This window comes from Melopsittacus undulatus, chromosome 12, assembly GCF_012275295.1.
Source record: "Melopsittacus undulatus isolate bMelUnd1 chromosome 12, bMelUnd1.mat.Z, whole genome shotgun sequence".
Lineage (NCBI taxonomy): Eukaryota > Metazoa > Chordata > Aves > Psittaciformes > Psittaculidae > Melopsittacus > Melopsittacus undulatus.
The window spans coordinates 4,249,789-4,357,383 of NC_047538.1; the positions used below are offsets into that span (position 1 = coordinate 4,249,789).

General features: G+C 46.2%; 8 protein-coding genes across 10 annotated transcripts; 4 read left to right on the forward strand and 4 right to left on the reverse strand.

Moving 5' to 3' along the window:
• The first annotated feature begins 22,705 nt into the window (after positions 1 to 22,705).
• On the forward strand, positions 22,706 to 24,183 carry LOC101873561 (C-type natriuretic peptide 1). Its single transcript, XM_005143677.2, has 2 exons — positions 22,706 to 22,798; positions 23,878 to 24,183. The coding sequence occupies exons 1-2, from the start codon at positions 22,706 to 22,708 to the stop codon at positions 24,181 to 24,183; spliced, it is 399 nt and encodes a 132-aa protein (XP_005143734.2).
• Positions 24,184 to 29,925: 5,742 nt separating this feature from the next.
• On the forward strand, positions 29,926 to 30,619 carry LOC117436844 (natriuretic peptides A-like). The gene is made up of 3 exons (XM_034068215.1): positions 29,926 to 30,036; positions 30,164 to 30,440; positions 30,594 to 30,619. Exons 1-3 carry the CDS (start codon positions 29,926 to 29,928, stop codon positions 30,617 to 30,619), a joined length of 414 nt encoding a protein of 137 aa, XP_033924106.1.
• Positions 30,620 to 34,868: 4,249 nt separating this feature from the next.
• On the forward strand, positions 34,869 to 37,398 carry LOC101873392 (natriuretic peptides A). Its single transcript, XM_005143676.3, has 3 exons — positions 34,869 to 35,079; positions 36,558 to 36,843; positions 37,106 to 37,398. The coding sequence occupies exons 1-3, from the start codon at positions 34,960 to 34,962 to the stop codon at positions 37,120 to 37,122; spliced, it is 423 nt and encodes a 140-aa protein (XP_005143733.2). The 5' UTR covers positions 34,869 to 34,959; the 3' UTR covers positions 37,123 to 37,398.
• A 5,543-nt stretch (positions 37,399 to 42,941) lies between these two features.
• Positions 42,942 to 62,720, reverse strand: CLCN6 (chloride voltage-gated channel 6). Its single transcript, XM_005143674.4, has 23 exons — positions 62,626 to 62,720; positions 61,796 to 61,855; positions 60,479 to 60,544; positions 59,882 to 59,947; positions 59,117 to 59,183; positions 58,610 to 58,716; positions 58,244 to 58,370; positions 57,587 to 57,654; positions 57,436 to 57,494; positions 56,664 to 56,796; positions 55,655 to 55,768; positions 55,233 to 55,399; positions 54,251 to 54,377; positions 53,749 to 53,875; positions 53,255 to 53,408; positions 52,997 to 53,156; positions 52,745 to 52,851; positions 51,976 to 52,162; positions 51,198 to 51,355; positions 49,926 to 50,082; positions 49,094 to 49,201; positions 48,380 to 48,505; positions 42,942 to 47,068 (listed from the first exon to the last, which is right to left on the reverse strand). Exons 1-23 carry the CDS (start codon positions 62,707 to 62,709, stop codon positions 46,988 to 46,990), a joined length of 2,610 nt encoding a protein of 869 aa, XP_005143731.1. The 5' UTR covers positions 62,710 to 62,720; the 3' UTR covers positions 42,942 to 46,987.
• A 78-nt stretch (positions 62,721 to 62,798) lies between these two features.
• On the forward strand, positions 62,799 to 73,452 carry MTHFR (methylenetetrahydrofolate reductase). 2 transcript variants are annotated; one of them, XM_005143673.4, is made up of 12 exons: positions 62,799 to 62,938; positions 65,491 to 65,742; positions 66,879 to 67,117; positions 67,422 to 67,532; positions 67,708 to 67,901; positions 68,373 to 68,623; positions 69,355 to 69,489; positions 69,766 to 69,946; positions 70,308 to 70,490; positions 71,654 to 71,755; positions 71,998 to 72,117; positions 72,589 to 73,452. In XM_005143673.4, exons 2-12 carry the CDS (start codon positions 65,501 to 65,503, stop codon positions 72,784 to 72,786), a joined length of 1,956 nt encoding a protein of 651 aa, XP_005143730.1. In that variant the 5' UTR covers positions 62,799 to 62,938; positions 65,491 to 65,500; the 3' UTR covers positions 72,787 to 73,452. The 2 variants fall into 2 exon arrangements, with proteins under 2 accessions (XP_005143730.1, XP_030900166.1); XM_031044306.2 differs by lacking the exon at positions 62,799 to 62,938 and adding an exon at positions 65,847 to 65,903 and having other exon boundaries at positions 65,684 to 65,742.
• A 1,027-nt stretch (positions 73,453 to 74,479) lies between these two features.
• On the reverse strand, positions 74,480 to 82,099 carry C12H1orf167 (chromosome 12 C1orf167 homolog). The gene is made up of 10 exons (XM_034068365.1): positions 81,881 to 82,099; positions 81,361 to 81,503; positions 80,349 to 80,560; positions 79,495 to 79,639; positions 77,722 to 77,989; positions 77,070 to 77,178; positions 76,600 to 76,831; positions 76,361 to 76,496; positions 75,548 to 75,658; positions 74,480 to 74,843 (listed from the first exon to the last, which is right to left on the reverse strand). The coding sequence occupies exons 2-10, from the start codon at positions 81,480 to 81,482 to the stop codon at positions 74,784 to 74,786; spliced, it is 1,395 nt and encodes a 464-aa protein (XP_033924256.1). The 5' UTR covers positions 81,483 to 81,503; positions 81,881 to 82,099; the 3' UTR covers positions 74,480 to 74,783.
• A 60-nt stretch (positions 82,100 to 82,159) lies between these two features.
• On the reverse strand, positions 82,160 to 88,031 carry LOC115945586 (uncharacterized). The gene is made up of 10 exons (XM_034068412.1): positions 87,240 to 88,031; positions 86,675 to 86,718; positions 85,860 to 86,079; positions 85,510 to 85,682; positions 84,952 to 85,049; positions 84,395 to 84,581; positions 83,775 to 83,956; positions 83,247 to 83,433; positions 82,870 to 83,092; positions 82,160 to 82,345 (listed from the first exon to the last, which is right to left on the reverse strand). The coding sequence occupies exons 1-10, from the start codon at positions 87,678 to 87,680 to the stop codon at positions 82,160 to 82,162; spliced, it is 1,941 nt and encodes a 646-aa protein (XP_033924303.1). The 5' UTR covers positions 87,681 to 88,031.
• Positions 88,032 to 93,121: 5,090 nt separating this feature from the next.
• AGTRAP (angiotensin II receptor associated protein) lies at positions 93,122 to 102,175 on the reverse strand. Of its 2 annotated transcripts, XM_034068457.1 has the most exons (6): positions 102,051 to 102,175; positions 97,214 to 97,248; positions 96,888 to 96,999; positions 96,101 to 96,299; positions 95,834 to 95,872; positions 93,122 to 94,007 (listed from the first exon to the last, which is right to left on the reverse strand). In XM_034068457.1, the coding sequence occupies exons 1-6, from the start codon at positions 102,075 to 102,077 to the stop codon at positions 93,901 to 93,903; spliced, it is 519 nt and encodes a 172-aa protein (XP_033924348.1). In that variant the 5' UTR covers positions 102,078 to 102,175; the 3' UTR covers positions 93,122 to 93,900. The 2 variants fall into 2 exon arrangements, with proteins under 2 accessions (XP_033924348.1, XP_033924349.1); XM_034068458.1 differs by lacking the exon at positions 95,834 to 95,872.
• Between the last annotated feature and the right edge of the window lie 5,420 nt (positions 102,176 to 107,595).

Genomic DNA, 107,595 nt, shown 5'->3' on the forward strand with positions numbered 1-107,595 from the left:
AACAGATTATACCAATTCATACTGCAATGTGGAAGAAAAATGTGTCCCTGCCACTTCTTCCTGTGCATTGTTAAGACTGGAGACTGTATTTAGTGATAACACCACAGACCTTTTACAGCCTTTCCCCTGCCTCGGGCTGGAGCTTGCTACCTTCACCTGGGGGGAGATGTGAGCCTGCTGAGAAGAGGATGGGCAGCAGGAAGAGTCAGAGAGCCACAGGAGCCATCACGGGGGTAGGGGTGACAAAACAAGGCACAGGCAGCTGCTGAGCAGGACTCACCACAGCAAGCAGTGGTGATGCCCCGTGGGAAGACAGTACGGGTGCAAGCTGGTCCATGCAGGTGAGTGGGGAGTGCTGCAAAATGCTTTTACAGATTGATTTTAACACCCTGTGGTCTTGGGACGTAGCAAGGGGAAAGGTAAAACCCAGCAGTGAGCGCCGGCAGCATCTCTGCAGACCCATCTCCTTCATATCCCCATTGCTCCCTTTTAAGTCATGCAGATGGTGGGTGAAGACCTCTGAACCATCACTGTCGGCTGACACACAGACACAAATGGGGATTCTTTGCACAGCACAAGCAGAATCACTACCTTTAGCCTAGTATTAAGTTAACCCCCCTCTTTATATTTCTTTCATTGTCATAGAAGGTGGGAAGTATAAAAACCAAGGTGGGTTTCTGTTGTGGTTTTCTTCTCCCTCCTGGCACATATATAGGTGGATTCAGGATAAAACAACTGATTAAAAAGGGAGCACAAGTGACTCAAAGGTAAGCAATAGGTAGAGCAAGGAAAAGACTGGAAACTCATTGTGAGAACAGAAATGTTTCTGGGTTCAGAGATTAATTTTTCTTGGCTTGCGGTTCCTTTCAGTGAGACATTTTGCATTTGTTACCTTTAGATTGAAAAGAAATATAGATAAACATACATTGTATTAAATATAGATAAATACCTATTGTATTAAATAAATAAAACGTGGCTCTTTATCACCTTGGGGCACTGCACTTTCAGTATTTTCATCTATTTTACACCCATTGACCACCATTCTGCTGCAAACAACCCAGCAGAAACTTGTTTTGCCTAACACCAGCCTCTGCTGAGAAATAGCAGGGTTTAATGGGGTTTTATTTATGCTATTAAAAATAGAACTTCGTGTTTCTAAAAGACAGGAGATCTGAGGAGGGCTTTTTTCAATCACCTCTACAATGTAGAGGAAAAGAGAAAAGGAAAACGAAGGATGGAGCTGAAGGGATTTATCATCAACCCAGTCCCAGGTTTGTGCTTTATCAGTGGAAATGAGGGCTGTCCGGTTATTCAGGATAGCCCAGCTTCAGCATAACACCCCGAGTTGTTTCCATGAGTATTATAAATGTGAGATTGTCACTGATTAATAGTTCTGAAAATGAAGATCCTTACTTTGCTGTATGGAGCCTGGGTGTTATTTATGTGCGGCATGAAAGGAGGACAGAAAACTGCGATCATGACGCTCAAACAGTAAAAACTGGATATGCGTCTGCTGTAAAAACTGAAGCCAAACTGGAATTTCATTCATTTTCCTTTTTTTAGACGATCTTGTGGAAGTGTCTGAGCTCATATGAACATATGGACACAAATTATTCATCTTCTGGATATTCCAGTTAAGAACAACTTCCACAGGTTTGATTAAAAAACCCCAACACAGCTCCAGTTTGTGCTCACTGGGATAAGTAACCCACCTTTTCTGGGGTATTTCTATCTAAATCTGGATAGAAATACCATGGAGAATAAAACCTACAGCAAATGATTTAAATACCACAGAAAATCAGATTGACTTTGTTAACGTGTTTCTGCGGCTCGGAGTCTGTCATGGACACAGCCTCTTTAGCACAGCTTTTCTTTAAGAAAACATCATAAAATGTAAGAAATATGAATATAAAAGCAATAAGATACAAGAAATATATAAGAAACACGAATATAAAGGAATAATGTAAGAAAACATCATAAAATATGTCTTGCAATAACGTTCACCTACTGCACATTCCCTGTATGTAGTTTCCGAATGTAACAAATTGGTAGGCACTGCTATTAGTGCCACTCGTGTTTTCAGGAAGAAACAGGGATCAGACCTCCCAATTCTTTCCTTTTCCTGAATTCTCTCTCTTTTTGTAGATGTTCTCCCCTCTCCAATGCTGGTGGCAGAAAAACAATTCGAAGGATTTTGACAGCATGCACGGTCTCCTTCTGCAGCCTCCTGGGAGCCATTTCTTTCGATTGGAGCAACAGCTTGGAAATATGGAGAAACACAGGGAAAGCCCTTCAGGAACTTGCCTCCTGTGAAAACCTTTGGGCTGTTCGCCTCATCTATCTCCTGCAGGAAGAAAGGCACAAGTGGCTGTTCCCGGCAGCAGACGAGAGGAATGGATCATTCCATGCTCAGCTCTTGGGGAATTTAAATTCCCTCTGCAAGGCGAGTGAAGCTGAACTGCATTGTGAGAATTGCCAATGCAAGAAGGAGAAAATCTCCATTTGTGGGTTTTACATCACTGACGTGAGACAAAGATTAAATAGCACAGGGGATACCAATGCTACACAGGTGCTGTCCAGAGTGATCTCTGAACTGCTGGAGCACGTCAGTAGTCCCCATCAAGACCTCAAAGCTATGAGCTACAATCCTGACTGGGCACACATAGTAGCTTTTAAACTCATCCTTCAAATAAGAGAAGCCATGCTTAAAGCTCGTTTGATGCCAGCATTGACAAGCTTTCAAACAGAACTGCATCAATTGTTTGCCCTTCTGAACTATGCTATCTTCTCATCAGAGAGCGTACGTCAGTGCTGGATGGATAACGTCAATCTGTCCCTTCATTTCACCCACTATGAAGGAATCCCTCTTTTCATCCCATTCCCGGGCTCAGATGAATTTGTGTCCACTGCCACCTTGATAAAGGGACTGCATTATGCCCAGAGCTGCCTATTGCAGAAGGGACAGGAAATTCTCATTACGAAATCTAAAGAAATAGTCTCAACAATGAGCCTGAAGATCAGTCTGTTAGTGATAGCTTGCCTCATATACCCCATATTCCTGATGTCCTTCAAGCAAATGACAGATTGGATACACAATTATGCCAAGAACCTCAAGGAAAAGACAGAGGATTTGAAAAGGGAGAGTCAGCTAGCTGAGGACCTCTTACACCAGATGTTGCCCAAATCTGTGGCCAAGCAGCTAAGGAAACACCAGAAAGTTGAGGCAGAAAACTATGACCAGGTTAGCAAATGGATAGGATGCTGTCACCAAGGAGAGAAAAGTATTCACTTAAGAAAGAACCTACCTTGCTGCCACTTGGAGGAACCTGGTTTTGCACCAGTAGTTGAGTGTGGATGAAAATCCAGGGATTGACGATGGGTTTTGGGAATAGCTGTGCAAGGAGCCATGAAGCATTTAAGTTGATAGGGAAGGAAGAAGAGATGAAGTTTCCAGATGTGTAGCTTCAGATGTCCAAGATCCTATATTAGCAAGTTGTCACCTTTGGGTTTAAGAGCCTACTCATGTGAGGCAGCCAACATCATTAGATCACGAGTACATAGAAGCAAGAATTGAGTTTCCACCTCTTAAAATGGGACAAATCCCAAAACACTAACACAGGACAAACCCTATCTGCACTTTTCCATAGTATTTCATAAACATAAACAGAAAGGAGAGCATTGGACTTAAAGAATGAGAGGGATGGATGATCTTAGAGCCTTAAATGTGTAACTGTAACAAAGCCTGTTGACATAAAACCAAGGGTAGAGTTCAGTCAGGCACCCATTTATGTGCAGCTCTGCCCCACAGCCTGTGCTGCCTCCTGAATTCAGCAGCTGTGCTGCATAGCCCACAGCCAAAATCATCCTGCTACATCAATCACCATTCTATTAGCTCTTCTCTCCTGGACGCTCCATTACTTTCAGCTGTGAAACACAGTAATAAATGTCTGTGTTTCATTTGGAGGTGTCATTATCAAAACAACAACCTGTAATTGCACAATTAATTATAAACCACAATAGTCATGACATCAAAAGTAGCTGAACCAAGGCAGGGAGTGAAAAGGTGCCTCTTCTGGATTAATTGGAATTACCAAGGATGAATAAAAGAACAATTTTAACTTAAACACTGACATAGTCCAGGCAGCACAGTGAAGAAACACTGCATTCTTTGCCAACAGCTATAAGGCTCATTTCCCTTCCTCAGTTCAGTTATTACAGTTTCTGTGGGTCTTTCTTCTATAAATTTGAGTTTAAAGTGCGTTTCCCTGTAAAGGATTTGCTCATAACAGAGATAAACATCATTTGAAGAGAAACCAAACCCAGTCTGTATTCCCTAATGCAGCAAGAGCAGAGACAGCAGTTGGGTTTGTATTTTGCAGTTTGTTCAGATACCTGGCTGAGATCTCTAGCGCAGTTTAAACCACTTGAAAAGAAAAATCAGGCCCTACTTTAGTAAGTCTGTTGATCACTGCTCAAAGCATTTGACTTTCAGCCTCCCATCATGTACAAGGTATTCAGAGCAGCGCAGATGATAAAAGGTTATGCTTCTCTCCAAAGTCTATCGGTCAAAGGAATAGAGAACAATTCGGAGGCAGAGCTTGTTAGTTCAGGCTTGTATCTAGTAAGTTCTGCAACACTGGTTCTATGTGCAGCCTGTGCTTTTGGCTATTGTGCTTGGAATTTCCCAAGTTCCCAAAATCTTCACAGGCTCAGCCAGTGTTGCCTGGAGACCTGAGCTTCCCACTTCCCTTCTCCCTCTAACAGGTGACCATCTTTTTCTCGGACATCGTGGGGTTCACAAGCATTGCTGCCTCCTGTACTCCCCTGCAAGTTGTTGAGATGCTCAATAATCTCTACGTCTGCTTTGACAGCAGGATTGAGTCTTACGATGTTTACAAGGTGAGTACAAACCTGCAGGCAAGGAAGCTGGAAGCTGCTGCACTCTTTCTTACTTTGATCCTTAGGGAATACTTAATACACCAGGCCAGCTGGCCAAAAGCCATGAAATCCCAAACCTGCTGATCCACAGGGACTACACAGCAAGTGGTGCACAGCCAAGACAGGTTTTATTCTGATCTCCCTTTGAAAGTAAAGCTGGGTGCCTGCCACTTAGTGACACATACCCTTTCCCATCAGGTGGAAACCATTGGTGATGCCTATATGGTGGTGAGTGGCTTGCCAGAGAGAAATGGCACCAAACACGCTGATGAGATTGCCAAAATGTCTCTGGACCTGGTGGCAGCAGTTCGCCAAGTCGTGATCCCTCATATGCCAATGGGCAGACTACAGCTGCGGGCTGGGATACACACAGGTATGTGGGATGAGGGGGAGGCAGGAGAAAAGGAGGATAAGACACGGTCTAATTGTGTGAAAATAATAGAATTCTGCATTTCTATGCAAGCCATTGACTCTCTGCAGGACCTCTGGGATCCAGAGTACAAAGCACAAAGGTAACTGCCTTTGGCATCTCCCTGCACTTCTCCCACTTGTTTCTTATTGGGGCCTCTCTGCCCTCTATTTTCCCAGGACCCTGTGTAGCTGGAGTTGTGGGGTCCAAAATGCCTCGATACTGCCTTTTTGGGGACACTGTAAACACAGCATCCCGCATGGAGTCCACCAGCTTGCGTAAGTGACTTGGGCACTGTGTGTTCCCTACAGGCCACACTTACACTTCACATCCCTTAGGCACTGCAAAGGAAAACCCCTAACACCTAAGTTGTTTGTGCATGGCCAAGCGTGAAATAAGGTTTGTACAGAAGGAATATTCTCTGTGGCATATCCCAGGCTAGAGAACTACTCACCATAGATGTAAAGAACGACTATGTGCATGACCTGCAATCACCACTGTCCCTGTACATACACTGGTTATCAAAAAAGCAAGAGAAACTCTTGTGTACCCACATGGGAATGTAGATTCACATCCCTTACGCCATTTCTGGAAAGTGATTGGAAATAAGGGGAGAAAGAAGGTGACAAAAGCCAAATAGGTGAGCAGAGTTTGATTTTAAGGACTTTTAACACAAAGGCATTATTTAGAAACATAATGGCTATACAGAAGAGGGCCGTGCATGCTTTCTTGGTCCAGCCTTTGCTGCCAGTACTACCTATTTTAACTGCTGTACAATGCTGCTGTGCACATACCCAGCTCAGCACTGTGCTGCTCTGCTTTAGCCAACATGTATGTACAGTTGTTGCAGAGTCCTCAGCCAACATTTAAGCCATCTTCCCCTTCTCTGTGCTTCTTCAACTGACATTTTCCAAAGAGGAGGTGGAAACAGTGGGCTGCTAAATGAGGAGGGCTGGCATGTGGTCTCTGGGAACAGGGGAATCACTCATTTCTAATGCTCTGCTCTGAATCCTAGCACAGAAGATCCATATCAGTTCTGCTACATACGATGCTCTTCTCGCAGATGATGCCTATGAAATTGAACTGAGAGGAGAAATTGAAGTGAAGGTAACAGCTTTTCTCTAACCTTGCAATAGTAAAGATGTTTAATGAGATAGGAAGGAGATGTGATAGATTTGGCCATTGCTCTTCTGTGAACTGTAAGTCAATATTTAACCATAGCCCCAAGGTTCTTTTGCTAATTCAGTTGGAAGTGACTAGACATTACTCCTCCTCACTGACAAAACAGGGTTACTGTGTGCTTTGAAATCCAGCTGCTATGTCTGCACTTGCACAGAACCACATGAATATGGTTGAAAGCACTAGGATTCAAATACAAAGACATTGATAAGGCTGATTTTAAATCCTTAGCAACATTGCCAATGACCAGCAAGGCCTTTCTCTGAACTGAAAGAATTATTAACACCCAAAGTGCACATAAATTGCCATTCTTTCCCCAAAGAGCAGCCACTTCCAAGAAGAAGAGATAACAAATGTGATACAGGCAGTAGCTCTGGCCATAGTGATTCTCTGCTCTGCTTCGTACCCCATGAAAACAGCTGGTTTCTGCTCTCTCCTTTTCTTGTCCCAGGGCAAAGGGAAAATGAAAACCTACTGGCTTCTTGGTAACAAGAACTACAGTGTCCAAAATGACAGCCTGGTGTGTCACTGGAATCCAGCAATCTCCAAGAAAAAGAAGATGGAAAGTAGCCAGGGATCTGTGCAACAAGTAAGGAGGTGACCATTCAGCAGGGTGAGACTTCCTGAGCCATTCACTAAGGGCTAAGACACGTAGAACCTGCATCTTTGTCCTGCAAGCAGGGCTCTGCTGTGTACAAACACAAGCTCTAACATGTTCTTCTGTCCATAGCATAGTGCAGGAGCTGTGGGAGCAGCACTGGCTGAGCAGAGCCCTGCAATGCCCTGGGATGAGCTGAGCCCCGACAGTCACAATCAAGGGGGTTCCAGACCAGCCTGGACCCCGGGGAAGGTGACCCACAGCACAAGCCAGCAGCAGAGGAATGGCTCTCATCAAAGCTCCCACCAGAGCCTCCAGGAGAACCTTGCTTCATTGGGCTCTCCTGCTCTGGGAAAAGGTGACAAAGGTGCCAGTGTAGAACACAGGGCACAACTTGGAGACTCTGCTCTTAAAGCAATGCCCAAAACTGCGTTTCTCCCAGGTTTTGTAGGTGAGATGTGACAGGGTAAGAAATGATTGGATTGCCCCAGGCACACGTATTTCTTTGAATAACATGCTCTTTTTGTTCTTAGCCATAATTCACATTTTCAACTAGCATGCTTACTTGGCAACCTAGAACACCAACAGACACTTAGAAAGGTGTCTCTGAACAAGGAGAAGCTACATTAGTGCAGGTAAAGTTACATCAGGATCACAAGTGGTAGATAAAACATGTACAGCAACATCATTCCTGTAAAACTATCCTGGATTGGTATCAGTAGGTGACACAGAATCCAGCCACTGAAGTCCAGACATAGTGAGAACACTTTCAGAACCTGAGTCAGCCTATTTCAAGTTTGTTGTACAAACTATCCCTTGCAAAACATGCATAACTGTAGATGTTAGGGGAGGGAGTAGTGAGACCCTGATGGAAGAGAGGCTAATAATTCTTTGATCATTGTTTCAGAGATACAAATGATGTGGAAACAATATTAAGTTACTTCTATTGAGTCTCTGTAGCACTTTGTCTTTCCAGCTCTTCACTATGGAGGAATCTCCTCTCCATACACATGTTTTTTCCCTTATCCAATCACCAAAGAGTTGATGGAGAAACAAAGATGCAGTCTAGCTGTAAGGAAGACATTAGAAGGACAAGCTATTTGTCTCATCAAATTGCAATTTGCTTTTCTTTCTTTGATGAAGGAAAAGGCACCTCTGCAGTGATGAGCATGGAATAGGAAATTCCTCTTTGTGTATGACTCAGAGAAATCACAGCCAACTATATTACTTCCTGACATTAACAATTAGTAACTCTACACAGAGATCAATTCATTTGTAGGTGGGCTGCAGATATTAAACCCTTCCTGCTAGCCACCTTTGAGCAATTCCAGAGTGAGGGAGCCATTCTGATGGGAACAGAAGCACAAGGTGAGGTGAGGGTCTCCTCTCCTAGTAGACAGGTTCATGTAGAGCATTACCACTGTATAAGAAAAAGATATTAGCAGATTAAAGTTCTTTTTAAGGGGGACAAGGCAGTACCTAATGGTTGCAAAGGGCAACCAAAATAAAGGTGTTTATTTAAGAGGAATTTGAGTTTGGAAAGCTGCAGTTGGTGTTTGTTTTTAACTTTCTTTTTACCAAATAAAAGTAGTTTGATGAGCTTCAAAGGAAGCTGGTTGGGGTGTCTTTTTGTCATTCACTTGGCTAGCAAGGACAACTGAAATACCACACATAAGCTGTCTCCTTACAAATGAATGCCAAGAGCTGCCCCTTTCAGTCAGAGCAGGGAAAGACACTGTTGGAGTGTCTGTGTGGCTCTGTGTACAGCAAGCTTAGCCCGAGGTGATGAGGACAGCTTAAAATCAAGTGCTGAGGATGTCCGAAGGGCAACTAAAGAACTATTTGGCTTGTAGATAAGGAGGCTGAAATAATCACAATAAATGTAACAAGCATATTCCTACAGGAAAAAGAATGAGGCACAGAACTAATTCCAGCCCTAGTGTCTTATGAAGCAAGACAAGGTGTTGCTCTGAAAATACACTCACCACTTCAAGCAAGAACTATTTCAAGCACATTCAGAGGTTCAACTCCCACAGGATTTTCCTTCAATAATCACAACAATCACTCCAGCCTCACACCTTATAAAAACCTAACACAAGAAGACATTTTGCCTGTCTCCAGCACAACTTCCCTTCCCACCTCCGCAGTTTTCAGAACTGGTCTACATGGAATATCTACATAGGTGAGAATACAATTGCATTTGTGTTAAAAGAGATCACAGAAAGCCATGAGGAAAACAAATCAAACACTTCAATAAGTTTTTTAAGTCACTCTCTTCAATCCAATGGGATGATGGTGCATTGGTTTTAAATGCTTGACGATAGCACTACTGGAGATGTGTGGAAGCTGCGCAGGGATGCTCACATAGCATTAAACACACAATCACACATACTCAAAACCACATATACAAATCCAGGCTGATGCCCAGCACTGATGCTGAAAGGCTGGAATCCTTTCATCTGGTTCCTGTCAGCATTCAGCTAGCAGGATCAAATGTGGATTAAAAAAACCAGGAAAGGAAGGATAGAGACAAGTGCTGAAGAGCCGTGACTTTCAAGTCAGAGAAGGAAAATGCCTCAGGTGCACATATCCCTTCACAAGCAGGCATGAAAGGAACAGCACTGGGGAGAAGGAAAGGGCCAGCTGGGTACCGCAGGGCATCTCGAGGCCCTGAGAGCCCTGTGCTGTCTCTAATTGTTATGAAAATCCTGGGTCAAGATCAGAGGCGAATTATTTGCATGGAAAATTGAGCCTGTTCTGATCTTCAGAGGCTGCAGTGTGGATTCTGAATTTAGAGAACAGGAGAAAATGGCCCTGTGTGCTTGATGATAGGTGGCAATTAGTGTTTATTAATGAAATATGCTTGGTTCAACTCTGAATAGTCCCTCTCCAGAGAGGGAGCAGGAGATGAGCTGCTTTCTATGCATACAGCTGATACTTTGATATGGTGGCTTGGTGTCTAAAGCTTTTTGGGTTGTTTATGCCTAACATACAACAAGCCTTGGAGTGGATGAAGGCTGGGGCTCTACCAGGTTATCAGTTTAGCCACCCTGCACCAGTCAGACTGCTGAGGCACATGGAATGCAGAGCCTGGAAAATGAGCTGTCCTTTGAGCAGATCCAGAAACAAGAATCTGTTTCCCTCTTCAGCCAGGCTGCTCACACTTGAATTCTCACAAGGCCGGAGCAGGGCAGCACAACCATCATCATGTTCCCAAACTGAACGCCAGGTGTCATTACAGGCCTGCCTGAAGAGTGGTGCACCCACAAGCCTTGAAGCATCCTTTTGGACTACCAAGAGAAGACTGGGTTAGAGTCACACACACACACTTTGTCACAAGCACTGAAAGGAGAAGGATGGAGTGTCACTGAGTCATTTTCCTCTTCAGATGAGGAAAGGCAGATTAGCTAGAAGGGCAAAACAAGTCTTTTAAGATAAGGCATTGAATGGGAACATGCCCTTGAAACCAGAGAACAGGTAAAAAGGGAGACAGTTGAAATAGAAAAGAGCATATATCCTGGAGTATTTGGCAGCTGATTCCCAAACTCACTCTGGCAACGGCTGTTCCCTACTCTCATACATTGCAGGACAGTTGGGATGATCTCTATGGTCCAGATGCAGAAATGAAAGCCAAAAAATATCAAGGCTGAGCACTTGAATCTGATAACAAATTGACCTCTAGTATCTAGGCAGTAAACTACCGACCTGTGGGCTCTACACTGCTTTTCAGGGCATTGAGAAGCTTGTTACTGAAGATGCCAAAATGAGAGGGGGGGAAGCTGGAAGCAAAAATAGTTCATTGAAATAGATCAGTCTGACAGGGTTCTTGCCAGTGACATGTCAAAGATCCTGGATAGTACTGCTAAAGAAAGAGAGCAAAAGCTCCTCCAGACTGTGCAGCAGGTGGGTTAATTCAGATGCTCACCCAGAATGGAGAAGTCCTGCCCCTCAAGTCCCTTCTGTCCTTCCAGTAATGTGCTGGCATACTCCCAGCTCCTGCTGGGATGCTCAGCACATGAAGCCCTATTGCCACTTTTGTTCTTATCCATTAAAGCCCAGCTGGAGCCAGGTGCCATGGGTTTGGCCTTTCAAACATTTAATAACACAAGCCTCTTTGCATGTACCTTATGTGAACCAAGAGTACTTTTAGTCCTCAACTGAATGATGGCAAGCTGGGAAGCTCTCTTGGCTAATAGCCTTGCATTCTGCAGAGGCCAGGCCATATTCCCAACTACCTTGGCAAGCCCCAGGTAACAGCCTCAGGGTTATTGTGCTTTGTCTCACGTGCCTATTATCAGAACTGCTCAGAAAAGGCTCCATGGATAAGTCAGGCTGGGACCTAGTTAGATACCCAAGGGCTTTTTGCCTTCTCCTATTCATCCTTCAAGACATGGTGCATGGGAGACTGCAGGGAATCCATTAGCTGATCAACTGACCTGCAGATACAAGGAGCTGCTTAATTAGCAGGTCTATAGGAACATAGAGGGGAGTGTATCACTCCCAAGAGAGTGACACAAAGACAACAGCTGCCTGGAAACATCTTTTCCTTTCCTATTTAGAGTTCTTTAAAGATGTGGCTTTTTGCTCTCCACTAATTAAAAGTAGCCGTTGAGGTTTGCATTGATCCCTCAGAACAAGAGCTTACATATTCAAGTTCATGGCAACAGCAAAAGGCAGGAGCATAAAACCCCAGTGCTTCTGTGCAGTTTGGACTCCTTGTTCTCAATCCACAGTAATTCCTACCTCTTGTATAAGAGCTTCTTACTTGTTCTCAAAGCAGGTCACTGCTGCATATGCCCTTCAAGAGCAGCCCAGACAGATACAAACTGACTCTGCTATGGGATCAGAACCACAGTTTATTGACTCCTGGGCCAGTGTTCATCTAGTTAGCCCCCAAACAAAAAGGATGGTGATGAGAGCAATTGTCCTAAGCAAATCACAGTAGACACTGAGCAAGCCCATTCTCTATGCTTCTAAATGCCATATCTGGCTGCAGACAGTGCAGAGAACAAATTCCTTCTATTACAAAGTCCTTGAAATATGGAACAACTCATCTATGTTGGATCAGCTCCATACAACTTTGTGATGTGCATCACCTGAGTGTCTGCCTCGGGAACATTCCTGTCCTGCTGAGCTCAGTATGGGTCTGATAGTGACAGCAGTTTCCTCACTGCAATACCCAGTACTTCTTACTGCCCAAATTTAGGCTGAGAGAGGCCTTAACTGTGGATTCTAAGGACCAGAGATTTTGTGTTTAAACCCTCAAGAACACACACAAGGCAGGAGAGAGTCAGAGTCTATTTCAGGAAGGTGTTTGTGGCAGTCAGGCTAAAATTAGACTATTTGTTCCTAAAAAGACTGTGCAGAACGACAAGGATTTGGCAAGAGGCTCTCCAGTTGGGAATGTGACACAGGAAGCAGCTCTTGGCAGTGATGTCACCTGGCTGCCCAACGGCACTGCGCTGCAGGGTCCTGGGAAGAGCCAGGAGCGAGCCCTGGAACTTGTTCAAGCCACTCTGTATCTGCAGGCGGCTGAGAGAGGAGCAGGGCGTGAGGCAGAGGTGTCGACAGGCTCCCCAGCTCCCTGCTCCCAGATAAGGGAATCTGCAGCCACCACACGGAGCTGTTATTCTCGCACTATTTGTGATGGGCTCTTCAGCCAAGTATCAGTCTCCTCTTCCTGTCATGCCACTCCAGGAATTCCTGCCTTCTGCACTCCCAGTCTTCCACACGTGGCTCACCAACACTTGTGCTTGGACACCTCGAGCTGGCAGGATCATTAGGGAACAAATCGGTGGGCACTGGGCCTAGAAGCTCAGACTGGAGGGATGGGATGTTTTGTTGTCTCAGGGAAGGTTCTTGCTTTGAAGCTAGTTAAGGGGTACCCAAAACAAGCTCTCTGACCTGTACAAGTAGGATCTGTTCTGAGGTTTAAAGTACAGTAGTATAATGATTAGGGATGTGTAAAATATAGCTCTGGAAAGCCACAGAGTGTTACAGGTTGGAGGTACAGAAGTTTTAAATGTAGCCTCTCTCCTCCAGTAGGAGCTTTCTGGTCATCAGGCAGTTACTGAGCATCTGCAGAAGCTCTGATTCATTCTTGTCTCTATGATTACAGAGCAACAACCTAGTTTCATAACACCCATGTGAGATGGGAGCATTATACACGCTTTGTGCAGTGGAGAAACACAAACAGTTGTTTAGATTGCAGACAAGATTTTGAAAGCAATGCCCATTTCCACTTCTCAAAGCAATACTTAAACCATTGGTCAATCCTGTCTGCCATACAATTATGGAATAAAAGACCTAAAGGCAGATAAATCTTAGCTTAGATCACCCTGCTCTCAATGCTTGACACCAGGAAACAAGGAGAGAGAAATGTGCTCCAGCAATTTAGAGAGCAGATGATTTACTAAACCAGCAGCAGGACAGCATGGGATCTGTCTGTGAGTCAGCTCCCTTTGGGCTGTAATGAAGGCCTCCCACACTGTGGGCAAAATGAGACTGACAGGACCCAGCCTGAGGTTTGTCTTGGCTCGAACTGCAGTGATAAACCTGTTGGAACCTTGGAACCAAAACAAGCCCTCAGCTTTGAACCCCACTGAGCAAGACCTCAGAGATAATTTACTTTACAAACCTCCCCTTTCCCCCTTTCTTTGTTGTTGTTGTTTCAAACTGACTAACCCCTTTCTGGTTTACATCAGTTCAGAGACAGTGGCAATGATTCGGTTTATGAACCAACACTTATAATGATTTCTTTCTGCATAAAACATTACATTTTCTAGAAAATGTAGGTTGGTGGTTTTCTCCCATTACCACCTTCCTTCCTGTCCACACCCCAAAAAGCCATAGCCATTAATATGTGTGTAAGACTCACTGGTACTTTTGATGTGCCTAGAGGGAACTATTTTTCTAGCTGTTGTTAGAGACTGAGTCCTAGACTTTATTCCTAGAGTTAAAGAAAGGTCAGATTCAGAGCAGTCTATCTGTTCAGGTCCATATACCTTTACTCCTTATTGTTTGAGGGCAGCTCTGATTTATTAGCATGTTATCTAGTGGATTTGCACCCTAGTTCACCTCTGCCTCTCACGAGCCATCTCTCTGCACTAAAATATCATCATGTGCTAAAGTGTGAAAGATGTCCTGGTCCTATTATACTTGTCAGGTGCATCAGACCTATCTAGGCTAAAGAATGTTGCTGTATCATATCCCTTCTCTCCTCCATTCACTCTTCCCATGGCCAATATTTTAGGCCTTCTTGGTCATTTCCTGATCTGCTCTAGCCTGAGATATGATGTCATGGCTCACAATGGTCTTCACACTTCAACACCAGGGCAAAAAATGTGCTGTTATCCTCAGGGAGGTGACATGGTAAAACAAATCCTCTTGGTCCAACAATGCAGAAGTTATGTGAAGCATCCCCAGCGGGCAAGGGACGGTAAAAGCCTCTTCTGCCTCCTAAGTTTTGTTGCACCTCTCAGCTGTGCAAAGAGGAGCCATACTAGTGTGTTGGTTTTAACTTAACACAGTTCAGGATTTACAGCAGAGACAACTGTTCATAAGATGGGTTTTTTCAAAGACAGCTTTTGAGTGCTCAAATGAAGACCCTTTCGAGAGTTCTCTCACCTTTCAGAAAGCACTGAAGCATTGTTTCCTGTAAATAGGAACAGTAATGTCCAGGTCTGGACTGAAACACCTAGAGGGAGAGAGAACTGAAGCCGTGTCTGTCCATCTGATCAACAGTGACACAGATTCCTCAATCTGGTTGACAGTCACATTAACTAAAAGAGCAACCTTAACTCTCCAATCACTTAATGAAGAGAGAAGCTCTTCACCTTGGTGAAAAATCCCGTTCATTTCCCCATCCCACTGGGGAAGTGTGGGCCTGCTTCACCTTACTTTTATGAAGAGCACTCTTTTGAACTGAAGCTGACACCATCCATGTAGGAGGAAACGTTTGAACTCTGTACTGTCCTCATCCTGAAGCTAGGTTTAAACTCTGCCTTTGCAGCGATTAAACTCTTTTGGTTAAAGGAATGATTCTTTTACCCCCTGGCACAGCCCCAGGGGTTTCAGCTTTCAGACACCATTCAGTTGCTTAACACAATTGTCTTTTGTCCACTTAATTAAATGAAATCCAGTAATTCCAGAATAATTTTGGCCAGTCCATAGTCACTAAATACTCCACTCAAAACCAGCTTTTTCAGAGAAAGAGAGAGGGACTGTAAGTACCCTGGAGTGAAGGCATTGCTTTCCTCAGCATCCATAGCCAGATTTAACTGCCTTTCCCCTATCTGTCATTTCAGACAGCACATTCGGTGTCTGTGTTCACACAAGGAAGTAACCCCACTACTGTGCATCCCCTAACTCACACCACAAGCCCTGCATACAGCTAGTCCACCCATTTCTGGTGGTGGACAGCAATGGAGGAAGTGGTTGAGTCCAAAGTTAAGGATGACAATCCTCAATGGCAAGTCTACTCTGACCCACACTATTTCCTCTAGCCACCTCAATGTCACCACAAGGGCACATGGAGCAATGCAGCCCCTGAGGACTCTGTAGACGAAGGCACAGGGCTTGATCCTCCTGTGCTGAGGCCTTGCAGCAAGTGACTAGTGGGAAAGGCAGGACCATGGGGTGCCTAATGTGACAGGGGAGGTGTGAATGTGGCGCTGACAGTGGCGTTTATCTCAAGCATGAACACAGGCTCCAGCCCTGTAGCCTGAGCACCTTATCTTAGCTTCAGAAGTGTTAGTTTTTGAAACTACTCGCCCATCTTGCTGTGCTGACAAGCAACAGCTAAAATATCCTGCCCCTCTGGCCCGCGGCCATGCCACCCTCCACCACAAAAGGATGCTGCTATTTCCAGAAGCTTGGCAAACACAGTGAGTATTTTCTGGGAAAACAAAGAAGGGTTCTCAAATCAAGAACAGTGGCTGATAAGAGTCCCCACAGCTACACTGAGTTACTAAGAAAGAGGAGCTTAGCTAAGCTCTGGATGAGGCTGCATTCCTCTCACTACAGCTCATCCACCTGAGGCAGGAAGGAGCCCTGTTGCTGCTCACACACAGCCTAATGTGCACCCACTGCAGACCTCCAGTCTCCCTGGCACAACAGCTTGCAGCGCTGTGACATGAAGAACTTGCTTTTCAATCCTAGTGTGCAAATGTGGGCACATGCGAGTGTCCAGTTGTGCTTGAACTGATGAGGAACATGGATGAAGAGGGATGTAAATGTCTGCCAAACAAAACCAGTGATGGTTTACCTCCTTGTTCTCAAAGAGCAGGGACCGACCTGTCTAGACAAGAAAAGCCCACGGGTCTAAGATGTGTCAGGACTAATGAACAACTGGGATCTTGTTCTGGGAATACAAAACTGAGGTTATGCATAGCACCAGTCACTCATGGGCTGAAGTTAAGCAGAGTGTTCAGTGGAGGACAGGCTTTATGTAATGGTTACATTTTTAGTCAGTCAAGTTATTCTTAGGTTCATCACCAGTCCGTTAGGGAAGGGAGGGGGACGTAAACAACCACAGCAACTTCTAGGACAGATGCCATCTCATTCCTGTAGCTGTTTGGCCATTTCTAGAAATGGCTTCTCCTTCTGCACACTCCACCCTAACACATGGCATGCAGCAATAAATAGCACAATGGGATATGTGACCTCTTGCCCTTTATTTGGCTTGCTGGCTAGCAAACCTTCCGGATCAATGGGCACTGTTGACACTGTTCTGAGCTATTCCAGGATAAGGCAGGTTGCAAAGAAAATCCTGGCTAATGTCACCCCAGCCAAAATGCTTCAGAAATGTCCTACCCAATTCCACCTCTTCTCACAGAAACTCACATCCTGCAAAATCCTTTGTGAGAGTCCAGATCAACCACTATGTAGAGAGGTGGATTTGAACTTAGCCACCCACCAGAACATAGAATCATAGAATAGTTAGGGTTGGAAAGGACCTTAAGATCATCTAGTTCCAATCCCCCTGCCACGGGCAGGGACACTTCACACTAAACCATATCACCCAAGGCCTCGTCCAACCTGGCCTTGAACACTGCCAGGGATGGAGCATCCACAACCTCTCTGGGCAACCCATTCCAGTGCCTCATCACCCTTAAAGAATTTCTTCCTTATATCCAATATCAGCCTCCACTGTCTAAGTCTGAACCCGTTACACGTCCATGCACTCATACATCACACACCTATCATGTGCCTCTCTGTGCCTCATCTGTTCTCTTTTTCGAGCAGAACTGGTTCTAACGGGACTTGGCTGCAGATTCTCTGCTCACCAGAAGAGGGCACCACACACCTCATTAAGGACAAAGGCAGCCTGGAGGCCAGCTGGGATCCCACAGGAATGACCTTCTGGATTGCCGGGAGCAGCTTGGGATTTGTCATCTCCACGCTGCCCAGGAAGGGTTCTCTGGCTTCCTCCTGTCAGAGGGTACGAACTGCAGACGAATGTAGCAGCCTCTCTGCTTCCAGCTGTATAACCTGCTGTTTGCTCTGCAGCTTCGTGAACTGAAGCCTGACCAAGCTCCTACCTAAAAGTCCAGTCTTTCTACAGCAAGGCAATAATATATAGGCCAGTTAGATCTCAGTTCAAACAGTGAAGGTATCCAATACAACCCAGAGAATGAAAGACTCAGATTCGGAACAGTTTAGTACAAGATGGGCCCAAGAATTTCTGTGGACCAACTTAAAGATCAGGGGGAAGCCCCAGGACTAAACAGACCCATGTGGTCTAAAGCCATGCACAGCTAATCCATGTTTTAAGCTACAGTGAGCATACCTTGCAACTTGGCTGTGTAGGTATTCCCACCCTTCCAAAAACAACTGGGCAGCAAGATGTTCATCTTGCTAGAGATGAAGCTTAGTCCAAAACATAGATTCAGGTGACGGGTTGATGGAACATGAGCACTTCTTTAAGCCTCTGCCTCTCACCAGGCACTGAGCAGCAGTCTCGTGCCATTGCTCTGACACCTCTGCTGTTTGTTTCAGGATCCATTTTACCAGGGTCCCCAGAAATCCTCAGTTCTGTTTCAGCTGATCCTACAATGTTTGCCTGGCCTTCGTTCCCTGCTTGCTTCTCACATGTCTCTAATAGAACCCCCTTCTTTTCTTCCCATCATCCTGCCATGTTTAATCTCCAGTACTACACCTATGGTTTTCATAGCAGCTCTCCAGCTGTTGTCACATTTAATCTGCTTTACACTACTCTATGACTATTACTTACAACTATAACTTGACTAACTACCTCCCACTTTTTCCTCTGAGAGCTCAGGACACCATTTACAGTGGGACTCTGCTTAAAGTGCCTTGGGAAAAGCAGCTTGCCTCTAGGTGTCAAAAGAACTTACAGCAAGACTAGCACAGAGTAAAGTCATAGATCTTGAGCATTGAACCACACAGCAGGACCATTGAACCTAAATGTGCCCTCAAGCATGAAGAAAAACCTCCTTTGGGTGACATCACTGAAAAGGGCCAGGAGCCCCCATCAGTGAATCAGTAAATGTTGCACTTGTCTCCCTAATGCCATCTAAGTGCCAGCACTGGGGGATAATGAGAGAAGTCAGACTGATGGTGGATGCTACAGGCCAGATACGGAAGTTCCATGTGGCTTCTTTGTTTCCACCCCTGCTGCAGCATAGATCAGAATTGGGCTCAATTCCTCTCCTAGCATTCAGCTGTGAGCCACAGAGCATACAGAGACAGCCATTTGACCAGCACTGAGCACAGTATCAGGTTATTTCAACCCCTCCCTCACTGCTGCTTCCCTGCTGGCCTTCATTAGCATCAGTAGGATGTGATAAATGTGCCTGACAAACCTAATGCTACAATTTTGCCATCAAACCCAAAATCCAAAATCACCCAGCCTGCTGCCCTCCTTGTCCCAAGGTGGCAGGACACCCCTTCTTGTCCCAAAGGGCTACAGAGGAAAATAACCCCTCTTCACCCCTATTGAAGAGATCAGTGAGCATTAGTGAGAGCAGAACAGATCAGTCAAAGGCAAAACGTGGGTTTGGGCCCCAGAAAGAGTGGTGGCAGCACTGAATCCATCCTCCAGCTGGCCTTTACAGTCCCCCAGAAGGTGCTGTTGGACAGGGAGGAAGGGAGCAGTGGGCTGCTGTGGATGAGCAGCCTACAAAGGGAAGCTCCTTCTGAGCCCCTGCTATCCAGGCTTCGGTTTGTTCCCCACAGATGCTCCATCACAGGCACTAGGAGATCAGAGTTCCTCTCAGCACACAGTCCCAGCCACACCTGAGATAAGGACCAAATTCTCCTCTGGATTGTGCTGGTGCAGATTCAGGGTATAGGTGCCAGCTTTACACCAGGTAAATGAGCTCAGCAGCATCTGTGCCAGGTCCCTTATCTGCAGGGAAAACTGCTGCACCAGGGCCCTGCTGTCAGCACAGCACCTAAGGAGAAGGCAATGAAGAAGAGCAAACAGAGCAGTGGGAGTTGGGTAATTACAGCCAAGCCTGGGCTTAGGATGATGCTGTGCACTGAACCCTGCCTCAGCACAGCCACTAGACCACTTGGGAGAGGGCAAAAGAGGGGGACAACCAGGCAATTGCTTGGATAACACAGCTAAATGTTAATGACTCATAAAGAGAGGCCCATGGTGACAGCTTCCATCAAGGATTTGGGGATCCCACTTTGACAAAAGCGCTGCAAACACATCACTGCCCTTCCAGCCAGCTGCAGTGAGCCAGGAAATGCTGGCCTGAGCAATAGGGAGGGAGACTGGCTGAAAGGGGTCACTGAGCTGGGAAGGAGGAGGATAATGAGTTACTGCAGCAGTGCTCTAATGGTACCTACCTAAGCATGCCACATGCTATCAACTTCAGAACATGGCTTCTTCACAGCAGCCTGTAGAGATGAGGCAGATACTTCTCCTGCATCAGAAGTGATCTTATTAAAAGAGACGGGGCAGGGCATACTGTGACTCTGGGGATGTGTCATGGCAAGCTAGGAAACAGTTTTGGAGCTGAGCACCACAAGCCAACCTGCCTTCTTCCTGACACTTACTTCCATCACATATGGGGGATATGCCATACCAAGGAACACCCAAATCACTTCAGAAATGGGCACGAAGCTTTTTCCTGTCTCCCAAGTATTCTCTGCTGTCCTCAGGGCTTCCTCCATTCTCACAGACTGGTTTGCTGTTGAAGTCTATATCTTAACTGTAACACCTAAAGGCAATGTTTTCAATTGCTGTGAATACTGAGTTTTGATGCTACTCTGAGCCCTGAGAAGATCCAGAACGTAAAGCAGAGACTTTTGCTGGATGACTTTCTGCTTCTAACTAGTTTCCACTGCACTAAGTCTGATCTGAAGCCAGTTGTGGACTAGATGCACTGAAGCTCTCCTCATTGTCTCGGTTAGGCAGAAACACACCGAGTGCCACTATTTGGGAGATGGAACATCCTTTTGCTCTGCCCATGGACAGCATCAAGCAATGCATTAGAATGAGAGGCAATGATACAAGTTGCAACAGGGAAAATTCCAACTAAATATTAGCATTGTTTCTTGAAGAGTTTCAAAACTCCATTTGATGAGGCACTGAGCAATCTGATCTAAGCTGGCTCTGCCTTCAGCACGAGATCCTGACACAGACCTCCAAAAGTCCTTTCCCATCTTATTTATTCTGACTTTACCAACACAGTCATAGATGGGGACTGTGTTAGTGCATGTACTTCCAGCAGTAAACAGAGACAATTCTGAAGTCCCCCAAACCAAGTTCAGAGATTTTGAGGCCAAGATTTATTACCCACATACAGCAGACTTGTGACAAGCCAATCAGACCAACCCACCCCAGGCTTGAAGAGAAGCCTGAAGCTGCCCTGACCTTCTCTTACTGTCTTGTTACACCACAAACTGCACACCTCAAACTCCTGAAATTATGATTTCATTTCCTAATAAGATTCAGACCAAATCTGGTTTTAATCAACAGGAACAACTACAACAAAACAACAACAGTGTAATAACACCAGACCTCCCTTTCTGTCATAGACAGATGCCTATAAGCTGTCACCTTAGATTACCCATTTCTAAAGACATAACAATTAAGTCTTGAACCAATCTGCAGATGAAAAACCACTGAAAACATTAAAACCCTTGGCACAGCATAAAATTATTTTTTCCAGTCTTTTGGTAGCAACAAGATTCTTAACCTCCATGATGAGATGAAAAGTGCCAGATGGCCCTTCATTTCCATTCCTCCATACAGATCCAGCTAACGGCCTTTATCTTTCTGCACCACATGTATTCAAAAATGGGGTGAAAGATCAGGATTATTGCATAGCCATTTTTCACTGGGGCCCAATTTCAAGCCCCTACAAAACATGCAACTGAACAGATTCTATCGCTGCTCTTCCTCTCTGCCTCCAAAACAGGGGGGGTAAAAAAGGTAATTTCTTGGTATGGAAAGTAGTAAAACACTCACTGGAACAGATGGGGAGGCTGCAGAATCAGTTATCTATGTACATCTTTATCAGGGTATTCACACATCTCCCAGGTACTTTGACACTAGAGAGAAGTCTGACCAATAGCACCTCTTTAAATACCCTTAAGACCCTTGCTAAGAACCAGTTCAGTTCCTTCTGCTCCCCCTAACATTGCACTGAATTCATTTTGTTGGAAGATGGTGCTTGAATTCACTTAAGCTCCTCAGCCCTATCCCCAAAAACACCACCACCCCCACACCTACAACCAGAGAACCCCATCAGAACCACATTCAGATCCTGCACTTGTTAATGTCCCTGTAACTTGGTAAGAAAGTTGTTGGAGCTATTCTTCCTTTCAGATTTAATACCAATTGTGTATGATAAGCTGAAAAAGAACACACAGAGGGAATGTTTTAAGCTGGATCCAGAGGAAAAGAAAGAGGAGTTTCTTCCTCAGCTTTAGCCACATGGAAGTTTTCTGTGCATGCCATCCTGGTTTCAGGCACACTCTCTGCCACTCAGGCCAGTAACTAATACAAGTTACTTGTCATGTTTTTAAGACTCTGATTTCTCTCCTTCTCCAAATCACACTCTTTCATCTCATACGTTACATGTATATACACTTAGTTCTGACATCGTGTGTTTTATGACCCTTGTCCATCTGATTTGGTACTTCACAGTGACAAAGGACTCAGGTGAATATGCAGTGGACACAATTTGCATCCTTCCTCCCCTTATACTTCTTTCACAATTATTTATCTCTGCATGGAAAGGAGAAGTTTAGCAGTCAACCCAAGGAACACTAAGCTAAGTAAACTGACATACGCAAGTGGCACCAAGACAGCAGGCTGCAAGCAACCCTCAGTTTCACAGCAGCAGAATGATGCTGCATTGCATAAGTGTAAAATGCCCCTTTTATTTGCTATCAGAAAAGAGAACTATTTCCTCCCTCCTCCTCCTGGGAGGATGGAAACAGATCAGAACCTCAAACCAATCCTTGCACTGGCAGGAACTCAAAAGGTAGACTTGGGAGGGGTTGGAGGAAGATATAAAGGCTGGTAGCTGGAGGCAAAGAGCAGCACTGAACTTGAGAGACTCAAGGAGAGGAGGAATCAGAGACACCAAAACATGAAGATGAACCTGAAACTTCTGTTTTGCCCTGGACTCCTGCTGCTGCTTATTGTCTGTCAAAACCAGGCGATGGCCAGGCCCATTTCCAGCTTACAGGTAAGTGACTGGCTGCTCACTAGAACTGAAAGAAGCTGCTGCTTCTTTAGGACTCAGATGCTTCAGATTAACTCAATTTCTTCCAATCCCAGCTAAAGTAGGAGGAGACACTCAAAGGGATCATGACAGCAGGAACCCTGAGGTGGGCAGACAGAGTTATTAAATGGAGGGATTAAATCCATTACTGGATTTAAATTTCTGATCACATGAAGCAAGTGAAAGCAAAATGTTTTCCCGTAGAATCAATATGGGGATTGCAAACTTCGGGTCATCCTGTGACTGAATGAAGCAATAAACTTTTGGAGTAAAAGGAATTTTTCTGGAAGGACTCTGATCTAGAGCAGTCACCTGCATGATCTTCCCTGAAGCCCCTGGTTTAAGCTTAAAGGGAATGAATGGGTTGTACCTGCATGCTCTCCTCCTCCCTTCAGCAGTGCAGTAATGCAGTCCCAGCTTTTGGGTTCCAGCAACAGAACATGAGAAAGTGTGTTTACATGTGTGTGCCTGCATGTATTTGTATGCGCAGGAATTACAAGTCTTTAGGAAAACACATTTCAGCTACCTGACTTGGGATCTGGCATTCCCAAATACAATGCAACCTTCCACTCTCTAAAGAAATATATAACCCTTGCAGCACCAGTTTCAGTACGTTTCCTGTCATTGCAGTGTTTCTCATTCCAAGATACCAACCATGTTTTCTTGTTCTTCATTCACTCTTGACTCTCTCATCATCTTCCACAACTTATCCCATACCCCAAATCCCCAGCTCCAGGAAAAACTTACCTGCTAGCTTGTCAGCTCAGAACTATAGAATATGGTAACAACACAGAGCCTTAGAGCACTCTCAGAAGGTATACAGTCCTAGCTCAGAGCAGCTTGGTAAGCCAGAAGAAACTAAAGATAACCATCATCAGCTTCAGAAATTACTTCTGTACTTTCATCTTTTGCTAAATGCTCAAATTAAGTTTCTCCAAACTTAGCACAGAGCCTGGCTTATGCAAACATAATGACAGTGGCCCCACAACCCTTCCTTTTTCTCCTCTCCTCCCTCTCCATCATCTACCTTTCCCTTTTTTCAGAGTCTAGCCAAGCTGTTAGATGAGGACCTGGCGCATCCCCTGCTCTCAGAAGAGACAGAGCATGAGCAAGATGACATGATCCTAAGAGGTCCCTTTGATCAGCAAGACACTGAATTCCAGTGGACCCGAAACACTAGGGACCAGCCTGAGAGCATGTCCATGGATGATAGTGCTGTCCAGAGGTATTTCAGCAGCCTCCTAAGTTTACCCCACAGATACCGAGGCAGAAGCAAAAAGGGTCTCTCCAGGGGCTGTTTTGGTGTCAAGCTGGACAGAATTGGGTCACTGAGTGGACTGGGATGCTAACTGCTTCCTATGGTAAGAGAAAGTGAGCAGCACGTGGTCTGTGTGTTAGCATATAACTTGCATAAATATGCAGAGGAGCAGATTTAATTCAGCTTTAAGGTTACTAATTTTACCCACCTCAGAATTCCCTGTCATCAGATATATACTTAAACCCCATGAATGCCACATCTCTGTGTTACCTGCTTTCATTCCTGTCTCCAAGTCAGCTGTCCACATGTCACCTTGTCACAAGAGGCAGATCACAGAGGTTTGCACCAGCTCCCCAGGGATGCTTGTGTCAATCAAAGAAACTCTGAGCAGAGCAGTGGAGCTGACCCTGGCCCTAGAACAGTAAGAAAACAGTTAATATCCATGCATGAAATCCTGTCCACTTAATCTTACTTATTCCTCTGCTTTCTTGACAGGACTGACTTGGAGGTTTCAAAGGACCTGTTGCCTTTCAGTGAGATATTTAGCCCTTATTCATATTGGCTCCACCAACCCATCTACTACATGCTGTACTGAGCAAACTGCACCCCCTCTCTCCCCAGAATTACTTGGCCAATTGAATACATCATTGCTGTACTGCCTGTTTGTATCAGAGTAATATTTTGTGAACGTCTATCTAAAATTTGATTATGGAAAACATTTGTGCTGTGTACTAAATGTATAAATAAACAGGTTTCATTATGGCACAGATAATACACTGTTTTCTCTAATTTGGTGAACTAGCTTCCAACCTTTGCTGTGACTCTTTCATGTATCATTCCTGAGCCTGAAACAGTGCCCCAATTTGCAGTTAGCCACAACCCACTCGAATTCAGAAGCATTTCACAAACCCTTCTTTTTATCAAATCCTTATATTTATAAAAAAACCAAAATCCTTCTTTTTAGCAAAAGAACCTTTTTGATGTTAAGGTACTAGCTAAACATCAATATAACAGGGAAAGGACCAATTCAGACATTTTCACAACAGAGTCATCAGAAACCAGGACACAAAGCCCCAAGTCCTTGACCATTACAATTTGACCTAAAGGGGCAGCTATATAGTAAAGCTGTTACTCTGCATTTGGATCTGCCACTGACACAGGAAATGACTGCTTCTTACTAGTACAGAATCACAGAGTGGTTTGGCTTGGAAAGGACCTTAAGATCATCTGGTTCCAATCCCCTGCCATTGGCAGGCACCTTCCACAAGACCACTGTGAAGAAAGCTTGAGGGCACCCTACTTTTCCATAGGCACATCCAGACACTGCAAAGCATTTTCCAGACAAAAAAGTAGAGTTGAGATTATACCAAAAAGCATGTATCTGACCATTCTATTTATTAAGCAAACCAAGTGTTCACTGAATCTAACTACAAACAAATCTGAGCACGGCTACGTGGCAAACAACCTGAGCCAAAGGAATTCGGTATGAAGGCTGGTTTGCCAGTCTCATGACTGTGCTATCCCAATTTGATGAGAGCTGAACTCTGCAAGCAGCTCCCTGGGAATCAGCAAGCATTCTGCTCACACAGTGTCTATGCTATCGGTCACAAATGAAGGCCCAGCTGTTCACTTCCAGCCTTTTGCTTGGAATGGACAGATGGGATACACAGTTGTACTCCTCCCATTCTCTTGCCCACAATACAGATGCTCCTGGAAGAAAATATGCTGGTAATAAGCCTATTCCTAACTGGAGCCCTGGATGCAAACTGCAACAGAGTACAAACATAGATGCAAAGCAAGTTCATCAGCAACCATCTGGCTGCATGTGCTCTGGCAGTTCAGCTCGCATTAGGAAAGCCTGTTAGCACAAAGCAACCAGAGGTCTAGTTTCTGAGCCTGCCTCAGTCACTTTAATTCCATGATTTGGTTCTGCTCCTCCTAACCACAGTTCCCATATAATGCAAGCAATCCAGGACCTGCTGGAGGACTATTCAGAGCCAAACTAATGACAGCTTTATTCATCTATCATGCTATTTTCAATATATAACTTCCATCCAGATGCCACAGACTTGATCTGCAGAGGACATCAGTACAACAAGCTCATAAGCATATGTTTCAACACTTAGGAGCTGACTCTCAGAGACCAGTAAGAACAGACTGATTTCTTAATGGAGATACTCTCCCCTTGCACAAGCTGCCAAGAGCTGCTCTCTCTTTCTCCTTGCCATCTTTTACTCTTTACATCTTGCACATTAAGACATCACCATTAATTCTACATGTCTATGGCTTTTCCACCCTCTAGAATATTTCCCTCCTCAGACTAGTAGTTAGGAGGTTATCAAAACAAATCCTGAACAGAAATTCAACAACATATCCTGAAGGCTTCTCCAGTTAACAGGTCTTCTTAGGTCTTCTGCTGTTTGCTGCTTATTCTGTTTAAGTTAACTGTGATAACAAAGCTGCAGCAAGAGTGAAAAGGCCCTACACAGATACTTGCTGTCAAGGAAAGGGCTCATCACTTACATAGGCACCCTTGAGTATAAGCTCCTGAACAATGGAATAGCACAAATAACAAATCTCTTGTATTATATTCCTCTTCCGTAGCAAAGCAACAAGAAACCGAAACATTTCACCTGTCAGATGAAGAATTAAAGTGGGGAGTAGAGGAGGAAAGAATAAATCAGTCTTCAGCATAATTCACATATCAATAGGCAGGATTTGCATGTCTTAAAACTAATGCTGAAAATTAATCAGTGTGAGCAGCTTTTCCAGATGGAACCCCATAAAGTGCACAGTAATCCATGTGCAAATTCTGCTGGGACTCTGAAGTCTTGCTAGGGCATAGAGATGACACCCTCCCTTACTTTAGCTTCCATTACACAAAGACCTCTGCCCCACACAAACGTGACCAAAGAGATTTCTGATTCATTATTCTAACTTATCACACCTTTACACAGTCAGGAAGAGATTTTCACTTCTTTTCCCCCCAAACACGAGTGACTTACACTAAGAAGCAGCAGACATGCTTACTTGTGGGAACCTGGCAGGAAGCATCCAGCTCCCTTATATAGAGTCCTCCTTCAGGCACATGAGCTCCAGGGCTGGCACAGGTGCAACCTGTATGGTGGAAAAGGTAATCCCCACAGCCCATGGTCATTATGGTGTCAAACAATGAAAAGCAAGTATCTTGTGCCTGTTGGTGTTAATGGGAAGGTTACAGCCTCCTTCCTAATAATCCAGTCTGATAGCCTGCTGCCTAACTGTAGGAGTAGGCACATTCTAACAGGCATAAAGCTTCCTGATGTTGAAATCTCACTGAAAATCAATGAAGGGCAAGTGCTGCTGAGTGTTTCCTGAACATCCTCAGCCTGTTTCCAAACTCAGCTACACCAAACTAAACATAAACTGTGGGTTGTGGAAATTATCTGCAGATAAAATAACAGAGGGCAGAGGAGGTTGAAGACTGAACTGTGAGCACTCATGAACAGAACTACCAAAGATGAGTAAGAAACAGAGAAGAGCTCCAGTTCCACAGAGACTGAGCTGGTAATGTGCCTCCCATCACCTGGCATTTTATGTGAGCATTTAAAAAAAACACATTTCAGAAAGCAAGAGCAATTGCTGTCACATAAAAGGCTCTATAATTAGGTCCCACTGAAGCCAGGTGTGTTTGTACTTTAGGTAATTTGAGTTCTATTAGCATTTAAATAATCAAAGCTAACCTTTGAAGTCAGCATGCCACTCAGGTGGGGGAAGCTCATCTTTAGCTGTGTCATTTCCATCTCCACTAAGCAGCAGTGTGTGAATTTACAGACCAGGATTACAGAGGGTGCTGAGGAGAAAAGCCTGCAATAAAGCTACTACACAGAAAGATACGTTTCTCAAATGTGTCTGCTTTGGGGATACCTGTTTCTAGGTGTTTTTTAGGCAGCAACCAAGATTTGGTCTCATCCAACACTGAGGTCTACCTAGTTTATTACTAAGGGAGTAAACTGTATTTATTTCCCTTGTACATGGGATCTGTACATTCACACTGTTTTATCCCTTTCCACTCCTGTCTTTACTACACACAAAATCAAGGATGATGCACATAAGGCATCTGCCCTTATTCTGTAGCAACACAATACCTGACGTGAGCTTCCTTCTGTCATGTCCTATACTTTCAAAACATGCACCTCATTTCTCTGCCAGATTCTTCTTTGTTGGGATGCTTTACACAAAACCACTTTTCAACTGTTAAGGCTGCTGGATGCCGAGATCATTGCCCCACACCAGCTGATCTTGCTAGTTTGCTTCTAATCTAAGGTAAATTATATCAGATGTAGGTAGATATGTGAGACAGGAGGACAAGAAAACGGGGGGAGATGGAAAAATATACTGTATGTTATTGCTTGTTCATGCAGCACATTGGTCCAAAACCCTCTGAACTCAGAGAAAAGACTTTCTCTGGCTTTGCTGAGCTTTAGGACACGCTCTAAAATAAGGGCCCAAGCAGAAATCACTGCATATCAAGTGAAACAAGAAAAGATCTATGAGTGTGCTGGCTAAGCAACAAAGAAAGGCAGAAAGCAGAAATTTAGTGTCATTGCTTTAATATTACCCAGGTAATATTACCCATGCTGCTCTACCCACCGGGTATCATGGGTTCTGCCTTTCATCCTGTTAGGATCTAACAGGATCATCTTGATTTGCACCCCAGGACCAGTGGAAATTGTACTCATTTATAGCTGATATTCACCACTGACACAGGAAAGATGCTGTGAGTTTTACTGCAAGTTAATAAGAAGCTGCTGTAGAGCTCTGAGGTGAAATAAGAGAGTTGTATACAAACAGGCTGCCTGTTACATTAGTAACTCAAAGACTTTTACCTGGGGAGCATCAACCCAAAGATCTACAAATTCTGTTTCTTTGGGGGAAGGCCCCTGGGCTTTCTGGAAAGAGTACTTGTTCCATAGGAATTTCTCATCCAACCCATGGCTGGGGGGGGCACAGAATACACCATCATATATGGGAAAGGTGGTGGGATGAGGAGAGGGTGCTGACTGATTCAATGCTGCAGCCAAGGCATGGCTGGAGGGCAAATAATGTTTGTAGCAAAGTGTTCAGCTACGCCATTGCTCAAGGTGCTAAAAGGTTCGTGCCTCTTAGCTATAAGAGAGAAGGGTTTGCAGACAATGCCAGAGGAAATGAAGAACCATCATCACATGAATTTGTGAGGAAGGAAAATCTAACCCCAAATCTCAGGACGTGGTCTATCCACACAGCACAGAAATAAGTACACAGAGTACAAAAAGGTGTTGGAAGCTGCTGCAGACAGAGGAAAATTTCCAATCCCCCTCCTCCCTTCTCTCCCCATGGAGGAGAAATGATCTATCCCTCATCCCCTGGGAGGGGGAAGCAACACCCTGCTTGAGCCAGCTCACAGCTCCTGGGTGCCTGCAGATGTGAGGCAGAGCAATCAGGCAGAAAGGGTCTTTCACTGCATCAACTCCTTCCTAACAGGGATGGAGAGGGGAGGGGGAAGAAATCACTGGGAAAAGGAGTGCTGCCAGGAGGGGAGGAGATGACTCGGGGCAGCTCTCTGCTCTGAAGGAGTCACTGCACTCAGGGGACCCTCCTCTCCTGGAGGGTCACCTGTGGGGCCAGTTGTAACCAGTTCCCTTATCGAAGCCGAGGGGCAGAGTGCGTGGCTCCTGCGGGGATCTGGCAGGAGGCAGCTGAGCTCCCTCCGGGCAGAGTGGGGATATAAGGAGAGGTATCCATGGGCAAAGCAGTGACACGGTGCCGAGCTGGCATAGGATAGGATACGATAGGATATAGGATATAGGATAGGATGCATCTCCCCGCTCTCTGCTGCGGGGCCTCGCTGCTGCTGCTCGTCCTGCCGTGGGCCGGATCGCAGCCGGCCGGTGGCGACCACGGCGCGGAGCTGCGGGCCCTGCAGGTACCTGTGCCGGCGGGGGCCGGGGTTCCCGGGGCGGTCACCGCACCCGTTCTGATGGGGCGGAGCGGGGCTCTCCGTGCCCCGCCACCGCCTTCCCTTCTCCTCTCCCTTCTCCTTCCCTCTCCAGGACCTCCTGGAGGCGCTGGGGCAGCTCCGGGAGGAGGAAGGGGAATCGGGCCCGGAGGACGAGTCGGCGACCGGGGCTGAGGACGGCGGCTCCGAGTGGGAGCTCTCGGGGCCGGAGGGCGGCCCGCCGGGGACCCCGCTGCCGGCAGAGGGGTGGCAGAGCCAGTGGAGGAATCTCCTCTCCTCCTACAGACGGAGGCACTTCTCCGGCTGCTTCGGGACGAGGATGGAGAGGATCGGCGCGCAGACGGGGCTGGGATGCAACCACTACAAAGCCCGTAGGTCCCCGCGGCGCAGGGAACGGGGGGAGGCCGGAACTCGGCCCTGAGACCGCCGGAGCGGTGGCAGCCGGGGCAGCCGCTGAGAGGCCGCTGTCCCCGGCTGAAAGCCCCGGAGCGGCTCCCCCGCAGCTCTCCGCCCTTCTCTTCCAGGTTTCTGGAGGAGAGGGAGAAGCTGAAACCAGGGCCGGCTCCCGAGCGCTTCCATGCCAGTGTCCTGCAGCCAGTCAGGCTACCCCCGGAGCCTCTGCCACGGTGGGGTGTGGGGCATTAAACTTTTGTACAAAGCCTGATTTGTCTTTTCTGAGTGAGTTTTTGGGGTTACACAATCAGAAGATACAGAAATCCCTTCCAGAGCGCTCCTCTCCCTCTGCCCTGAGGCTCAGTCACGACCCTGGGCAGAGCATCCCGCCCAGTCTGCACAAGCCATTTGCCGGGGGTTGCAGCAGCAGGAAGGATGGTGGTTGCATCCTGCCAGGGCAATGATCAGTCCAGTGCCCCTCACACAGCACTGAAAAGGTCCTACCAGGCCCCTGTGCCAGCTCTGGAGCCAGGCCGGGATGCCTTTCCCAACAGCTTCACCACCCAGTAGCTGTGAATCCTCCCAGGAGGTGGGCATCGGGCTCGGGTCTAATTCCAGGTGATCTCCTACACTCGGCCCTGTCGTGCGTGCTAAGCCGCCGGTACCGGTGCCAAGTGTGGCCGTGGGGTGCCCCTGAGGACAGAAGGGCTACAGCACCTTAGAAATGCACTTGCAGCGGGCGCGGAGCGGCTGCGGCCGCGGGCGGGCGCGTTCAGCACCCGGGACAGACGCCAGTCGCTCCGCACGACGAGCGCCGGCTCCGCCGCTCTCCCGACGGGTCCCATCCCGCTGCCCCGACTCACGGCCTTGGCCTTCAGCGCAGCCCCCTCGCTCTCCAGCCCGGGTTTCACGCACACCCCTCCCAGGACAAGGCTGTGAACGAAGCGCAGGGCGCCCCAAGCAGACAGAAAGGCTCGAGGCATTGCCAGACACCCTGCAGCAGAGGAGCTGCGGGAGGAAGGGCCTGTGCTGCCTGCAAAGGAAGGGGCAGCACATCGCAGAAATAATGCATCCCGAAACAAGCCATGTCTGCGATTAAAGTTGCTTCCCCCATGGAAAAAGTGAGGCATCACTTAACTATCTTAACTGCAGTATGGCCTGTCCTGTGATCGCAGTGCTGCATGCCCTGCACCAGGCGTTATTACATTTCTCTTTTGTTTCCTACGCTCATCTCTTCATTTCCTTCGTAATCAAACTGAATTGCAAAGCAAGGCAAGAGAGCTTGGGTGGGGTATGGCAGAGTCTTGGCAAAGGTTTAGTCACTGGGAGATGAAAGGAATCCAAGCCCAGCCTCTTCCTCAGAACAAAGGCTCTTCACAATCAGCTCTAGCACTTGTCAGCTGTAAAATGGCAGTAGGAGAATGGACACCCCCGGAAGGATGTGCAGTGGAAGGGGGCATCAGATCTACCGACCGAAGGAATCCACCAGCCCCGAGGCTTACAGTCTGCAGCCATACAGGGCTGAAAACCAAGGGCATGTCCCCATCCTGCTGGGAAGGGGCTGAGCTCCCTCCATGTACCATCCTCCTTCCCACAGGGAACACATGGGGCTGCTAGCAGCACCCTTGAAGGTCTTCCTCTCTGGTCTGAGCAACCAAGGCTGCTTTCTAATGAAGCCCTACATCACTGCATCTCTTATCCCGTACCCTGGGGTGCTACTGGGGAAATGTGCTGATTTTCCAGCCCTAAAACAAGTCACAGAGTGCTTTTTCTAGGAATCTGCTGCCCTGGCAAGACTCCCAACAGGGGCTTTACCAGACTGACGGCCAGCTGAGCACAGGCAATGCTGTATTGCGACTATCCACTGCCAGGCTATAGTGCCTAAAGTCTACATTAATCTTGCCAGAATGATGATACTAAGATACTGCAGGCAAAGAAACAAGAGAGCTTAATAGCTCCAACAATGAGTAGTTGAGTTCTCACATTATACACTCCATTTGCTTTGGTAGGACTGTGCAGTGGGTAATAGAGGGCAGAATTTGGCTTTGAAAATGCAAAGACTGTGATGGTCAGCCCTTTTATCCCATCCACATATTTCCACACAAAGAACATGAAACAGTACACAGAAATCTTCCTGCCTTAGAAAAGTATTGTCACCATTTAAGTCAGAGCCCTATATGTCATTTACCTGCTGTGTAATACAGAAGATGGAAAAGGAACAAAGGGGGATTAAAAAAGGAGTATCTCTTGCTGCAGGTTATTGAATACAATCCTGGAATATTAGACTGTTTCAGAGGGACACGGCACTCGCAGCTAAATACTTCACACCTATGACTGATACTGCATTCCTTGGTTCTTTGCTGCTGGGTTTGTGCCCCACGGGCTGCTTTACAGATGTGCCGAGCTCTGGGTAAAACAAGCGGCAGAGTGTTTTCACACAGAGAATACTCAGCGGGTGGGGTGTGAAAGGAAAGAAAACAAGAAATAAATAAGTCAAATCAAATGAAATGATCTTAAATTGGGTACTCAGTATTAATGACTAATTCTGGTTTGTGTCCTAATGCTTTCTCGGTTTACCAAACAAAGTTACTCCCTGGCGCATACAAACACACACCCCCAAGAGCAGCTGTAAGAGAGTATTTGTAACTGATTAGTGAATTATACACACACTGCACTAGGGAGTGTTAATTACAAACTAAAAATAAGCTATCAGGATCTTCTTTCTTAATAGCATAGAATAAGAATGCTTTAGGATACATAATAAAACCCTTGTACTGCCTCCATGTACTGCAAAAGAAAGCACTGGGAAAAATAGGGATTGCTCTTATAATAAAGGAGTTCATCAGAACTCATCAGAGTTGGGCTGACTTGAAGCTATATTAGGGAAAAGTAGCATTTGAGCTTGACTTCACAACCTTGAGAATGTCCTTTCTAGTATAATTTTGGTAGCTGATCATGTGAACGGTGTGCACATGTTCATGCACAAACAGCATGTTAGCACATTTAAGACATGAGAAATATTTTATCGTTCTCTTGTTACTTGGAAACTGTACTCAGGAGATTCTTTCAAGATCAATGGTATTAGAAGTCAGGTTTTTTGACTTTTATATGATTTTATTGCAAGCAAAATTTTATTGCGAGACTGACATATTCAACTTGCTCATATAGTCATTGTTTCAGTTTAGAATAAGAAGTAACATTAGGAAAATGAAGGATAAGCAATATGCTTCATGATTTAGAGTTCTCCTGCAGCTCTGGCAAGAAGATGAGATTTTAGTTGCACTATATGCACAAAGAAACGCTGGAAGATGAACTTGAAGCAAAGTGGCATTTCTGCAATTTCTCATTTAAGCATAGGCAGCTTTAGGTAAACTTGAAAACTCCAGTTCTCAACCAAACAACTAAATATGCTTTGGTTTTAATATATTAAACTAAACATTTCAGTTTAACCCTTCCCAGAACACACACACACACAAATCCATTCACTCTTCCTTAGGGCCAGACTCCAATACCTTTGCTGAGCAACACCAAAAGCCATCTAGCTAAAGTTCTCGGCGAGCAAGTTGTATGATGTATCTTGTAGGATGGCACAAGAAGATTGTTCCTGAATCTGAGCATCTCTTCCTTAATATTTATTGTTGTCAGGTCAAGCCTTACCATCGAAGTTTAAAGAAATCCCATGGATTTAAATGTTTAATAAAGACTAGTGGTTTTCAGTGGTGTCGGAGCCAGTTCCCGCAGGGAGCTGGAAGTATTCGGTGTCCTGCAGTCAGTCTAGAAGTTATCATCTGGATTGAGGTGCAGATTGAGGTTCCTCCGTTGTTGTAACGTGCAAAGTCCCAACGATGATATCACCCCAATAGCAATGAGAAAAGAGAAGTGGCCCAAACCTGGGATTTTCAGCATACTCCATGGTATGCAGTGGCTGCGCAGATTCCATATATAGAAGGAAAATGTGCATGGTACTTTAGGTGTCCTAAAAGTAGATTTATCTTCAGCCTTAACTCTCCACCAAATACTCATCTGAAAAGCCTTTCATTTTCCCTATAAAAGGTAATTTCCCTATGGAAAGCTTCTGAGTGGAGTTTAGAGCAGTTTCAGGGTTGTTTCCCATCTCTGTAAATCTGACCATAGGGGTCTCTTGAAAGAAAATTGCTAAGAATTTCCAACTGGACTATGTAATCACAGCGCCTGGTATCAAGAGGAGGGGGAGTGACATGAAATCACTGACTTGTGACATACATTCCTCAGCAACAGCAGCTGCTGCCTAATGACAGCTAATAAAGGGAATCTTCCCTTGACAGAGCTGCATGCCTGCAATGGGACTGGAATGTGCCCCAGATAAATCCACTGATAACCTAGGAAGCAGAGATCACACCCAAAGAGTATAAAAGACAAGCTTCGGAAGAGAGTGGATAGGACAAGGAAGAGAGAGACCTGAAGAGATATCTCAGAAGAAACAGCTTGAACTTCCCTATTCCAAACGAAGCCAGCACCATGGACACTAAAGGCACATTTTCCTGTGGCTTCCTCTTGCTGCTGCTCATCCAACTCCAGCCCGGCAGAGCCAACCCTATCTACAGCCTCAGCCCTGCTAAAGAACTGGCCAGCATGGAGGTGAGGACTCTCTCCTTTTTGCAAGGTTAAATATTCAGGGTGCTTAACAGAGTGTGAGGTGGTGGTTTTGCCTTTCTTTTGCACAATCAGATAGCTGCATCAGTGATCACACGCTAGGAGACAAAGTCTCAGTTCTTCAGAGGGGTTGAAAGAAGCTCTACAGAGCAATAGCTTCACTTGAGCTCCTGGATAGCAGTGGGAAACAAAATTGTGGTGTTGTGGGATGTCTGCTTTGGCTCTCTGGTTTTCTCTTAAAGATCCACCTTCCTGGGAGTAAATTCCCAGAGAAGGAAAAAAGTATCACAGTATCTGCATAAGAACAAACAGAAAATGCTCAGGAAGGCTCCTGTTTGTCCCACTAAATAGCAGGGACAGTGAAGCAGGACAGCCATACGGCTCTAGCTTTGCAGGTTTAAGAGAACTGGCTGCATAAGGATGGGAGATGAGGAGGTAAAGTGAAGCACCCAAAGGCAAACATTTAGAGAAGCTGCTAGAGGAACAGTATGATCATTTAGTGTGGCTCAGCCAGAAAGCTTCTAGAGCTATGAAATTACCAGCTGTGTATTTTAATGAATGATAGAGAACATCCATTGCAGCAGCACAATACAAGCTCTAGGTTCAGTCTTGCAAGATGCAACCTTTCCTTGGGCTGTAACAGTGATCAGCTTCTTACAGCATCAGACCCTGAGAAAAAACTACACAAGATGATCAGGACAGTGTCAGCCAAAGCTAAAACATCCCCAGCCTCTAGGCTGATTCCAGCAGCTATCTGAGAAGAGTGGCTTCCAAATTCACTGTCTTGCAAGCTGTAAGGCTCACTCCTTTCCATTCTGCTTCTAGAGATGGACAATTCTATTCCTCTCATTGGTTGAGCTGATCTTTGTTATACAAAGCTTTAAAAATTATATAGAATGGTACCCAGGAAGCAGTCACATAGCAGACCTGAATTTAGCACACAGGTATTTTCATGTTACTTTAAGAAGCAGCAATCCTCTAGCTGCTGGGCAGAGATCAGTGAAAACACCAAGAGCTACTCCAAGTGATGTCCATTGAAATAGCCAGGGGTGAGAAACAAGGAGATGGTCTTAACCAGAAAAGCAGAAAGCCAATTGCTGGCAAGCAGCATTGCAGGCAACTTGAGAACACAGGAGTAGACTGTGGATTCAGAGGTATTCTGAGATAGAGTACTGTGAGCTGAGTAGTATCTCCCTGTGCAACAGCTTGCTCTTTTTCTCTGCCAAGCGCTCTTCTAACCTTGCCAATAAGATACGCTCTGATAGCAAGCTACAGATAGGTGGAATTAATGTGATCAGGGATTTACTGCAGAGGACAGAGCTCAAGTACCACCCTGGGATCCAACCTGATAGTCTCCTAAAGCTGGCTATGGGACCATTGATGAATGCAGCACTGGATGATAGGAAGAGTTAGGAAATTAGCACAAAACAAAGAATTTCATGAAATCAATCCTTCTATTGTAGGCTCTGCTGGAAAAACTGGAGGATAAGTTTGCAATGATTGAAGCCCTGGAGTCCAATCCTGACCTGCAAGAACCCAAAACCCAGGAGGAGATCCCACCAGAACTCATGGATGACAGCGATGACCAGAAGGCTGAACCCAGGCTAGCACCCAGCACCCCTCTGTCCTACAGGGACCCCTTCCTCAAGAGACTGAGGGGGCTGCAGATGCCCAGGATGATGAGAGATTCTGGCTGCTTCGGGAGGAGGATTGATAGGATCGGCTCCCTGAGTGGAATGGGTTGTAATGGTGAGTCCATCTAAGCCATTTCTCTGAACAGAACAGATTGCATCTGTTATTTGTGACAAGGGAAGAGCAGGTTTTCTTTTAAGCCTTGAATAAGTCACAGCTTCAGAAAGGAATTAATTTTAGCTTAATACTGAAGCTAGCATTGATTTCCGAAAGAAAACCTGTGTCTATTGATTCAGTAGGTAAAGGCACTGCTGAAAATGGTGCATATACTGAGGAGGAAATCAGTCCTGGTAACACTTGTTTCACGTTTGGCTTGCAGGTTCCAGAAGGCACTAAGACAACCTCCCTATACCCTACTCTGAAGAATGCTTTACAGTACCTGTTCCTCCCCAGACGAAAGTCGGCTGCTTTCTAAATTCTTCAACAGAAAGTGATTCCTATTTCTATTTATTTATTTATTTATTTATTTGATGGTTGGTTGTTGGTTTGTTTTTTTTTAAGAACATTTCTTACTCTAGCACCAAGAGATCATCTTTAAATAAAACTAACACATCAGACATCTCTGCTGGACCTCTCTCCTGTCTGTTGCATTAAAATGTCTTGTATTTTCCTAAAGTCAGAAGCCTATGTTTTATTGAAAAGGCTGATCCACAAGGCTGGGTCTTACTTACACTAGACAGAGAACGTAGGAACAAAAATGAGTTTGTCACTGGAGCTGTTTCCCCTCTGCACTAAGAAATTGTAACGGATTAGCAGATAAAAAACTTGCTCGACACTGAAACACCAACATGAGTTCTCCTATAGACAGGGGTTTAGTAACAAGAGAGTCCTGTTGCTGGTGTAGATTAATCAGGCAAGGGAACTGCCACAAATCCCACATGGAAGCAAAATTGACATGAAAAGAAACCAGAAAAATCACAACACTCCACAAGTTTCAAGATCACCAGAGGGAGGAAAGGGAATTCATTGTATATGCTTTCTAGCACTCACCAAATAAAGGTTCTGAGCATCACACAAAGATACATCATTAACTGTGTCTTGTCTCACTCTGCATGTGGCTGAGGTGCTGCTCCTCAGGGTCTCTCGATGGAGCCTCAAGGGGCTCGAGTCCTATTCAAGGTACTTCTCATGTGAGGGCAGGTGGGACCGCTCCAGCTACAAAGCAGCTTCTGCAAAACATTTATCCCTTTCTGGGAATGGCTGCTCATGAAGTTTTTCTACACATGGTTAATGGGAACACTGCAAGTCTGATTGAGGTTTCATCGAAGCCTTTGTAGCTAAATTTTACACCTAGGATCTGAATTTGGCCCAGACCACACTCTCCATGTTCTTCCCCCTCCAAACAGGGTTATATTGCCAGGACCACATTCGGTCAGCACAAGGACCAAATAGCCTGGATGCCCAAGTCAGCCACAGCAACAGCATTGAGCCCAGGCTCAGCACAACTGTCCCGTGATTGCACATTCCACTAGAAACTGCGTTACTTTGAGCATTTGGGTTTGGGTCTCATTCCCAGCATCCATTACTCAAGCATCCCAGAAAGGTCTTTCAGGGCCTAACACACAGCTCCAGGATAGACCCAACTGCAGAAGTCTAATTCTAACTTTGCTTATGCATATGCACATAGAGAGAGGAATGAGAGTTGCTTAAGACAGGCTACAGTGAGGCAAATGTGCCAGAGCCATGGCAGTTGCTGACAACAGCTCTCAGGAACCACAGCTACAGCGAAACCACGAGTTTGAGTGCTGAATGGCACATCACTCCTGCACAGGCTGTACTGCTTTCACAGGGCTTATGTCACGCATCACATTTTTGACAAGCCACCCTCCGAGTCACTCCCTGTCCTGCTGACATGGGCCCGAGTGCTCCCTGCCATGCTGGGCCCTGTGACTCTTCCCTTGGGAAACAGAACAGAAAGCTTCTCTGAGGGAATTGTTTTTCTCCACTCCAATGGGAATCAACACCTACTGTGATACAAATCAGATGTCGCAGCCTTCCAGCAGTGCCAGCCAAAGATAAAATACTATATGCGATAGTGCTCACATAGGTTTCCCTGGCAGGAAAACTGATTCCCAGGTCAAGACTTCCAGCAGCTACCATGAGACATCTCTGCAGTGAAAAGCTACAGCAACTTTGCATTCACTCAAAGGTGGTTTCACAAATCTATGTGGTTTGAGGTCACCCTTTGAGGAGCCTTTGGGGGGACAATGGGGCTTCATCTCCTCAAACAGGCTTTCCAAACACAGCCCTGCAGCCATCTGTTTCCCACTGCAGCAAGATGGGAACATGCAGATGGATCCCTCCACACTAGCAATGGGCAGCAGCTTGACTTCCCATGCGCTGCTGTAAAGGAAAGTAAAAACAATCCTCATACTCTAACAATAACAGCTCTGGCTGGAGCTGAATTTTACCCAGCCAAGCAAAACTTGTACAGACACTGTAAATTGTCCCTCCCTGTCAGCCCCTCAAGGCACAAACCACTAATAGCTCACTGGAATGTGCTAAAAACGGCAAGAAGAGTTGGTGCTGCCTGACCCAAAGCCAGGTGGGTCCAGTATTAAGAGCAAGCCAGTTCCTGGTGGAACAAGTCTGTATTGGCTCGCAGGCAGTATGTTAATAGACCCTGGGGTCTGGGAGAACCTAATTGTGAGCAGGCAATCGAGGAAAAAAAGCATCTCTGTGGCTGGATTTTTACTGCTACTCCCATAAACACACTGAGCTGTAAAGCTCCCCCAGGGAAATCTCACAGTCAGGTCAGAATAGGACTGCACATAGAAACAAGTGCTTGGAAAAGCTGAATAAGAGAAACTGAGCACTGCTGGGCTCTACAGGAAAAGAACATCACCCCCAAGGACAAGCAAAGCTGCCACTCTTGCTGTGATCACAGGGATCAGGCTTGGGAACAGCCAGTCCCAAACAAACATACAGACAAAAGTAGCCCACAGCTTATGGAGAAAGCTTATCTGAAAGCTGAATGTCTCTCTAGAGCTGTGCTGCTTTCTAAAGAGGGTACTGTAGCCAAGAGGGTACACATAGAAAACATAAAAGGTTCCATTACAGACTTGCTTTCAGTGAGACCAGGAATTTCAGATTGTAGGTGCAGAAATAATGGATTCTGGAGGGAGCAAGTGAATTAATTTATCATCTGTTTCATGGAACAGCCACATACACTGTGACCCAGCAGCATCAATGGCAAGTGCCACAGCTCTGCTCTTCATCAAAGATCAACAGACTGACCTTTACAGCAGGAGAGCAAAAGAGGCACAAAGCAGTTACCACAGGTCATGCTCTACCTTACTTTGCAGGAACCTGGACTTGTGTTCATGGCTGAAGCTTCCTGTCATCCCATGTTAACCTGACAGCCTTTTATTTCTTCTGCTGCTGCTGTCACTGTAGTGGATTTGCACAGTTGCACATGCTAGCCATGCAAGGATGCAGGGATTCCTCTAACCTAGGCCCTTCTCTCTTCCAGCAGTAGCCAGTTCTGTGCAGACCCATGTCTACATACGAGGTAGTTTCTTTCATGTTTGTAGTGGATCTGCCTTTGGTGCCTGTATATTTTGGAAACTAATGCTGATAGAAGTTTATGGAGGAAAATAAGGGGTTGCATTGGAGGAGAAATAATCCAAGAGCAATACCAGGCTCTGGTGAGGGCATGAGCTGCAGATCACGTTAATCTTCAGTTCTACATTAATTCCTACTAAGTCTTCACACCTATCCAAGATACATCTCTTCTTCTAGAGAAACTTCCACATGGGGAAGGGAAGGTTGGTGACACGTCAGTAACAGTGCAGGAAAAAGGTTAACAGCCACACAACCAAACAAGCACTTCAGAGGAAGCTTTAGGAACTAGGTGTGAGGTAGTCCCAAACCAGGGAATTGGTGTAGCTTGTAATTGCAAACAATCCAGGAACAGTTTAAGAACAGGATGCATCCGTATCACTGCAAAGCAAGGGCTGACATCCAAAGCAGCTAATGCAGGTTAGGTTCCAAGTAACTATTCAGCCCTGAGCATGCACATGGTCCTGAAATCCTGCCCTCTTCCACCCCATCAGGCAGAGTCCTTTATACATTAATCATCCCTCATAGCACAGCACCTGGGATGCATTCAAGTGCTATCATGGGCCTTGTGCAAAGGAAGAAATATCCCAGTGGGATCAGAAAAGGACCAGGGTAACACCCTCCACCACCCAGCTCTAATGACATTTGCCACCTCCTGCAATGCCAGACTTCATAGCTGCTTCTTCATAGCTCCAGGCACTAACCCTGCCTGGCAGTGCATAATTCAGCAGCTTTTCTTCCTTTGCTCTCTGGGACACAGTAATGACAGCAACATGCCTCCTACGCCTCTTGCACACTGTAAGGCAGGAGCCTCACTCACAGAAGTGGTCTGGTTGGCATGGGGTTTTACTGCAAATTAGATTTGAGGGTTTCCTTCCCCCCCTCAGACACTGCACTATCCCTTTCCAGCTTCCCACTAGATGGAGTTTCACTAAATCCCAGTCTGCAGGCAAGAAGAGCTGTCAGCACTGCTTTGTTCCTCTAAGAAATCACATGGGAAGGATCCTCTGCTTCTGCAGGGAAGCGTGGACCTGTGCCATTGTGCGTAACAATCCAGTCATATCCAGCCATATCCAGCTTGCTTGATTTAATATCACTAAAGCTTGGCCCCCAAAGGCCTTTGCTGATTGACATCTACCTGATAAGTGTGCCCCAGTGATCCTAGCAGCAACCCTTTACAGACAACAGCAGACTGGCCCCATGCCCAAAGACAAATTACCTGCACTATAGTCACAGCTCAGAATGTAGCACAAAGCCTGTGACAACTCTGCTGTGTTGAGAATAGCCTCCTCCCGAGTCTCTCACCTGCTTACCCAGAGGTACAGCTCCCATTAGGCAGTTGGAACCCAGGTGTCCAACAGCTGTCTCAATTTTCACACGAAGAAAGAACCCAGAGGCATTGCTGAGAAATAAAGTAGGATCTTTTCTGGTGCTTATTTCACACCTTTGAGGTGTGAAATATCTTGAAACAAATCAAGAGCATTTCTTGCAGCAGATGTCCCTGGGCTGTCAGGCCTGATATGGTGGGAATTGGGAAGAAGCAAAGGAAAAGTAAAAATCCATGTCTAAAGTCGGCCACCACACGGAGATATTCTCTATTATAAGCATCAAGGAGCTGCTAGGGGAGTCAACAAGGGTCTGAGGATGGTCCTTTGTGTCATGAGTTCTTCAACACAGTATTGTCTTCTGTGTTCATCTATTCCTAACTGGTATATATGGATTCCAGTCTCCTACTCCTAAATGCTTGAGTCACTCATACATGGCCCACACAACAACTCAGGCTTTATTTCTATAGTTGGGAATCAGCCTGGACAAAGGGACATTCTGCTTACTTTGAAACAGTGATCTCAGTGTCTAAACCTTACAAACTGTGTGGAATTCGCTGCCATCTCATTCCAGCTCTGAACAAGCTTTCTCCATTCAGTGCATTTGAAAAGCTCCAGTGGATGCTGAAGGGGCTGAGTGTGTCCCAGTGCTGCTGCAAAGCACTTCAGCACCCTGGACAAGAAGAGCAGCAGCTTCCTTCTTTCAACTCACACATCAGTGCAGCCATCCTCTGTTCTTCCTGCATGATACACACCTGTATGGGTATGCACCTATGGTAAAGGAGGCAGCTTGTATCCTCCCACCAAAGCAAAGCAAAACTGGAAAGAAATCTCACCAAATAACACTAAATTCTTCTTCTAGCTACACAGTTTACAGGTATGGGGATCATGACACATGGTTGGATTTAATGAGTCTATAAATCTTGGTAGAAAGGGGTTTCAATCCAAACATTAATGCATTACACAGCTTTTCTAGTAACCAGCCATTAAAAGTGCAAGGCAAAAAGCCACTTATTTTGGATTTCTCAGGTAAGAAAATCAGCAGCTGCTGCACAAGTCAGCACAGTTCAACTCCTCATCAAACATTTGTTATTCCCTCCTTTGAAACAAGCTGTTGTGAGAGAACATGGGACTGGAGTGGTCAAAACCTAAAGGATTACACTAATTCCTACCTCTGCCCCACCTCAGATCACCTTCTGCACAAGCTGTTCGATCCAGAAAGCTCATAAATTGCAATAACTCATCATCCTCAAATGATGCTCTTGGATATTGCCGTGTTCTACTAGTTTTATTAGAATAAAGGGCAAAAATAAAACACCGCTAGAAACATCAAAAGGCCTTGAAAGTGCTGAAGGAAACACACAAATGTTTTACTCTCAGACATGTTATGGTTACATGAATACTTCCCAAGTGCCATAGTTCAAATAAAAATATATTCATACAAATTTAAAAAAAATACCATTTATATACACCAAGGAATTAGCTTACATCATTTCTTAACAAAAAAAACAGTGCAAAAAACAACCCCAAAACCAAATGGAAAGGTAAGTTGCTACAATTGGAATGGCTCACAGTAAGTCAACAAGTCAAAACCGCATCTGTTAACACTGCACAGGAAACCAGGAGGCAGCAGAGAATGCTCCATGCTATCCCCTAACTTCTGCCATCAGTACTAATCCAGTTATTCATACTATTCCTTTAGTGTTGCTCTGAGTAAAAGGTTACAGGCACGTAACATTCAAAGTAAGTTTCCTGTACATCACTAAGCAACCAGAGCCAGGGTAGAAGCAGTGAATGTGTTGTAAGAAAGGAACTAAGAGAGCAAAGTGTGAGAACAAGACTGATTCAATTGGAGCCACTTTGCATCAGTCCTTAGGCAGAAGGGAAATGCTGCACCTCCAAACGTCAGATGAACTTGTAATTCCCTTTCTGCAAGCTACAGAACAGTGACTGCACACTCAGTTTTCCCTTTAAAGCAACTGACAAGGTCACCCACCACCCTCACTTAAAACTTCCTTAGGGAAGGAAAGAACAGGGTGTGCTTTCCAGCTGGAACATTTAGGTAAGAGAGATGCACAGAGAAGACAGTGCTGACAGGAGGCTGAAAGCAAGTGGCCTTGTCCTGGGGAAGTGCAGCTGGTGCTCAGACAAACCTTGACAAGGTTTTTCAGCCTATCTTGTCTGGATTGCCTGATTCCAGGCCTTGGTAGTGATGACAAGACAGCCCAGCAAAATATACTGCTGCAGTTTGTGTACAGAAATAAAACAGGACATGACCAGCCCAAGGCAAACCACCTAAGGAGCCCTATTGATGTGCATGAAGAGAAGGAACCTTCCACACACAATCACTCATCATAAGCAAGAGGAAAGAGATCTGTCACTGAGAGACACAGGGCATTCTTGACATGTGCTTGGGCACTGTGGGATTGCTAAATCCACATTAGTGTGAGCTGAAATCCCATCAAAACAGGAGTTCTGTGATTTGTAACTGCCCATGAGCACAAATCCTTCAAATGAAAAGTAGGTTAACAGGAGCATATTTCAAACCTACAGCCCAGCTTCAGGGAGTACTAAAGGATGCTGGAAGTCTCTTGGGATAGCTCAGTGCAAGACCAGAACTCAGGGAGCATTGGTAAATCAGGAAATCATCAGCAGAGACTATCTGCAGAGAACAAACATCCTTACTCTACTTACATCAGGGAAAGAACTTGCAAGCTGAGAAAGAGCAGTAGCTGATGCCAACTGATCTGCTGTAAGGAACATGCCCCATCTGTCCCAGCAAAGGAGCCCAGGTTGAAGGCACAAGGTGGATACTGGCTGTAGGAAAACACCTTCACTTTACTTGTGGAAGCTGAAGAGCTTGCATGCCTTCTTTGAAAGAGAGCTAGGATTCACAAGCCTGCAAAGCTATTTCAGTAGGGGAGACAAGAGCTGTTGCTACAAGTTCTACAGCAGGAAAGGGAAAAGAACAGACATTCCTTGCTCTTTAGATTGGTCACTTCCCAAGCAGCCCTCTTCAGTGGCTACAGGTAACAAAGGGTCCTCAAACACACACAGCTTCCTCTGCCACAACTGCCACTGCATGTGGCACAGCTCACTTCCCTTGGTAGAAGCAGTATAAATCCATTCTTGAAAACAAAGATGTGCCCTTCATCTCCTAATACAGCAGCAGGTTTGAGACAACACCAAGTGGAAAAAAGGCCTCCAGATGTCAATGGAGAGGAATGAAAAATAGAATCTAAGTGCTTACAAACAGCTTTGCTAAAACCAAACTTTCCAGCTAAGTCATGCACTGAGTAAGGACAAGTTCTACACTAAAACTTGGCCCCAGGAACCACTTTAAACCCAAGTTTTCTGCTGGCCAAAGAACTCAAGAGTTTCCCATGACTCAGCTGTCTTCACTGCAAGCACTGCCACACAATACATCTACCAACCATCCAGACTACAAAGACTCCATGAATATCTAAGAGTGCCAGAGACTTCGAGAGCTCTACCTCAAGACTTGGTGACCTAAGAACAAAATCTCCTCACAAGCCTATCAGTAGCAGGGCTCAGCAGGCAACAGCTTGCAGAGCAGTGCCTTGGAACAATCAACTTCCACAAAGTCAGCCAATGAGGCTGTTGTATTTAGTATTTAGTGTATACTGTATTTAGTGTATACTGTATTTAGTGTTTTGATACCTGTAGGAAAAGAGCACAGCTTCAGGCTTAGTCAGGAAAAACTTCACTACAGATGAGTTTCTGAATTCAGAGAATACAATAATGTCTGATTTCCTTCTGCCACAGCTCTCATCTATGGCAGACAACAGGTTAACTGGAGTGCTCAGAGGCTGTGTAGAAGCTTTTCTGGGATACATTCCCCATGATACTTGGCCCAGTCTCTTGGCTGACAGAATGCTCTGTGCTTTATCAAGCCAATCAGCTCTGCGGCCCCTGGAGGCACAGTGCTGGCTTCCCACTGAGGGTTATCTCTATGCAAAACTCAGGAAGGCAGGTGCCTGCTGGAACAATACAGGTGCTGGCCAGGATGGTACCTGCTAAAGCACTGAACTGGCTGCAGCTGGCTTCTAAGTGCTGATTTTACCCTTCTAGATACATGGCTGGTGCTATTACAAGCATTATCCCAAGCATTTTTAGAGCACAAGCAGCCCCACTTAACACCCTGCAGCAAATCCTGTCCATTAGTCACCAGCACCAAGTATCCCTCCTGTATGGCAGCTTTCAGTTATACTGGCTCTCGTCTCAACAGAGATAATTCAGCCAAGCCCAGAGACAGGGCAACAGTTCTATTAGCCTCCAGAAAGCAATACCTCATCATGCTCTGAAGGTGTAGGCTCCCTGGTCTCTAGCCCTAGCTGGAAAGGCATCCCAGGCTCTCATCGTTGGATCAGTGCAAGGACAAAGTGCCTACAAATGCCAAGAAACGCAGGAGTGTCAGGTTAGTGACAAAGTGAAGTGCCACAAAGTGCCTTAGAAGAGTCTCTTACAGGGAGATAATAACAATAGCTAAGAGGAAAAGAGATCTTCCTTCTCTGAGATGGTCTGCAAATGTATTAAGTATTTATAATCTTAAACAACAACTGGAATTGAACTGAACTCCTGATTTGCTGAGCTACTCACAAAAGCCAGCTGCTGTCAAAACCAACACAGCAGGGACACTACCCTTTGAAAGAAGGAGAGAAATTAGGAACAAATGAAGTCAGAGTGGAAAAGATGGACAACTGGGAACACCTGCAGAGTTCTTCCAGAGCTGGATTTTATAATACTGCTTCTGAGAAAAGGCATCCTCCAGAGCAGCTATTTGACAACTTCAAACTTCAGTATCTCCTCTCTCAGTCCTGACAGTGACTCCCTTCTCACACAAATAAGGCAACAGTTGCAGGAACAAGGGAGGAAGAGGAAAAACGGCTCATACAGGAAGACAGGGAAAAAGATGCTGAAGTTTCCTGCATAGGACATAGTGGAGATAGATGATTCTTTTTCCAACCCTTCAAAAACAAACCAAAAAAACCCCAGCAGAACATACAGTGTCAGGACAGTTGACAAGAGGAGATAACTGGGGCACAGGAAAAGAAAAAAACCTGGATCAAAAGTGGTCAAACCAAGTGCCTGAGACCAAGCAACAGCTCTGGGCCCAGGCAGCTCCTCTGATTCTCTGGCTAGCAAGATGTTTTCCAGCTCCCCAGGCTTGATATGCATGTGAGAAGCCAAACGGCAAGTCTTGGGCCTTGAGGGGTCCAAGCGGAATGTGAGCGCGTGTGCAGGCTTGGAAGTGGGAGGTAGCCACCGACAGTGGGGCAGGGTGGGCAGGGGCATCAAATGCTCTGATAGTGTTGTCTCAGTCTTGCCTGCAGAAATTCGTGGGTCAGGTTGTGCCGAGTGATTATCCCAACAATCTTAAAAGAGGAAGAAAGAGAGGAAAAAAGTCAGTATCACAGGTGTGTCACTAATAGATGCACATGGTAGAACTGTTGTTTTAACTCCCAAAAAGAGGGAACGTGCAAGCAGATCCTGACTGATGCTGAGTTAGAGTGGGTTCAAGTTCAAATCGTGCCAAAACAACACCCCTCCCTCTGCCAGCACTTGTCTACAGGCAAGATATGGCTTTAACTGCACCTAAACAGACAGCTTAACTGCTGCTGTGGTGTCTGGACACAGCACTAGTTACCCCTGCATAGGAAGGGAAATCCTGTCCATGCTCAACAGCATAGAGATGTAACCAAATCCTTTGGAAAGTGAAAACTGTAACTGGAAATAACACAGCCCTCTTATGGCTTCCATAGAGACATTTCAGATATCCCACATGACATGACTGCAAACAGCTCTTACCAGATACATTTTAGGAAGCTCTAAAGACCACAACAGAGAAATGGTAAAGGCTAGCTAAGTGGTGACTGCACACTGGCCATCACCAGCTGGCAGGTCACAAAAGGGACTCTCTCCCCAGACTGGGGAAACAGTCAAGCCATATGTTTCAGCTGATGAAACACCTCAGTGACTTTACACATTGAAAGAGTTTAGAACTAGGCTGCTCTCAAGCACTGCAACAGCATCTTATGCTAAACATGGAACGAGTAAACATCTCTTGTATTCAAGCAGCAGGCTCTGCGGAGTAGCTATTGGCAACCCCCAAGAGGCAGAAAAGCCATGGCTGTCTCATACAGACAGACCAGTTTAGGCTTAAAGGAGTTTCTCACCGTTTACAGGAAGTTGCTGACACCTACTGACCATTCCTGAGCATTGTAGATGGCAAAGACAAGTGAATCAAGAACAACCCATTCAACGCCTCATTTGTTCTGCTACTCCCACGAGTAGGAACACAATGCAAGTTCTCTTCTAGCAGAAAAACCTCCTGCCCCAATGTGCAGGAAATTCTGCTTTTGGCCTTTAATAAAGCTGACAAAGAGGAAGCCAAATGAGTGACCTCTGATGAGCTCAAGGCCTCTCAATAGGTACAAGACAGTAAAAGCTTCCACATGCTGCTAGCCTGAGACTGTGTGCAGAAAGCAGGAAGCATGGACACAGATATGGTAACAGAGACACAGTAATCAAGAATGCTTCAGGGCCTTAAGATCGTCACATTCTGATCTCTTTAAAGCATTTCTATTTGATGTTAAGAGATCTTAGTTCTCCTAAAGGTGGAAGACATTGCATAAGCCACAGTGGCTTCCTTGCTTTGCCAAGAGAAAATGGATATCAGGACTTACCTCTCCAACTGCGTTCACAACCGGTAGATGTCTGAGTCCCATCGTCCTAAACAGGTTGAAGACTTGTGACACATGGGTATTTGGAGAGACAGCAAAGGGTGATGGGTTCATGTATGGGGTGACATCCTGAGAGAGAAAGACAATCATGTTGTTTACAAGAGACATTTTCACTATCTCTAGGAAATACAAATACAAATACCAAATTATGTCAGGAACATGAATTTTTCATAGTTTGCTTGAACACTGTAACCCATGATCTTAAAGAGCCCAATGCTGCAGAAAGCCTCTGAGCAGGATAAATACAGGCCCATGAAAATAAGAATGTATATTAAAAAAGCATTTTGGCTTACACAGCAACCTTCCCATCACAAAGTCAATGACAAGCCTGCCACTGCCTGAGCTGCCAGCACATGGAGTTACAAACAGCAGCAGTTTGCCTGTCCAACCTCACTTAGGCAGAAGTATAAACTAGAAGGAAGTTAACCTAGACAGGCAACATCTCATTCTGAAAGTTAAGCACCTTTGTGTGACGTTACCTCACAGCAGGTATGAGGACTGACTTGCAGACAAAGCTGACTGAATGCATGAGAAGTACAGGATGTTGGTCGCTGCACCCAAGGGTGGACTTAAATGTGCTCTCAGCCTTTTTTAAAGACTTGGCACAGTCCTAAACACCCATTAGGAACCACTGTCATGCTGCAGTGCATCTCTTACCACTATCATGCGAGGGTTCAGCAATGTGAGGTCCAAATCATGGATATCTGGATAACGGGGATAATCCTCTGACATCTCTGCATGGGACAGACGAGGCTGACTTGCACTCTGCATTTAAAACAAATCCCACTGAGCTGATGTGTCACCAGCTGATGTGTCACCATCTCACACAGTACATGGGCTGCAAGCAGCACAGCAAATGATGCCTCCCAGTTGCTCACCCAGATCCCCCCATGCCCACACATACATCTGCAGAGGTACTCAGAGCAGCTCATCTCAGAATGCAGCAGTACAAGCCCAAATCTATGCAGGCATTTAACTGGTAAGAGTAACAAATCTGCTCTCCAACCTCTGACAGATCTACACTCCATACTGGAGGGCAGCAATAAATCAGCCTCGCAGATGGGCCTCAATTACAAATGCTCCTGCTGATTTCAGTGATACAGCTGACATTTCTGGCAAGACCTTGGCACACAGGAGTTAAGAACATGCAGCGTACACTGCTAGTTGCTCTATTTGTGTTTGATATCTGCCCTCCATTCTCCAGCTCTGACAGGACTGCACCTTTATGCCACAAATGGACCTGTTGTTGATTTCTTAAACAGTAGCTGTCCTCTTTTCCTGGGATACTTACACAGAAATTCAAGTCTCTCTATTCTAAAGCTGCCAGGTGAATTTACATTATGTGTCTGCAGCTTTTAACACACAGATGCATTCCTTAAAGTGTAAAAATAGGTAAATTCTTTTTCGCAGCCCATAAATATTGTTCCCAACCTTCTCAACTGGGAGGGTAGGGATGGCTCTGCTACAATTCCTGATTAGGATGACTCACCGACTGGCTCTCGGAGTAACAAACCCCCCTGACAAGGAGCGTGACCAGCTGTGAGCGCAGGATCAAGCCATGGAAGGTCAGAGGTCTGAAGCGCTCCTCCATGGTCCACTCTTCACTGGGAGACTGGTCAGGGTACAGGTTGGGGTAGGGAGTGTATCTGTGGCAGATTTAACACTGCATGTTACGAGATGCATGAACTTAAGGAGAGACACATACCCCCACCTCCAAAACAACAGCTACTTCAGCTCTTTCCAGCCTTCTCCTGAACATTTCTGGGACTTTTACTAGTGACAAGCAAGCCTTTTCTCCATGAAACAAAACAGCAGAGAGGGATCAAGAGCCATTATCACCAGCAGAGCATGACAAGAGCAGTAGGATGGAGTCTCACAACTCTCAAATTCAAATCACTTGCTACTAAGCAATTTCCAGTGCCAAAATATTCAGATTCTAATAAAAGCTGAAGGATCTGTGAAAACATCAGGGTCAGGACACTACCCATAACAGTTACAATCACTAGGTGATTAACTGATTCACTGGACTGGGCTTCTGCTTGGAAGTAACTGCAACACAAGCCTGGTGACAGAGCCCAGTTACAGGAAAGCGGTATCACATTACAGCACCAGGTCACTAACTCCTCTCTTGGGAAAAGTGAGCTTTGTAGAGCCCTCAGTTCTCTGCCAACAAGAGGCCATGGATTTCTACAGACAAGACATTTCCCCAGGAAATATTTCCAGATAGGTGTTTGAAGGGAATTTAAGTTAACAGGTTGGACACCACCATTGAGTCATTAAGACTCAGACTCAAGTGTGAGCCCCAGCACTGGCTGATGAGACCTGACAAGTCCCTTCTCCCAAAACACAAAACCAGAGAATGGTTTGGGTTGGAAGCAACCTCCAAAGCTCATCTAGTCCAACTCCCCTGCAGTGAGCAGGGACATCTTCATCTAGAACAGGTTGCTCAGAGCCACATCCAGCCTGGCCTGGAATATCTCCAGGGATGATGCATCCACCACCTCTCTGGGCAACTTGTGCCAAGCTTTTACCACCCTCACTGTAAGATTTTTTTTTTCTCAAATCCAGCCTGAATGTCCCTGTTTTAGTTTAAAACCATCACCCCTTGTCCTATCACGACAGGCCCTGCTAAAAAGTCTTTCCCCATGGATACTCGCACTGTTTCCTTTGATATATGGAATGACAGGGACTGTAAGAAGCATCACACCTCAACACATGGAAACACCCTGTTCCCATACGCCTGTGCCTTCCAGGCTCTCACCTTCTCTCTAGCATCTGCTGCAGCAGATCCTCCTTTTCTGGTGGCTCCTCTGTCGCTATGTGCTCATCACACATATTACGCAACTCACTCGAGGGGTAGGACTTCATGGACTGGCTGCGCTTGCGCTGCTCCCCAGCTCGGGTGAGGATGCTGGATTTCTGCATGCAGCAAGCAATTTGCAGATACAAAGCAGGTCAACAATTATCCAAGAGCAACTATGAACTATCTGATCATAGCTTTATGACACCAGGTAAGGTGTTCCTTAGTGCTGCTGCAGTACTTGTGAGAAGAGCCAACAGGATCATACTCTCCTTGGACACAGAACCTGAAGTTTAGGAACTCAGGCACCCTTTTTTGCTAGGGCATGAGTATGCCATAAGCATGCTCATTATTCATTCTGACCTTAAACTTTTAAGTTTCCCAAGGGACTAAAGCATCTTTCCCACTATCCCCTTCTATAAAGGGGAGAAGCATTTAGGCACCTACTACTGATCTCAGTGGTGGATTCAGTACTTCAGTAGCAAATCCAAACTTTTTCCATGTCTATCCTAAACAGCTAAGTCTTAACTTTTGCCTCTAGGAAAGCAGCTCACTTCTGCCTTTACCGTGACATGGACAATGGAATGAAACTGAGTCCTTGAAAATTTTGTATTACAGAAGGTGCTTATCTGTGACCTGAATTCTGCACTGACAAAGGCTTAGATAACAAAAGAAAAGGTCTTCCACCTGCAAAACAAAGTGCTTTACCCTTCAAACTCATCAAACAACTTCTTTTTACCTTGAATTTGATGTTATTACTTATCAGTTGATTTCCCTTCATGAACTCCCTCTCATTGCCCCGGTTCTCAGTCACTACAGGGAAGGCATGATGGACAGTTGTGCGCAGGATGCTGACAAGGGACTGGATCCTGGTGTGCGGGTAGACATAGGTCAAGTTGGGTTCCATGATGTCACTGGCTCGTAGTCTGCAGGAAACGAAATTCAAGATTGTTGCATGCATCATGTCAGTGACAAAAGGCTGGTAATGGACAAACAAGGAAACAAACCAGTGCCAAAATGAGATCCTAAAAGATTCTACTGCAGTACAGTTCTACCAGCCCCTTGTAGCTGTGTGCTCATCTTTACTGTGCTACTAGCAGTGCTGGCACAATTGATGCACTACAGGCAAGGAAAAAGTTTCCAACTTATGACATAGAAAGTGTTTAAGCACTACTGGAAAACAACAACAGTCGGGAAGAAGACAGAATTCTGCAAGAAGGAAAGTCCAGTGGAACACTTTCAGAGATCATGCCGAACCTCATGGACCTACTCCTTAGATCTCCACCCATCCACCCCTCCTCAGAAACAGCTCCAGCACCTCTTTCCTGCCCCAGGCCCAATGCACAACTCCCAACTCCTCTCACAGCAGTCCTCCTCATAGCTGCTCCTCTCAGAGCAGCCAGGTTTTTTGGAGATGAAGCACCACTCCCCTGCATTACAGCATTCCTTTGAGTAAGAAACCTCCCACAAACTCTAACCCACAGCCCTGCCAAGAGGAGCAGCCTTACTTATCCATTTCCACCTCGGTTTCCCACTCCAGCAGAGGCACTCCTCGCAAGTTCACATGGATGTCATATATGCCTTTGTTGAAAAAGTCTCCTGTCCATTTGGCTACCTGCAGAGCAAACACAAGGTCTACAGAGTTGTTGCTCCAAGGACAAGACTCCTTTACTTATCATAGCCCTTGAAGGAACAGAGACTCGAGGCTAGTGCATGTTCAAGCAACCTGAGAGAAGCCACAGCTAAGATCCTGCACTCACCATGAGGGTGATCATTATGGGGAGCCCATAGGTGATCTCGTTGGTGGATTCAATTAGGATGACAGTCAGGCTGATTGTCATGCGGACCACTCCTCCCAGGAACGCTGCTGCCCCAATCAGTGCAAAAGTTCCCGAGTAGATGTGATCCAGGCCAATGTAGCTAGAGCAAAACACAGAGCCTGGAGATTAGAACACCCTGACTGAGATCTCAATGCGTTCCTGCAGCACATCTCTCTCACACACACACACTCAATGCACCTTTTGAGGAGGTTGGCGACCAGGCGTCCGAAGGCAGCCCCACAAAGCAGTGATGGCACAAAAAGACCACTGGGCACAGAGATCCCATATGTCCAACAGGAGAGTGAGAAATAGAGAAGGAAGAACAAGGACAGTGTGACTGGGCTGAAAGTACCTGCAACACAAGAAGAATCATGACTAAAGGGGCACAGATCTGTCAGACAGAGACAGTAGTATTGCATCATCCACCCCTCAGCTCACATCAGGCTCATCTCACAACAGCTACTTCATCTCCCAATCCAAACACACACGAAGAAAACGAGTAAGTGAAAAAGAGAGGAAAAGCAAGCCTTTCTTCCCATGGAGGAGGCTTTCACCTGTTGTGCTAGCAGTCCCCTAAAGCCATGAAGGCCTGAAGGTGCTCTGAGCCTTGTGGCTCTTATGAACCTTGTTTCAAGCAAGATGAAGCTCTGAAGCCTAAGCACGGGAGGGGACACTGTTTCTTAGCTACTCACCGTCCTGGTGGAAGAGCTGCAAGATAGCTGACTCCTGAGGGTTAAAGAAGAGTGTGGCCATATCATTGTAGGTTTCATTTGGGCAGAAAAAAGTTTTAATGCTTGAATTCACATCCTCTGACATACCCTAATGCAGGACACAAAAGACCAAGAACAGTTAGAATTTATTCTCTCCTATATTAGCCTTTGGGCAGAATGGAAGTAACTCTGCTGTACAGGGCTGTCAGCCCACACTTTGGAAAGCTCAGACTCAACATCAGTAACAGAGATGGGGCCTGAAGAATCAGTGGGATCCCCAAATCACAGCCTGAGCTGCTTTGCCAAAGCCCAAAAGCACAAAGGGTAGCTGTCATGATTACCCTAAGGTCCTGCAACTGTCCACAGGCTTTCACTGAAGTTTTGTTACATACTGCATGCTGCCAAAAGCTCATTATGTACCTGTGCTTGCCTGGACAGTGAACAAGATGATATTGATGTATAATCTTCACATAAGATGCCTTACCTGAAGGTTCAGAGTGTCATTGCCACTATGACCAGTGGAAGACATCTGTCGGCATTCCCCTAGAACCATGGAGGCTACAAAGACCACGACTGTGGTAGTCAATGACACCAGCAGGCTCTCCAAGACTCTGCAAATATACAATAGAAACCATACACTGAAGCCACGCTCAGGCCTATAACCAAGTCCCAGCCTTGCATATGACTTTGATAAAGCTGCAAGAAGCAGCAGTTACCTCAGCTGAACATCAGAAACAGGGGACTCTGCAAGTCACGCTGAATCATGACTTGGTTGCCAGGGATACTGTTAGCTCCCTTTTTTAACTGCCTGCCCCCAGAAGGAGCTGTTTCTGCCCAGAGAACACACAGCAGTCACGTATTAAAAAGCCATGGGGAAAGGGTCAGTGATGAGGCTGTTCACATGGAAACAACAGTCTGTAAATCCTTACAGGGTAAAAGGCTGGACAGGACTGGACAGGTTGATGCATCATCCATAATCACTTTTCTAACTGCTGACACACACTTTTGTTTTCTTCCTTTAAACCTGCACTTATTTAAGAATTGTCTGAGCAAAGCCAGCTATTTTCCAGAACAACACAGCAACTAACTCTAAATAGCATAGATATTAGCTCAGGTGTAGATTTCAACAGTTAATGGCATCATCTACTCCTTCCGCATCTGTCTGGTCAAGACATAAAAAGTACTGCATGGAGAAAAAGCTCTGTCTTGCTCCCCTATTGCCTTTATAATATAGACCTCCCTTCACAGTTTCAAGGGGAGTTGTAGCTCTCTCTGTATCACCAGAGTAATTACAGAAATGCACAGGACTGTAACATCTGGTTTCTGATGTTCACTTTAAAGTTCTACGGAGTTTTGCAACTTCAAAAAGAATAGGACTGGGATTTCCTCCAACCCCACTCACTGGGTCTTCTAGATTCGAAACACAGATCAGAGATTCCTGCAACAAGTCAAGAGAGCACACATACCTGACCAGCTTTGGCTTGGGATGCACGTTCCGCATGCGGTACTTGGCAAGTCTTTTGTTCAGGCAGTTGAAGGTGGCGCCGAGAAGGCCTCCTACAATCCCCATCAGAATGAAGAAGCCCAAGTCCACAGCTGTCCAGAGGTGGCATTTCTTATCAGACTCAGAGCACTACAGGCAGGAAAGGATTGAAAAAGCATTACAGTATTTGCTGCAATTTCCTACCAACACTTCTGTCTCAACAGATTCAGCAGCTATGACCCAAGGGGAACAATTCTGTTGCAGGTTATCAATGTATTGCAGCTAAATATCAACTGCCCTCAATGAAATAGAAGCATATATCGAAAAACCCAAACCCAAATAAAACAAACAATGAACTGACAAAAGTCTGGAGGGGTATGGGAAATAAACAGCACTAGGTCTTACCTTAAACTCCCCAAAGTTCAGCAGCCCAGGGAGCTGGAAAGACCCCCAACTTCCAAACTGAATCCCGGAGCGGAAAAAATTCAGGGTGAAGGTGGCAGCCATGGAACAGAAAAGCTGAGGTAGTACAAAAAAGAAAAGAAGATTCCCAGAATTAAGACTGGCACAGTCAGCTCTTCCTTGAGACTTACACCTGGGGAAGGGCACCTCAGAGGCTTTTTAAGCTTTAGGAAAATAATACACTGAGGTTTAACACCCATCCTCTGGTGCAAAAGAGAGCAGGGCTAGAATGGATGGACTACTATAACCATATGATTTGGTTTCCTGCATAAGGAGTTAGGAATTTCACCTAGTAATTCCTGCAGCAAAAGCTCTCTTTAGTCAAATATGTTAATTTGCAGTTGCTAATCAATTACAAGCATCAATTAACACAGCATGTCTGGAGTTGGAATTGAGCTCTTCAGTGGCTCTGCGAGTGTTGCTATCTTGGCAAATCCCCTGGCTTCTTTTACCCCTGCTGAGAAAGAGCAGACTAACTGAACCTCAGCAACAAGATGTATAGTGTAAGAAATGCCAAAAGCATCCTGAAAACCAATACATTTTTTAATATACTGTGGACTTTGTAACAGTAGGCAAGAGAAATCTGCAACCTGAAGGCATGGAGCATTGCTGCAATACAGATCCCCAGTGCAGAAAAAAAGCAGAAAGAAATCCAGCACCTGCCTACTGTCAGCTCCCAAAGGATGGAACTGCCAAGAGTCCAGGCACAATAGCCCTTTCTCCCAGGTACACTATATGTGCTGCCCACAGAGTTGTCCCATTGTTCCAGATAGTACCAGACTCATTTCTTGATCTGTAGTAATTCTGCAGCATTGATAGAGCAGGCAATCTTTCTCCTGCCATAACAGCTCAGGGGGAGACAAGATAATGTGAACATTCTCACAGACAAGCCCTCTCCCAAAGGTCCAGCTCAAGGAAAAGACACACAGAAAGAGACAGGATCATTACTCACCACTTTCCATGTAAGTCCCTGGTTCCAGAAAGAGGAACCTTCTTCCAAGCTGAAAAGAGTGCCCCCAATTGGTGCTCCAAAGGCAGCCGCAACCCCTGCAGCAGCTCCAGCAGATACAAAATCCCTTTTATCCCTGAAATGAAGAGGAAAATGGTCCCAGTTTAGCATAGTAAAGCTCTGGAAGTACTTAGGTTCTGCAAAGTAAGAGACCATTCCCATTTATGGATATAACCCAGGGATACAGGAGTGACAGCTGGGAGAAGTGCTGGCCATGGCAGTAACACTTATTCAGCAAGTTGCTGCAGTATCATGCTTTCTCTACAGCACCAACAAAGAGCAAAACTCTGGCACTACACACATGCTCCATATATAAGGAACCATTCCAAACTATGAAACTCCAGCATCACTTGAAAGAATTACAGAGAGGGAAGGGCAAGATTTTGTTCAGTCAGGTAAATGAGCCTTCTCTGTAGTATATCTTAGCCATAACAGGTGAGTAACTGAGCTTGTTGCCAACAATGAAGCCATTTAACCATTCAGGTTAAAGGCTTTAAGTGGGTAGATATTTGCTAAGTAGTAGACAAGAACATCAGTGAACATGGAGATAGAACAGAACAGCATAGAAGAGTCAAGTCCTGGTGTTGTCTTGGTGCAGAATGAAACTGCAGGACACCAGAGAGACTGAAACTACTACTGACTGATTCATCCCTTCTCCCAAGGAAGTCTGCTCATTCATCCTCCTGTCCCCTCCTCCACATCCTGGGTACAGTACCTGTCACTGCGGAAATAGGGAAAGTTAAACTGGATCTTCCTCAAAGAGACACTCTGGAACTACAAACAAAGAAAAGATTTAGAAACAGAGAGGATGGAAACTTAATCCTCGTGGTACTCTTACAAAGCCAGTGACCCAGGCAAGCACTAACCTGTGGCAAACCCGCACCCACGACAGCACCACTGTGAATCATTGGACCCTCCTTCCCGACAAAAAGACCTGGAAAAACAGGACTAATGAGGCAATGTGTTACCCCTGGCCCTGCTGCCACCCTCCCTTTCTGACTGCCAAGAGACCAGCTCACCACCTCCATGCTATGGCACAGGCCCCTGTGCTCCTCAATCTCCCCTCAAGGTGCACGAAAGTGCTGAGCCCTGGCCCATCAGCCCCCCTCCCCGCTGTTTGTGAAGACATGTACAGACTTTATGCTCCAAGTGGGTGGAATCATTCCAAGACAACTGGTACAAGGACTCTGAACTCTCAGAGTTATTCTGCCCTGCTGCCCAGAACATAACCTCCTTTAGGCTGCTCCAGACCATGTGTTCTGGAGAATTCTCATGACTTCCTCAAAGACTGAGCCACAAAGCGTCACTTCTGACTAGCCCACCCAGAATAGTTCCCCTGATAGTCCTGATCCTTCTATTTTCTACTCTATATATATGCATTCAGGGCTCATAACTACTCCAGCCCATTAAAATCATTTTACTGGAAAGGTGGGAGAAGCTTTTTGTGCCCTATGTACAGCAAAGACATATTTTTTCCCCTTCAGTGATTCCCAACAAGATTGATACACCACAGCCCTTCTTACCTCCTGCCACACTGAAGAGCACTCCCATAGCTTTGCACACCACTGTCCGGAGACGGACAACCCCTGGAACCTTTACCCCATTGAGGTAGCACTTGATTTCAGGAATTCCTGAACCAGCTGCTACAGGCTGTAGAAAAGAAACACTGGTGTTGCATTGCATTGATTTCATAGCTGACCAACAATGTGTCATCAGAGAGCACAGCAAGCGACCAAGAGATCCTGCTTAGCTATGTCAATCAGCACTGATAAGTTAGTTTTGTGTCTTGGGGCAGACAGTGCTTCCAGCAAGAAGAGTACTTCATACCCAGGACCTGTGTGAGATGAAAGGGAGGCTATGTAAGGAGCAGCAGTGCACCTAAAACTTACTTGGATGAGGACCAGAAGGCTGGCAAGAAAAACAAAGGTCAGGTTGAACCCCAGCAGCTCCAGCAAGGACAATGCAAGACAGCCTTTCTCAGTGCATTCTTCCACCGCTGCAGGAATGGTCATGGAAAACAACAACATTCTCCACAACAACACACAATCACTAAGTACTGCCTGGGGATCCCACTGGCACCAGGAGCCAAACCCGCTAACCCAGCCAGGGCCTCTGGCACAACTCACCAGGAAGCCAGGCTTCATTTTCAGAGCTCAACTAAGCTACAAGGAAGGGAAACCACTCATTCTTTCAGGGATTGGCCTTTGCTTGTGTACACAGTAGTGGAAACATTCTTGGTTTCAAGGGCTGAATTACAGAGCCAAGTTAAAAACTTGATTAGTCATCAACGTGACTGCTGGCAGAAGTCTGAGAGTCAGCTTTTCTGAGCAGAACAGCAACAGAAAGGAAAAGGTCACTTGAGCCTAGCAGGAGCCCACACACTGGGTAAAAGATACAGCTTTGTACCACCTGGAACTTGAGCTGGGTAAAGAGCCGTACAAAGAAATCCACAAAAAGGCCCACCTATGGAAAAGAAGACACATTTGTCATCAGAAACTACTACATACAAGTAACAAAGACCACTCTCTAGTAAGTCCTACCAGAAGTATGCACACAGAGGAAGACAAGGAACCAAGAAGGCAAAAGAAGTCTTGTTCAGAGTAGAGTAACTTTGGAAGCTCAGATTTGCTGCCTCCCTCATTCTCACACCAGGACAGATCCCTCCTAGTTATTCTCGAAGGAATGCATTTCAGAGTGCTAATCTGGCAGCATTTTTAACACCCACAACACATTTCAGGGTACAGAAGAAAGTTGGCACTTAACTGAGGCATACACTCAGCAGAGCTAATGTTCAAACACTCTAGAAAGTACATGCAGTGACACTAGTGCTTGACAAGCATACAAACCATGCAGTCCAACTGCAAATTAGCATCTTTTTATTAGGTGCTTACTTTGGACAGGTTTTCTTGTATGCAGAATTAAAGGATTTGCCTGAATAGTTTATAAAGAAAGCACAGCAAGTTCTAAAACAAACCAAAAAAGCTTCCTGGAAAATAATCTAGCAACAATGTGCTATAATTCCCAAAAGACAATTCCAGCTACTAAGCTCTCCACTTCATAAAGGATTGTTTTCTCCTCTTGACTCCTCAGCCATTGACTTCTAAATTATGCCTGCTTAGTCTCCTGAATTTTCCTCATTCCCCAAACAGCACGACCCTTACCAGTCCTGTGCAGACTCCAATAGCAAAAACCATCACCCACTTCACTGCTTCGTATCTCTGGGCTTTCTGTTTAGGAAGAGAATTAAAAAAAAACATGAGCCAAATCAAAGCAATATAGAAATGGGGATCAGAGAAAGGCATTTTAGAGTTTCACAGGCTCAATTCCTGCTAGAGTTATAAAACAATAGAAGAGGGTAACAACAGCAAACTGAAAAAAGTACCAAACATCTTGCTCACTTTAAACCTGAGGACCAGAACAGATGCTGGGAGCTACCATCTCCATACATATTTTTATTCTTTTCATAAAGAAACCAAGAGAGTACATAGAATTTCTTTCATAAGGAAGAAAAACATCCACAAAACTTCCTTCAGTGGAACATATTTGAAATCACAGAAAGGTTTGGGTTGGAATGAACCTTAAAGCTCATCAGTTCCAACCCCCTATCACAGAAGGGACACCTTCCACTATTCCAGGTTGCTCCAAGCCCCGTCCAACCTGGCCTTGAACACTGACAGGGATGGGGCAGCTACAGCTTCCCTGGGTAATTTCCACAGTTTTAGCTCTCAAGCTAATGAAGAGAAAGAACAAGGTCCTACCTTGTTATCCATGGTCTCCAAAACTTCCAAGTATGGGTCATTGATGCAACGATCATAATCCAAGCTCTAAAAGAATGCCAAAAGGTCAACTTAAGAGAAACAGCAACAACAGATTGTGCAAAAAACTATGGATAGAAGACCCTGTTAGATATTACAGAAGTCACCCCTACGCCCACAGTAGGGTTTGCAGACAACAGGAGGAGAAAAAACTTCTGGAAACAATGTCAATTAAATATTTCCAGCAGAATCAGACCCTAAGAACCACAAAGTGAAAGTAGACACCAATTTCACTGCCCCCCGCTGAGAGAGACAGGGAACCAAACAGGAACATAACTTATTAAAACAACTTTAAACTAAAGAAATCACATTGTACAGGTTTAGACTTTACTTAAGTGTCTCCAATCTGATAGTGCAGGGGATAAACATTACATCTTTATATTTAACTTCTCACTACAACACAGATACTAGATAGGATTTCCTCTCCAGCTGAGTTTAAAGCAAGACAGAGCTGCCCAGTCATACTCACAAATTACCACTAGCTTCAACCTACAACAACTTCACCCCTTCAAGCCAAGCGGTAACAGGGTGAGCTGCTGACACCCATGTGAACAGCAACTGCTCTAAATAGCTCAGGGCCACCACACAATAGTCAGGGTTGGAATGGACCTTAAAATCACCCAGTTCCAACCCCCCTGCCATGGGCAGGGACACCTCACACTAAACCATGGCACCCAAGGCTGTGTCCAACATGGCCCTGAACACTGCCAGGGATGGAGCATTCACAACTTCCTTGGGCAACCCATTCCAGTGCCTCACCACCCTTACAGGAAAGGATTTCCCCCTTATATCCAATCTAAACTTCCCCTGTTTAAGTTTGAACCCATTACCCCTTGTCCTATCACTACAGACATGCAAAAAGCAAGAATCTCCTGTAAGAAGCAGAATCTGATGTGAGCCAGCATAAGGCAACAGTGACCAAGCAGCAACAGATGCTTCCTACAGCCATGAGGAAACAAAACCAACAGAGCCTGTAAACCCCACATTCAAAAAGAGGAACAATGCAGCAAGCTCTGAAAATCAATTTCCTCAACAAGAGGCTGACCTGAGCCATGGGCATTCAAACTCCACCCCCAGAGCTTTGACCCAGCCACATGTGAGGAGCAGTTCTTTGCAACCACAGCAACTCTTGGTGTTTCTGCTGATGCCAATGCAATCTAACTGGTGATGCACTTTGAGTACCCGCCTTGCTACAAACTCAAACCTGTCTGCAGCTCTTTACACATGCATTTCAGCTGCTGTCATCAGTTTAATTCCCACCTCATAGTCCTTGCGTGGAAGGATCTCATCCTCCTCTTCACGAGTTTCCCCTAGGATTGTCTGCAAAACAAACACGGGAAAGGAAAATCATGAGGGAAACAAATGCATGCACAGACACTCACAACACTGCTAGCAAAACCAGAATCAAGGAAGACCTATACCATTATTGCTTATAAAGAGTATGGGTTACCAGACCATCGCCTACTCTAGGGTCTTACCTTAAAGTTTGCCCCTCAGCAAGAACACACCACATCACTTCTATACTCTGCTCCCCACAGCAGAGTAAAGCAGAGCCATAGTAAACCCCACCCCAGCTCCCTTACAGCAGTGCATTACAGGGAAGCACAGGACCAGGAGCTTGCACACAGATCATTCTCCTGTGTGGGGCAGCTGAAGAGAGCTCCACCAGAGCCACTTCCCTGAGGGCTGCAAGGAGCTGACACCAGGCCCTGCCACTGCAAGCGCTGACTGCGGTACTGGGACAGCACTGGGAGAAGCGGCTGAGGTATCAGGCCCAACAATGAGGCAGAAGAGCGGGAACGGGCCGAGGGGCGGGGATGAGCGCCGGCTGAGGTACCAGGCCATGAGGCACCGAGCTATGAGGCACTGAGGCACCGGGCCATGAAACACTGAGGTACCCAGGCCATGAGGCACTGAGGTACCGAACCCCGAGGGGCTGGACTGAAGCACCGCGCCCTGAGGCACCGACACCCGGGGCGGAGGCGCCATGCCCAGCGCCGTGGCTACGCTCCCCCCCAACCACAGCCGCCCGCTCTCAGGCGCTCCGTGGGGCCGGACCGGGGCTCGGGGTGGGGTCCGCGGGGCCGTACCAGCTCCTCGGGGGTGCGGCTCTCCCGCTCGCCGCAGCAGCGCGGGCAGCAGCAGCAGCACAGCCCGGACCCGCATCCCGCCATCTTCCGCCGCCGCCACCGCCCCTTCCCGGCTCCGCCCTCCGCACCGCGTAACCCGGCCGCGGCCTGGCCCGGCCCCGCCTCCTCCGGCGCGGAGCGGAGCGGCTGAGGTCGGTTCCGCCATGGCGGAGCACGGGAAGCGTGGGGCGGTGCCGTGGGACGCGCCCTGCTCCGGCCCCGCTTAAAGCGCCGCGGGATGGGGCCGCCCGGCACCGCCCGGCACCACCGGCAGGTGAGCGGGGCTGGGGCGGGCAGCGGGAGCCAGCGGCACCGGCACCCAGCCCGGCTGCGGCGTGCGGACCCCCTTCCCCCCAGCCCTCCCATGGCCGCGCGTTGTCCCATCAGCCACCCCGTTGGTTACCCCGCAGGGCTGCCAGCCTGGTGTCCCGGCCCCGCACAGCACCCTTGAGAGGCGCACCTCCTGCAGCCGCGGTCAGCTCGGGTGGGGAGGCTGAGCTTGGGAGGATGCCGATGGCAACAGTGCGTGTGTAAGCGCGGGCCTGGGAGCAGTAAAAGTGACCTAAAGCGAAGTAAACGGGCACCACCAACACATAAACGCAACAGGCGCATCTGCGCTGATCAACATCAGGGAGCTGATCATAGATCGGGGTGTTGATCATAGATCTTTGATCCCAGATCGGGGTGTTGATCATAGATCTTTGATCATAGATCGGGGTGCTGATCATAGATCTTTGATCATAGATCGGGGTGTTGATTATAGATCTTTGATCATAGATCGGGGGTGCTGTTTATAGATCTTTGATCATAGATTGGGGGTGCTGATCATAGATCTTTGATCATAGATCGGGGTGCTGATCATAGATCTTTGATCACAGATCGGGGTGTTGATCATAGAACTTTGATCATAGATTGGGGTGTTGATTATAGATCTTTGATCATAGATCGGGGGTGCTGTTTATAGATCTTTGATCATAGATTGGGGGTGCTGATCATAGATCTTTGATCATAGATCGGGGTGCTGATCATAGATCTTTGATCACAGATCGGGGTGCTGATCATAGACTTATGCTCTGAACGCTGCCGTGTAGCAGAGACAGAGGAACAGGAGCGCTCAAGGGTGTTTCAAAATGCCTTATGTAGCAGCTGGTTTTGTTGTTTAGAAAATGCTTTGTTTCCCTTAGCGATAACTGCAAGCTTCTGCCAGCAAATCTGTGATGCATCTGATGATAAGGAAATGCTCCAACTGTGCCCGTAGGCAGAATTTAAGCAGGGCCTTTCTACAGTCATTATGGCTTCAGATTGTCAGTGAGATAAGGCCCTTTCCTCAAGATGAGTGTTACCCTATAGATACATTAATACCTCATTGCTTGTGATGGGAATCTTAAATCTCAAGTGGGAGGACAGCAATCCTGTGATTTGCCTTTAGTGCCATGGCACAGTTGTGGGAAGGGAAATAAATACTGGGAGTTGACTGCGCTGGTTTTGTGCCACTATCTCGATCTCCAACATATGCTTTGGGATAAGGCTCCCAGATCAGTGCCATGTGAATGCAGGCAAAGTCCTGTGAGAGAAGGTGGTCAGGGCTGGTACTGTGCACCCCCCATTGCTTTTGCTTCACTTCTCAATAGGTCTGTGGTGCTGGTTTTTACTGTGACCTGCTATGATTTAAGATGCCCTCTTCCTCTTGGCAGCAGAAGCCCCACGCTCCCTTCTCATATCTCCTGCCAGCAGAAGTCCCCAGGTGATAAAAATAGACTTTCTCCCATAGCGTTTTGCTTGCTTGGGAACTCAGTGTAAACAGTAAAGATGAGTTCAAAGACCTTGGATGGCCTAAACCCGCAGAGCTGATATGATAAGGACAAAGTATACATTAGCTTGTGCAACCAAAAGCAGGCTCCAGTGTTAAATAATGCTCAGCAACATGCTGCTTCCCAGTGGCAGTTTGAAGTTTTGGCAGGTACAGAAGCAGGTAACACAGATGCAGATTTTAAATGGTAGCTTTTTTCTAGTTACCTGTAATCACTACCTCATTTTAAAGGCGTAGGATAAAACACTTTGGGAGCTAAGTGGAGGCAGGGAGAAGGGGATGGTGGCTGCTGACCTTGTTTCCAAGCAGCCACAAAAAGGAATATGAACAGTGTAATTGGTAAAGGAAAGAACTGTGTGCAGTGGTATTGTCTGTGGAGATGGTATGTCTTGCAGAAGAAGGTTAATGGTTAGAAATACAACTGTGATAGCAGCAAAGACAAAACAAAGGATGGTATTTGTGGGGATGGCATGATCAGAGGGGATTTTCCAGGGTTTTTTTCTAACATAGGAACAGTTTGTGCATTCTTGTATACCTTCCCCATTAGCACTTGCTTTCCTACCTACACTGTAAAGAAGCACTGCTTTTTGGGAACAAATAGTGGAAACTGGAGATGGACACAGTCCAAGAACCAACTGATGTAGAAAGAAACAGTTATCTGCTGGCATGTCCAGCCCAAGGCTGCAAGATCAAAGAGGCTGCTACCTGATGCACATGAGAATCGTGCACTCAGGTCAAAAGTGATGTTGACCTGATTTTTGAGAGCCAAATTTGACCCAGCAAGCACAGATCTACATCAAAGTGGCACGAAACCCTCTGCAATTAAGTTTTTACCAGCTCCCCCCCCCGGTACTGCTTACAGTGAAGGCTGGCAAAAGGGACTCCTTGGTGATGATTAACATTTGACCTTGGCATAGACTTCCTTTTCACTATCTGCTGCCCACACTAGCCGTAACTGCTCCTTGCTCTCTGTCCTGCCTTGTACCCACTGTGTTCCTTCTGTGACCCTCCTCCAGAGAGCTCACCATGGTCAACGAGACCCAGCATAGCTGCAGTGCCAGCTCCAGCTCCAAGTCCGATGGTGGCAGCAGCAGTGGGAGCGAGAGCTCCAAGGACAGCTCGCGCTGCTCCACCCCTGTCCTCGATGCTGACCGGCATGAGCGCCTGCGGGAGAAGATGCGTCGACGCCAGGATGCTGGAGACAAGTGGTTTTCCCTGGAATTCTTCCCTCCACGCACAGCCAATGCTGCTGTCAATCTCATCTCCAGGTGAGGGCTGCAGGGCGGGAGGAAGGAGAGATGAAGTGTCTGGTGGAGGGTTGGGAAATAGCTAATGAGGCAGGCTCTGCCCCATGCTCTGTCTCCCCTTCCAGGTGACGAAGCAGGTAATGGGGCTGTGCTTTCCTGCTGAGGAAGGTAATGGACACCAGGTAATTTGTCTTCCTTGGAGGCCCCTGCAGAGTTAAGTGTCATGGTGGGGTTACTGAGGGGGCCAGGCTGTTTTCCCTCTCCCATGCTCTGTGAATATGGAGCAACCCCACTGTCATGCTCAGGCTGAAGCAAAGTGCTGGGGAATAATGGAGCAGAAAAGTACCTGTTAAGAGCAGAAAATATTCCTTGATGGGCAGTGTGCCAAAGTCTGTAGAACAGATGCCACTGGCTTTCAGAATCATCCGGCCACTATGGTTTGTGCCTCAGTATTACTGAGGACTACAGTTTTAGCCTTTGAATAGGTGTCCCTGTCTACATGCTAAATGAAAGGTGACAGTTCTCAGAGGAGGTAAAGGTCATCCTGGAGCCCAGTGGGGACCCCCACGAGCCACCATGCAGTCACCAGGAGGAAAAGAGGTTGTTCCCTAACTCTGTAACTGCTGTATACCAGTGCCAGTTTTACTTCAAACAGAAAGGCCTGTTCTGGTCCAGAGCAGGAGAGGGACAAGTTAGGGGAGCCTCTGTCTCTTCTATTAAGCACACTTTGGAACACAACAGAGATCGTGTCCATCTTTTCTTACCTGTGGCCTCTACAGTTAAAGCTGGGAACAGGGCGTTACAGCACAATCTCCCATCTCAAAAGGAACAAGACTTGCACTGCTGGCTATCAGAAGACATACCAGTCTAATAGAACATGCTGGCAGGAAGTTTATTGTACAGAGACCACTTAAGTTGCCTCTACAAAGACACTGGCAGCGCTTCCTCATAAAACCTTAAAAGGACGACTTCCCTTATTTACCCTGGCCACTTGCTAAGCTCTTAGTTCAACTCATCTTAGACTCATCAACACCTTTAGTTGCTGTCATCCAAGCTCCTTCTGCCTGTTCCTAGCATTCCAACACTGAGCAAGATATCCCAGGCATAGAGAGGGGAGTTGGCTTCCTAGTAGGCTAATGCAGCTCTAAAATCCACAGGTTTGACCGCATGGGAGCAGGTGGTCCACTCTTCATTGATGTGACGTGGCACCCTGCAGGGGATCCGGGATCTGACAAGGAAACCTCTTCCATGATTATTGCCAACACTGCAGTCAACTACTGTGGCCTGGAGACCATCCTGCACATGACATGCTGCAATCAAACTAGGGATGATATCACAGGGCATCTGCAGAAGGCCAAGAGGCTTGGGTTGAAGAACATCATGGCCTTGCGTGGAGGTGAATCCTTTTATCATACTTTTCCTGAAGCTGCATTGCTGTTGCATTCAATTTCAGGGTAAAAATGGAGAAATAAGATTTAGAGGCTCCTTCCACTGTGGGAATCAAATGTTGAGAGTGCATTTCACTTGATCCCTTTGTTGGCAGTCCCTCCAGCTCAAGGGTAGACAAAAGCAGTCCATGGGTAAAACTGCAAGCATGGGGGTTTCATCTCTTTGCCCTCCTTTCAGCAGGAGGATTTATGGAACTAGCAGATACGAGTCCTGCAAATGGTTGGAGAGCTGTGGATTTGTTCTCTTTTCAGATCCTGCTGGTGAGGAGTGGGAGGAAGAAGTAGATGGTTTCAACTATGCCATTGACCTGGTTAAGCACATTCGCAATGAATTTGATGATTACTTTGACATCTGTGTGGCAGGTAAATATCCTTCATTGCAGAGTGTGGGGAAGGGTCTGAGACAGGGACACCAGCTCAGCAGTCCCTCTCTGGAACTGAGCTGGGAGAGCACAGTCAGATTGGCAGCATTGATTTCTATTGTATTGTCTCTAACACCAGGGTTTCACTACTTCTTTCTTCCCCTTTCCTCCCAAAGGCTATCCCAAAGGTCATCCTGAAGCAGAGAGCTATGAGGCAGACTTGAGGCACCTGAAGGAGAAAGTCTTTGCTGGGGCAGACTTCATCATTACGCAGCTTTTCTTCCGATCAGAAACCTTTCTCAAGTTCATGAAGGACTGTCAAGCCATTGGCATCACCTGCCCCATTATTCCTGGCATCTTCCCCATACAGGTGAAATCCAGTAGTTTTGGTTTGGGGAGGGAATAAAGATCCAGATTAGGTGTTTGTGGTTCAGGACCTGAGAGAGGTCTATAAATACCCTCCACAAAAGTTCTGGGAAGCAAGAGTGCTAAGTGTGATACATCTGTAGGTGGTTTGCCAAATTAAACTCTTAGGCATGTAATAACAAGTTTAAAAGGTTTTCTGTGCCCATATGGCAAAAAAGGATATAAAGGACAGTGGTCTGCCAGTCCTGAGGTGTTAGTCATCACTGTGAGCATGCTGGGCTCAGGCAAATAGGAAGAAACCACCTGAAGGGACATGACCAGGACTGCATTACCATCCTAAAGATGGGGCCTGGGAGCAGAATCCAGGAGCTCCAGTTCTAAATCTCCTGCCACAAAATAGAGATCAAGTCTCTGTGTTACTGAGATGTCAGAAAAGGGCCTTTGGAAAATGAAAATCCCCTGCATCCTCACCCAGGGTTACCACTCCCTGCGCCAGCTGGTGAAGCTCTCCAAGCTGGAAGTGCCTCAAGAGATCAAAGATGTGATTGAACCCATCAAGGACAACGATGCAGCTATCCGGAACTATGGGGTGGAGCTGGCAGTGTCCATGTGCCGGGAGCTGTTGGATAGTGGCATGGTGCACGGGCTCCATTTCTACACCCTCAATCGGGAAGTGGCTACTACCGAAGTCCTGAAGCGCCTGGGCATATGGAAGGAGGACCCCAGGTGAGCAGAACATGCTGGCTTCTGTTAGTTCTCTTCCACATACATCCATTCCATCTACTAAAGGCTCCAGCAATGGATGGGTTAGCACCTCTCCTCTGCTGCTCTTTGGGGTTTTAAGCACCTTTCTGCATTTAGAACTTCACACTTCCTGCAGGTCTGACAGAAGCTGGAGGGAATAGAAGGGACAGCTAAAGCAGGAATTTGATTCAGTCAAGCAGCTTTAAAGTAGCCCATTCTGGAACTATAACCACCTACACTCCTGCCACTTGGAAGAAACACGGTTTTGAGGGCTGTCACAACCCCTTGTTTGGAATAGGTGCTATGTAAGCTCCCACTGTAGTTTTTTAGGGTTCTTTGCAGCTGATAAAGGGAATGTGGACTTCTCTCTGAGCCCACAGCCTTCAGCGTAGACAAGAGAAAGCAAAAGGAGAACAGATTGCTGTTTTTTCTTGCTAAAATCAGCTTCACACAGTGCTTTTCCCTTACCTCATCCAATGGCAGGGGTCAGTCCTGTACTTAGCCATTTAATAGACACCTACTGAGCATCCTGTGAGGGAACTGAGTGGGAAAAAGATTTTCCATAAAGGAAGAAGAGCTTTTTGAGCTACTTATTGGCAAACAGAACTTCTCTCAGCCCCGATTACTTACAAAGCTCTCCAGGGAAAGGGGTTCCAGCCTCAAGGGGAAAGTCTATCAGAGGAACTGTGTTAACATCTGCTCCTCCCCTGCAGGCGGCCTCTGCCCTGGGCAGTGAGTGCTCACCCCAAGAGAAGAGTTGAAGATGTTCGGCCAATCTTCTGGGCCTCCAGGCCAAAGAGTTACATCTATCGAACTCAAGAGTGGGATGACTTCCCCAATGGCCGATGGTAAGCTCTTAGCCTGCAATGGCAGTGGGATGGAGGTGTGGTACAAAAGACTGCTCCACAGTCTGTCTCTATTAGTGGGTGTCCTGGGAACACTTTGGGCTTGACAAAACAGGTGGCTTCTTAAAGTGGTCCCCAATTGCTTGGATTTGAGGTGAGAAGAATGGCATTGAGGTGTCTTTTGGTCTCTAAGTGGATTTTGTTGGGTACTTCTCTTCCTGGGCGGCTGTGTTCCTGCATCACCAAATCCTGTTAATCCTGTGTCTGCTCCCCTTACAGGGGTAACTCCTCCTCCCCAGCCTTTGGGGAACTGAAGGACTATTACCTCTTTTACCTGAAGAGCAAGTCTCCTCGGGAGGAGCTCCTGAAGATGTGGGGAGAAGAGCTGACTGGTGAGGAAAGCGTCTTTGAGGTGTTCACATGTTACATCACTGGAGAACCCAACAAGAATGGGCACAAGGTGAGTGATGGTCAATGTGGCACAGACAATAGCACGTATTTCCTCATGCTCCTGGTACCCCATTATTCTTCTAAGCAAGAACTGGCACTTCCCTATCCAAAAGGATTTGCTGAGATAGTGGCTGAAGGGAATTCAGCAGCCAGACCTAGGGCTCAACATGAAAGAAAAGCTTCTGTAGCATGACAAGATCAGTACTGATAGACTTCAGCAGTCATTTAGAATTGCCTCTAGACCAAAGCTGGGAATTTTCTCCTGAAGCTGGTGTGTGAGACCATTAGGGCACTTCCGAGTTCCTTCAGCATCCAGATGGTAACCTAAGGGTTGTTATATCCATTCTGAACCATCCTTTCTCCCATGGCAGGTTACGTGTATGCCTTGGAACGATGACCCTCTTGCTACAGAAACCAACCTTCTGAAGGAGCAGCTGGAGAAGGTTAACAGACGAGGAATCCTGACCATCAACTCCCAGCCAAACATCAATGGGAAACCGTCCACAGACCCCATTGTCGGCTGGGGGCCCAGTGGGGGCTATGTTTTCCAAAAGGTACTAGTGGCTAGGCAGCAAAGAGTTATGACCCAGTTTGGTCTCTGGTAGGTAGGCTTTCACCCACATAATCCTTCTGCCTACTTATCTTAATACCTTCTTGCTCAGACGAGGCAAAGCTCCTTTGGTGTCCCAAGAGACAGATTATGCCAGCTGTGTGGCTTACCTCATAGTTGTTTTTCCCACCTCAAAATGTCTGTTGAACATTTACAGAGGTTCTTGGGTTTACTCTGAACAAGTAATTACTGGTCAGAGAGGGGTGATGAAGTTCTAGGTTCAAACATATGCCTGCCCACCAGTGTCGAACCACAGCAACCTTCCTTGGCTTACAAGCAGCCTTGTCTGCCGAGCCTAACCTCCACTGTCATGCATTTTCAGGCGCTGGAGCCCTGCCACTAATGGCTGCGATAGGAATCTCCCATCAAGGTAAATGCCAGGCAAGTGGCTCATACTAGAAAACAAAGCAGCCCTGTTCAGAAGGGATCCAAACCGCTAAAGCCATGAGACCAGCAGATGGCAAATGCAGTTATGTTTTCAAAGGGAAAAATTCCCCCGAGGTGAGGGGAAATCCATCATCTCGAACAATAGCCAGGAAATGGGGGGAGGGGAAGCAGTTGTTGGGAGCAGCCAAGCACAGAGTAGCAGTAGATGGAGCAAGTACAGAATTAGGTTTTATCAGCACATAGGGAGAACTGGGAACAAAAGATGAGGACAGGGAATGGTGGGGTGCTTGGGAGAGCCCAGCTGAGACCTGGCTTCTGCTCCCACCAGACTGGGCTGCCTCAGAAGGACACTGCTGTTCACAGGGTACCATGCAGAATGGAGGCCTTTCTGGCACAGACTGCTTCTGAGGCTCAGTAGTTGTGCTTACACTGGCTGGAGCTTATTGCAGCCTGCTTGCTCATGTGGGTGCAGAATGGGAAGCTTGTAGCTTTCCTGAGCTCACTGCTTCTGGGTTGCTGCTTTTGCTCTCACCATTTATTCCCCTGCCCTTTGCTCAAGCCTCCTCTGTAGTACCTGGTTCTGGGAATGGACAGACAAATTTTAGGCTGTCTGGTTTCCATGCAGCCCAGACTCTGTAACTGTCCTCTTGGTTGCCTGTATTTGTCTCAGCCCTGCCATGAGTTAAGGCTATTATTCCCTTTCCCCTTCCCTCCATGTAGGCATACCTGGAGTTCTTCGCCTCCAGCGAGATCGTCACGGCATTGCTCAAGGTGCTGAAGAAGTATGAGTTGCGAGTGAACTACCACATCGTCAATGTCAAGGTGGGCTGTTGTTCACAGGACACTTCCTTTTACCACCTTGGGAGAGAAACAGGGATTCACATTATCATTCTGAACAAAGTGGGACAAAAAGGCTGATGAAGGGAAGGGAAAGTGAAGCAAGTCAGCTGTGATGTGCAGCAGCTGTCTGATATCTTACCAAGGAGAGGAGAAATGCACTCGTTCCATCTCCCTTAATCTGTCCTCCAGCAGTTGCTTCAGAAAGGTTTTCCTTCTTTTGGCAGGGCGAGAATATCACCAATGCTCCAGACCTGCAACCCAATGCTGTCACCTGGGGCATCTTCCCAGGCAGGGAGATCATCCAGCCCACTGTAGTGGACCCTGTAAGCTTCCTCTCCTGGAAGGTAAATCCTCCCTCCTGCTGGAAACATTGCTGTGGTGCCCTGGGAAGTTCAGAGTGTCTGGTTTGGTTTTAGTTAGCCTGTGATATTTCTCACAGCTGAGCACTGTTGTGATGCTGCTTTTCCTGTTTCCTCGGTGTAAGGAGAACTTTGCTCCAGCAAGAGCTCTTCACAGATCCCAAGTTCTCTGTAAAGGGAGGCTGTGACGGTAGCTCTCTCTCCCCTCTTACACGCACAGGGGCAGCATTGAGCCATCTTACTGCAAACATGTCCCTCTTTCCGCCCTGGCACTTCCCATTGCCTGGAAAGCAGAAGGCTCCTTGCTCAGCTCTTGCAATTTTACTGAGAACAAACAAGCCACAGGCTGGCCAGGCATGTGTGACACTGCTTGTTCTAAATGAAGTGATATGAAGATGCAGCTTAACGTGCATGATGCCACTGCTGATATATAATACTTGGTTTTACTCTTGGCAGGATGAGGCCTTTGCACTGTGGATTGAGCAATGGGCCAAGCTCTATGAAGAGGAGTCACCCTCTCGCATGATCATCCAGTACATTCATGACAACTACTACTTGGTCAATCTGGTGGACAATGACTTCCCACTGGAAAACTGCCTCTGGCAGGTTGTGGATGATACTTTTGAGTTGTTGAACTCTCAGACTCAGCAGTGAAAATTCCTATTCCAGTCCCTTACTTCCTCCTTCCGTCCACTGACTGTGGGGAGAGCTAAAGAAGCTCCTGTGCTGATGGAGGAGCATGCACTCCTAAACCCAGTGACCAGGCTAGTTCTGATCCATCCACACTACATGCACTCCTGTCCCCAACACAAAGGCTCCCTGACCCCTTCTTACTGAACAATAGCCAGAACTACTCCAGCCTCTCAGCTGAGGCTCTAGACTGAGCTTGAAGGCCAGCTCTGCAGGATGAAGAGGGGCTTATCATGGCTACGTTGATTACATGATAACCCTTATGCATCAATGTGATAAAACTCAGAGAGGTTCTGGTAGCTTTTTCATGTCAGAAATGCTGCCTTGGGGGCAGAAACACTCCTGTCAGCAGTGCCTATGCAACAAAGCTATCTCAGTAGTTACCAGCCATCAAAAGCAGCTCAAATTTATTTTACAGTACACTCCTAGGATGTATTCCTTCATAACTGATCATATCAGGCTCTTTTGCACTCACTCCAGAAGCAGGTTCAAATTTTCTCCTATCTTTTCTCCTTTTATTGTATTTCCTGTTTCCTTTTTACTGGAAAAATGTACATTTCTCTTCTGGATGAGACTGAGCAGGAATCACACTATTTCTTAGATTAAGTACAATAAAATACACAAATATAAGTGTCTCTTGTACTAGGCCATACTCTTCTAAGTAGCAAAGACTCTTGTTTGCAAACTAACCAGCCTGACACAAGGGAAAATATGAAGAAAGCCAGTTTATGGGCAGTTCTGCCTTCACTTTCAACAAATTCTGTAAGCAAAGTATGGACAAAGCTCCCTCGTGAAGCAGAGAAAGCTTAAATCCTAGAATTTACCAACAGCAAGCAGCTACAACCTTTGGCTTGGTTCTGGAAGGTCACAGGAGCTGTGGTGGTCCTTTTCCAGTGCCTGTAGGGAAAGACAGCCTTTCTTTCCTGACCTAATGACTCAACAGCCTTAGGCCCCACAGCATTGCAGTTAGGGTTTAGGGGAGCCATGGAGGGAGCCTGCTTTGTGTACTTAACAACCCTGCAAAGCTACCACAGGGTAGGAAAACAAGGCCTAGGGGCAGCTCCCAGTGGGATTTTGAGATCCCTACCATGCTGTGAGCATCTCTTTCAAACAAGCAAGGAAGAAAAGCCTTTTCCAGATTCTTCAGACCCTCTCATTACAGCTGTCTGAGACCAGGCTCATATATCCAGGGTAATTACAGGGCATCAATCACAGAAGCAAGTAATGGGAAGGTGGAGGGTCAGACACGCCTGTCTTGCCTCAGCAAAGCTTTTGGTGCTCAGCTGTTCCCAGCAGGTTTCTTCATCCCCAGCCTATTCAGCACAGAAAGGAACCAGCAGGAAGCAGTCAAGAGGTTGGCCACCCACTGAAAGGCTTAATGAAGAGCTGATGGACCCAGACAGGGGGAGGAGGTGGGAGCCATGTGGGAATCCCCCCCCAGGGGAAGAGTCAAATCTAAAAATAAAGACCTGAGTTTGCACCTACCAGAGACAATCCAGGCTTCGAAATCAACAGGATGTAGCATTTGCACGGGCAGAGTCCTGCTCATCTCTAAGACTGATGTATTTGCTTACTCCCCTGCATGACACTAAACTCCTGTCCAGCAAAAACAACATGGAGTAAAGGGAGAGCCTGTAAGGTGGTTTTTGACCTTTAATCAACTCCAGCAAAATGAGGGTCCAGAGGAGAGGGGAATGCAGCCTCACAACAAAGGGGGAATAACTTCTCCATTTGTGCCTCTAGGGAGGTAGGATATGAAGTCCTTTAAAGAGGACCTTTCATAGGTACCATCTCTTCCTGGTTGTCCTTTGGCTATCATGCTTCTGAACTGCAGTGCTCCTTTTACCCCGTGAGCAGAGCGTTGGCTTCTTGCTTGTGCAGAAGCAGCTCTTTGTTGTGACAGCCAGCTGTATCCTCCACGTGTCCTCAAGTGAGCAGCAGCTGCAGGCAGGCCCCACCATTCAGCAGCCTCCTTTGTCCTGGAGCTGGAATGCTGTTAGCTGGCGCCACCTTCCAAAGGCCTTAAATAAAGTGGACAAATCAAATACCAAGGTTACCCTTGGGGGATTACAGCCACCCTCACAGTACCTTTTCCTCTAGCAATAGCTTTGCCAATTGCCTCACCATTCACTCAGGGGAACCAGGGGAAGGCTCTATGTTTCTGTAACCAGTAAGTGAAGTGCAGAACACAAATCAATGTGAGAAAAGGAAGACCAATGCCCTCTCTGCCCTTTAATTTCAGTGTCTGCTCTCCTCTTGTTAAAAGAGAGCCTAATCCTGCATGGATCTTTGGGAGGCAGGCAGAGGAGCAAACCAGGGTTTTGAGCTCTAAGGCTTTGCCTCCTTACTCAAATTCATAGCAATTTGTCTGCCCCTGGGTGCGAGTCAGCACAGTTCTCCTGCACCAATGCGAATCTGTTTCTTGCCTGAGTGGGCTCTTGAGAGGCAGGGGATTACTGGATTAACATCGCTGATAACAGTGAGGAAAGGGGCACCCATCAGGGAGATTGACTGCTGACACAAAGCTTTGAAAAACACCCAAAGATGAACTCACATAAAGCTGGAAGCTATTTCCCTTTGTCACAGGCAAGTCCCAGTCCTTGATGTACTCAACTTCCCCCTAAGCAAGTGATTAGTGCACTGAGATAGAGGGAACAGCAGTCTCTTTGGGGGTGCCTCTTTGTCCACTGAGATCCACAGAATTAAAGCAGTCATAAATGCTTACCTGTGATAGGAGGCTCCTGGCTTCCTCCTCCAAGAAGTTCTGCACCACACAGCTTTGCAGATGTCGTCGTCTCCACACTCTCCAGGCCTTTTCTATCAGCCGCTGCTCATCCTGGCAGGAAGAGGCAGTGCACAGATTAACTGGGCTGTGCAGGCAAACTTCCTCACATCCCTCTGGTCCTACCTTGCTTCCAGTTGCTTTCCCAGATCCCTCTTGAATGACTTTGCATTGGTAAGGAACAAAGCTGACTACAAACAAAGCTCTTCCTGAACTACTGCCTCCTACAAGTATTGTGGTTATTAAGTCCCTGGGGAGAGGACAATGCCCCACCAGTGGTTGCTGTATGTGCATCATCTTGTCCCATGGGTGGGACAAAGCATATCCCACACAGCTAATTCGCAGCCAGAACATGGACCTGTTTCATAGATGGCATGGGCCTGAGAAGAAGGGGAAGACAAATGTCAGCCCTCAGTAGGCTGTGGACACTGGAGGGATGTATCAGGAACACAGATGAGGATAAAGATTATACTACTTGCTGTGAACTTGTTGCACAGGCTACAGATAATCTATACAAATCATCCTGTCTCAGTTTCCCATCTGTAAGATGAGGCAAAGCACAATACATGGATATGCCAGTCTGCCATGCTGATGTTTCAAAGAGAAAGACAGAAAAAGTAGCCACAGGATTTCTGGTGTTCACCTGTACTTGTTAAATCTGCAGGTCTCATCTCCCAGGATGTATGCAAGGCTGCAGGCAGCACAGGCTTGCCCAGTAATACCCATCACTGCCACCCTGGTAGCAGAGCCACTCACCAATACTTGAGCCAACATCACCACCCTGCTGGCTTCTTTCCACTGGTGCCATGCCCCTGCCAGACAACGCAGTCTCCTATTATGCTGCCACCTGTGAAGCACCACTGTGTGATGCCACCTCCTCAGATACTTCCTCCTATAGGCACAAGGGGAAAATAAGCTTCATGAGCCCAACTGCCCTACAAAGGGAGTCCTTCCCTGATGGCAGCACGAAGAGGGAGCCTAGTGCCTTCACTTACCCAAGCCACTTCCAATCCCACTTCTCCAAGTCCACCTCTGCTTTGTTCTCCTGGATCCTTGCAAGCGTAGAAGAGGGTCCTATCACACTAGGTCTCTCTACCAAGTGAGGGAGCAGCAGCCTTTCAGCTCTGTTTTGGTTTCTGTACATCACCAGCCAGCGGTGAATGGCACTGGGAAAAAGCCCAAGAGGGGCAACAGGTGCTGAACTCTTCTCCTTGTCTCTTCTGCTTTCTAGGAAAGAAAAGAGGAATCACAGAGAAGCTAACCACAGAGACAGAGACGGAGCGATCAGAGCTGCCATGAGCCCTTGGTCCTTTGGCTCCTGAACACAGAAGCCACCCACAGTCAGAGTTTGACTGCCATGAGCACCTATTCCACCACAGAGCAATCCCAGTAATCTGGCTGGCAAACATTCCTGTGCTCACTCACACTCCCCATGAAAGTAAGAGAGGAGGGGGAATCTTCTTACTCATGGACCAAGACAGAGACATCTTCTTGCTCTTCCTAGCACCTATCAGGGTACTGCATTGCCGTGAACACTGGGAAAAGGCAGCTGCTTTTGTCCAGTAGTTGCAGGCCTGCAAACACAAAGAATGGAGCTGCAGCCAAGGCTAAACACAATGCACACAGACAGCACACACACAAACTAGCCTTAGAGATACACTTATATTCATATCCCTGAAGGTCATTTAATGTGCTAGACCCCAAGCTGGAAAAGGCACAGATGAGATCCCAGCAGGAATGACTCAGCCCTTCCAAATCAATCGACCTCTTTGTGGTTTGCTAGCTGTGAGCCCTTTGAAAGAAGCTGCAACTCTGACAGCTCGCTCTGCTCTGCAGGGATAGTGATTATCCCATCTTATCTTTGAGCAGAGAGGAAGGAGTGCTCTTGTCTCTGTGGTCAAAATGTCGCCATCCCTTATTGCTGTGCTCCAGATGGTGGCTGCAATCAGTGCCAGATTATGGTGATGAAGTTGCTCACAGTCTGGAAAGAATTTCAAGGCAGGGTCTAAGCAGTCACCACAGGTCAACCTTGTCACTCTATCTCAGTGCCTAGTGACTCACTGAAAGAACAGGCAGTGAAGAGCAACTATCTCATAGGGACCTTCATCTTTTCTTACTTGTTTTACTGTAGCCACAGATCCTAGGTGCAGAGCTTGCCGTCCTCTTGAGGCCAGTCGCCAGCGGTGATAGGCTTTGCCCTGAGAGGTTTCCTGCCACTTGTGCTTTCTCTGTCCCAGTACCCGCTGTTCAGCTCTCAAGAATTTCACCCTCCACTCAGTAAAGCTGACAGCCAGGACACGGTGCTCTCTGACCCTTCTGAAACAAGAGAGGGCTTCGTGCTCCCTCAGTCTACAAGCAGTGACATGGGCCCAGGCAACCAAGCATCTGAAAAACAATACAAGCACAGAAAAGTGGCAGATGCCTGAAGTCATATGTCAGCACTAAAGAGCCTCTAGACCAAATTCTACCTTCTCTCCCAAGCCTGCAGTGTCAAATGTAAGTGGTCAAAGCAACCAAAAGAGCATTCAACAAGAAAAAGTCTGCTCCTATTACTCCTTCTGCAATCAACATTTATGTATCTTTCTCCATGTTACTTACTTTTCCCAGTGCCTCAGAAAAAGAAAGGAATTAGATTAGTCTTTCATTTGAACCCATGCCAGCAGCTGACCTTTAGGATGATGCCTGAGGAAGGCTTTTTTTCTTATGGGATGAGAATAAAACAGCTAAAATCTCCTTCAGCATGGAACCCAACAGACTCCTTGAGTCTTAAATGCAGAACCAGGCACTGAATCTTGTTATCAAGATTCAGATTTTAAGTTTTTATTGGATGTCACAAACCTGCATACATGAGATGTACAACCAGAATCTGTATGGAGACAATTTTATTCCAAAAATACTGGTGTCTACAGGAGTTACTATTAACTGCACTGTAAATCTGCACCCACGATAATCTCTCTATATCTTGGAGGCTGATGCAGTCTTCCTCTGCAACCCCAGAAGCAAATCTGCTTTAAACTCCTAGCTTATCCTTTTGGTTCCTTGTTCCACTTGGACTTTCATTATGCAAATCATCCCACTGCACCATAGGGCAGAGGTAAATATCCTCTGCCTGGCAGAGCTTTGCTGAAGATCAAGAGAATCTATTGCAGGTTATCCTAGCATGAAAAATGCCCCCCTCAGAAGAGACAGGGCTCAGGCTGTACCATATCCAGGTGAGAAATTAGAAGCGCTCTCTCATCAAAGGAGGAAGATTAATGGTAGAGACACACTCTACAGGAAGGAGGGACATTAAGGACTGCTCTCAAACACAATTCCCACTAGGGTGCCACCTCACAGATTGATTTGCAGAAGAAAATGCAGTTGGATGAGGTGTGTGCAGAGTCGAAGTATCACAGCCACTAAGGTTTTACAGGGATTTTAGTTGCTCTTTCCTCTTTCCTAAACCTGCAATTCAAAAGGCAATTTGCTAGGGCTAAACCTGCACTTCTCATGCCTTAAATTAATCCCTGGCATAAAGAATCTTATTTGTTCTGTCTCTCAAATAGAACCACCTGAACTATTCCTTGTCCACTGCAGCTGGACACTTCACTGTGTTTCAGGCAGAGAGTAGCCTCACACAACATAAACCACACAGAAAACACATTTCAATGAGACAGCTACAGAACAACAGCTGAGAGAGAAAAGATGTTCTTAATGATAGGCAGCAGACACCTTTCTCTTCATATTAAATTCTCGTGGTTTCAGCATCTGCAAGATAACATAAGCTTCCAAAATATACAACAGTTTCACCTAACTCAAGCTCTAGTTTGAATACACTGGATTCTCTGCTATATAAACAGCTGTTCACTCAGAAGCTTCCCTCACTAATGCTTTCAGGGCAGGAAACAAACCTGTGCAGGAGAAGATGTTCCCTGAACAAAGCAGCATATTTCTGCTTCCTCATTTGGCAATACCATGTCTGCAGGACCAACCTCTTCTTCTCCTGACAGCTGTGCTGAGTCCATTGCTGCTGCAGCTCTCTCACAGTACGCTTCCCTGTGAGAGAACACGAGGCTGCTGAGCTGAGCCCAGTGGTTTTCTTTCCAGCACAAAGAGCAAACACCAAATAGAACCAGACTTTTCTCTTAGACTTTTCAGTTTATAGGGGTTTTTTTTCTGCAATGCAGTCACACCTTCTTTTTTTTTCCCTGTCCTTCCCCAAGCCAGGGATCACAAATCACTTCCACTCTCACCTGGAAGGCACTTTTCCATCAAAAACTGGGAGTGTCCCTTCCCTGCATGTAAGTACTTACAATGTCAGCACTGAAAGTACAAGGGACAGGATTAGGACTGTTAAGCAGCCTCAAAAGACAGATCCAGCTCCCATCAAAACAAAGCCCAACTCTTGGCTCTAAGGAGACATGTTCAGGCTCAGAATGCTGCATGTGAACTCCATTTAACTCCCCAGCTGCTAAAATGCACTGCTTGAACACTCCTTTGGTACTGCAGGTAAAGCAAAATCTACCCTTTTTCCAATCAGCTGCCAAAGGAGCATCTTCCCTAGCACAAAGCAGTGCAAAACAGCAGAGCATGTGTCCTGCTTATAACCACAAGAAGGCAGTGACACAGGCACTCACTGACCCCTGAACTAGTATTGTCATTCCAGAGTAGTGCAGAGTTACAACCAGAAGTAGGACTTTTCTCCCTCCAAACCATTCCTGCAGCATTCCTCTCCCACAGACACATGTGCCGCTGGTTAACTCACTTTGCCAGCAGGAATGCCAACGCCACAGAGCATCAGCAGTCATCTGGTGAATGTGACACCTGAATCTCCGGTCAGCCTCCACTTTCTGCACCAGTCTCTTCTTCCAGAGGCTGAAAGCCATCTGGCAGCAATGAACTTCATGTTTTAGAGCTGCTGCTGCTGCTTTGCGGTCCTTATTTTCCATGGTCCAGTGGTGCCAGCTGAGAAAGGCTCTGAGAAAGACAAAGGTCAATGCATCAAATGTAGGAACAGCTCACAGATTCACAGCCTTGTAACTGAAATTTTAACCATAAACATACACGAGGCCATCTAGGAAATATGTCTGATCTAGTAACATCCTTTCCCCATTGAATGGGAGGGGAAACAATGAACAGGGCAAGCTGTTGGGAGTAAGGTGTTCTGTCCTGGCTGTGCCAAGCCTGTTGTGCTCTTCAACCTCCACATGAATACAGAGCAAGGCCAGTTCAGTGGATAGAAAGTTACAAGGGCTTTTTATCAGCAGTGCTGGGCTTGCTCTAATTCATGAGGCATCCCTTCAAAGCAGAAATGACTGTGTTCAGATATAATAATTTTGAAGCAGGAAAAAAACCAATAATGGGCTGCAAAACTCCCCCTGAAGACAGAAGAACCATAGAATACAATCATAGAATAGTTAGGGTGGAAAGGACCTTAAGCTCATCCAATTCCAACCCCCCTGACATGGGCAGGGACACCTCACACTAAACCATGGCACCCAAGGCCCTGTCCAACCTGGCCTTGAACACTGCCAGGGATGGAGCATTCACAACTTCCTTGGGCAACCCATTCCAGTGCCTCACCATCCTAACAGTAAAGAATTTCTTCCTTATATCCAATCAAAACTTCCCCTGTTTAAGTTTGAACCCGTTACCCCTTGTCCTGTCTCTACAGTCCCTAATGAAGAAGATAGCTAGAGGAAGAATTTTCTTAAAAGAACATGTAGAGCTCTCAAACCAGACAATTTTAGGCAACTCCTGGAAAGCACAACACCTACCGGGACACCTGAGTGAGCCTGCAGTGCTGCTGAGCCTTCACAAGTTGCTGAGTCCGAGCTGACCAGACAATGAAGTACCTCTGAAGCAACCATGTCTCTGCTCGGTGGCAGAAACTCTTCATCTCCTTGTCAGAACTGCAGTCCTGTAACACAGAAAAGTACAAAAAGGCCTAGAACTGCCAGTGTAATACAGTTAATCCATTCAGCTCAGCCCCTTCCCCTTGTGGCTGTGACTTCTATGATTGCCCAATTCCCTGTTGCTAACATGAGTGTCTAACATATCCCTTTTAAATCCTTGACACCTGGCAGATCCCCAGCTCAGCTGGAAAATGGTAGGGAAGGGCTACCCTGAGAAATGCCTCTATCTCCCAAACCTTCTGTCTGAGAGAGAAGAATAAATACAGAACAGCAGTGAGACCTTCCATATGCTGATACCGAAACCCAAAGGCTCTTCACTAAAACTGGGCTATGCAGAAAACACTTGTACATTCACATGCATCACACCACTTTTCAGCCTCACCTCTTCCCATGTAGGACTGTTTTGAAGCTGGAAGTTATTATCTGGACTCTGCAGTGCCAAAGTCTGGAACTGACCTCCTGAAAACCAATTTCTTCCGCAAGACAAGAGACAGGGGAAAAGGGAAAGAAAGAATAGGATAAAGCATCCAAAAGGACGGTGTAAGGTGACATGAGGTACTATCCAAAAGGAAAGAATTCAACCAGACCAAACAAGGGACCTCTGCTACCAGCATCCCAACTAATCTCCAACTCCAGTTAGTTAGTTCTAAGGATGTCCAACTCACCCAGATCCAGTACTCCATGGAGGAAAGGAGGTCTGCAAGCACAGCTCCTCACCCAGTTCAGCTGGCAGCTCTGCACACTGGTGTGGTTGCAGAAAAGAACTGTAATAGGGTATGTGTGTGACATCCTCAACAGTCAGAACAGAGGAGAAGCCCTGCTGGCTGCTGTCACTAAAGCTGTATTCCTGCAGGTATGGAGGGAAGAACATGCTGTGAGATAAGTGTCCTCGCAGTGGAATCACTCCGTTATTAATTACAACCATGCCGTTTACTACTCTTTTTGGCAAAGATTCAGGGAAATCCAGGATGCATCCAAAGGAACTGCAGGCTAGCAATTACAGCTCTAGAGTGCAAACATGTAAGTGATGGGAAAGCTATTTCTATACTGAGAAAAGGAGAAATGGGCATATGCTCTTCCTCAAGTGATGAGGCTCTTTGTGCCTCACCCCTTCCACCTTGCAGCTACAAACAGCAGCAAGTGCACAAGAGAACCTCCCTAGCTCAGAACCTCCCCACATCACTAAATGTGGACTAAACCAGGAAGGCCACAGGCAGAAGTGACTTTACAGTTTGATTGTCTTAACACTCGAGGACCTCAGGCTCAGTGCTCTTCAGGCCTAAATACTAAGCACAATTTGCTGATGACAACATCATGTTGAAGCAGAAATTTTGCCCCCCCCCCCCCCCCAAATCCTCAAGACCTCCTCACCTTTTCCAGCGAGCTTTGAGAGGCCAGAGTAGCTGAAGCACTGCTGTCAAAGCCAGATGATGTTGAGAGGTCCTCAGCAAACAGCACAGCAAGAGGTTCTCCATAAAGAGTCTTGTGAGAGTGTCTAGGACTTTGTTCAATTGTCTTCAGCATGTGACACTTTTGGTGCCACAATTTCAGAGCTTTTTGGAGTCTACACTGCTCCAAAGCCTGAGAGAAAGAACTGAGACAGAACATATTGAGACAGCTGTGTGACTAAAAAGGGATACCAGAGGGGGATACTAGCACAGACATGATGAATGGCAGATGGTAGCAGAAAGTCAAATGGACACTACTAATGAAGGCAGGGTGCCAGGAACTGGCTGCTCTTCACTCACTCAGCTCTGTGATGCTCGCACAGCCTTGCTTTCCACAGCAGATAGACTCTCTGGAGCTTCACCTTTTGGCAGAAGTCATCAAGAGAGCAGCCTGCTTCCTCTGGAAACCATCTCTCTACAGTCCACAGTGGCTGATCTTCATCCCTCTTTGTCACAGTCTTGTCAGCTACTGAGCTTATAACTGCTCCTTAACCAGTTATAGAAAGTGACAAGAGACAACATTTGTCAGAAGGCGTGCCTGAGAAATTCAACCCAGCTCAGCCTTCAAGCTGCTTCTTTTCAGCAAGGTTTTAGAGTTTCTGCTACATTTACAAAGCAGAACAACAAATATCCATGTAGCTTCACTACATATCCAGACACATCCAGAATAACTAATCCTCTGCCCACTCTAGTTTGCTAATATCATGTATCATCTGAGCCTCTCTATTATTTGGCTGTTTTCATCTGTTTTTCACCATGCAAGAAGAGGAGGAAGGAGCCCAAGCATCTCCAACTCTTAGATTCTGCACAGGATTTCAAGCTGCTCACCATAATGCTGCCTCCATCGAAGGAGGAGGAAGTTTGCCATTGCTTGCTTATCACCTTCTCTGACCTGCAGCCTCTGAACCCACTGCTGGAAGTATTTCCTCAGTGACACTGCTCTGAGATGGGCCAGGTTGCACCTGTAAAGTGCCTTCTGTTCAACAGTCTCCTTCCATGCATAGAAGCACCTGAATACCAAGGAAAAATGAAAGTACATGATAAAACAAGTGTTCAAACTTGTGTCTCCTCCTGAGACTGGGTTTAGTTCAGGAATGACAGACAGAAGCTGTCATCTTCTGAGGTTCTATTAGTTTATTTCATTAAAAAGCCCCTGTCATGCTCAGAGCACAGCAGCACAGTGGGTGTTCTTGGGTTTGGTTTTCCAGGACATCAAAGGTCAAGACCAAAAAGCTCTGGCAGTGCACAGGAGGGCAACTCATAATGTTTCTGGCCACAGTAGTTCGTTTTCATGTTTCTATCCCTACTTTTACCTTTATTAACTCCTAAACCAAAAGAATTTGTACTTTACAGTACACCACCATGACACTGTCTGGGTTGGCTCTGACATTCCTTGGACTTTCACAGTGAAAAACCTTTCACATGAAAAATAGCCCTCATCAACTTACTGAGAGACCAAGTTTCTTTGGATCCGAGTTGTCAGCGCTGAGATCTGTTCCTTTTCCAAGCATCGGGAATGCCACAGCCAGAAAACGTTTCTTAGCTGCTTCTTTTCTAGCAGAGCACGGGCTTCCAAAAGCCTGGCTTCCTCTTTGCTCAGCAGCTCCTTCTGCAGGCGCCACAGTCTGAAAGCTACTATGTTGCAGGGCACGAAGAGATTGACAAGAAGAAAGATAACTTAGAAGACTTCAAACAAGTTAGTGTCACACAGCAAACATCCCCTGGCTGAACTCCAGCTGTCTGAGAAAGGGCCCTTAAGGGAGACGGCTCACATCGCTGTAGCAACAGAATCAATAGCTCAGCTGATCCAAGGAAGAAGGCAAAAGGTGCATGATACAGGGAGTGGTCCACCCCGCATCATCACAGATACTGGCCCCACTATGCTCTTTCAGAGCATCAGGCTCTGAAAGAGTCAGGTCAAAGCTACAACTAGCCACAAATCAAGAAAGATGGTGAAGCAGTGATTACCTCCAAGCTGTTCCAAGGCTATGGAATGTGTGCTTACCAGCTAGTCGTCTCATATCTCTGATTGCCTGAGCTCCTAAGCAGAATGCATCTCCTCTCTGCCTACGATGAAGCTGTGTCCACAGTTTTCCTTCCACCCTGAAAGGGTCACAAGATGCTTTAACATCCATCTGTCCAAAAAGACACAGAACAGAACCCAATTCCTTCCTTCTCCTTGGGTAGCTCTCTCTTTTCGTCTGGATTTGTTCCTCTGCCTTCAGAATCAGAAGGCACAACAAAAGGTTTTTCTTTTAACACATCTACTGTCCTGCTAAAGACTGTAGTATTGCCTCACTCTAACCTCATTTATGCCTGTACTCAATAAATAGTACAGGAGTTTTTCTGTCAGCCACTCAGACAGAAAACAGTAGTGCATGGAAGCTCTGCAATAGGATTATTTAGTTCTTAAAACTAAGTTACTCATTTCTGCAGTGCTTATTTGCAGCAAGTACATCCAAGGACCTGGAAACAAGTTTGCCACCACATGAGAAAAACTTCTCCCTGTGTTTGTAAACCTCCACTTGCCCAAGACAACAGAAAGAGAATGCTCTCAGCTTACCTACAAGCCTGCTCAACTTCCTCTGAGTATCCTTCTATAAGCTGGTGATCAGCTGAGGTTGTCATAGTTGCTAATCTTCCTACTCCAAAACCCCCCACTGATGAACTATGGGTAGAATACAGCTCAGGCTGTGGAGCTTGCTTCTTGCTCTCTTTCACCACAGCTTCCTTCCACTGGAGGAGAAACCACATGATTAGAACAAACTGCAGGCAGAGTATGGGGGTCCACGTCACTGAATTTCACACAGGGTAACCCCCTTCCTCCTCCCTACCCAAATAGGATTTCTGCCTTCTCCGACCACACAACAGAAAACTCATGGCACCACTTTACTGTCCCTAACCCATCCTCACCCTGTGGAAGCTGACAGCTAGCAGAGCTGAGGCATGTCTCTGCTGGGCCACCTCTAGCTGCATCCTCCTCTGGCACACATCCCTCTGCAAAGCACCAAGGCCCTTCTGAAGCAATTGCTGGCTGTAAAGCTGCCTGGCTGCAGCCCTTTTCCAGAGGACGTGTCTTCTCCAGGCTTGGAAACACCTAGCTAGCATTTGTCTGTCACGTAAGTGCTGGAAACTTAAAGAGAAAAGACAAGTGAGCTCCAGTTAACAGAAAGGAAAGTTAAACACAACCAGGAGGTGGCAATCAGAGTTCAGCCACCAAGCTGGAAAGAGGTATTTCAAATCAATCTCTCTAAAGAGTGAAAACCCATCTGCCTCACACCCAGATTACGATATCGTTGTTACTAAATTGGCAGCAATCGCACATACATACACAGGTCACAGATTTGAATCCCATCTCCTAGATATACCCCGTTCTTAATCTTCTCTAACTATGCAGTGAGCATGCTGCAATTTGCTGTACTGAGCACTAGCATACAAGTATCATTTTTCATCATTCATTCATGCAAGTATCAGCAGCAACCAAGGCTGAATTTAGAAGGCAGAATTTAAAAGACAGAGAGATTATTTTTTTTTAGCATATTCCACTCTAGATAATAACCTTTTGAAAAGAGATTAATGTAGCCCTGGAGCCAGCCATGGCAGAATAATGCAGGTTAAGTCCTAAACCCAAATGATCCCAGAAGCATGGCTCCTTGTCTACTTCCCAGCAGTTTTCCTCCCCTGTTAACTACCAGTACACTCACACAGAAACACAAAAGCCTTTTCACCTTTGCTCATTCACCTTCAATGACCAGAAGCTGTTCTCAGAGACCTGCAGACAAAAGGTAATAATTCACATGATTATTCACACTACTCTGTTGAAGAATGTTTGTTGCCACAACATCAAATCATTTTGGATGGAGACCAGAAGAGTGCTGCCTCAGGGTAGTGTATTATGTCAGAAGCCTTTGACATTGCTCCACCATTGCTCTGTGAAGTATTCCAGACATGGAAAAGCATGACAAAACTGAATCTCAGGGCCATGCAGCTACACACAGAGTAAAAAACAGTTTAATTCCCTCTGCACCTAGATCTAGGGGATACAAACACGTGTTTACATTCCCAAGAACAACCAAGTTAATCTAGTCTTTAGGAAGAAGCATGTGAGACAAAGATGCATATGTTGAGACAGAGTATGACCATAAAAGAGGAGATTCCAGCCATTCAGTGCCAGAGAAAATGGTAGGACAAGCATCCCATCACTGTTGTACCTCAACTCTGTACCTCTAGCATGGAGCACAAGTAGTATCTGTGAACAGGGTTGCTACTACTACACACCAAGTACACTCTCACCTCTCTGGACACAGCTTCCCGTGTCTGGCTCCCTTCTTCACAGCACCGTGGTTCTTTGGCAGTCCTCTCCACAGAAGGTTCTTCAGACTGGTCGAGACTGGAATCAGCTTCCCAATTCCTCCAGCTCCTTTGCTGAGAGTATTTGTTTCTCCTTCTTTCTCTGCTCACATTTCTACAATCTATGTCAGAATAATCACCAAAGCCTTCTTCAACCTGAGTAACGGAAGGGCTGGACTGGCTGCTGCCCACCACAGCCATTCTGGCTGCTTGTGATCTAGAGTCACACACCTCTCCTGACTCTTTGCTGGACTTAACGTGAGGCTTGGAGTTGCTAACTCTTACAGATTTAGTACTAAGCTGCTGGACTGGTCTAAACTCTCCAGGAGTGACTCTCACACGCACTTCCCTTGGGGTTCCATACATGGCTACATCAACATTCATCTGAGCCTCCCCCACATCTGTCTCCAGTGACACCTGCAGACCCTTTGGATAGATATTGGCTGGGAGGTCTCTCCTCCAAGATACAGCACAAGGGGATGCCCCATTAGATGTCTCTTCTCCTTTAAGAACCTTTTCAGGGGAATGACTTCTTGTGTGTACATAAAAACTACCAGTTTCAAGAGCTGGCTTTGCCTGGGACTGGTGTCTGAAATAAGGGGAGCAATTGCAGGAGGAATGTGCTGCTGTATCCACTAGCCCTCCAGAGCCCACCCCACAAGTGAGGGTTTCTGGCTGGATGTCACCCAAAATGTTGGTCCTCCATGTGTTTGAGTCAATGCATTCATATCTGTGAAATACAGAGACAGGGACTGCACGACTGAAGTCCCTTGTCACTGCATTAAGGCTCCAGTCTTTAGCAAATGGAACACCCCATTTCAATCTTGCCTGAGTGGCACTGGTCTTTACTCCAGCTAGCTCTCCTGCACTCAGGATACCAGGAGCTGAAGCATCAGGAGCAAAGCACAAACTGCCACTGCCTGGAGAAGACCTGGGCTCCAGAGGAAGGGAGCCCCATATCCCCATCAAAGCACTTTCTTGCTTAAGCCTCTGGACTGCACAGTACAAGCTAGCAGAAATCTGTGAGGACTGCAGAAGAGTCTGAAGAGACTCCACACCAGATAGCTCGAGCTCCCCCAGGGTCAGGGCTGAACTACAACAAGCATTCACACTTTCACTTGAGCTCCTTGGGGCAGGACACACTAGTAATTCCTGCCTAAGAAGGGAATCTACAGTACGAGATGATAAATGTGCACTGACCAGTAAAGGATCCAGAGAATCCATACAAGAAGCAGCAGGAGGCTGATGCTGTTGTTTTTCCACGGGATAGTCACTATTCTTGTTCCTACTTCTAAGCAGTGATGGTGAACAGTGTGTATGGAGCAGTTGCCAGCTGTCTTTGCTTCCTGAGGGTGTTGTTGAGGTAAGTCAATACTCTCACTCCTTCTCCTAAACTATAAGCCTCAAGGTGTGACTGTCTCTGAGGAAGATTCACAGCTGGGAGCAGTGACAGAGCAAGATGGGGAATCCTATGAGCCACACACTTAGAGCTGTGCTGCTGCAGCCTATGGCGGAGATTATTCTGCTTCAGAAAGCAGGAAATGGAGAACTGACTGGAGTGTCCTGCAGTGGCCAAGAAGGGCAGGAGGGATTAGTCTGTCTCAGACTGGGATCTCTCTTCCCAGCTGACAGGTGCAGTACGCAGTTCTGCTGTCCGGCTGGGGGTTACACTGAATGCAGCAGCATCAAGCCAGTGATCAGAAATGTCTATTCAACCTGTAGTACCTGTATACAGATCAAGTCACTTTCTTCTGAATGTTGCTTTGCTCTGAAGAAAAAGAAGAAGAAATACAAACAAGGAAGCATGTGTATTTCTCATCACATCTTGCCTAGTTTGCCAAAGGCTTTGGGTACTTTCCTTATTAATTTCTTGTCTCCAATTCACCAGCTTAATTCTGAAAGTATTATGGACCCTACTGTCTTCCTGTTTCTCAGCAGACAATCATGTCTAGCAGAGCAGGAATGCCTGAAGGGAACACACAGTTTGCAACAGACAACCTGGAAAGCAAAGACTTTCAGCATTACACATGTGCCTGCAGCCTTAAAAAGAACTTGTTGCTAGTAAGGCTGAATTATCTTCCTACCAGAACAAGGCAGACTGTAGCTGCTTTTCCAGAATACTTTATATTTATACATATATTTATATTTATACACAGATCTCTGTGACACCAAACAAGAACAGGTATAAAAGAAAATGTCTTTACAGAAGTCCCCCGTGGCAGGGGGCTGGAACTAGATGATCTTAGGGTCCTTTCCAACCCTAACTATTCTATGATTTTAAGCCAGAGCATCGTGGTTCCAGCTGGAGTACAATGCTTACCCTCTTCATTGATTGGAAATCCTGCTCACATCTCTTCCATAATCATATTTTCTCCAGGGCTGATAGGAAAGGTAGTGCCTTGACTTAAGGTTCCATTTAACTGCTTAACAAGCGTAAATTTGCTCATGTATCATGCTACAGCCCTGCAAAGCTTCAAAACACAGGCCAGTTTCTTCTGTCCACACATCCAGAGAATCTGCATTGTCTCCTAACCTGGAAGAGTTACAACATAGATGGAAGACCTAATTTGCAATCTAGCCACTAAGGCAGATGATTATACATATAACCCTCAAGTGGAGCTCAGATTCTTAAGTTGCTGCTAACAGGTAAGTGCAATTTAAGGGGACTATGCTTTCATTCCCTCAAATTTTAAAAGCAAGTTGTCAATCACTCTGTCATTTGAAGCACCATTCTTTTCCACTCCCTTTTAACAGGATGAAAATGGTATTGTGAAACACACACACACCTCTATCATCTTCAAAAAGCCCTAGTCAATCTGAAGAGAAAGACTGCACAGCCTATGAAATCAATGCCCATTGTCTTTTTCAAACACACTCAAATACCAGAAAGGCTCCTGTCAAAATGCACTCTGTTTCCAAACTATGTTTATCTTATTCTCTTCTAAGAAAGCATCTAAACCTCAGTCATCCACTGTAAACAGCCCACTTGTCCTTATATGCAAACTCTTTCAGTAACCACAAACTGGGGAGTAAATTCAATTACTAAAGCAACAGGAGATAGTCATGCAGTGTTACAATTATCCTTGGGAACTGCCATTACTGCCTTTCATACATCACCGAGTGTACCATGAATGGAAAGATCCCATTATTTTTTCCAGACAAGTAGAAGTTGGCAACTACAGAGTGAACAGAGCGCAGCTGCTTTCTTTAGGGTGCCTATCCCTGCATGAAGTATAACCACAAAATACAGCAGACTGGTGTTTCCTAGAAGCATTCCTTGCATCCCAGAAATATCCAGCCAACAGGCAACGCATAACAAAAGGGTATTGTAAAGGATTTGAACTACAAAAAGACATGAAACCATCATGTTTATGAGTACTGTTTTGCTCCATGAACACCTGGAATCTGGCACTGGACTACTTTATACTCAAGAACCTAAACATAATCTATTTTCTTGATAATTCATGCCACTGTTTTTAGTTCTCCATTGTAGTTTGTTCGGGCAGGTACCAGGTTCTCAACACATCGCCACGATTATTTTAGCTGGTGTTCTTCACCTCATTCATTCCTCCTTTCAGTCTCATCGAGGTCAGGAGGAGACAGCGTCCTTTAAAAACCATCTTTGTCTGCCTTCCCAAAATTGCCATTCAGGACTTTAGTACAACCCCTTTTAAGCAGTAATTTGTCTTTCTCAAAAGGGAACAAGATCTTATGAAGTGCTTTCTTAAAACTTCTTCCAAGGCCAAAAGAAATGCTCAAGACAAGCTGCAGACTCGCAGCATCCATGACCAATGGATTTCATATGAGCCTTGATGTTTCCAGCTAACACATTTTAACACATACTTGCTATATACTTTGCAGCAACACAGTAACACATTAAAACCTGAAACATGTCCAATTAAGCAAACAAAAATTAAGCTGATCAAGGGACTTCTGTTGTTAGAGGCAACAGGAATAGCACAGCTCATGAACAGTAAGTCAAGCTCTTTCAAGCGGGTGCTGTTTTAGCATTAGAGTAACAATGACAGACCCATAATAAAACATACATAAGCACTGCACAGACCATGCTCATTTTCCCCACCCTTACAGATCCATTTCACATTGGAAGTTGGGACTAGTGACTGGCACAAGAACACCTTTCAGATGCCTTAGAAACAAGGCTTTTCCACTGCCCAGTCTTACACACCAAACCATCGCATGAGCCTCCCATTGCCACTCAACAAGCACACATAAGAGGTCTTCCTTCCACCACAGAGAGGGCAATTACTGCTCCTCTGCACTGGGATGTGGTGGAGGGCGCTGTGGTGGGAATGGGAGGTCCATCACCCACAGACCCCAGGCCCTGCTCGGCATTCCCACCGGCTCCCAGCCCTCCATGGACACACTCACACCTCTCCTCACGGCCACTTCCTCACTCTGATCGCTCGCCATGCCGAAGGCCTCGCCAGCGCCTCAGGGACAGGACACCACCTCCTCGGCCCCGCACCTTCAATGCCCAAAGGCCGGCAGGGAGCTCGCTCCAGCTGGGTCGCTGTAAGCAGCTTATCCCCCGCGATTAGCAACGCTGCCGGGCACCGGGGCTGCAGATGGCGCCGGGAAAGCCGCTCCCGACCGCGGCTCATTAAAGCTGCGGCCTGAGAGCGGCCCGGACCCGGCGGGACCCGGCTGGGAGGGACCGGTCACCCCCCCCCCACCACCACCACAGGAGAGCGCGGCCCGCCAAGGCCAAGGAGCCGCTGAGGAACCGGGCCTGCCCCGGCCAGGTCGTGGTCAATCTGGGGAGCTCCCCGCTCACTGCCATGGACCCCGGGCACGTCGGGAGCTGAGGGTTTAAGAACCCGAAGGAAAATGCCTTGAGCAGAGTATGGCGGCTGCTGCACGTCTGCATGAGGAGCCCCGCGGTGAAGCCAGGCTGCTCCGTGAATCCCCCACAGGCCCGGCTAAACCAGGTATTGATCCAAGTGTTTGGTGTAAGCGCTGATGAAACAAAATCCCTCCTTTATGTAAGTCAGGAGAGGGGCTTTATCATCACCGTTCTGATTTACTTTACCCAAAAGAGGTATCTTTGAGTCTAACATTAACTCCTGCCTTGCTCTGCTTCCCTGGGCTCTCAGATGTGCCACGTTCTCCACAGAAAAGCACACAGCAGGTCAGTTAGATGGGCATTTTGCACTGAGAATGGCTGGGAAAGCCTCACTAGCTCCAACTCTATATGCTCTACATAAATAACTGTGCAAATAACCAAAACCCACTGCATTTAAAACAGTTGTTTTCATTCTGGCCTTCGTGGGTCTAGGGAACAAAGAAACTGAGTGTTTTGGTGTGTTGTTCAGAGATCTATGCCATCACTGTCCAGGTCTGAAGAGCTGAAAACCACATGAATATAAAGGTCTGCCTCCCCATTGTCTCTTCCTCATCTGATCACAAGAGCAGACTAATTCCTTTTGCCATACTGTGTTGCATGGCAGCTTGCAGAACGAATGCACAGCACTCACCTGGGGACAGTAAACCAGGCTGTCACAAACCAGGCTACCACACTTCTGTGCATTAGAATACTTAAGTTTATCACACCCAATGAAGCTCACCACTGCAGTGTAAGTAAACCCATCTTTTCCTTCCCCAAGCTTCATTTTACTAGCTCACCATCCCACCCACATACTTGCAAGCAGTACCCTCTACTTGTCCAAGTAAAGCTTAGACTAAAAGCCATTGAAGCCCCATAGACTTCCCTCATAACACTTCCAGAGTGCCCAGCTAAAGTCCCAAACCCTCAGGAATACCTACATTTTCAAATGAGACAGAAGTGACCAGTGTAATTTTTTTTGTAACACAGAAAAACTGTGTTCATTTTATAGTTTTCTTAGAAAAATGTAACATTTCAAGTTCTGTTAAGAGAGGCAGCTGAAGGCAAAAGGACATTTCAAGGCACAGAGTATCTATATCCTACATTCAACAACCATTTTAAGTATTCTGAAGAACATTCAAATTGCATAAAAGCATCAGTGAATAAACCCCAAGATTAGACGCTGGGAGCACAAGCAGCTCCCTGGCCCAGTAAAAGCATTTTATACCAACCCCAGCTTTGTACAAACCACCACAGTTAGCGTAGGGAGTTATGGTCATAAATCTTAATGCCATCAAAAACAGCCCTCAGGAACTTCCAGATGTTTCCTGGGAACTATCTGCATGAAAGCAAGCTAAATGGTATTGGTTTAAGGCTTTTAAAGATATAAGCCTTTTAAAGATAGCTTGTCCAAGAATATTTTGAGTGGTTCCATTACTTACAAGTGAGAGGATGCAGAATACAAGACTTGGAAGGCTGCAGAAGGTGCATCCATGCATACGTACAAGGCAGGATTTAGGGGAAGGGAGGAAAGGAGAGTAGTGGGATTACAAAGAGTCACAGTGTTTAACATGACACCTCTGAGATCTTCTGCACTTACTGCAGCAACCCATCTGCCTAACCTTCAGAGAGGCAAAAGAAATGAAAACTCAGATCCTCTGCTGTTTGCTCAGTAGCAAGTCTTGCTCCTTCAGAACAAACATGGGAAGAGCAGAAGGCTAGACTGAGTGAGGGAGTGTCTGTTCTGTTGTGGAGCAGGGCTCAGTATGGATGCTGGGCTGTCTTGCTTGAGTCAGGCCACTGTGGAGATGCATCCTGCTGATCAATTGGCTCATAGGTGCTGCGATCCTGGCTTGCACAGGTGACACCTGAGTGGAGATGGAAGAGAACAAGCTTGGGAAAAAATGCAAAAGCACAAGAATGGAATCCTCTAGAATAAACCAACAGCTTAGGAACGTCATGAGCTGCTCTGTGATCTCCCTGGCACCTGTGTTCTGTGATCCTCACTGCACAGGCAGGATATGAGAAAACCCATCCTTTCAACAAAAGCAAAATAGCCTAGATGCATTTGAACATGCTTCTTCATTCCCTGAGAACTGCTCTCTTAGTAGCCACATGGCTGTGTGGAAAGCAAGACTTGCAATACTATGTAGCAGCACAAAAGGCTCCTGTAATAGCATCTTTCAGCAAGATCAAGCTTAAGAGATCTAGTGATCAGCAGGATCAGCAGCAGGAACCATGGCTAGCTGACAGCATAGATTTAAGAGCATGAATCATCTATGAACCACTTTATGCCTCAAGGGTGCAACACCATGGCCCTAAATTTGAATCCAGCATTGCTCCCAATTCCACTATGAACATGTGCCTATGGTTTAAGACTGTTACAAAATCGTGTTACTGTCCAGGTGACAAGCAGGGAAAGATGACAGACAGAGAATGTGCATGGACAGCTCTTTATTTATAGGCCAGGCATCTGCCATGGCTAGAAAGCAATGTGAATCAAAGGTAGGCACCAAACTATATGAGAGGCTTGTTTGAAGCAGCAAGGATACTGCCAAACAACAAAACCAGATTTGTGTGGAAGGCAAACAAGACAGAGAAGAGTAGGAAAAATGCAACATTGTTAGGTTCAAAAGGAAAATGCCAGACAGCAGGAAAATGAGAGGAAATTTGTCAAACACATTCAACACAAAACAACAGCACAGAGTTTGTATGGAAAAGCTTGTGAGAAAAGCAGTTCAGGCAAGGGTATGAAACTACAATGTGTCAGAATTCCAATCTGTGCCTGAAAGGAGACTTTCAGACAGTATCATGCCCATGTTGGGATAGTGTGGTTGAAGAGGAGCACAGTGAGCAGCTAATAAAAACTGGCACAAACATGGCCCAGAGCAAGGCAATGTAGTTGACTCACAGGCCTTGTGACCCAATTCAGACAGGTTTGTCAGGCATTTGCACAAATAGATGATGGAGAACACATCCACATTCCATTTGTAGGGAGATGCACATAGCACACAGTGCCTCAAGCCATGGTTTCCTTCCATGGCCTCTCCTCTTTTCACTGGAAGCATTATGCTTGCTAGCACCAAAGCAGCACAAATGACAGCTTTCAAACACTGTCATGCAGTTATACCACCCCTTTTCCTGAACAGCCTTCTTAGGGAGGCAAACAGATAATTGCACCAGGCTGCTGATTTTGCCAAGGTGAACTCCCACACAGCAAATAATCCCTGGCAGCTGCCCCAGCATGAACTAGCACTAGGCATGCTTGGCAAGGCTGACTGAGACTCAGAACACCCAGCCACAGCCCCTTCTCTCTGGCAAGGCTGCCACATTATCATTAGCAAGAAGAACCAGGAGAAAAATGAGTGCCTTCAGGCAAAGTCCCATGAGATGAGCATCAGTTCCATTTTCCAGGTGAGGAAATGGAAACCCAAAGCAATCAACATAACTAGGACATGTGAGGCCCAGACAAAGCATGGAGTTAGAAATCCAGCTTGCTTCCCCTCTCATGCCTAATCCAGCTAAAGGAAATGCTGCCTCTACTTTCCCCCAGACGGAAAAGGGTTGGCAAAGAGAGAAGGACCCCAAAAATCTTCCAACAAGCATGCACAAAAGCAGGAGGAGGAAGAGAGGACAAGCCTCTCAGTTACACTGAATAAGAGAGACTGTAGTCTCTCTTACTCTCTCACAATACCATTGTGGGCAAAATGGATGTCAGATGAGGACTCCATATCTGCAAGGGAAGAGAGGAAGAACGTAAATTTAAGGCCTAAGGCACATCAGGACCACAAAATGGGAGAACGAAAGAGAGAAAGAGCATGCACTCCCCCCCTGCTCCTTGGAAATGAGGCAGAATCCAGCTGCACAGAGCTCAGGCTGAAGGGTCCAAAGTACAAGGCAGTCAATCCTAACACCAGTGGAGGTGGCCTACATTGACATGGAGGCAGAGGAAGCATCTTACCTAAGTTAAAGCTGTACTCTCCTCCACGCTCCCGATACATTCGATACACCAGGTAGCAGGACAGAGGTTTGAGGAGGAGACTGAAGATGGCCATGCCTATACTGAATCGCTTTGCATCAGTGAGATAGTTGTTCGGAGGGTAGAAAATAGAGATGTGAATGATGTCTGTGAGGACTGTGAGCAGCAGGCCAGTCAGGAACTGGAAACAAAGAGAGAATGGGACATGAACTGAATAGGGGATTAACCATAAGGAGAAGCAGTTACAGCATCTGTTTCCTGCATGATCTGTGTTCACACAATCTTGCCTTCACCCCAGTATCACACATTACTAACCCTTGACACTGCCCCAGGTAGACAGAGAATCCTACATGAATGATCTTGTATTTCATGCATTTTCTTCACATCTGTCAGGCACCTTCTCATTATATGCTTCAGGATTGTTTATTTTTTTCTCGCCAATCTCTTTAATGTTCAGAGAAGGGTTTTATGAAGCCCTCTAACTTAAGGATATTAAACACTTTGAGTCCTCCTCTAGCTTTACAAGTCACAACAACAGGAAAAAAAGTAAGTACGCCTTACCTACGAGAAGCAAAATAAGTGATAGTGAATGCTTCTCACTATGATTTGCAGTGCTCATAGATTTATATGCTCTCTTAAAAAAAAAAACCCAAACCAAGCCAAACAGGGAATTTGACTTGTTCACAACTGAAAATCATCACAGACTCATAAAAGCTCTCTCCACCCTCTCCCTGAGCAGCCTGGTGGAGGCACATACCCTCACACTCACCATCATGATGGCATCAAGGGAGTCTCTCTGTACAATGGCCCAGATCCCCACTGCAAAGACACTGAAATTTCCCCAGGCATAGGAGGCTGGAAATATGTGGTTCATGCATCCCCTGCCAAACAAGACAAAAAAAAACCCAGCCCACATTCACAATAAGCCTGCAACTGTTTGTTTGGATTCACCCCTGTTCCCATACAAACACCTCACTCTGATTTAAGATCTTCTTACACACAGGCAGGCACAAACAGGGAGTGCCAATTCCCCAAGAATATCCCATTCCCAGTTCAAAAGAATACTCTGTTCTCACCCAGTTACCAATCACTCACCACACTGTGAGCAGCCAGTGTACCAGAATGATGGCCTATAGAAAAACAAAACAGAGAAGACAGGTCAGCAAGTTGGGAGAACTCTGAGAAGATCAACATGAAATGACACTATCTTTTTTCCAAAGGACAGGTGAAAACTCCAGACCCATGAACCAGTGCAGAAAGCTGGCAGAAACTGGGACATTGAAAACACAAACCCATTTTTCTCTGTGTCTGTTGCTGAATGTTTCCTGTGGTGCTACACTGTAGTAATTCATTCTCATTGTCATCTCTTTTGACAATTGATTCAGGGCTCACTTAGTCTTTTCTAAATGGGTTATTGATTTTGGAACTCCAGAAGAGTTTGTACAGAAAGCTGGGCAATCTGTTTCACACTATGCTAGCACGGTTTATACATGACCAATCTGGCATCCCATCACCAAGTCTATGGTAGTTATGCCTGCAGCTCCCAGCAATTTCACTACAGTTCTCAGTAAATGCTCCTTTTACCTCCTTCCAGTCTCTTCAGAGCAGTTCAACCTCGCTGCAATATTAACAAACCTGAAGGCAACTTGTAGGAGTCTGAGAATAAAATCCTGCCATAGTACACAGCTTCTCTCACTCCAGCAAAGCCACCAAGGCTCAAATGCAAGCAGTGCCCTAAGTAGCAGTAAGATGATGCTGTAACAGATTCTGTACTTTGCAAATGCCCTTTATGATCCTGATCCTTGTGCTTAAGGGGACAAATACAAGGAGAAAGCATCTTCCTGTAACAAGCAACACAAGAATTCTCTTCACCAGTACTTGACATTTCTGTAACCAAGGAGACATACTCTACATGTTTATTATGACAGCAAATGGGAACAAAAATATACCACTTCAGTCTTTTTCCATACCTATATCCATGTGTTCACTCTTGTTGGCCAATCTCAAAGGGAGATTACTCACACTGACTCTCTAAACATTTGGAATATGGAAGAGAGCCTCATAAACGAAAGGCTGAAGCCCAGCTATATCAGAGGATCCATGGGGATTAGGCATTCTTCCATTTTTTCTAGCTGTGAGAAGGGCTCCAACTGGCACTTATATTGATCTCAGACCCCCACATACTCCCACAAAAAAGAGAAACATAAACTAAATTGGGAAATAAGTAGTGAAAGGCTCCATTATTCAGTGAACTCAGGAAAGCTGCAGGGAGATGGGAGCACTGAGACACTAAAGACATTTAAATTTAAGATCTACTGACATCCTGTTACATTCATTGACTTAAAAAGTCTATCCAGGCTTTAACTTAACGCACAACTAGTTGCTCAAGAAGAGAATTAATCACCCACAAAGCTGTGACATGAGTGAAGCACAGCTGGGAAATCAACAACAGTGTCACATCTGCTGTGGCTCATGATGCTCTGTGCAGACGGGCTTGGGTAAGACAGAGTTCTTGATTCACTGCAGCACCCTGAGCATTCACCCAGAGTAGCCTAGACTTTGTCATAACGTCAGACACTGCTGAAACAGATTTTTATTAATGATTTCTTGTAAGTGCTCATGAAAGCCAACAAAATGCTTCATCACCACCCCCTGCTTTCCCTTCTCCCAAACTGTACCATGGAGACCAGGCAGTAAGTGCTAATCAGTGAAATACAAGATGTTCTGGGATAAGAATGGAGACGTGCAAATAGCATTTACTCAAGAGACTATCACAACATCAGGGAAATTCTTAATGAGGTGGTATTTAATTGCATGCTACACAGCTGCAAGCCCCCTCCAGGCTCACCAGTTAACATAATGAGGCAGGATGGCTTTTTATTTTAAAGCTGTCTAGATCAATATTGCAGTTATTAAATTATGAAGCATGCTTAGTCACCAGCATTAACTGATAGTATGAGGGACTACTGAAATAAACCCAAGGCATTCCCATCCTGGTTATTAGCCCCATTTACCTGACAGTTCTTCGGGGCACTATGGAATCAGCTGGTGGGGTTGGTTTCTGCTCTAACATAGAAAATGGAGTGTTAATGAAGAACACGCTTTAAAGCTACAGTTGCTATGTGAGATTAGATAGTTTGCAGGCAGTCTCCTGATGAGACAGCGAAGAATCTAAATCTTTTCCATCTGTTCAAGGCCTTAAGACTGTGCCTAAGAAAAACACACACTGCAGAAGAGCATACATTGCTTCTTTTGGGAAGGTAACTCCTAAGACTTGAACTAGTGCTGAGAGCAGAAAATAAGAAAGGTGGGATCTCTGTCTCCATCTCTACCCGGCAGAAGGATGATCATGTGATTAAAAGCATCCCATTGGAAACTGGGGAGAGCTCAGCGGAATTCCATGCAAATCTCAGCATGTGATGGGATGGAACTAATTGCCAAGTATAAAAATAGCCTAGGTCTGCCTGGGTCTCATTAGATGGGAAAGTCTTTGGAACAGGAACTCCCTTAAACATGCTTCAGCACAAGGGTGAATTTTGACTAAGTTAAAAATTACATGGTTCCAAATTACAATTACTTTCTTGTAGTATCCAACTTTTAAAGTTTTATTTACTCTTCTTTTTGTTTTAAGTGAGCTCATCTACTGTGTGACATACTCACCTGAGGATATGCTAACCAAAACACAGATCTGAGTGGCCACCTGTGAGCATATTCACTATGGAAACAGTGATGGTAATGAGTAGCTGGGCAGTGGAACAGCGTATGCAACAGCCTTGTCATGGTCCTATCCTTAGGGATTTTTAAAAGCCAGCTGAATTTTGAGTGGAACTATTTGATCTAACTTTGAAGTTAGCTTTGCTTTGAGCAGGAGGTTGGATTAGATGACATACAGAGGTCTCTTTTAGTCTGAACAATTCTGTGATCCAGGATTTCAAAATGCCCAAGTACAAACTCTATATTTCCAGGCACACGGATGTAGAGCATTGTCCAGGCTTGACCAAACTCAAACTTTGTATTTTAAGGCTCTGCATAGTTATTGTAATAATCCTAAGTATCAAGCATTCACTGCAAAAACATAGCTATGCTGCTTCCTAAGTGCTTTGCTGATCGTTACTATTAGAGCTGAGCCAGCAAGGGCTGTTTCATTGAGTATGTTCCTCATCCACTCTAGGCCAAAACCTGCTACATGAATTTTATATCTCTGCAAGTAGCTCAAAGAGACACCTCAAGGCTAAGCCATTGCAACGTCCTGGCACAAGCACAGCTCTGTCATGCAGTTTTCTTGGAGCTGCTTCTATCACGAGGCTCATCTTTTTTTTATCTCACAGAAGCTGTAAGCAGATCATGCCAACAAATATCAGCAGTGTCTTGTTATTTCCAATCCCTTTCTGAGTAAGAGTCTTTCTCACCTTTGCAATATGTTTCAAGGAAGCAGACCCTAACTCAGGAACAGTACAAAGATGAAGGTATAGTTGTTACTAACTCCCTGTCCCCACCTCTTCAGCCAGAGAGCAGCACCATCAGACTTGACAACAAGGAATTTCTCAATGCTGAAAACAGTTTGCCCAAGATAAGCTCACTGCTATCTAGTACGAGACTTGGGAATTGTTGTCTGAAGCCAGAGGAGAAAGGCAACATTTCAGCTGTGCTCTCACAGTGACTCATTCATGCAACAAGCCTGTGTTTTTCAGCTCCCCATCTCCACCTCCCAGGGTAGAACATGTATTTCACACTAGCAAGCTTATTAATTAAATGTCCTTATTTTTCACTGCTGTTTTAGCATGGGGAGGTGAGGAATCAAACCGAGTTTAAAAATTAAGTAGAAGGAAAGATCTTTCAGTCTTCCTGATGCCCTGGGAACCACCAAATAGTCCCAGCTTGTCAGAGCAACGCACGAGTGCGTTCCCAGATGGTAATGTAAATGGCCTTGAAAAATTCATTTGGTTACTTGCCTTTAACAAGGGAAGTTGCTCTTCTTGGTGAACCGGTAAGAGAAGGAAGCATCGTTTTATGAATGCCAAACTCTTATTTAGCACAGCCCCATGAAAGCCTTCCTCTACAAAGCTGAATTCATAATGGCAGCTGAGATAATGCTGTCCTCCTACCCAACCTGTAGGCAGCCTGCTCCAAGGCCACAACTTACATGAATCAATGGCAGAAAAACCTGATGTGATCAGTGGGGTTAATTCTCTGGGTTTTAATCAAAGAAAACACCTGGAATGTGCTGTACCAAACGAGATACACAAAGGAGTGAAGCTGGGAAAAGGCACCTACCCCGACACAGCTCAGGGCTCTGAAAACAGGGCAGACAACAATAGAGGAAAGTTTCAGGCATCAGGGAAAGCTTCAACATCAAAAGCAAAAAACTGATGTTAGCATTCTCCAGCTTGTCTGCAAGGATGTGCTTCTTCCCAGAGCGAAAAGTGTAATGTAAGTCCCTTACATTAAGTGTTATAAATCCCTTATTTCCCACTTCTCGGGTTACCAGATATTCACCAAAACTTTCACACTGCCCCAGCCGAAACCCCTCCCAACACAGGAGCAATTTCAGTTATCACACGATAACCCCAAAGGAAGTGGGAGCATCTTTCTGAAGTACTTTGCCTGACAAGCACAAACTTTTCCTCCTCAGGATCTGTGCAGTTGCCGCTCTGAATGCCCAGGAGCTTTGGCAGCACCAGGTCAGGAACACCAGCCTTGCCTCCTCGGAGGCCTGCACGGCTCCGGACCAGGCCCTCACACAGGGCCCGAACAGGGGAGGCCCGGGCAGGCCGGGCCGAGGGCCGGCTCCGGGAGGCCGCCCCCCGAGGAAGCGCGGTGCCTCCTCTACAGTCACCGACGGGACCCCCCGAACCGGCGGAGCCCCGAACCGGCGGACACCAGGGCAGCCGGAGAGTGAAGCCTGGGAGCGGCTCGGCCCCTTGGCCCCTACCTTGATGTTGACAGCAGGCAGCTCCATGGCAGCGGCCCGCCCGCCCCGTGACTCTGGCGGCGGCGGGGCCGGTTCACCGAGGGCTGGGGGCGGCCCCGCTGCCAACACGGGCCGGTTACGGGCCGCCCAGGGGAGGGCGGTGGGGCGGGGGGAGCCGGGACACCGCCCCCCCGCGGGGGGGCACCGGCACCGGTGGGGCAGGAGGGAAGCGAAGGCCCGAACCCAGCCCGGCCCCTGTGTCTGCTCCAGCAGCTGGAGCGCGGCGGGTCTGGAGTGTGCCTTGTGCGCCGGGTGTCCTGTCAGACGGCCGTGTTCCAGGCATGGAGACGGGATGGATGCGCTGGGTACCTGATGTGTGTGGTACAGCACTTGTTTCCCAGCCGGGAGGTCCCCACTTGGTTAAAAGTGTGTCTGGATGAGTTTGTTGGCTGCAAGCACTCTGCTGCTTACACACGAGGTTTGGTGTTATACCTGTACCATAGTGCTCAGGAAGGCTAATGCGTGTATAGGAGGGAGAAAGAGAAAGCTTTTGTGCACACATCAGTACTGTGACAAAAAGGTGAGGAGTGACAATGAGATTCTGGATAAACACCAATAAAAAGCAGCTGTGAGGTGCTGGCTGTGCTCAGTTGTGTCACACAATAAATAACCCAGGCAAGTTAAGGTCACTCTTTGGGGTTGAGCACTGCTTTCTAGCCATGCAGCTGGAATGGCTGGCAGATACCCCTTCCTTTGGCGCTAGAGCTTTCCCTAGAACTCAATGACTGAACTCTGCCTAAAAGCCTGGGAGAAATCTTGGGTTCTCCATCTCTCATTCTGGGAGAAAGCTTGTTCCATTTCAGAGCTAGAGAAACTGATACATCATCACCCCAACCCCACACAGTACAGCTGTAACTTACCATTTCCTGTCCAGTTCATAATCAGGATTTGAGAGGTGCCAAATCCTCCCTTCCTTTCCCAATGTATGCTTTACCTGCAGTGTAAGACTACAATATTTTTCTGCGTCAGTTGCTTTCTTGTCATCATGTATTCCTGCAGAGAAGATGAGGCCTCTAAGGAAGGAGCCAGGAGTCAGAAGTTCATTGCAGAAGCTGAATGTGGAAATGTATGAGTGAGTCATCCTTCAGTCTCATTTCCAGCCCAAGCAGTGCAGTGCAAGGTTATGTGTGAGAATTGTGCATAACCTACACACAGACATTCTCCAACAAGTCACAAATGTAGCTCTATCTAGCCTGTCCTTCACTCTGCCCTGAGTGCTGTGAACTGCTAGTATGCAGCGGGCTTGAAGATCTCCCAAGGCAAAGTATTAAATGCCAAAATAACCTAGAAAATGCTAACTAGAGGAAGCAGCAGAACAAAATTGACTGGCTGCATGGCTCAGAACAACAATAGAAAACCAGGCTGCAAAAGTCCCCCCCAGGAATGTCTGAATGTGCCACTTTACCAGATGAATGACTGCACTATAACTCATCCATTGCCACATGACACATCAGCTGTGACTTCATTTCCATTTGTGTCTTGCAGGGAAGCCCTGCCTCTATTCCCAGAAGTAGTGGCATCAAATGGGATCAATGCTAGGGGGCCCAGTAATGTTAAGGACTGGATTTTACCCTACGTGACAGGAAGAAGATGTGACACCTACAATGGGAGGAAAGATAAAGACTTGTTGGCTCAGTGCTTGGGTGCAAAGTGTGGGTGCAAAAGTATCTATCAAAGGAGAACTGTTGGGTTTAGAAAGACAAATTCCAGTGTCTCAGGTTAAGTACAGTGCTGTTTGGATGCAGCAGTATGTGGGCATCTTTGCGCCTTTCAGTTTGAGTGAGGCAGTCTCATTGTCATTTATGCAGCACGAGCCATAATTTGGATTGATGTGAATGCTGTTCAATGCAAAGCATTCCTTTCCTTTCCCCTTGTACAATAAAAGTACTTTACTTCATTTTGTTCATCAATGTATCATGCAATTAATTCAGCCATGCTTGTTATATTCTGGGCTTGCATGTCATGGACTCAAGGGACTTAGAAATGTCTTAATGATCTCATGGCTATGAAAACAATAAGAGCTGTGATAGACATTATGCATTTGCACGTCTCTCACACCTATCTGATCTGGGGGCTTGGCTGGTATTTATCTCTGCTTTTGCAAATGTTATCTCTGCCTTGTAAATTGCCTCTCTGTGTAACCTGCTGTCTCTGTTCCCTTCCCTAGGCTTGATAACTCAAAGCAACACCAACATGGTGAGAAACATAAGCACCAAGTTAAAGAAGACCTGCAGGGAGAAGCGGACGACCCAGGAGACTAGAAACAGGATAGGGAGATTTTCCTGGCTGGAAGACTGATGCAGGTGAGTTCAGCTCACTGCAACTAATACCCAGCAATCAGCTGCTTCAAATACGTTGGTGGTATGTTTTGTGCAGGCTGAGTAAAAATCTAACACACGGCTGGCTTCCTTCCTGACAGCAGAAAAGTGAGGCTAATAAGACAGAAACGCTTTCCTTTGTGTTTCCAAGACACTGTACCCTCAGTGGGTAAGGTAATACCAATTCCGTGGGGAATTAGAGGAGCTGATACAATTGCTCCTGCTGCCCTTATCTAGCCTGTGGGGATGGAGACAACCTCACCCCTCATAGTTCTGCCCTTCTTGTGCCCTCACTTGGGGTCTAGTCTGAAGGTAACTAAAGACTGCAGCTGACACCAGTGTCTTTAAATTGTGCCCCTGGCTATGGAGCTGAGAGTAATGAAGGCATCAGGTCTGCACAAACGCATTTATTATGAACAGAACCTTTCTGAATAATCAGGGAGGAAGGGCATGTAGGATTTGTCCTGGCTGTACAAACTCCCCTTTAAATCCCAGTGGGAAATCAGCAAGCAGAAACATTATTTGGATTGGAGGAGAAACTGAAGGTATTTTGTACTGCTGGTAGGGAGCCTCCACTTCACTGCAAAACAGGCTATGGCAGACAGGAGAATCTGGGGAATGGAGAGGCTTACACTAATGGGCTATCTTCAAAGCACTCCTGAAAGTCCTTTCCAGTCTTAACAAGGAAGAGTTGCTTCTCTGTTCTTTAGAGCTTTGAGACATAATTGCAGGACACTTCCAGATTCACAGGGACTCTAGAAAATGAATTGACACACCAGAAATGGGTTTCTCAGAACATGCCTAGAAAACAACAGCTCAGGTTTTCTGATTAAAAAAATGTGAGAGCAATGCTTTTCCCAGGCTTTCTGTAGCAGAGAGTGACTGGCATGGACTTGAGCAATTTGGTATAGCCTGGGTTTGAAATTGAAGCACTTTCACACACTGTGGATTGACAACTGGGTAATTACAGGAGGGTAGGGGGAGGAGAGAGGGTTTCAATAAAACACCCCCAAGCTAAAATGAATGCAGACTATTACAGACCTGAGCCAGAATGATTCCCAAGTGTTTTAATTTGTGCTTCCATTCCTTGTCTCTCTTGCAGTCATCATTTTGGCAACTGCCAGCAACATCCCCAAGATTCAACTGCATTTGCAGAGCAGGCAGCTGCTGAGATGATTATGTCAAATCAGCACGCTGTCCTCTCTTTTCCATGTCTAATGATTCTCACCCTTGGAGAACTGATTTAAAATGATGCATACCCCTTGGACTCATTGTGAGGCTGCTAACAGCAGGAGCTGTAGAGCAGGAGTTTGGGTGGGACTCTGTCACTCACCTTTCTTGCATGCATGCCCTGCAATTAGCTTGAAAAATCATTCCACAGAGCCCTGCTATGGGTGGTTTGGGCCTGGTCCAAAGTCCTCTCAGAACAATAGGAACTCTTGAGAGAGCTCTGGGTTAAGCTCTCTGGTGCCAGTCGAGAAGCTGAGCTTGTGTGAATTCTTAATTTGAATTTCTCAAACAATCAGTTGAGAGGAACATATAACTCAAGGCTTGCTTGACGTTCATCTCCCTCTCTCTTGTTCAGACATTAAGCCCCCAAAGGCAGAACTGTCACTGACTACACCATAACTGGGAGATACTGGGAAGGAATGGGAAAGTGAAATGTAATCTAGTGATCCTGCCACCCTCAGGTGCCTTGAGACAGCACCAAGAGACACTAAAAGGCTTTGCTACACTCAGAAGTGGGTTGGACGTGGACAGATGTTGCAGTGGGGTTTCATATCACAGGCTGGTCTTTCATTCCACATCTTGGCATGTTATTTACTCAACAGCTTTCCATTGCACTGCCATTGCAGTGAGTAGTTGATCTGCTGATATATAAATCAGGTTGCTGATTCTATTCATGCTGCTGTGGCTGTGCAGCATATGCTTGTGCCACTGCTCACCCTTTCTGCTTCACCTCTGCAACATCACAGCTTTGTTCAGAGAGAATGAGTCTTGGTCCTGGGTTCTCTTTTTGCAGCTCCAATGTGAACAACAGATCCAGTAATGATGTGACTTGATTTATAAGAACAACTCAATTTTCACTGACCATACACATTGAACTAATCCCACCAATTAAGCAGAACACGTTCTTTGTATTCAGAATAAAACATGAAACAGGAAGAGCTGAAGAAGCAAGTCTCCTTTTGGAGTCTAAAAGCTCTGGCTTAAAATTTAGATTTACTGTTTAAGCCTGCTTGTTTTTCCCATCATTTGCAAAACAGGTTTGCCCAAAACACTGCCTAGGATCCTACACAGATTTTGTATGCAGGGCAATGAATACCTGCATCATCAAGGATAAAGGTCCCTGCAAAATTTCCTGCTTTCTTTCAATTGCACTGTTCCAACCAGATCTCGCTGCTGTATGGAAAGCAGTGTGGCATCAGAACCTGGCTTTGATAATGCTGTGCATGTGGTTCCCATCAGTGTCACACACACCATTGAGAGCTCTGCAATTGACTGTGATCAATTAAAGCCTTTTTTCCCTTTATGCTTCCACTGACAATAGCACTGGCTGCACCACCCACTATTCTGCATCTGAGCTGAAGGAGGGGCTGCTTTTCTCTCTCTGGGTTAACAAATTGTATCCTGGCACAGAGCTGGAGCCAAGCTACCTTCCTTTATTCCTGCCTTTTGGGCTAAAACTGTAAGCAGAATCTAAATAGCTACATTCAACCCAGTGGCAGGTTTTGCCTTAACACTCCTTTACGAATTCCTCCTGTAGTGTCCCTTCTAGCACTGCAGGTGTATGTGGGTCAGAACTAATATTGTATTCATATCATAGCTCTGTAGTCAGACTGGCACTCATCATGTTAGAGGCATAAACTATTATGCCAGCAGCATTTGAGTGAATACACAATGTGGAGTGACACTACAACAGAAACAGGAGTACAAAATGGAGATTGCCTACCTGAAGGGAACACAGGGCAGTTCAGGGAAACCTCATAATTCTGATCATAGCACCAGGATTAATATTTCTATTCCTATAAGAAGTCCTGTACATCTCCAGATTCATGAATATAAAAGGCTTCAGAACTGCCTCTTACCAGAAACCAGGCTGCTGGGGTATTAGCAGTAGGAAAGAACATCTTTACTGACTAATACTACTCCTGTTTAACACAAGTAGCCTGTGCTGCTTCAATATA

What these genes read in the sequence shown, in the direction of transcription:
- LOC101873561 (XM_005143677.2), top strand. Translation starts at nt 22,706, where the DNA reads ATGAACCTGAAACTTCTGTTTTGCCCTGGACTCCTGCTGCTGCTTATT. An exon ending in GGCCCATTTCCAGCTTACAG is followed by an intron (nt 22,799 to 23,877) that starts GTAAGTGACTGG and finishes CCCTTTTTTCAG; the next exon opens with AGTCTAGCCAAGCTGTTAGA.
- LOC115945586 (XM_034068412.1), bottom strand. Translation starts at nt 87,680, where the DNA reads ATGAATGTTGATGTAGCCATGTATGGAACCCCAAGGGAAGTGCGTGTG. An exon ending in TTGAAGGTGAATGAGCAAAG is followed by an intron (nt 86,080 to 86,674) that starts GTGAAAAGGCTT and finishes TTTCTCTTTAAG; the next exon opens with TTTCCAGCACTTACGTGACA. An exon ending in GAAGTTGAGCAGGCTTGTAG is followed by an intron (nt 85,050 to 85,509) that starts GTAAGCTGAGAG and finishes TGACCCTTTCAG; the next exon opens with GGTGGAAGGAAAACTGTGGA.
- MTHFR (XM_005143673.4), top strand. Translation starts at nt 65,501, where the DNA reads ATGGTCAACGAGACCCAGCATAGCTGCAGTGCCAGCTCCAGCTCCAAG. An exon ending in CATCATGGCCTTGCGTGGAG is followed by an intron (nt 67,118 to 67,421) that starts GTGAATCCTTTT and finishes TTCTCTTTTCAG; the next exon opens with ATCCTGCTGGTGAGGAGTGG. An exon ending in CTTTGACATCTGTGTGGCAG is followed by an intron (nt 67,533 to 67,707) that starts GTAAATATCCTT and finishes TTCCTCCCAAAG; the next exon opens with GCTATCCCAAAGGTCATCCT.
- AGTRAP (XM_034068457.1), bottom strand. Translation starts at nt 102,077, where the DNA reads ATGGAGCTGCCTGCTGTCAACATCAAG. An exon ending in TGCCTGCTGTCAACATCAAG is followed by an intron (nt 97,249 to 102,050) that starts GTAGGGGCCAAG and finishes GTTTTTCTATAG; the next exon opens with GCCATCATTCTGGTACACTG. An exon ending in AGAGTACAGCTTTAACTTAG is followed by an intron (nt 95,873 to 96,100) that starts GTAAGATGCTTC and finishes CTTCCCTTGCAG; the next exon opens with ATATGGAGTCCTCATCTGAC.
- LOC117436844 (XM_034068215.1), top strand. Translation starts at nt 29,926, where the DNA reads ATGCATCTCCCCGCTCTCTGCTGCGGGGCCTCGCTGCTGCTGCTCGTC. An exon ending in CGGAGCTGCGGGCCCTGCAG is followed by an intron (nt 30,037 to 30,163) that starts GTACCTGTGCCG and finishes TTCCCTCTCCAG; the next exon opens with GACCTCCTGGAGGCGCTGGG. An exon ending in ATGCAACCACTACAAAGCCC is followed by an intron (nt 30,441 to 30,593) that starts GTAGGTCCCCGC and finishes CTTCTCTTCCAG; the next exon opens with GTTTCTGGAGGAGAGGGAGA.
- CLCN6 (XM_005143674.4), bottom strand. Translation starts at nt 62,709, where the DNA reads ATGGCGGGATGCGGGTCCGGGCTGTGCTGCTGCTGCTGCCCGCGCTGC. An exon ending in ATGACACTCTGAACCTTCAG is followed by an intron (nt 53,876 to 54,250) that starts GTAAGGCATCTT and finishes GTCCTGCATTAG; the next exon opens with GGTATGTCAGAGGATGTGAA. An exon ending in TTGTGAACGCAGTTGGAGAG is followed by an intron (nt 47,069 to 48,379) that starts GTAAGTCCTGAT and finishes TCCTCTTTTAAG; the next exon opens with ATTGTTGGGATAATCACTCG.
- LOC101873392 (XM_005143676.3), top strand. Translation starts at nt 34,960, where the DNA reads ATGGACACTAAAGGCACATTTTCCTGTGGCTTCCTCTTGCTGCTGCTC. An exon ending in AAGAACTGGCCAGCATGGAG is followed by an intron (nt 35,080 to 36,557) that starts GTGAGGACTCTC and finishes CTTCTATTGTAG; the next exon opens with GCTCTGCTGGAAAAACTGGA.
- C12H1orf167 (XM_034068365.1), bottom strand. Translation starts at nt 81,482, where the DNA reads ATGAAGAGTTTCTGCCACCGAGCAGAGACATGGTTGCTTCAGAGGTAC. An exon ending in AGGCTCACTCAGGTGTCCCG is followed by an intron (nt 80,561 to 81,360) that starts GTAGGTGTTGTG and finishes TGTCTTTCTCAG; the next exon opens with AGCCTTTCTCAGCTGGCACC. An exon ending in GTCTCTGTCTTGGTCCATGA is followed by an intron (nt 76,832 to 77,069) that starts GTAAGAAGATTC and finishes TTTCTTTCCTAG; the next exon opens with AAAGCAGAAGAGACAAGGAG.